At 36.3% G+C, this 144,179-nt stretch overlaps 1 protein-coding gene across 1 annotated transcript; it reads right to left on the bottom strand.

Annotated features, from left to right (window-relative positions):
• Window positions 1-53,497: 53,497 nt before the first annotated feature.
• On the bottom strand, window positions 53,498-135,095 carry MANEA (mannosidase endo-alpha). The gene is made up of 5 exons (XM_019929448.3): window positions 134,941-135,095; window positions 123,158-123,739; window positions 101,790-101,899; window positions 59,522-59,598; window positions 53,498-58,698 (listed from the first exon to the last, which is right to left on the bottom strand). Exons 2-5 carry the CDS (start codon window positions 123,699-123,701, stop codon window positions 58,041-58,043), a joined length of 1,389 nt encoding a protein of 462 aa, XP_019785007.2. The 5' UTR covers window positions 123,702-123,739; window positions 134,941-135,095; the 3' UTR covers window positions 53,498-58,040.
• Window positions 135,096-144,179: the final 9,084 nt, after the last annotated feature.

Here is a 144,179-nt window from a genome sequence, read left to right as displayed (position 1 = left end):
TGCACTTATTTAATTCAATAATCCCACTTAGTATAGGTAAGAAAGGAGTCTACAGGAGATTTTCATGTCAAAACCTTGCAGATTCAATGTATTTGTGCCACAACATGAACAAAATAAGCTTCTCTGAGGGCAAATCATAAGCACTCTGGGCTATATCCTCCCCAGATAAAAGGGAGCTATTTTATATCCATCAAAGTGCAAATAAGGTTTAGTTTAGTGGACCAGAAAAATATTACCTGTTTTGACATAAATACAACAGAACAATTCCAAAGAAATCCAATTTTGAACAGCACTGCATGCAGGGATTAGAAAGTTTCAGAAGATTTGGGTGTTCTGAATGCTTTTTGTTGTTTGAGATGCTCTCCTAAGATTAGCGGAGCATTAATGTGATGAACCAGCCTTATCCTTGTGCTCTTTCCATTTCTTCAAGAATGAAAATTTAATAACTATCCATTATATTCAGAGTCTCACCCATTCCAAGAATCTGAATTTTTTTAGATGTATCGTCTTTTGAAGAAAATACTCCTTTGGAGCAATGGCAAGGCTACCACTAGTATTTACATGTAAAGACAGAAACCATGAACTATTAAACTATGATTGTAGAAAAGAAATTGGATTGTTTTGATCAACTTGGGAGTCATGATTTTTCTTTTTAAAAATGTCATTTCTTTTACATCATTTAATAATGACACATAGAAGATATAAGTGATTAATCTCAGTCCTATTTTCATGACACTTCAATCATCTTTCTTTGAACATTGCCCTAACAGTCATTTATTCACTCAGTAAGTATGTACTGAGCAGCTATTTTGTGGCTGACCTACTTCTAGGTACCATGGTACAGAAGTGAACAGTTGAAATGACATTCACTCTCCCACTTAAAATTCTCCCTTATAATTAGAGTAGAATTCTTCCATTGCCTACAAGGCCAAATCAGCACTTCAGCCTCTGCCTGTGTCTACGAGTTTAAGTTGTAGAAGATCCTCTGAGCTTACTTTGCTGCAGACACAGTGTTCTATAGTTCTTATCTTGGTTTTTGAACATCTCAAGCTTTTTCCTACCCTAGGACATTTGCACTAGCTGTTGCCTCTACATGGTATGCCTTTCCTACATATCTTATAGTTTCTTCTCATTATTTAGATCCCACCTCAAAGGGTGACCTCACAAAGTCTCTGGCCTAAAATAGCTTCCAACTCTACTCTCCAATCCATGTTTATCACTTAACACTGTTTTATTTCTTATCTAAAATAATCATTATTGGAAATTATATTAATTGTTTTTAACTATCCATTGACTTTTTTGTAGTGTGCATAGCTTTTTGATTTTATGACTCCATTTGACACCCACCTCCCTTACTTTTATGCCCTGTCTCCAGGATCCCATGATGTATTTCTGGATCACTTTTTTCTTAGTTCTATCATAGCACTGAGTACTCTCTGTGTTGTAATGATCATTGTATTTGACTGCCCCTAGCACTGACATGCAGACTGTTTGAGGGTAGGAACTACAGTTTCATATTCACAGTTGTAGGCCCTGAAGCAATGCAGAGTAGGCAGTGATTTCTCAAAAAATATTTATTGAGCAAATTAATGAATTAATATAAAATTTTATGTAATATTTACCACTTAATTACTATATGTTGTTTCACATAAGTGAGCAGAAAAAGGCATAAACTTAATCTCCCTTTTCAAAAAACTCTTACATTTCTACTCTAAAACTATTAGAATCATATATTTTTACAGCCACTTGTGATTTCTATGGTATTGAATATCCTTCTCATTAGAGGTCTATAGATAGGAAGCAAGTAGGAAGAACTAAGAAAGTTTGGGGTACTTTCATTTGGAACTTATGTTCTAGTTCACATCATTCCCTTAAATTGATTGTAGAGAAGACTTCTGACATTTCATAGGAAGGAACTCATTTACACAGATAAATGAGAGGATGGATGAAGGTTTATGTACTAATTTTTAAATTATTATTTGTATGTTCACCTTATTTCTACAACCATTTTAATATATAAATGCCTTTGGTTAGCAAAAAGCAGATTGAATTTCTTCCAACAATAACAGCATTGTTGGAATTTCTTCCAACATTGATTATAGCTCTTCAGTATCATGAAGCCCAATTGTTTATTAAGTTTTCAAGGAAATGATATATACTTGCTACTTACTACACCATAATAGATAATTCTTCTTATTCAGATAGACTTATGGAATAGATGTTAGATTAGAAAAACAGAATATTTGAAGACCTAATTATATGGAGAGAACAAAACATAAATCTCTTTGATATGGTTATTTTCATCAGAATTTTGTTTCCAAATGGAATTTAACTTCTCAAATATTTATAAGAAAACAGAATAAAATTAATCATCAATTAATATAGCTACACCCTGTGCCAATGGAGTAATTTCATCATATATCACTAGAATTAGCCAGAATAAAGGCACCATTGCTTGACTCATTACCTTGACATTGTACAAAAATAATAATAATGATAATTCAGCCTTTATATTTAAATATTCTTCCATATGTGGTTAAAATATATATCAGTAATATGAACGTCAGAAATGATATTAAATAAACCATTAAACTGGGCAAAATATTAAGAAAAACACATTACATTCTCCAATATTAGAAAATATTGGATCTAAGGTCATGTTTTTAAGAAATATTAAACTAATTCATCATAGAAGAACAACTTTATTTTGTTTCAGAATGTCACTTTATACAGCAAATTCTTTGTTTTAAAATTATGTCCTTAAGAGTGCAGTAATTTTTATGCTCTGGAAAGGATATGAATTGCCATTGTTTTTTTTTTTTTTACTGAAGCAGTCCAGGCAGTTTGAACTGAAATTAATGCAAGAGAGAAAAATCAGCACCATTCAACAGAAATTTCCATGTACCACAGTCTGTGGTGTTCTTTTTAGCAATCTAGGGTGAAATGAGCAGTATTTTTCTTTTTCAAATGTTCTTTCCATATTGGCCTTTGATAGTGCATGAAAAGATGTACTCCAGTGACTGGCAGCTAGACTTGCCCTGTTATTCACAGTGGTTGCACCTTGCATAGGTATATACGTCGAGGTTTTTTACACACTGAAATAGTCACAGATGTTTTGACCACATTCCTCCAGTGCATAATGTGATGCAAATCACATGCCAGTTAGTTATATATAATGCCTCAATTTGGACAGTGCTGCTTTTAAACAAAGATGAACTCAGGAACATACTGGAAAGAGGAAGAAGTGCAGCCTAGAAGAGGAAAAAGAAAGGACAGAAAAGCCCTCCAAAGGTTTATGATCATATTGGAAGAAAACAGTACCTACACTGTAACCATAATGCTTTTCCTAGCTCACATTGTTAAATTGAAGACAGTCCCTCTCTTTCTCTGTGACATGTGCATCTGCCCTATGGTGAGCTCAGTTCAGCTGATGTATCAATTTATGGTCTGAAAATGCAATAACATCTGATGGGTGAAGTGTGGCCCTAATTAGAGAAGCATGAGAGATGAAAACTGATCTCGTACTAGGTGGTTATTATTTTCACCCTTCTACAATCCTATACCCTAGATTTTAATGTAATTTTTAATAAGTATGCTATGGTCAGATCATGAAGCTAGTAAGTGACGAAGCTAGAATTTGCATCCATGGCTGTGACTCCCAAACTTGCACCCTTCTTGTTATCCTATGTTTTCTCATTAGAAACAAGTGCTTAATCTTCCTTTGAGGACATGGACACCTTCAAGTAAGCAATAAAACGGCTCTTTCTAGAATAATCAATGAGCTTTTTATTAATGAAAATACATCATACAATGTAGGGGATTCACAGTGTTCCACATTTTGGGGATGAGTATTTGATTCAAAATGAGACTTCCTCATAAGAAGTCAAAATGGAAGCTTTATTTCTCTTCTGCAGGCCACAATTTTTTTTTTAATAGTGTTGTATTCAAAAAGGAAGAGGCAGATAAATAAGGTTGATTTTAAGGGACTAAATAGTATTATAAACTCAAGTTCAGCAACAACAGAAAAACAAGAGCAATCATTGTGCTCCTTTGTGATTAGAACAGATTGTTTAATATACCTCCTCCCTTCAAAGACCTGCATTTTAAAATAATCATCTTCTATTCAGCTAGAATGGTAATATTTTACTTTTCTACTTGTGTTACTGTTATTTTAATATTGATTTTTTTCTCCTTTAGTAACTGTAACCTCAAAGTAATGATTTAAATATGGATACATTTAGACAGTACAATGTACATGATTGAGAACAGTTTAAATACCTTAATTTAAGACACATAGTGTCACCATGATTTTCATGCCACCATGATTTTCATATCAGCTCATCCTTTTGTTAGTACCGTTTTAATCTACATTTCTGGATCTGGGAAACTCAACATGTCTGATTCTGTGTGCATAATCTCAGATCCAAAGCCTTAGATATTTTTTCAGTTCATTTAATTTTTAGCTTTTGTTTGAATTCAATAATGTGATTACTGAAACAATTAGAAAATCACAATGAACAAATTTTCAAAACATAAAATTCGGGGGGAGGACCTACAAGATGGTGGAGGAGTAAGCCATGGAGATCACCTTCCTACCCACAAATACATCTACATGTGGAACAACTCCAACAGAACACCTACTGAACGCTGGTAGAAGACCTCAGACTTCCCAAAAGGCAAGAAACTCCCCATGTACCTGGGTAGGGCAAAAGAAAAAAAAAGACAAAAGAATAGGGATGGGACTTGGACTCCTGGGAGAGAGCTGTGAAGAAGGAAAAGTTTCCACACACTAGGAAGCCCCTTCCCTGGCAGAGATGGGAGTGACAGGAGGGAAGCTTTGGAGCCATGGAGGAGAGCATAGCAATAGGGCTGCTGAGGGCAAAGTGGAGAGTTTCCCACACAGAGGATCGGTGCAGACCAGCACTCACCACCCTGAGAGGTTCGTCTGCTCACCTGCCAGGGCCGGTGGGAGCTGAGAGCTGAGGCTCGGGCTTCGGAGGTCAGACCCCAGGGAGAGGACTGGGGTTGGCTGCATAAACACAGACTGAAGGGAGCTAGTGTGCCACAGCTACCTGGGAAGGAATCCAAGAAAGAGTCTGGAACTGCAAAAGAGGTAAAAGACCACTTTTTGGGGGTGCATGAGGAGAGGGGATTCAGAGCACTGCCTAAACAAGCTTCAGAGATGGCGCAAGCCTTGGCTATGAATGCAGACACCAGGGAACAGCATAAAATGTTAAGACTGCTATTGCAGCCACCAAGAAGCCTGTGTGCAAGCACAGGTCAGTATCCACACCTCCCCTCCCACTGCCAGGGTCCCGTGATCCACGGACAACTTCCCCAGGAGAATACACAGCACACCTCAGGCTGTTGTCACGTCATGCTGGCCTCTGCCACTGCAGGCTCGCCCTGCATCCGCACACCTCCTTCCCCCCCGCCTGAGTGAGCCAGAGCCCCCAAATTAGCCGCTCCTTTAACCCTGTCCTGTCTGGGTGCGGAACAGATGCCAGAGGGCGACCTACATGCAGAGGCAGGGCCAAAAAAAAAAAAATTAATGGATTAAAAGCTCCAACAAAAACACATAGACTGGCTGAGTGGATACAAAGACAAGACCCGTATATATGCTGTCTACAAAAGACCCACTTCAGACCTAGGCACACATACAGACTGAAAGGGGATGGAAAAAGATATTCCATGCAAATGGAAATCAAAGCTGGAGTAGCAATTCTCACATTAGACAAAATAGACTTTAAATAAAGACTATTGCAAGAGACAAAGAAGGTCTTTGTACATAATGATCAAGGGATCAATCCAAGAAGAAGATATAACAATTGAAAATATTTATGCACCCAACATAGGAGCACCTCAATATATAAGACAAATGCTAACAGCCATAAAAGGGGAAATCGACAGTAACACAGTCATCATATTAGGGGATGTTAACACCTCACTTTCACCAATGGACAGATCATCCAAAATGAAAATAAATAAGGAAACACAAGCTTTAAATGATGCATTAAACAAGACAGACTTAAATGATATTTATAGGGCATTCCATCCAAAAACAACAGAATACAGTTTCTCTTCAAGTGCTCATGGAACATTCTCCAGGATAGATCATATCTTGGGTCACAAATCAAGTCTTGGTAAATTTAAGAAAATTGAACTCATATCAAGTATCTTTTATGACCACAATGCTGTGAGACTAGGTATCAATTACAGGAAAAAACCTGTAAAAAATACAAACACATGGAGGATAAACAGTACACTACTTAATAACCAAGAGATCACTGAAGAAATCAAAGAGGAAATCAAAAAATACCTAGAAACAAATGACAATGAAAATACGACAACCCAAAACCTATGGGATGAGCAAAAGCAGTTCTAGGAGGGAAGTTTGTAGCAATACAATCCCACCTCAAGAAACAAGAAACATCTCAAATAAACAACCTAAACTTACACCTAAAGCAATTAGAGAAAGAAGAATTAAAAGAACCCCAAAGTTAGCAGAAGGAAAGAAATCATAAAGATCAGATCAGAAATAAAAGGAATGAAATGCTACCAAAGAGAATAAGACTAAAATCTGGTTCTTTGAGAAGATAAACACAATTGATAAGCCATTAGCCAGATTCATCAAGAAAAAAAAGGGAGAAGACTCAAATCAATAGAATTAGAAATGAAATAGGAGAAGTAACAACTGCCACTGCAGAAATACAAAGGATCATGGGAGATTGCTACAAGCAACTCTATGCCAATAAAATGGACAACCTGGAAGAAATGGACAAATTCTTAGAAGAGCACAAACTTCTGAGACTGAATCAGGAAGAAATGGAAAATATAAAAAGACCAATCACAAGCACTGAAATTGAACCTGTGATAAAACATCTTCCAACAAACAAAAGCCCAGGACCAGATGGCTTCACAGGTGAATTCTACCAAACATCTAGAGAAGAGCTAACACCTATCCTTCTCAAACTCTTCCAAAATACAGCAGAGGGAGGAACACTCCCAAATGCATTCTACAAGGCCACCATCACCCTGATACCAAAACCAGGCAAAGATGTAATAAAAAAAAAAACTGTAGGTCAATATCACTGATGAATAGATGCAAAAATAGATGCATAGATGCAAAAATTTTTTGCATAGATGCAAAAATCCTCAACAAAATGCAAAAATTTTTTGCATTGATGCAAAAATCCTCAACAAAATACTAGCAAACAGAATCCAAAGCACATTAAAGGGATCATACACCATGATCAAGTGAGTTTTATCCCAGGAATGCAAGGATTCTTCCATATATGCAAATCAATCAATGGTGATACACCATATTAACAAACTGAAGGATAAAAGCCATATGATCATCTCAGTAGATGCAGAAAAACCTTTGACAAAATTCAGCACCCATTTCTGATAAAAATCCTCCAGAAAGTAGGCATAGAGGGAACTTACTTCAACATAGTAAAGGACATATATGACAAACCCACAGCCAGCATCATTCTCAAGGGTGAAAAACTGAAACCATTTCCACTAAGATCAGGAACAAGACAGGGTTTTCCACTCTCACCACTATTATTCAACATAGTTTTGGAAGTTTTAGTCACAGCAATCAGAGAAGAAAAAGAAATAAAAGGAATCCAAATAGGAAAAGAAGAAGTAAAACTGTCACTGTTTGCAGATGACATGGTACTATACATACAGAATCCTAAAGATACTACCAGAAAACTATTAGAGCTAATCAATGAATTTGGTAAAGTAGTGGGGTACAAAATTAACGCACAGAAATCTCTTGTATTCCTATATACTAATAATAAAAATCTGAAAGAGAAATTAAGGAAACACTCCCATTTACCATTGCAATAAAAAGAATAAAATACCTAGGAATAAACCTACCTAAGGAGACAAAAGGCCTTTATGCAGAAAACTATAAGACACTGATGAAAGAAATTAAAAGCGATACAAACAGATGGAGAGAGATACCATGTTCTTGGATTGGAAGAATCAGTATTGTGAAAATGACTGTACTACCCAAAGCAATCTAAAGATACAGTGCAGTCCCTATCAAACTACCAATGACATTTTTCACAGAAGTAGGACAAAAAATTTCAAATTTTGTATGGAAACACAAAAGACCCCGAATAGCCAAAGCAATCTTGACAAAGAAAAATGGAGCTGGAGGAATTAGGCTCCCAGACTTCAGACTATACCTCAAAGCTACAGTAATCAAGACAGTACGGCACTGGCACAAAAACAGAAATATAGATCAATGGAACAGGATAGAAAGCCCAGAAATAAGCCCACGCATGTATGGTCACCTTATTTTTGATAAAGGAGACAAGAATATACAGTGGAGAAATGACAGCCTCTTCAATAAGTGGTGCTGGGAAAACTGGACAGCTACATGTAAAAGAATGAAATTAGAACACTCCCTAACACCATACACAAAAATAAACTCAAAATGGATTAAAGACCTAAATGTAAGGCCAGACACTATCGAACTCTTAGAGGTAAACATAGGCAGAATACTCTATGCCATGAATGACAACAAGATCCTTTTAGACCCACCTCCTAGAGAAATGGAAATAAAAACAAAAATAAAGAAATGAGACCTAATGAAACTGAAAAGCTTTTGCACAGCAAAGGAAACCATAAAGAAGATGAAAAGACAGCCCTCAGAATGGGAAAAAATATTTGCAAATGAAGCAACTGACAAAGGATTAATTTCCAAAATTTACAAGCAGCTCATGCAGCTCAATATCAAAAAAACAACCCAATCCAAAAATGGGCAGAAGACCTAAATAGACATTTCTCAAAAGAAGATATACAGATTGCCAACAAACACATGAAAGGATGCTCAACATCACTAATCACTAGAGAAATTGAAATCAAAACTACAATTAGGTATCACCTTACACCAGTCAGAATGTCCATCATCAAAAATTCTACAAACAATAAATGCTGGAGAGGGTGTGGAGAAAAGGGAACCCTCTCGCGCTGTTGGTGGGAATGTAAAGTGATACAGCCATTATGGAGAACAGTATGGAGGTTCCTTAAAGAACTAAAAATAGAACTACCATAGGACCCAGCAATCCCACTACTGGGCATATACCCGGAGAACACAATAATTCAAAAAGAGTCATGTATCACAGTCTTTATTGCAGCACTATTTACAATAGCCAGGACTGGAAGCAAGCTGTGTCCATTGACAGATGAATGGATAAAGAAGATGTGGCACATATATACACTGGAATATTACTGAGCCAAAGAAAGAAACGAAATTGAGTTATTTGTAGTCAGGTGGATGGACCTAGAGTCTGTCATACAGAGTGAAGTACGTCAGAAAGAGAAAAACAAATACTGGATGCTAACACATATATATGGAATAAGAAAATCGTTCTGAAGAACCTAGGGGCAGGACAGGAATAAAGACGCAGTCGTACAGAATGGACTTGAGGACACAGGGAGGAGGACGGGTAAGCTGAGACAAAGTGAGAGAGTGGCATGGACGTATACACACTACCAAATGTAAAATAGTTAGTGGGAAGCAGCCACATAGCACAGGGAGATCAGCTGGTGCTTTGTGACCACTTAGTAGGTTGGGATAGGGAGGGTGGGAAGGAGACACAAGAGGGAGGGGATATGGGGATATATGTTTACGTATAGCTGATTCACTTTGTTATACAGCAGCAACTAACACAACAGTGTAAAGCAGTTATACTCCAAAAAGATGTTTAAAAAAACATAAAATTCTAAGAGTCTATAAAATCCACTGTTCCATTGACCAAATTTCAGAAGCTATCAAACTTAGACAGTTCATTTTGATCTAGTTTATTTCTTCCTCAGAGGAATATGGGAGTCTTATTTTCTGCCATGAGTAGTTTTTAAAAATGTAAAAATTCCCTTTTCAAAGATGGATCATCCCCTTCCCATCCTATAATCTTTGAACTAAGTGTCACATCAGTGACAGCATGCATACCTCTTCTTGGAATCATAGCAAAAGTTACAGCTTTTTCCCCAGCACAGGTAGAACACTGGAGGTGATAATGAAGGAGAAGTGTAGAAATTTGGAAACCTTGTAAGGATCAATGAGAAATGAACATGAAATTTTTAAATTACAAATTACTATTTACATATAAAAGTTGCCATTCTTCTTCTTTTTCTTATTACTGCTGCTGCTGCTATTACTACTCCTACTCCTACTCTTACTCCTACTACTACTATTCCTACCACCACAGTTAATATTTGGATTTTGTAAAGCCTTAAACGTTCTTCTGTCCATGACAGGAGGGTTAGTAAATCGTCCTTGTGTTACAGAGATTAATACTGAATTCTGGCTTTACATTCAATATCTGTGTAATTTAGGGCAAATTATTTTAATTATCTTTGCCTCAGGTTCTTCATCTGTAAAATGGGAATAAAAATTTTATCTGAGTAAATTCCACTTCTGGTCATGATGAAGTAACTGGTACCACACTTTCCTTCCGATGTAAAGAACTAGATAAATGTGTATGAACAGCCTCCATGAGACAACTGTTTTCAGATATTAGGCAATAGCCGGAGTGGAATGGTTTGCGCTTAAAGAAGGGGAAAACCCTGCTGAGCCCTATAGTTGTCTCAGTTTTCTGCCTGGATGCGTGTTCCAGACTATGGAACAGGGGGAGGGAATCTATGTAAGGATGGCATTTTTGCTCAGTTGATGAGTTTGCAAGCAGAGATCGAGGAAGCTAAGGTAGCTGGAATTTGCAGTGTAGAACTGTAGGAGAGGGAGCAGCACAGAGTGCCAGAATTTACAGAGGGAGTTCCACTGAGTCTTTGTGAAACTGTCACATGTGATAAGATTCCATGAGGATATGCAAAGGACAATTACTGGGACAGGACAGCTTCCAGGAACTATTCACTGAAAAATTACCACATGAAATTTTTCAAGGGTGAAATATATAGAGGTATTTTGTTGAACATTCTCAATATTCCGTAGAGAATTTACTATATAGTAGATAGTCTTTAAGCAATCTAGCCCGCATCCCTCCCTTCTTCCTTCTTGTTCCCTTTTTGTTTTCTAAAATTGGATATGGGATAAGGATAAACTTTTGCAGAAATGAAGTGGGGTTGTGACCCTCCTCTTACATGAGGAATAAATACAAAAAAGATACACCCTTACACGCACACATACATACACAAAGGGAAAGAAACACATTTTATAAAAGCAAGAGCTCTGAATCACTTTCATACTCACTACAAAAGCTCCTACCCTTTAGCACCATGGTCTATTAACGTTCTCAACTGTGACCCCCATCAGTGCTTCTTTTCCTTGGAAGGAGAATACAGAGGACTTGAATTCAGTGTGAGAGATCAAAGTTTTCCATTAATAGCCATGACCTAAACTCCAGTGATGGCACATGGAGAGGGAAGGAAATGAACTGAGAGATGCTGCAGAGGAATAAATAAAGACTGGAGAGGCAAGGATTAAAAAGAAAGAAAATGACGACATCATTAATAGGACATGGGACATGGATATAATATGCAGGGATACAAAAAGTAGGCAATAATTTGAACATGTGGAGACAAGTCTAATTTTGTATTTGCTGAATCCGAAGTGCTGGTATAGGACTGAGGTGGAGCTGTGCAGATGATCACAGCAGAAAGAGACATGTTTCATGTGAGCTACAACATGATTTTATATCTATATATATAATTTAAATATGTAGATAGCTGCTTGGAGGTGCCTGTAGACACCTTAGGAAGTAATTAATGAAGAAGTCAACATTGAAGGAAGTACAAAGTTTAGGATAAAATTGTGAGGCAAATCTAACATCTCATTTGAGTGAAATGGATGAAGAGCCAGCAAAAAAAAAATGAAGAGTGGTCAGAGAGCAGTGAGATTCCCAGGATTCAGTGGGTATATTAGCTTGCTAGGGCTATGTGATACTGTGATTTATAGTAAGAAATGTGTATTTGGTCTTTGACCCATTCCTGGCACAGAGCCCCCAAAACCCTTGTAATTTCCTAAGTGGTGATAGAGATAAAGGTGTCTTTTGGTATGATAATGAGGTGACTTTGGAATACACCTAAGGAAGGGGGTTGGTTGCCAGGAGAACCAACCAAGTGATTAGAGGATTGGAACTTTCAGCTCCACCCTCTGACCTGGGGATGGGGTGGGGTGCGGGGTGCTGCTGGAGATTGAGTTTAATCATCAATGGCCAATGATTTCATGACTATTGCCTATGTAATGAACCTTCATAAAATCCCCAAAGGAGAGATTTTGGAGAGCTAGCTGCTTGGTGAACACATGGAGCTTCAGAGAGTGGCGCCTTTAGAGAGGGTATGAAAGTTCAGGCCCTCTTCCTGTACATTGCCCTCTGCATCTCTTCCATCTGGCTGTTCGTGAGTTACATCCTTTCGTAATAAACTGATGACCTAGTAAGTAAAATGTTTCTCTGAGTCCTGTGAGCCACTCCAGCAGATTAATCAAACACCAGGAGGAGGTCCCGGAAATCTCCAGTCTCTAAGTGGATCAGAAGCAACAAGCTGGGTTTGCCTCTGGCATCTGAAGTGAGGAGGGAGGCAATCTTGTAGGCCTGAGCCCTTAACCTGTAGAATATGGTGCTATCTCTGGGTAGAGAGTGTCAGAATTAAGTTGAGTCGTACACCCTGCTGGTGTCAGAGAATTGGTGGCGGTGTGGGGAAACCCCTCCACACTGCAATTGGATGCAGCATTCTTAGAATGCCATAACAAAATACATAGGCTGAGTGGCTTAAACAACAGAAACTTATTTTCTCACTGTTCTGGAGGCTGGAAGTCCAAGATCATGACGTCAGCAGGTTTGGATTCTTCTGAGGCCTCTCTCTTGGTTTGCAGGTGGCTGCCTTTTTACTGTGTCCCTCAGGGTCGTTTCTCTGGGCACAAGGATCTCTAGGGTCTCTCTGTGTGTCCTCATATCTTCTTCTTATAAGGACATTGGTTGAATTGGATTAGGACTACCCTAATAGCCTCATTTTAACTTAATCACCTCTTTAATGGTACCTATCTCCAAATATAGCCACATATTGAGGTACTTGGGGTTTAGGGCTCAATATATGAATTTTGAGGGGACACAATTTGACATAACGGGAGAAAGAAAAACATTTAAAGCAAAGCATAATGAAACATATCTACAATTAATTTTAGAGCAATCAAAGAGAAAGGGATTTTAAAACATAAGCTATGGAATTCATAAACAAAATTGTTTATTAGTGTGACAGAGCAGACTGAATGTGAAAGGTTTAGATTGAGTAGTTGAATGGGAGAAGAAGACATGTATGAAGTCATTTGATAGTATTACAAGACTGAAAGGGATTATTGTTTTCTTTTTGAGTGCAAAGGTCAGAGTGTTCTAAGTTGAGTGGGAGAAGGTGCTAATGCAAAGACAAAATAGATATGGCTGATAGAAAAATCTGTGAAGGGCATTTTAAGGAAAAGGCTTAGGAAGAAAAGGGGATAAGGAGACTTAGTTTGCAGGGTTGTTTTTTTTTTTAAGTTGTGGGGAGGAGAAATTGAGTAAGATCATGCCAGTTGGTCTCAGCATTTATTGTACAGTAGGTTGCTAGGCCATTTTCAAAAAATGAAAAGAATTTGTCCTTCTGTGACTGGCTTATTTCACTTAGCAACTTGTAGGAGGTATCTAAAATAGTCAAACACATAGATGAGAGTAGAATGGTGGTGTCGGTGGCTGGAGAGAGCCGGAAACTGGGAGTTGCTTTTAGTGGGTACAAAGTTTCAGTTTTGTAAGATGATTACTCTAGAGACCTGCTGTACAACACTGTGCCTATGGTTACAACAGTGTATTGTACACTTAAAATTTTAAGAGGGTAGATCTGGTGGTAACTGTTCTTATTACAAAAAACAAGCAGTGCAGCTCCAGCTAAGTGGTAAAGCAAATGAATGAGAAGAGGAGTGATGCGGGGAACAAAAAAGGTAAAAGTAATGCTGATGTGGAGAAGGTTAAATAGGAAGAAATGAATGGGAGGTTGAAAACAGGAAAATTGTATTCAGAGCAGCGTTGGGTGGAATGCTGGAAAAATAATAGGGATAGAATGTCCTTGTGTTTCAGAAGAAACAATGCTAATAACATTACAAATTTCAAAGATTTTATTTTTTATAAATTTATTTATTTTTGGCTGTGTTGGGTCTTCCGTTGCTGCGCACGAGCTTTCTCTAGTTGCGGCGAGCGGGGGCTACTCTTCATTTCTGTACGAGGGATTCTCATTGTGGTGGCTTCTCTTGTTGCAGAGCACAGGTTCTAGGCACGCGGGCTTCAGTAGTTGCAGCACGCAGGCTCAGTAGTTTGGGCTTGTGGGCTCTAGAGCGCAGGTTCAGTAGTTGTGGTGCAGGGGCTTAGTTGCTCTGTGGCATGTGGGATCTTCCCGGATCAGGGCTCGAACCCGTGTCCCCCAAATTGGCAGGCAGATTCTTAACCACCACGCCATCAGGGAAGCTCCCTCAAAGATTTGGTAAATAAAAGAAAGTAGATTGATTTCACTGAAAAACGAGTGAGAGAGGAACCAATATCAAGCAGCTGACATTAATAGACGTAATCACCTATTTTTTTTTCCTGTCTCTCTAGTGCCCCTGCTCACATAATAAACAATAGCAGGAACTAAGGGGTTATTTTAATTCTGTAACAACGCCTCATCTTTGAATAATCTGAGTGGTTTTCATTATAAACTTTTGATGTAAATTTTAATAGGCTGAACATACACAGCCTTAGGAAAGTTAATTTGTTTCTAAGGAATCCTTTAATAGCTATTACAAAAACTAAGAAAAAAACGGACCTAAAGGAAAAGATGAAAGCTGATTTAACTATGTCTCAGAAAATGCAAGCTAACTGAAAATACAAAATGCCTCAATGCATGGAAATTGTTGTCATAAAATTAAATTATTTTAGGGGATATGCATTCAGAGAGTGGTAAATAATGCTATTCACTCATAAGAATATACTTTAAACTGGAAAAAAAATTACAGACACCTCCTATTAAGAGAGATAGCCTCTTTGTTCCTGCAATATAGACACACAAAATGATAGAAAATCACAATACAGTCAGCAAGTCTGAAAACTCACAAGGTCATGTCTACATAATGATAGTAGTAGGATCTAGGTTCAAAAATTATATTGTGCCCATGTTGCCTATTCTCACTCTATTACAAAATAATGTAACTGAAACAGATAAACAGATTTTTATCTGTGGTTTCCTGGAATTAGAAGAGTTTGGTACCTCATCACACTCACAAGTAGATAAATTCAGCAGAAACACATGTTCACTTCCACTGCACTTCAGAGGCATAAAGAGCATGTCAACCCTGATTTCTCTCTCTGTGATCTGTTTTCCCTCAGAGGCCTCTACTCCCACGAGGCAGCTGAAAGAAAGAAAACTAAATTTACCCAATTCAGTATTCTTAACTTGAGTTAATAATGTTAAACCACTCTTTAAGTTATTCATGTCTTCGGAATACAAATATTTTTTTCCAGATTTCTATCTCTTCCCTTTCGAGAGAGGGCAATGACTTAGGCAATCTCTTGTCAGCAAAAGAGATTCAGGCTGAGACCCACATGGAATCCTTTGTGTCCTCCAGGATCTTGGCTGTGTAGGGCCTTGGACTCGTCAGCTCTCTGGTCTGGTGAGGTGTGACTGACAGTATTTCGCTCCCTGTGTGTCATGTGCTGGCAGCCACTGCTGAAGACTCTGGCTGCAGATATTTCTCCTGAGTCTTCACGTTCCTATCTGCAGTAGCTCCATCATGGACTTGCAGGTTTTACAAACTACCTACTTTCCCTCTTATCACATCTGCCTCCCTCACAGGGGATGCAGGGACTCCCAGAGCCTCTGACAAGTAAAGGCCTAGAGGAATGAACATGAATGTCTACCTGCCTCTGGCCACCACCTCGGAGCCACGTTTATACCACATTAGTTCCAGAGAATTTTCCCAGGGGTTTGCAGCCTCAATGACACAGTTCCCATGGAATTATGCCACTTGCCACAGTGTTTCCCAGCTCTAACCTACAAGTATGGATGTTTCTCAAAACCCTCAGCTTAAAGTTTTGGTACTGAGTGGGAATAGAAGAAAGAAGTTTTGACCCTGAAACTACTTTATCTTATCTACCTTAGGAGAATAAGACTTATGACCTAATCATCATAGGCAGATGGAATGTCTTCTCTGCAATATGAAAGGAAATCTATGGCTGGAGTCTATAAGGTTTATTTCTTCATGTACTAAAAGAATTTAGAAGATTCATATCTCTTTTAAAAAAGCTTAGATATCTAGATAATTGTTTTTCATCAAAATACTATTTTAAACATCACAAACTGAGTACAGCCATTAATTCTTTTATTCTCTTTGCATTCCTGCTATGTCAACTCTTAGTCTCCACATACAAATCCAAAGGGACACCTTGCTTCTGACAGACTAGTGAGACAATCCTGAACGCATTACAGAAAAAGAAAAAAAAATGCCTTAAAATATGTCAAAATATTAGTTTCATTACATTGAAAAAGGAAATTGTAGGATTAGGGTGGAATTTATTTGAATTTGGAATCTATTATCTACCAATTTCTTCTGGACTTTCCACTAACTTCTTTTGAATTAAGAAAACCAAGCAAGCAGGGCTCACATCTTATCACTTCCCTATTATCTATGCATTTCTCAGGCCAAATCTGGAATTGAGTCTCTATGTAACATGAGTTATTCTTGAGAACATGTAACTCTAGGATGATACACTAATGATACAGTGAAAATAAACAAATTTTAACACTCAGTTTTTTGATGTGCAGAAGGATTTTATTAAAGTCCATCTATTAATTGTCTACATTTCTTTGATACTGTTCTTGTAGAAATCTAGTCTCCTTAGTTTCTCATATGTCTATATTTTCTTTATCCATCACCTTCACCCTAAATTTGGCCCTTGTAACCTATACTGGTCGTACATGTTTTTCAGTCTGTTCAGTGTGATTTCTGTATTAGTTATCAATAGCTCTATCACTTTCACCACATGCTATTTGTCAGAAGCAGATTATTAAGTCCAGCCCACACTTAAGGGGGAAGGGGAGATTAAACTCTACCTCTTGAAGGGAAGAAAATCACATAATTTGTGGTTATATTGTAAACCACAACACCTTCCTACAGGGAACTACTCTTCTGCCATAATAATGCATCTGACTTTCATAGTCCTGTCCTGGACCCAGGGGTTAACATGTGATTGGACTAAGCCAATGACCTTCATGCACTGGACAATGGTGGTCCATTCCAGGGTCTACTACTGAAGATCTTTCGCTCTTCAACCCAAGAGATACATCCACTCTTATCTGTCATAATCCCTTTATAAGTACACTCTCTGCTCTCCCGAATCTGTATATTTGTTCACCAGATTTTCTCTGCCTGAAATACATTTCTAAATTATTTCCCCATCTTAATATATCTTCTTAATCTTTGTATATAAAATCCTGATACATCTTTGAGTTCTAGCTCAAAGCCTACCTCATGTGAAAATTTTCTATATTAAGACTATCTCGCTCCATTTTCCTATACTCTTAGCCTACCTTTTACTTCAGTCATTGCCTTAGCAACCAGCTTCACACAGGTATGACCTGATAGCACCTTCCCTTAGCTGTAACAGTTATTTTTTACTTTCTGTCCCAAGCTTCTCTGATAAAGGACATCTATGGGAACCAATCTGGCCACTTATTCATGTGTAATCTGGAAGTATTAGGGAGTTAATGTCCCAATGGACAACTATTGATCAGTGGAGAGAGGATAGCTGTTATTAAGTTCTGATCTTTTATGTCCCTCAGGCAGGCAGTTCTGGGGCACAACCTTCATGGCTCCACAAAAGGTCCAGGTAGAATCAAGCCAAGTTTTTACCAGTGGTGACCAATTCAAGAATGTAGACTGGATTTAGCTTTTCCTCCTTAACTATTTCACTCTGCCTCATCTGCCACTCCTCTTCCCTGGGATTATTTCTGCCTACTTGCAACAGTTGCAGCCTCTGTTTCCAGGTGGATACCTTGAGTATGACGTTCTCCCTGACAATCGATAGAAAACAATCACTTCTTTCTTCTCTATCAGAGTAGGCCTTTTATGTTGCTCTTATTATGTCTCCTTGTACTTGTCTGTAAGCTTCTTTAAAGTGGAAACTATGTGCAATTCATCTGCATAACCGTGATGCCTACCCCAGGGTTTTCCACATCATAGGCTTTCAAACATTTCTTGAATGAAGACATAACTTTTAAATTTCTTAAAAGTAGATGATATAGCGGAATACATATGCCTGTTGTCTGCAAAACCAGATAAGTATCTTCCTTGTGAAATGTGCCCATAAACATTTGGTCAATGATACAAATCAAATTCAGATTTAAAATTAAATTCTCAAAGGAGATGCAAACTGTGCCAATTTGAGTTTTTGGAGGCCTGTCTTCTGGAAGATTAGAGCCGTAGATTTATGGGTAACTTTCAGGAACTTTATGGACTTATGAAGCCCAAAGCATCTTGGGAGGATCACCTGAGACTGTATCTATATGACATCAGGAAAATAATAACTTAGCAAATAATCAGATTAATATAAAATGAAAAATATTATGTTAAAATAGAAAGCAGTCCCATCATTTCCCTTTGTCTTTACTTTATAATGTTCTGCAGTAACGAGGGAGACTTCCTTGTAAAACATCCTATTTATCTATTGGTTGATCATTCCCTAAATTTCCACAAAGTTAGCAGTTTTCAGTTTAAAGGATTATAAGGTACAGTTGTTCTCCCTGTTCCCACTTGACTTTGTTAAAATTAATTTCCCACACATAGCAACCAAAATATTTCTAAATGTACATCAAATCATATCATCACCCTGCTTAAAGCAGGGGGTGTTAGAACAAATCCACCTCCTTATCTTGACCTAAATGACCTTGCGTGTTCTGACCCTTACTTGCCTATCCCACTTTCATACCATACTTAGTCTTGGTTACTGTGCTAGTCACAAGTCCTTTGCTCTCTAACATTCCACCTCTTTCTCATTTAGGGGTCTCTACCCTACTTCCCTCTATCTGGAGTGCTCTTCTATCTTTTTGTATGTCTGAGTCCTTATCATCTTCAGTTTCAGCTCAGTGTTACCTCCTTAGAATAATTCTTCCCTGACAACCACATCTAAAGAAACCAGACTTGACCACTTTTTTCACAGCACGTTTTACATGCTGACATTAAATTATATGTTCATTTGTTTATTATCAGCTTTCCTTGTCTCTCTCTGCCCCGACCAGGTCCATGTAAGCTAGGATCTGTCTTCTGCATGCATTACTAAATCCCTAGTGACCTGACCATAGAAGGTCGTATTCAATAAATCTCTGTTGAATGAATGAATGAGAAGAAGTCTAGCATGGTCGGAAAAGCATGGGGCTTTGGAGACAGACGGACTCACTTTGAATATCAGCCTGACTGCCCACTAGCTATCTACCATGGGCAACTTACTTGACCTCGCTGTGCCTCAGTAAAATGTAAATGATAAAAGGACCAGTCTCATAAAATTGTTATGTTAAATGCTAGAAAAAAAAAATGCTTAGAACACAGTCCAGCATAATAAGCACTCAATAAGCATTAGTTATTATCAGGCAGGATGATTTTTCAAAAATGGAAAAAGAGCAGCATAGTCTTATTTAATGAGATGAAAGCTGCCTGAATCTCTACCACTCATTTTTAAAGTGAGGGACTCTAGTATTTGGAGGGGAGAGAGGAGGAGAGTCACAGTAGATATTCTTTGCTTTCTTATGTAGAAAGAGAAATTTTGGTCCCTGAAAAAACTGGCCATGATCATGTGGTGACTTAGAAATGGCTAAGAAAAATGTCTAGGAGGCAGTGATTGACCTTCATGGAATACGGCACCATAATGACGTGAAAGATTCTCCGAAAGAAAGGGCAAGGTGGATAAATGGTAGAATTTCCTAACATTAACTCATGGAAAGATTGGGCAGTTTTTCAAAAGAGGCTTTGTACAGATGAAAAACACAATTTTAAACCGGAAACAATGGATAAGCTAAACAGCAAGTGTTGAACAGCAAGATGAAATGAGTACTAGAAAATGACAGATTCTATGAATCTGAGTTGTAGTGTATACATTTTGAAATTATACACACACACATACATACTCATTTAAAATGGTTGTGAATAGCATTTAAAAAAAATACTGTGAAGAAATTCACCAAGTTATGCCATGTCTGATAGCAAGGAAGTGGTCCTCAAACTTGTGTGGACAAAAGAATTACATGGTGATATTACACAATTACAGACCCGGAGACTTTAAAGCCAAAGAGTCTGATTCAGTAGGGTTGAATGGGCCTAGAATCTGCATTTTAAAATCTTGTTCAATGATTAATTATATGACAAGCTGTATGAGGACTAAATTTAAATAACACTCTATGTCCTAAAGATTTGTCAAACTGGTAGTTACGACAAAACAAGAAGGAGCCTTCATAGGGTCATTCCACAGGAGAGTAAGACTCCTAGATTTCAGACTGCATGGAAAGAAGGGAGTGAATCATTGAAAATACAAGTGCCATTAGTTATGATCTGAAAACCTGGTAAGCAACATTTGTTGTATTAACTGTTAACCAGAAAATGTTGAAACATTTTAGAGAATGCAAGCTCTGTATAATCAAAAAGTTTAGGGAAAAGGAATCTTACAAAGAAAAGAAGACAACATTTCATATATTTTATTCTTCTATTCTCCCTAATTAATTCATTTCCAAATAGCTTAAATTATATCAAGTCAAATACCAGGCTGTCCCAACTGCTGACAAGCACCTTAATTTTATACCAATAAATGCACATAATCAAGGGAAATACGTTCCTATAGGAGCCTCAAGTGGCTTGAGCCAATTTGACTTTTAAAAAAGAATCTTCTTCCTGTTGTGTGATTCCATCTACATGTTAAGTTCAGTGCCGAGCACAACAAATCTATGTTTTAGAGCTCAGGATTGTCCTTGCCCTTGGTGGAGGGGCAATAGTGCCTGAGGATGGGGGTCTGGGGAGGATGAGGGGGCTTTGGTGGCACTGATAGTGATCTGGGAGCTGGATGTACAAAAGTTTAAATTCACTGAGCTATGTACTTAGGACATGTACTTTCTAAAATAATTTTTTAAAATTTTAGAATAGCTTTAGGTTTACAGAAAGACCGTGGAGGTCATACAGAGATTTCTCACATACTTCGCATCCAGTTTCCCCTATTATTAAGACCTTACATTTGCCACAGTTTACTCAGATTTCCTTACTTTTTGCTTATTGCCCTTTTTCTGTTCCAGGACTCCATCTAGGATTCCACATTACATTTAGGTGTCATGTTTCCTTAGCGGTGACCGTTTCTCAGAGTTTTCTGAGTTTTGATAACCTTGACAGTTTTGAAGAATACTGGTCAGGTATTTTGCAGAATGTCCGTCAACTAGGATTTGTCTGATATTTTTCTCATGATTAGACTGGGTCATGGGTTATAGGGAGGAAGTGCCAGCATCACATCATATCAAGAGTATATACCATCAACATGACATGTCACTAGATGTTGACCTTCACCACCTGCCTAAGATAGTGATTGTCAGATTTCTCCTCTGAAAAGTTCCTTTTTTTCTCTCCCTTTCTATACTGTGCTCTATGAAAGGAAGTCACTGTGTGCAGCTCATACTTAATAAGTGGGAAGTTATTCACTACCTATCTGAGGTTGAAATACCTGCATAAAATATTTAGAATTCTTCTGCACAGGAGATTTGTCCATGTTCCTCTGTTTATTCTATCAGTTATATCAACAAGAACTCATAAATATATTATACTTTGAATTAAACATAATATTACTTTATTATGTTGCTCAAATTCTTCCAACTTCAGCCTTTGCAAGCCATTTTAGTTGGTTTCTGTGCCTTTTTGGCACACTCTTACATTGTCTTTTTGTTTTTGCTGCATTTGTTCATTTGCTTGTTTGTTTTGGTAAGCATTTCCTTCCTTTCTGGCACTGCAAAATGCCCCAGGCTAATCTTATCTATTTTCTGCCCTTAGCCCAGAATCAGACATTCTGTTAAGGAGCAACTGCTTCTTTGTATAGGACAATGGTAACACCAAGGTCTGGGCGATGTGGTTATGGCTACTAGCATGTTGTTGATTCTAAGCCCTCTCAGCTGACAGACCAAGAAAATACATGGATGTGTATACTAAGCCCGTGTATGTACATATATCTGTGCTTCTGTATGTCATCACCTATATCTATATTAAGCTGAATATGAATTAACACAGATGTAGCAAACTTGCATCCATTACTCCATGGATTCTTCTAGCATCTTCCCCTTGCTTATCTGTTATCTCCCACTCGAACAATGAGAAACCTGGTTCCCACTGTATGCCATTCGTTAATTTAAATGTTCAATTCCAGTAGACAGTTGGCCCTCCATATCCACGGGATTCACACCCATGAATTCAAAATATTCAAAATATTTCTCAGGTGAAAATACTTGAAAAAAGATTCCAGAAAGTTCCAAAAACCCAAAACTTGAAATTGCCATGTGCCAGCAACTAATTATATAGTATTTACATTCTATTTATACCTATTTACATAGCGTTTACATTGTATTAAGTATTACAAGTAATACAGAGATGATTTAAAGTATACAGGAGGTTGTCCATAGGTTATATGCAAATACTATGCCATTTTATATAAGAGACTAAAGCATTCACAGATTTTGGTATCCGTAGGGGTTCTTGGAACCAAGTCCCCCATGGACAGGGAGGGACAACTGTACATGTAAAGCATTATGAGGATTGTTAACAAGTTCTGCTGTGTGGAACAATTTTATCAACTAGGGAACAGTGCTTATAAGCAATTTCTTTTGCCTTTAGTCATACAGACTCCCCCCATTTCCAGAATTACTTCAGTCAGCACCTTCTACTCCATCCCCTTCAGTGAGGTTGTTTGATAGATTTAGATAATTTTGGCCACACTCTGCATTCTATCCTGTGGTATCCTTTTAAATGATTTTTTTAAAATTTGTATACATAAAGGTTCACTCTGTGCTGTAAATTTCTGTGGGTTCTAACAAATACATAGCTTCCTTTGTCCATCATTGCAGTATCATAGTGAACAGTTTTGCCTTCTCAAAATTCCCATCCTCTGTACTTCAAAGATTCATCCTTCCCCTGCTACCACTGAACCCCCTGGAAGTCACTGATCTGCTTATTGTCTCTATAGTTTTGCCCTTTCCAGAATGTCCTATAATGGGAAGCATATGTATGTAGACTTTTCAGACTGGCTTCTTTCATTTAGCAATATGCATTTGAGATGAATCCATGTGTTTGTATGGCTTGGTCCTTCATTGCTTTTTTAATTGTTGTATAGTACTCCATTGTATGGATGTAAAACAGCTTGTCTAACCATTTACCTATTAAGGGACATCTTGGTTACTTCCAATCTTTGGTAATTGTGATTGAAGCTGCTATAAAAAATGTGTGTGTGGGCTTTTGTGTGGACATATGTTTTTAAGTCATTTGGGTAAATATCTAAGAGCTTGGTGGCTGAATCACATGTTAAGATTATGTTCAGCTTTGTAAGAAACTGCCAAACTGTTTTCCAAAGTAGCTGTATCATTTTGCATTCCCTCCAGTAATGAATAAGAGTTCTTGTTGTTTAACGTTCTCACCAGCATTTGTGAATGTCTCTAGATTTTAACGATTCTCATATGTATATAGTGGTATCTCATTGTAGTTTTAATTTGCATTTCCCTAATGACATGTGATATTGAGCATCTTTCATATACTTACTTGCTATCACTATATCTTCTCTGATGAGGTATTTGTTCAGCTGTTGTGCCCATTATTTACTGATTTAACTTCTTTTTGTATTTTAACAATTCTCTGTGTATTTTGGATATGTCCTTTATCATATATGTGTTTTGCAAATATTTTCTTACAGACTGTGTCTTGTTTTTCATTTTCTTAATATTATGTTTTGTGGAAAAGTTTTTAATTTTATTAAAGACCAACTTACCAATTTTTTTCTTTTATAGGTTAAGTTTTTTGTGTGAGAATGTATAATGGAGAGGAAAGGCAGAAGTTGGGGGTAGGTTGCACATGGCATACTCTCCAATTCTTAGGTGCCATAATGTTTGAGGCTCAATCCTGTAACATGGATTTTATGCTAAAGGAAAGACAAAGTAACTTGATTTGATTATATAAAGTTACTTTGTTCTTATGCAAATTTTACTTCAGCAATTGATACCAGGAGATTGCTGATGGCCAGATTCATAGACGGCTCCTTGGAAACCATAGCACAGTTATAAGAAAGGCAGGCGGGTGGGCATGGCTGACATTTTAAAAACTAGATTCGTTATACAGCTAATTCTAACGTTGAAGTACTCTCCCTTGGGCTGGACTTCAGTTTTTGTTAATTAAAAACCCATTTATCTAAATTGTATTAGATTTCCCTCAAACCTGAAACGTGAACACCTGCAAGTGATATTGATATGGTTCTAAAGCCCAGGCTGCATAGGAATTGGCGAGTTATTTTTTCATTGTCAGAAATGCCCTTAATCCAGATCTCTCTATGAAGAAAATAAGTACACAATAGAGTAAAAAATAAAGCCCAACATTGTTCTCTGGGCATATGGATACTTTTTAGAGGCAATGAAACATCACTGTATTGACAAATCCTTATCGTAAATTATTTTGCAGTAGATATCTGGAAGCAGTAAAATAACCTGATAAATGAAAGTTCTGATGCCAGAGTACATGGGCTTCTATCCCAGCTCCAAAACTAACTGGATAGCGATCTTGCACAAGTTATTTAATCTCAGTTTCTTAACCTGTATGTAATCATAGTGGGTCTAATGTCAGCTATGCTCACAAGGACATACCTCACTGGTTTAATTTAGCACTGCTTTGGCCAGGAGTGAGGTTTTTTTCTTCAGCCATATTTCTATCAGGATGCTCAAATTTCCTATCATGTCTTCAAGGGGGAGCTTATAAACTTCGAACTGTGGAACACCAGGTTGGTGGGGGATTCATGATCCACTGCAGTTCCATCTTGGATGACTCTCCAAACCACCCAGTCTCTCCTTTAGGTTTTAGATGTCATATCATTTTTTCCTCTCATTTCGACAGGCCTATTTTATTTATTTATTGTTTAATTTAATTTTTATTTTATATTATAGTTGATTTACAATGTTGTGTTAGTTTCAGGTGTATAGCAAAGTGATTCAGTTATACATATACATATATCCATTCTTTTTCAGATTCTTTTCCCATACAGGTTATTATAGAATATTGAGTAGAGTACCCTGTGCTATATAATAGGTCCTTGCTGATTTTCTATTTTATATATAGTAGTGTGTATATGTTAATCCCAAACTCCTAATTTATCAACACATTTCCCTTTTGGTAACCATAAGTTTGTTTTCAAAGTCTGTGAGTCTGTTTCTGTTTTGTAAATAAGTTCATTTGTATCATTTTTTTTAGATTCCACATATAAGTGATAATATGATATTTATCTGACTTCACTTAGTATGATCATCTCTAGGCCCATCCATGTTGCTACAAACGGCATTATTTCATTTTTTATGGCTGAGTAATATTCCATTGTATATATATACCACATCTTCTTTATCCATTCATCAGTTGATGGACATTTAGGTTGCTTCCATGTCTTGGCTATTGCAAACAGTGCTGCAGTGAACATTGGGGTGCATGTACTTTTCAAATTATGGTTTTCTCTGGATATATGCCCAATAGTGGGATTGCTGGATAATATGGTAGTTCTATTTTTAGTTTTTTAAGGAACCTCCATACTGTTCTCCATAGTGGCTACCAATTTACATTCCCACCAACAGTATAGAAGGGTTCCCTTTTCTCTACATGCTCTCTAGAATTTATTGTTTATAGAATTTTGATGATGGCCATTCTGACTGGTGTGAGGTGATGCTCATTTAGTTTTTTGTTTTGTTTTGTTTTGTTTTTGCAGTACGTGGGCTTCTCACTGCCGTGGCCTCTCCCGTTGCGGAGCACAGGCTCTGGACGCACAGGCTCAGCGGCCATGGCTCACGGGCCCAGCCGCTCCGCGGCATGTGGGATCTTCCCGGACCGGGGCACGAACCCGTGTCCCCTGCATCGGCAGGCGGACTCTCAACCACTGCGCCACCGGGGAAGCCCTCATTGTAGTTTTGATTTGCATTTCTCTAATAATTAGCAGTGTTGAGCATTTTTTTCATGTGCTTTTTGGCCATCTGTATGTCTTCTTTGGAGAAATGTCTATTTCTATCTTCTGCCCATTTTTTGATTGGATTGTTTGTTTTTCTGATATTGAGCTGCACGAGCTATTTGTATATTTTGCAGCTTAATCCTTTGTCATTGCTTTGGTTGAAAATATTTTCTCCCATCCTGCATCTTTTCATTTTGTTTATGGTTTCCTTTGCTGTGCAAAAGCTTTTAATTAGGTCCCATTTGTTCATTTTTGTTTTTATTTTCATTACTGTAGAAGCTGGATCAAAAAAGATATTGCTGCATTGTATGTCAAAGAGTGTTCTGCCTGTGTTTTCTTCTAAGAGTTTTTGTTTGCTGTTTGTTTTTGCGGTACGCGGGCCTCTCACTGCTGTGGCCTCTCCCGTTGTGGAGCACAGGCTCCAGACGTGCAGGGTCAGCAGCCATGGCTCACGGGCCCAGCTGCTCCACGGCATGTGGGATCTTACCGGACCGGGGCATGAACCTGTGTCCCCTGCATCGGCAGGCAGACTCTCAACCACTGCGCCATCAGGGAAGCCCCACCTCTAAGAGTTTTATAGTGTCCGGTCTTACATTTAGGTCTCTAATCTATCTTGAGTTTATTTTGTGTATGGTGTTAGAGAATGTTCTAATTTCTTTCTTTGACATGTAGTTGTCCAGTTTTCCCAGCACCACTTATTGATGACACTGTCTTTTCTCCATTGTACATTCTTGCCTCCTTTGTCATAGATTAATTGACCATAGGTTCATGGGTTTATGGTTCATAGGTTGCCTCCTTTGTCATAGATTAATTGACCATAGGTTCATTGGCTTTCTATCATGTTCCATTGATCTATGTTTCTGTTTCTGTACCAGTACCATAATGTTTTGCTTACTGTAGCTTTGTAGTGTAGTCTGAAGTTAGGGAGCCTGATTTCTCCAACTTTGTTTTTGTTTCTCAGGATTTCTTTGGCTATTCAGGGTCTTTTGTGTTTCCATACAAATTTTAAGATTTAAAGCCTGTCTCTGAAAAGAAAATCATTTTCTTCCCCTTAGGTTGGCTGTTTCTTTCAATTTTTTTTTTCCTTTAGTGTAAGATAGATGGAGGGAAAATAGCCCTTGGGGTACAAGTACAAGAAAAGAGGGATAGAGAATTATTAGAGAATTAACTAGATTAATTAATACTTCAGGATATAATTCCATCATACATATAATACCATAAGCCCAGTGCCTGGCATTAGTAAGAGGGTAGAAACAGACTTATGTTATTTTCTAATCATAATCACCAGTATTATGATGACTGTCTTAGTTCAAGCTGCTATAACAAAATATCACAGATTGGGTAGCTTATAAACAACAGAAGTTTATTTCTAGAGTTCTGGAAACTGGAAGTTGGAGATAAAAGAGCCAGCATGGTTGGTGAGGGCTCTCTTTTGGATCACAGACTCTCATGTGTCCTCACATGGCAGTAGCAAGGGAGCTCACTGAGAATTCTTATGAGAGCATTATCCCCTTCACAAGAGTTTCACCTGCATGACCCAAGCACCTCCCAAAGACCCCACCTCCTAATACCCTCATCTTTGGGCATTAGGTTTTCAACATATGAATTTGGGGAGACACAAACATTCAGACCATAGAAATGACTCAGAAAGTTTCAATAATTTGGAGTTTAGAAAAGATTACAAATAAGAATTTCTGACTAGAGAGACAAGAACAAAGTAAAAGGGAAAGCCATTTTAACCACTTGAAATAGCAACAAATAATAGAGACCTGAAGAAAGAGTGAACCAAGAGGTGAAGAAAAGGAATCAGAATTTTCCTGAATGCTTTCTTTGACTGGCTCGTACTTCACTCTCAATAGCAGCATCTTGATCTCAGATCAGATCAGTCCTGCTCAGGTACCAATATATTTTTTGGCAAGTGCCAACAGAATGTTTTTTAATGAACAGCACGATAGGTAACACACATCTCTCTTGCATCAGTCTCGACTCTACGTGTTGATCTCTTCACAGCCTCAGTGCTCCAGATGGGGCCAAGACAAGGGCTACCGCAGGAACCAGGCTGGGTGACCTCAAACTTGTTTCCTTTTCTGTTCAGCAGAAATGATTACCAAGTCACCTGGGGTAAACAAATTTAATAAATAGGCAGGAAACTCTCACACTATTAGCTAATGTTTATTAACCAGAAGAATAATGTAGTTAAGACATTGATTTCAACTTAAGGATTTAATCAATTTGAGAAGTCGCTTTCTATTTCTTAAGCCATACTTGGGTCAGTTTTACATGTTGCATCCAGAAGCTAGAGTTTTCCTTTTATTAAAACAAGCCGTCAAGCCCACTCCTTTTCCTTCCATTTCTTTGAAATTCTAGGATATTTTCTGAAGCACTCTGAGGCTACAGTGACCTAATTATAATTTTTTAAATTTGTTTTCACTAAACATGCAGATGTTTAGCACTGAACCTTAGCTTGATTTTTTACATAATAGTCTGTTTGCATATGCTTCACATGTTAAGTATTATACTGCTATTCTCTTTGCTATAATTAAAGTTAGCACTTCATTATAAAATCCTAGTTTTTAAGTTTTATAGCATGACAGTAAATATTCCATGAAGCTAATACTAACCTACCCAATTATTTGCATTTCCTTTTTATATATCGAGATATACATGTGTATGTGTTTCTGTATTTGCGTGTGTGTGTATTTTCGCTAAGCTTGGGAATGGTAAAAAGTTTGGAAAGTTCTGTATTTTGGTTTTGTTTTCATTTCTTAGCCTCAAGTTGAAGTTTACTCCAGTTTTACAATGATTGAACAGTTTCATTAACACTTGTTTTGTCATTGCTACAAGCAGTTTGGGTTACATATATTTGAAGCTACATTTTCTGTATCAAAACCTTTGATGTTAAATCATCTCTACTATCTCATGATTTGTGTGAGTTCTGAATAATCCAACTATTTCTGAGTGGTCTTCTTGCAATGGAAATGAACCTTACCAGAACTTTGCTAAGGGCTAACACCAGTATTGACTCAACCAATCTTACTAACTTTAGAGACTCAAGGGGAACTCCAAAGCACAGATACCATTTACTTTCTAAAACATAAACCATGTCTAGTTTCTCTTCCAAATCCATCTTTACTAACTTTGAAGAAAATATTCTAAAAAGCAGTTGTGACAATATGGATTGGTTGTCAAGAGACCCGAGTTCTACCTGGCAGTCTGTCCAGGTATAAGTCTCTTAGCTTTTCTGGTATTTGGTTTATAATGTAAGGGTTTGCATGAGATCATTTATAGGGTCTTCTTTTAAAATTATGAGATTCTGAGAGCTGAAATTTCAATGTCAAAAGACCCATGTCCAAATCCCAAATCTACTCTGACAGACTACCTACTGGCTATTAACCTCCTTCGGGTTAGGCTTTCCATCTGTTAAACAAGGGAGAGTATCTGATATCCATAGGCTTTTCCAGGTCACGTTAAGGATTATAGGTTACTAGATTCATATATAGTAGCAGCAAAATAAAGAATAAAACTGCACATGATGACACATTGAATATATGCATTATGTTCTGCTCCTTCCTAAAATCCCATTAAATGACACCAAAATGATGTTTATAAGGTAGAAAATGACAGAAACAATGAGAACAGGCAACAAAATTTGGAAGCTGGAAAGCAGAGGCACAAGGAGGGACTGACTTGGTACACCCAAGAAAACTGAACCCAAAGCTAACAGTGGGGAAAGCAGAGGAACAATTATATTTATACCATGGAAACTTAAAAAGGCTCCAGAATTTAATAGTTGACTCTGGAAATAGGGTGAAAATAGGGCTATCCAAGGCTGACTGAAAATCTCTTCAGGTACTGGTAGACCTCTGCATACCTTCCCACTCTTGCAACCGGGCAATGACTCTTCCTTTATCCAGATAGTGATTGAAGTTTTAAGTTTTTGGATTGGGTCAAACTGAGGGTTTCTGGACTGGGGGACAGCAGACCAAGGTGAAAGTTGGGATCCATATAGAAAAGAGGGAGGAAGTAAAAATGTACACACTGATTGTTGAGTCCTCCAACTTTCTTCACACTTGGCCCCTAGAATGCTAGCAGCTAGGCAGGTGGTTGAAAGAATCTTTTTCAAGTAGCCTGGATCATAGGAAAATCCAAATCATACTGACAGGAAGTTTCTCAATAAATGGTCCAGATGAACATCTCACATTAAAAATACACTCAATATGTCCTACTCAGATGTTCCTATCAGGTTTTTATTGCCCATTCTGTGATATGAGTGGACAGCCAAGGGTAATGTGACATTTGAGGAGTGCATTTAATATGAAAGACAAGGCCAAAAAGGAACACAAAAACTGAGTGAAAAAATAGCTTGGAGAAAACAGAGACTAGACAATGAGGAAAAAAATCAAGATAACTTCTTCATGCTCAACTCTATAAACATTAAAAAAATAAAATTAAAAAAAAACAAATTAAAAAAAAAGCAAGGTGACAAAGAATGACCAAAAAGATTTGGAAAGATAAGGAGGAAGTGTAGGGATGGAAGAATGTGAAGGAGGAGAAGGAGGGGCATAGGGGAAGGAGAGAGGAGACTACTCTCTGGGTAACGTAGTAAACAGAGCCAAATTTCAATCAACCAATGCCCAGAAAGAAAACTTTCTATGTTAATTGACCATTACATTTCTTTCATTAATGCGAAGAAATCAAAAAACAGTATAACCAAGTAGGTACATTTCAGGCTGAAGGAATATTCAAAGAAACTCCTAAAGTAAGAACTGATAACGAACTTTTATTTAAAGACCTGTTTTTGTCATGGTTATTTGGACTCATGGTCTCAATTTGCCACTCAATTTTGCTAGCAGAATTCTGGCTACAGTGAAACAATCATGCTGAATTCTTTCTTCTTTGCTTGTTTTGGAACTGATCCAGAAGAAGACCCCAAACAACCCTTTTGTATATCTAGAGGTCCTCTGGGGGACTTGCAGCGGAAATCCTAGAGGCTAGAGCTACACCTACATTGGGGAAACCACCGATTTACCCCTTGTCCTTTCTAGAACTCTGTGGTGAAGGGCGTGTTGGAGGTGAAGCAGCAAGGATCTTGGCAGATCTGTCTGAGACAACAGTACGGTCATCAGATGGAGAGAAGAGGCTCACTCTGTGGTCCCATTGGGGAGCTTCCGACTGTGGTCCTGAAAGGAAATTCATGTGTACATGGATCCATGTGTTTGATCTTCCTCCTTGGGGCATCATTATCCAGGAGAAACAGGAGCAGGCCCAGCTCATCACTTTCTGTCCTTTCTACAGAACAGGGCCCTGCTCAGTGTGTGCCATCCGCAGGCCCAGTTGCCCACTTTTCTCTCTGCTTTGTCAATGACCAGTTTCTATGTTTTAGCCCAGTGCTTGACCAGACTCGGGAGCCCCCAACTGGGGGAGGAGACCGTGCTGTGTAAAGTAGCCCCTCTGCTTCGTGAAGTAGATTTGACAGCCAGTAGAAGAGGCAGGACACAGCTCTTCTAATATATTTTGTGGAAAAAGAAATCAATATGCTTCCTGTGTTTGTTTCTCTGGCACTGCTTTTTGACGAGTATGCAGGAGAGTAATTATTCATTTTTAGAACACCAATTTTAATTGATGAGATTTTATCTTCTATTTTTAGTTGTGGAAATACTATTTAATCGTATAGTCGTCCCTAATATCCCTTCTTGTTCCAGTATTCCCTACTTACTTGACAAAGGTGGAAGAGATTGTCACACTTCAATGGAGGATCCTTCATAAGCTAAAAGTGCTAGTTTGAGAAAGCTGACAGTTGAGAAACCACGCTGCGTTTCCATGGAAATGACTTGCAGTTTTAAGAAAAACTCTTAGGTTTTAACCTCAAATTCAAGAAGCACAGAATTACACATTCTAAATGGAGAAGAGGAATGGAAGAAATGCTAATTTGAAGGCACAGAGTGATTGTTTTCTGCAAATTTAAAACTTTATCCTAAAGTTATATTTGTGTGTGTATAGTTTACCAATAGTGTGCACAAATTTGATTTTGTCAGCGGTCCAGGTGCATTGAAAATGAAGCATTTTTAGTAAGAGGCTCTCATCTTCATTTTTAGGGGGAATTTGAGAAAGCCATTTAAAAGGAAGAGTACGATGAAGGGATAGTTTTGTGATTATGTACGATGGGTTATGAAAGTTTGGCATAGACTCATCTCTGTGGAAGCATGACACTATTCCTAGGTACTAAATGGCAAATTGTGTGTTAAACCTATGAAGATGGGCAGGTGTGTGAGAAGTATGTTAAACAAAGACTCAGAATAAGCGAGTAGAAGTCTTTTGTAATATTTACAATGAAAAATAAATGGGAGGCAAAGGAAAAGCTTTGTGACAATTTCAGAAACATTCATGGGTACGTTGGCACATATAAAGAGGAAGTTGGAAGGAGGTAAGAGGTATTGCCAGTCAGGACAAAGAAAAAGTCTTTAAAAAGTTTTGAAAAATCTTTTTGATCTTTTCACCTTCTGGGGAAGGTCAAAGCTAACTAGAGGATTACTGATTAGGGAATGAATCTTACAAAATGTTCTAACCAATTATTTTTCCTCAGTGAAAATCCTGGAGAAGGAAAGGATCAATTGATGAGAATTTCTTAAAAGCCTGGATAAATTGTGCTATGAAATTTAAATGAAGGGTTATTTTAAATGAATCATGGTAGTCAGGGACAAGGAGAATGGAGACAAAACCCCCTATTGCCCAGAAGGAAAAAAATGAACCTATCAGATATGTGATAAGGTCATTTATACATAAATAGCTACAAATAAATTATAGCACATAGGTGATGAATCTATTGTATAACAGCAAATTCTTCATCAAGATACAAACATTTTAATGGAAAACTGCCTTTTCTATAACTCAACCAGTGGTGATATTTTGATATTTTCATTTTCATGATTTGCTGATGTGCTCATGCTTCATTTCTCCCCGGTGAACCTGTCTGCATTGTGAAACAGCACTGAGTAAACAAAGGACCCACTAGGACACGGAACTTACATTCCAGAAAGGATGACAGCCTCTAAATACAGCTACGGAACCTTGTCTCTTGTGAAAGAGCCTTGAAGAAAAATGAAGCCGTGCAAGGGAGGAGAAAGAGATATGGCTCTATTTTACATAGTATTCTCGGGGAAGGAATTTTGAGGAATTTCTAAGGAAACTCCATACTTTTCTCCATGGCGGCTCTACCAACTTACATCACCCCACCCCCCAATACTGTAAGAGGTTCCCTTTTCTCCACGTTCCCTCTAGCATGTGTTGTTTGTAGACTTTAAATGATGGCCATTGTGACTGTTGGGAGGTGATAGATAACCTTGTTGTAGTTGTGATTGGCATTTCTCTAATAATTAGCGATGTTTTTATGTTCCTTTTTGGACAGAGGGGGCCCATGAAATGTACCTGTGGAAACTGGTGTCTTGAAAGTCGGCCCTCTTTTGAATTCGTTTGCGATTACCCACCCCAGGGCATTTCTTGAGGCCTTGTGAATATGAAGTGTCCATAAGCACCGTTTTTTTTTTTGTTTTTGTTTTGTTTTTCCATGCCCGTCTCTGGGGTATGCGCTGTTAGCCGTGGCTCGCGCCTCGCGCCCATCTCTGGAGCTCCTTTTGTTTTTTTTACATCTTTATTGGAGTATAATTGCTTTACAATGGTGTGTTAGTTTCTGCTTTATAACAAAGTGAATCAGTTATACATATACATATGTTCCCATATCTCCTCTTGTCATTATGGGATGTGGCCACAGGGCAGCAGCATTTCTTCATGCCCAGTTTTGGTTCCTGGAGCAACCAGAGCCTTAGCCGAAGTGGTGTTCCTGGGTTGGAAATTAGGGTGGAATATGCCAGCACAGACATCCAAACGTTTGTGTCTAATTACTTCTCCCCCATTACACTTCACCACCCCCAGACGCATCCCAACACCTGCAACACCTCGATCCTGAGGGTCCTGTCGGACATAGGTGGGGCGGCGACTCTAAGGAAAAAGGCTGCAGGTGGGAAGCCCACCATCAGGAGACGGGGACCCCAGGGGACTTTCCAGAGCTCTTCCAGCCCAGGGGGTCCACCATCCTTGGGTGTACTCGGCCTGCTTTAGCCATAGGAGGGCCCGCCTGGATCTGGAGATTGTGGTGCCCTCCACAGGGGACGAGGCACTCCAGGTCCAAGGGGGGTCTCAGCCCCACGACGGTCCAGCCTTGGGACCCAGCCTGCTCAGGCTCCAGGGATGTGACCACAGCCTAGGTCCCCGAGGCCTGAGGAGAATATAGAAGGCATCTCTTTTCTGTTTTTTTTTTAATTCTATTTTCATTTTATATGGGAGTGTAGTTTATTTTCAACGTTGTGTTTGTTTTAGGTGTACAGCAATGTGATTCGGTTACACATATACATATATCCATTCTTTTTCGGATTCCTTTCTCATATGGGTTATGACAGTGTTGAGTCGAGTTTCCTGCGCTCTACAGTGGGTCCTGGTTGATTATCTGTTTTATATATATATATATATATATATATATATATATATACACACATACACACACACATATGTTAGTGTGTATATGTTAATCCCAAACTCCTAATTTACCCCTCCCCGCCACATTTCCCGTTTGGTAACCATAAGTGTGTTTTCTATGTCTGTAGGTCTATTTCGGTTTTGGAAATACATTCATGTGCATCCATTTTTAAACTTTACACATCCGTGGTATCAGATGATATTTGTCTTTTAAAATGAGGGTAGCAGTGAGCCTTGCAGATGTCTTGTGGAGCATCATTCTAGGAAGGGGAAAGAGCAGGGACCAAGGAAGGAGGAACCTGAGGCATGCACCAACTTACATTCCCACCAACAGTGTACAGAGTGCTCCAGAGACAGCGAGAGGTCTGTGTGCCTGGGGTGGAGTGCACAAGGGAAGAGTGAGGGAAGAATGCAGGGCAGAAGGGAGGGCTAGATCATGCAGGCTTACATGCCTACCGTGTATACTTTGGATTTTATTCCTAGTGTTGAAAGGAGCTACTGGATGGTTTTAAGAAATAAAATATCATAATGTACTTTAACATGTTATAAAGGATCACTCAGTCAGCTACAAAGGGGTGGATAAGCTGTAAGGTTCCAAAAAAAAAAAAAAAAAAAAGGTGAGAAGGTACTGCCAGGGAAGAAAAAGATGGTGGCTAGAGCCAAAGTGGTCTTAGTGAATGGAATGAGAAAGTTTCGTATTGAGAACACATTTTGAAGATAGAATTGGCAGATTCTCTGCAAAGGAATGAGTGTGGTATGGGAAATAAAGAGAGGAATCAAGATTGATTCCAAGGATTTTGGCATGAGGAACAGGAAGTATGCTGATTTCACTTCCTGGGAAAGCAAATGTTTGCGGGATGCAAGAAAGTAAGAGTTCAATTTTTTAAAAGTTAAGCTTGAGTTACCTGTTAGAAATCCAAGTGCAGATTAGATATATGAGCCTAGAGTTCAGATGAAAAGTCAGGGCTATAGATATAGTTTGGGAAGTGATACACATGTCCATGAGACTTAGAGCCATGGAACTAGACAAGGTTGCCTAGGAAGGGGATGTGGATAGAGAAGAGAAGATGTGCAAGGACAAAGCTCAGAGAATTGTAAGATTTAGTGGTTAAGAAAGGCAGAAGGATACAGCAAGGTGTTGAAAAGGAACAGTCATTGTTAGAAGGAAAACCGGAAGTGGGGGATATCACCAAAACTAGAAGAAAGTGCTTCAAGGAGGAGGAAAATCGACTGTGTCACTGCAGAGGGTTTGAATAAGATGGAGACTAGGAATTACATCTGAAATTTGTCAATTTGGAGGTCATTAGGGACCCAAATAGGAGCACTTTTAGTGGAGTGGGAGGAAAGAAAGACTAATTGGATCCAAAAGAGAATAGCAGAAGAAGTAGGTAAGAGAGTATAAACGACTCTTCTGAAATATTTCCTGTATCAGGGAACAAGGCTCTGTAACTAATGAGAGATGAAGTCCAGGGAAGTTTTTGTTGTGGTTTTATGATGGGAGTATCATACATGGACTTCTTTGCAAATGTGAACTATCCAGTAGAAAGGGGAAAAAATTAATGATGGTGAGGGGAAAATAATTACAGGAGAAAAGTCTTTGAGATGGAGAGAGGGAATTGAATCAAATGCACAAGTCAGAAGATCTTAGGAGCATGGTAAGTTCATCCATTTTAATAGGAGAGTCAGCTGAAAAATCAAGAAAGAAAGGTAGGTAGATTGGAATACTTGCTGATGGATGTAGAAATTCTCTTCTGATGGCCTCTATTTCCTCAGTGAATTCCAGAGGCCACAGACAAAGAGTTGGGAATTCAAGCATGTATTAGCTGCATATTGTTGGATAACATCACAATGTAGCAGCTTAAAGCAATGATTTGTCATCTCCCAATTTCTGTGGGTCAGGAGTCTAAAGATGGTTAATCTGGCCCTCCGAAAGGTTGCAATCAAGCTGTCAGCCAAAGCTATGTTCTTAAGACTTGACCGGGGAAGGATTCCCTTCCAAACTCATGTGATTGTTGGCAGAATTCAGACTTACAGACTGATGGATTCAGAGCCTTAGTTTCTTGCTGGCTGTTAGCTGGAGGTCACCCTCAGTTCTTTGCCACATATTCCAAATGAGGCAGCTTGCTTCATCAAAACCAGCAAGAGAGAGCGTCTTCTAGCAAAACAGACACTACAGTCTTGTATATCATAAGCACAGATGTGATGTCTAGGTCTAGTTGTTTTTGTAGTGTTCTATTGGTTAGAATCAAGTCACAGTCCCCACCCACACTCAAGGGGAACAGATTACACAAGAACTTGAGTACCAGGAGGCTGGGAAAACTAGGGTTGTCTTAGAGTCTGTCAACTACAGGAAAGAATGGGAGCTTGAATAACAAAAGTTCAGTGCCATATGGAGCTAAATTGAGAAAGGATATGGGGTTTGGACTTCTTATCAGGGGGACCAACATAAACAGGAATATAGGACACAGTGTTAGTGGTAGTGATGTTATCTTATGGAGAGATGGATGATTAAGTTGAAATGTAGACGCTTCTTGGATTTGGTTTAACGTAAAGTGGGGTGATTGGAGCACGGGAAGTCATAGTCATAGTGAAAGTAAGCCAAGCTCTGTCATCCTCCTCACAGTTCAGTTGAGAGGGAGCAGTACAGGAGCTAGGGGAAGGTGTTCTTTTCAGCAGCAGTTAGCTTTCAGTACGGCATTATAGCACAATTAAATACACAAGGTCTAAAGTTATACAGGTCTGGGTTTAAATCCTGGTCCTATCCCTAGTTAGCTTTGCAACCCTAAGTAGGTTACTGTGTATCACTTATTTCAACTAATGGCATATAACTCCAGGAGGTATGTGCTACTATTATTTGCATTTTATGGATGAGGAAACTAAAAATGGAGTTAAAGATAGCTCCCTTACCCCACAAGTTGTTCTGAAGGTTAATGAGACAACAAAGTTAAAGTACAACTATAGATACTCAGAAAATTTTAGCCGGAAATGCTGTCCTTATCTATGATAAACTGACATGCTCTAATCAAAATATATGTAGGGAGTGATGCAATTTCAACTATTATCTTATTTAGAGTTTGTAATTCATGAAAATATGTAATAGACCATTCATGGCCCATAAAATTCAAGGCAGATTATAAACTATAAAATGTAAAAATTATTTTGGTGTTTACAATTTAAGAATTGAAAAGAAAATTTTAAAAGATGTCATCCTACTTTTTTATTGAAGCATAGTTGATTTACAGTGTTAATATCTGCTGTGCAGCAAAATGATTTAGTTATACACATATATACATTATTTTTTATATTCTTTTCCATTATGGTTTATCACAGGATATTGAATATAGTTCCCTGTGCTCTACAGTGGGACCTTGTTGTTCATCCATTCTGTATATAATAGTTTGCATCTGCTAATCCCAAACTCCCAATCCATCCCTCCCCTCCTCCCCCTCCCCCGTGGCAACCACAACTCTGTTCTGTCTGTGAGTCTGTTTCTGTTTTGTAGATAAGCTCATTTTATTTTATTTTTTTTAGGTCCCACACATAAGTGATATCATATGATATTTGTCTTCCTCTTGCTGACTTAACTTCACTCAGTATGATAATCTCTAGGTCTATGCATGTTGCTGTAAACGGCATTATTACATTCTTTTTTATGGCTGAGTAGTATTCCATTGTATATGTACCACATCTTCTTTAACCATTCATCTGTCAATAGACATTTAGGTTGCTTCCACGTCTTGGCTATTGTGAATAGTGCTGCTATGAACATAGGGGTGCAGGTTTATTTTTGAATTATAGTTTTGTCCAGATATATGCCTGGGAGTGGTACTGCTAGATCATATGGCAACTCTGTTTTTAGTTTTTTGAGGAACCTCCATACTGTTTTCCATAGTAGCTGCACCAACTTAAATTCCCACCAACAGTATAGGAGGGGTCCCTTTTCTCCACAACCTCTGCAGCATTTGTTATTTGTAGACTTTTTAATGATGGCCATTCTAACCTGTGTGAGGTTGTACCTCACTGTAGTTCTGACGGCATCCTACTTTGGATCCTGGTAGTTTTGTCTGTAAGAAATCTGATCTGGAGAAATGTCATTTGTAACACTAAGCTTTTTTTTTTTTTTTCCCTTTAATAAAGGAAGGAAGGAAACTAGGAAGGGAAGAAGAGGAAAGAAGGGGAAAAAGCAGAAAGCAAGGAAAGAATGAAGAGAAATAAAGTAAAAGATAAAAAGAGAAAGTTTTTAGAGTTTGAAAATGCATTTAAGCTTATTTCCAAAGTGCTTATCAATTTTTTTAGTGAAAGTGCCACTAACGAATTGTTAGCTCACTTGAAGCTAGTTAGGTAAAATAGGTTTTTCATATTCATAGTAGATAATAGCTTATTTCCTAGAGCACAGTAATTACCATGAAGAAGGCATGATGCTTCTAAATGGTGAATAAAAACATATTTTCTAGACTTCCTGGAAATCTGTGCACAATAAAGAAGAAATATCTCAGCTTATAAATGCTTGGATTTATGCCTACAGAAGTTAAAAATTCAAAAAGACTGAAGTGTTACAGGGCATCATTAAAGAAAATCAGTATTTTCTCAGCTATCTTAATAAAGTATGATGCCAAAATGCTAAGCAACAAAAGAACGGTGTCAATTAGTCAGAGATACCTTAATTAAAGAAAAATTTTGGGTGTTTCATTAATGATAAAGAGATGACTGAGATCCATCTACATGGCACTATAATCACGTCTGCAGAAAAGCAGATATTATTTGAATAAAATGAATATTTTATAAGGGATATTTATGAGAGGGAAAGTTTAAGAAGCTGTAGCATATAGAAAAAATCTATATCAATTGGTGTTAGATGTTACTAGATTTTGTGAGCAAATAAATCTGAAGTTCTCTTAAAACTGTCAGCTCATATAGGACTATTCATCCATCCTCAAAAATATTTACTTTCCCCCATAGAAATTAATATATATATATTTTTTATAAAAATACCCTACTTCTACTCAGAAATAAAGCATTTGAAAAGCATCACACTAATGTGACTCAAAATTTTCTTTCTTTGCCTAAGTTGTATTCATGGAGAGGCCATCCACTAACCCATCCAAGAAGTTGTCACCAATACTATCTGATTCAATGTTTCAGCCACAGTAGGGGAAATACTTGATTCCCAGAAGAAATTGTACATAACTGTACGTACTCAGCAATCACTGCTCCACTCAGGAGTTAGCAGCCCACAGGTAGTAGACTTACAGTCTTATAAAATAAGATTTTATAAAAATAAACTCAGAGTTATTTTTATCTTCTTAAGCCACATTTCTGTTTTACTCATTGGTCTCTAGTATATTGTTAATCTTAACTAAACCAAAGTTAGATGATTTCAGGCCTCAAATTATACCCCTTTGTAAGGAAATCCAATCCACAATAAATAAATTGTGTATTAGTTTGAGTTCTCAGAACACATGGGAAACATTTCAAAACCTACATATAATAAAACTTGTTTTCCTAAAAAAAAATGAAGAAAGGCATAGTGTGGAATTCAGCTGATGATTCAGTTACCAGATGTAAACTTGGGCAAGGTATTGATTTCTTCCTCTATTAGGAAACTGGTGACAATTTCATAATGTATGTAATGTATTTAAGATAATGCTTGGCACACAGTGAGAACTCAGATATTCAGTGAGGTGTTTCCCTTGTTTGCCCGTATGTTGAGCCCTTAGACTTTAAACCTTAAGAGTGACTCCTCTGTAAATGTTTCTGTAACCCTTCAGAGACGATTGACTTTTTCTTCCTAATGCCTTCTTCATATCTACCTCAATTTTGAAACTTATAACACTATATGCAGTTGTATTAAGCAGGACCCTCTCAGTTCCATGAAATAAATCCAACTAAAATTAACTTTATTCAAAAGGTTTACTGGCTAATGGAGTGGAGCCAAAAGGCTGGCATGGTTCAGGGTAGAATTTGAAGGTTCGAAATACAACATCAAGGCTCTGTTTCTTAACCTCTTGCTGTTTCCTTCCACGTGTTGCCTTTTTTTTTTTTTTTGTCAGAAGCTTTCCATGTTAGACAAAATATATCTATGAAGTGTTCCAAGTCTATATTATTAGAGCTCAGCTGAGCTTGGTTCACATGTCTAGCCCTGGAGCAAAGGGAGGAAAGTCATTTGCCGGTTGATACCATATGTCCAACCCCAAAATACAGAGATTAATAATGCCATGAGGGCCATACAGGGCGGATCTTTAAATATAAAGCATGGAATTTTTATCAGTGAGAGTTAAGGAACGCTGGGCAATCAGAAACAACCGATATCTTGTGAAGAAATTATTCCTTTGCTTTTAATCTGTGAACTCCTTGTACATGGATATATTGCATTTAAATAATTTCCTCATTATCTAAAAGTAAGCATAATATATGTGTCTGTTAAATGGAAATAGGGAGTGTAATCTAAAATAAAATAGAGTAGTCAAAGAAGGCCTCACTGGGAAGATGATATTTGAGTAAAGACCTCAAGAAGGTGAGGAACCACCATGGTATATGTATTAAAGCTAAGAAGTAACATGGATTATTCTGACTTCATTCAGATTTCAGCAGTTGTTCCCGTGATGTCCTTTTACCGTTCCAGGATCCAATCCCAGATACCATTTGCATTTCGTTTCTATGTTGTCTTAGTCTCCCCTGGTCTATGACAGTTTCTCAGTCTTCCCTTGTTTCATGTCCTTGACAGTTTTGTGGAGTTTTGGTTAGGTATTTTTCAGAATGCCCCTCAATTAGAGTGCATCTGATGTGTTTTCTCACGACTAGACTGGGGTTATATAGTTGGAAAGAATACCACAGAGGGAGCATGCTTTTGGAAGTCGGAAGAAAACAGATACTGTTTGCTGATAGGAATGATTCACTAGAAAGGGGTAGATTTAATGATGTAGGAGTGAAAGAGGACCATTGTCAGAGCAATGTCTTTGAGCAAACAAGAGGAAATAGGGTTTAGAACCCAGAGGGAGAGATTAGCCTTAGATGAAAACAAGGACAGTTTACACATAGTTAAAAGAAGGGCTGACAGAGCTTATGAGCACAGATGATACATGCAAGAGAGTGCAGTGTTAGAAGATTGGGCATGTTTTCTTTTGATTGTGTATTAGTTTTCTATTGTTGTGTAACAGATGATCACAAATTTAGCAACTTAACATATATTTTATTATCTCACAGTTTTCATGAGTTAGGATTCCTGGCGTGGCTTAACCTGCTTCTCTGCTCAGGGTCTCACAGGGCTATAATCGAGGTGTCAGCTGGTGCTGAAGACACATAAAGTTCAGAGTCTGCTTCTCAGCTCACTTGGTTGTTGGGGAATTTCATTTCCTAGAAGCTTTAGACTTACAGTGGTTTGCTTCTTCAGGCCAGCAAGAAAATATCTCTGTCTTCTATCTCTAACCTCTTGACCTCTCTTAAAGGGCTCACCTGAATAGGTCAGTCCACTGAGGATTGCCACCTTTCAATTAACTTAAAGTCAACTGATTAGGATTCTCAATTACATCCTCAAAATCCCTTCATCTTTGCCATTTAATAATCACAGGAATGATAGCCCATTAACTTTGCCTTATTCTGTTAGAGGTAAATTATAGATCTTGCCCATACACAAGGGAAAGGGATTTTATAAGGGCATGGCTCAGTGGGCATCATCTTCAATGGCTCCTACTTTCTTAGTTAAGTAGGAAGCAAAATAACAAATTGTTTGGACAGAAGAGAAGGTAGTGGAAGTTTGAGGAAATGGGAAAGGATGAAATGTATCTAAGAATGAGTGTACATTTTGACTCTGAACAATCTCTTCAAGATTTGTAGGGTTTCTCCAGCATGTGGTCTCCTAGGATAACTGCTAAACCCAATTCTCACACTGTAGACAATTACTAGATATTCCAAAAGATATTTGTGGGGCTTTGTCACAAATAGTAAGAATTAATTCTGCTGTCCTTCTTAAGATTTATTGATCTATGAGGAATTATGATTAATGAAGAAATGAGGTTAATAGTCAACTCATGATCTTCTAAATCTGAATATTGATTGAAAAGCATGTCGATATTTTTAAAAATTTGTGGTTCATGCTCTGTTTTAATAGCTGTGTTAAATTTAGCAAAACATTTAGTGGAAAAAGCACAGGGATTATGCAAATAACTTAGAAGTTATGACTCACGCATTATACTGTGAGAATAAATGACTGATTAAAAGTCTGTTAAACTGGGACACGTCTAGAATTTCTGCCACTAATGTGTTAAATCAACACAAGAGTCTATTATGTAAGCAATGGAGGTTTTCTTTTGTTTAGCGTTTTTGTTTGCTTTACAGAACTTCCCTAAACTTGACTTTGTATAAAAGGCTCATTAAAAATAACTTATGAAATAGAGCTACAGCTGTATTTTTTTTAACATCTTCATTGCAGTATAATTGCTTTACAATGGTGTGTTAATTTCTGCTGTATAACAAAGTGAATCAGCTATACAGATACATACATCCCCATATCTCCTCCCTCTTGCGATTCCCTCCCACCCCTCTAGGTGGACACAAAGCACCGAGGTGATCTCCCTATCTGCTTCCCAATAGCTACCTATTTTACTTTTTAACCCATTCTTTTTTTTTTTTGTCTTACTGGAGAGTCTTTTTTTTCATTTTATTCTTATTTTTTTAAACATCTTTATTAGAGTATAATTGCTTTACAATGGTGTGTTAGTTTCTGCTTTATAACAAAGTGAATCAGCTATACATATATCCCCATTATTGCCTCCCTCTTCCGTCTGCCTCCCACCCTCCCTATCCCACCCCTCTAGGTGGGATAGGGAGGGTGGGAGCACTGAGCTGATCTCCATGTGCTATGTGGTTGCTTCCCACTAGCTATCTATTTTATATTATTTAGTTATATATAAGTCCATGCCACTCTCTCACTTTGCCCCAGCTTACCCTTCCCCCTCCCCGTGCCCTCAAGTCCATTCTCTACATCTGTGTCTTTATTCCTATCCTGCCCCTAGGTTTTTCAGAACCTTTTTTTTTTTTAATTCCATATATATGTGTTAGCATACAGTATTTTTCTCTTTCTGACTTACTTCACATTGTATGACAGTCTCTAGGTCCATACACCTCACTACAAATAACTCAATTTCGTTTCTTTCTATGGCTGAGTAATATTCCATTGTATATATGTGCCACATCTTCTTTATCCATTGATCTGTCGATGGACACTTAGGTTGCTTCCATGTCCTGGCTTTTGTAAATAGAGCTGCAATGAACATTGTGGTACATGACTCTTTTCGAATTCTGATTTTCTCAGGGTATATGCCCAGTAGTGGGATTGCTGGATCATATGGTATTTCTATTTTTAGATTTTTAAGGAACCTCCATACTGTTTTCCATAGTGGATGTATCAATTTACATTCCCGCCAACAGTGCAAGAGGGTTCCCTTTTCTCCACACCCTCTCCAGCATTTATTGTTTGTAGACTGATGATGGCCATTCTGACCGACGGATGTGAGGTGATGCCTCATTGTAGTTTTGATTTGAATTTCTCTAATGATTAGCGATGTTGAGCATCCTTTCATGTGTTTGTTGGCAATCTGTATATCTTCTTTGGAGAAATGTCTATTTAGGTCTTCTGCCCATTTTTGGATTGGGCTGTTTGTTTTTTTGATATTGAGCTGCATGAGCTGCTTGTAAATTTTAGAGATTAATCCTTTGTCAGTTGCTTCATTTGCAAATATTTTCTCCCAATATGAGGGTTGTCTTTTGGTCTTGTTTATGGTTTCCTTTCTGTGCAAAAGCTTTAAACTTTCATTAGGTCCCATTTGTTTATTATTGTTTTTATTTACATTTCTTTAAGAGGTGGGTCTATAAGGATCTTGCTGTGATTTATGTCATAGAGTGTTCTGCCTATGTTTTCCTCTAAGAGTTTGATATTGTCTGGCCTTACATTTAGGTCTTTAATCCATGTTGAGTTTATTTTTGTGTATGGAGTTAGGGAGTGTTCTAATTTCATTCTTTTACAGGTAGCTATCCAGTTCTCCCAGCACCACTTATTGAAGAGGCTGTCATTTCTCCATTGTATATTCTTGCCTCCTTTATCAAAAATAAGGTGACCATATGTGCGTGGGTTTATCTCTGGGCTTTCTATTCTGTTCCATTGATCTATATTCTGTTTTTGTGCCAGTACCATACTGTCTTGATTACTGTAGCTTTGAGGTATAGTCTGAAGTCTGGGAGCCTGATTCCTCCAGCTCCGTTTTTCTTTGTCAAGATTGCTTTGGCTATTCGGGGTCTTTTGTGTTTCCATACAAATTGTGAAAAGTTTTGTACTAGTTCTGTGAAAAATGCCAGTGGTAGTTTGATAGGGATTGCATTGAATCTGTAGATTGCTTTGGGTAGTATAGTCATTTTCACAATGTTGATTCTTCCAATCTAAGAACATGGTATATCTCTCCATCTGTTTGTATCATCTTTAATTTCTTTCATCAGTGTCTTATAGTTTTCTGCATACAGGTCTATTGTCTCCTTAGGTAGGTTTATTCCTAGGTATTTTATTCTTTTTGTTGCAATGGTAAATGGGAGTGTTTCCTTAATTTCCCTTTCAGATTTTTTGGCATAGGTGTATAGGAATGCAAGAGATTTCTGTGAATTAATTTTGTATCCTGCTACTTTACCAAATTCATTGATTAGTTCTAGTCATTTTCTGGTAGCATCTTTAGGATTCTCTATGTATAATATGTTATCTGCAAACAGTGACAGCTTTACTTCTTTTCTGATTTGGATTCCTTTTATTTATTTTTTTTCTCTGATTGCTGTGGCTAAAACTCCTGCAACTATGTTGAATAATACTGGTGAGAGAGGACATCATTGTCTTGTTCTTGATCTTAGAGAAAATGGTTTCAATTTTTCACCATTGAGAACAATGTTGGCTGTGGGTTTGTCATATATGGCCTTTATTATGTTGAGGTAAGTTCCCTCTTTGCCTTTCTGGAAGGTTTTTATCAGAAATGGGTGTTCAGTTTTGTCAAAAGTTTTTTCTGCATTTATTGAGATGATCATGTTTTTTCTCCTTCAGTTTGTTAATATGGTGTATCACATTAATTGATTTGAATATACTGAAGAATTCTTGCATTCCTGGGATAAACGCCACTTGAACATGGGGTATGATCCTTTTAATGTGCTGTTGGATTCTGTTTGCTAGTTTTTTTTTTGAGGATTTTTGCATCTATGTTCATCAGTGATATTGGGCTGTAATTTTCTTTCTTTGTGACATCTTTGGCTGGTTTTGGTATCATGGTGATGGTGGCCTCGTAGAATGAGTTTGGGAGTGTTCCTCCCTCTGCTATATCTTGGAAGAGTTTGAGAAGGATAGGTGTTAGCTCTTCTCTAAATGTTTGTCTTTTCTAAATGTTTGATAGAATCGCCTTTGAAGCCATCTAGGCCTGGGCTTTTGTTTGTTGGAAGATTTTTAATCACAGTCTCAATTTTGGTGCTTGTGATTGGTCTGTTTATATTTTCTATTTCTTCCTGGTTCAGTCTCAGAAGGTTGTGCTTTTCTAAGAATTTTTCCATTTCTTCCAGGTTGTCCATTTTATTGGCATATAGTTGCTTTTAGTAATCTCTCATGATCCTTTGTATTTCTGCAGTGTCAGTTGTTACTTCTCCTTTTTCATTTCTAATTCTATTGATTTGAGTCTTCTCCCTTTTTTTCTTGATGAGTCTGGCTAATGGTTTGTCAACTTTATCTTCTCAAAGAACCAGCTTTTAGTTTAATTGATTTTTTCTATTGTTTCCTTCATTTCTTTTCCCTTTATTTCTTATCTGTTCTTTATGATTTCTTTCCTTCTGCTAACTTTGGGGTTTTTTTGTTCTTTCTCTAATTGCTTTAAGTGTAAGGTTAGGTTGTTTATTTGAGATTTTTCTTGTTTCTTGAGGTAGGATTGTATTTCTATAAACTTCCCTCTTAGAACTGCTTTTGCTGCATCCCATAGGTTTTGGGTCATCGTGGTTTCATTGTTATTTGTTTCTAGGTATTTTTTGATTTCCTCTTTGATTTCTTCAATGATCTCTTGGTTATTAAGTAGTGTATTGTTTAGCCTCCATGTGTTTGTATTTTTTAGGTTTTTTCCTGTAATTGATATCTAGTCTCATAGCATGGTGGTCAGAAAATATACTTGATATGATTTCAGTTTGCTTAAATTTACCAAGACTTGATTTGTGACCCAAGATATGACCTATCCTGGAGAATGTTCCATGAGCACTTGAGAAGAAAGTGTATTCTGTTGTTTTTGGATGGAGTGTCCTATAAATATCAATTAAGTCCGTCTTGTTTAATGTGTCATTTAAAGCTTGTGTTTTCTTATTTATTTTCATTTTGGATAATCTGTCCTTCGGTGAAAGTGGAGTGTTAACGTCCCCGACTATGATTGTGTTACTGTCAATTTCCCCTTTTATGCCTGTTAGCATTTGCCTTATGTATTGAGGTGCTCGTATGTTGGGTGCAAATATATTTACAATTGTTATATCTTCTTCTTGGATTGATCCCTTGATCATTATGGAGTGTCTTTCTTTGTCTCTTGTAATAGTCTTTATTTTAAAGTCTATTTTGTCTGATATGAGAATTGCTACTCCAGCTTTCATTTGATTTCCATTTGCATGGAATATCCTTTTCCATCCCTCACTTTCAGTCTGTATGTGTGCCTAGGTCTGAAGTGGGTCTCTTGTAGACAGCATATATATGGATCTTATTTTTGTATACATTCAGCCAGTCTGTGTCTTTTGGTGGGAGCATTTCATCCATTTACATTTAAGGTAATTATTGATATGTATGTTCCTATTACAATTTTCTTAATTTTGAGGGATTTGTTATTGTAGGTCTTTTCCTTCTCCTACGCTTTCTTTCTAGAGAAGTTCCTTTAGCATTTGTTGTAAAGCTGTTTTGGTGCTGCTGAATTCTTTTAGCTTTTGCTTGTCTGTAAAGGTTTTAATTTCTCCGTCGAATCTCAATGAGATCCTCGCTGGGTAGAGTAATCTTGGTTGTAGGTTTTTCCCTTTCATCACTTTAAATATGTCCTGCCACTCCCTTCTGGCTTGCAGAGTTTCTGCTGAAAGATCAGCTGTTAACCTTATGGGGATTCCCTTGTATATTATTTGCTGCTTTTCCCTTGCTGCTTTTTCTTTGTATTTAATTTTTGATAGCTTGATTAGCATGTGTCTTTGTGTTTTTCTCCTTGGATTTATCTTGTATGGGACTCTGTGCATTTGCTGGACTTGACTATTTTCTTTCCCATATTACGGAAATTTTCAACTATAATCTCTTCAAATATTTTCTCAGTCCGTTTCTTTTTCTCTTCTTCTGTGACCCCTATAATTCGAATGTTGGTGTGTTTAATGTTGTCTCAGAAGTCTCTAAGACTGTCTTCTATTGTTTTCATTCTTTTTTCTTTACTCTGCTCTGCAGTTGTTATTTCCACTATTTTATCTTCCAGGTCACTTATCTGTTCTTCTGCCTCAGTTATTCTGCTATTGATCCCTTCTAGAGTATTTTTAATTTCATTTATTGTGTTGTTCATCATTGTTTGTTTGCTCTTTAGTTCTTCTAGGTCCTTGTTAAAAGTTTCTTGTATTTTCTTCATTCTATTTCTAAGATTTTGGATCATCTTTACTACCATTATTCTGAATTCTTTTTCAGGTAGACTACCTATTTCCTCTTCATATTTTTGGTCTGGTGGGTTTTTACCTTGCTCCTTTATCTGCTGTGTATTTCTCTGTCTTCTCATTTTGCTTAACTTACTGTGTTTGTGGTCTCCTTTTCACAGGCTGCAGGTTCGTAGTTCCCATTGTTTTTGTTGTCTGTCCCCAGTGAGTAAGTTTGGTTCAGTGGATTGTGTAGGCTTCCTGGTGGAGGGGATTGGTGCCTGTGTTCTGGTGGATGAGGCTGGATGTTGTCTTTCTGTTGGGTAGGACCACATCCGGTGGTGTGTTTTGGGATGTCTGTGAACTTAGTATGATTTTAGGCAGCCTTTCTGCTAATGGGTGTGGTTGTGTTCCTGTCTTGCTAGTTGTTTGGCATAGGGTGTCCATCACTGTAGCTTGCTGGTCATTGAGTGGAGCTGGGTCTTAGCGTTGAGATGGAGGTCTCTGGGAGATCTCTCACTGTTTGATATTACGTGGAGCCAGGTGGTCTCTTGTGGACCAATGTCCTGAACTCACTCTCTCACCTCAGAGGCTCAGGCCTGACACCTGGCTGGAGCACCAAGACCCTGTCAGCCACACGGCGAGGTACATGGGGAGTTTCTTGACTTTGGGGAAGTCTGAGGTCTTCTGCCAGGGTTCAGAAGGTGTTCTGTAGGAGTTGTTCTGCATGTAGATGTATTTCTGATGTGTTTATGGGGAGGAAGGTCATCTCCACGTCTTACTCCTCCACCATCTTAAAAGTCTCCTACAGCTGCATTTTTAATGTTAGTTAATGCAGATAAAATGAAATTATATATGCCAATATTATTTGGCTACAACCATGAAATCATGGAAGACGTCTACAGTTTTCTTGCAAGTAGCCCAAGGGTAACAGAATAACAATAAGAAATGTTCATGAACAGAAATCTTGTGTAACACATTGTTTTATATATGCAAAGCTTCATATGAATCTATATACAGTTCAATAAATGTTTAATTCACACCTGCTCTGTGCTGGGCACTGTGAATATAAAGGTGGAAAAGACACACTCACTAATTAGGGCCAGGCTTCAAAGTTCCAGGGAATGCTGCATTTCATTAAATTTAGTGTTGGATCTATGACTGTATTTTTTAAAGAAACTTCTATATTGTTCTCTTTTCTATTTGTATTTTATATTCTTAAAAGAAATTAAAACAAAGATATTTCCTACCCTCAATGTGCTTATAGTAGAAAGAAAGATACTCATGTATGAAACTTATCTCAAAACAAAGTAGCAGGTGCTAGAATAGAAGTGTACTTTGCCTAACCTGTATGAGTGTAGGAAAAACCTTGGGTGTAGGGAAATATTACCACATAAGTTGACACTATAGTAGAATGGCATAGTTTTCTCAGCTCTATGTCTACTCAACTGTGGGACATTGGCAATTTTGGTACATATAGTTTTCTTAAGTATAAAATAAACAAAAGCTACCTCAGAATGTTGGATGAGTATTGCGTGAAATAACATGGACAGCACTTAACAGTGTTTGATACACATTAGATTCTTGTTAGAAATATTTATATTTCCTTTTTTTCCTTTACCTTTCTGTCCCATTCTCATCCTCTTTCCAGTAGGAGTAAACTAAGGGAGGAACAATGGGAAAGACATCACTTGAAAAAAAAAAAAACCCAAGTCTTCATGAGGTTATAAGTCTTGGTTATCCCTCTGAAGTATAATCTGAGGGATAATATTACTGTAGCAGAAATTCTGAGGAAAAGAGGAGAGAAGACTGTTGTTGTAGGTATAGGACAGTAATGGGGCGTCTTGTATACCTTGTGAAGAAGTTTGTGCTTTCTTCTGTAGGCAGGCAATTTGGAGTCACTTACATAATTTGAAGCAAGAGAATGGCCTAGACTCTGAGTCTAGAGGTTGATTTGAGTTAGACAATACTGTAGGTATATAAACTAATTGAGAATATATAATAGGCCAAGTGAAAAATGATGATGTCCTGGATATGATCAGAAACAGTACACACAGAATAGCAAAAATATTTAGGAAATAGCTAGGGAAAAAAAGGAAGTAGTACTTAATGGTTGATGGGATTTAGAGCATGAGAAAGTGTGATAAGGGAAAGAATGACCTTAGGTTGCTGGTTGTGTGGCATGAATGACAGTGTCATGAATGGAGAGAATGAGGAGGGAAGATAAGAAAGTCTACTACTAGTGGAAGAGGAATTGTTGGTCATATGGTAAAGATAATGATTAACTTAAGAAAATGCCAAATGGTTTTTGAAAGTAGGTGAAGTGTTTTATACTAACACCAGAAAAGTATGAGCGCTTTAGCATTGTCAGTCCTTTTAATTTTAGCCATTTGTATCAGTGTGTAGTAATACCACATTGTGGGTTTTTAAAAATATTAATATACAAAAAATTCATTTGTTGTTTTGGGTATGCTGGTGGGGGAGTTGTATAGCTTTGAATTTTGGCAGATGTACAGACTCAGGTAATCACTACCTCAGTCAGGATACAGAATAGTTCCCTCACTCCTAAACCTTAGTGGCTACTAATCTGTCTGTAGTTCTGTCTTTTCCAGAATGTCGTATAAATAGAATCGTAAAGTACATAATCCTTGGAGGCTGACTTCTTTTACTTAACATAATGCATTTGAGATTCATCCATGTGGTTGTATGTATCAGTGTTTTGTTACTTATTATTACCAAGCAATACTGTATGAATGTACCAGGTTAATTTATCCTTTTACCCACTGAAGGACATTTGGGTTGTTCCTCTTTTGAGTATAAAAATGACAGTAATGGCCAACATTTGTTGAACATTACCATGTTCCAGGGCTGTTTTAGGCACTTTATTTGTATTAACATATTTAATATTCACAACAATGTGATCTGAAAGGAAGATATTAGAGTAATAAAATATAGAGTGGATGACAAATGTTAATTTTAAGGTTGGTATAATCTTATAGAATTCTTCCCCCTGACCCCTGGCAGATTTTTGTCTTAATTATAGAAATGCAGACTTTTTTTTCTTTTCATGCTGTTAATAACATTAATATAAAAATAATTTTAGTGCTGATTAGCAATCTGAGCCATCATCCAATCCAATCCCCTCCTTTTAAAGATATGGAAACTGGACAGATCAATTTATAGTAAACGTTTTGGTTTATTTTTTGTTAATGAATGGTGAGCTATGGTTAATATACTACCAATTCAGCAAATGTAAATCTTTTTCTATATAAAATTCTGAGCTATATAGTTAATTTCATTTTCCTTTCTGGAACTATTTGACTCAGTTGCCTTTCATTTTGATTATTTATGAGAAAAGCTCTGTCATGGATATAGCTGATTAGACATAAGGAATCCAAAAATGTAAACTGTATCACCTAAAACATAATGCTTTATAAGTTAAAAAATGTAAGTATCTTAAAAGAAGCTAGCACCTGACTTAAATGTATATCCCCTTCACCACTACACTCATTATTAAGATATATACAATGGAATATTACTCAGCCATAAAAAGATTAATATAATCTTTATTGTATTATATTATTAGTATCCTCTTTATGAGACTCCTCAGAAGAAATTCCTCTCTTAATAGCAAAGCAGCTATACTTTTCTTGAGAAATTAATTTCTATCTTATACTATGGACAATGCACAATGTGTACATGATGAGATGTTATTTTTCATACTGGCTACTCAAAGCTTGGATTTTAAATTTGTGACCACCAGTATAGCAGTGTATTTACCACATTATTCAGTTTTTATTTAATGCTGGGCTCAATAAGTGTATTTTTATTCTTGCTCTCCTTTTAAGACTATATTGTTACATGTTATGTATTCTAACAAATCACTAACATCCTTTTTGAAACAAAGTAGATAAGAAAGGCAGGTGAGTTGAGACTAAGAAAGATAGGAAGGCTGAATAGTGGGTAGGTAGGCAGAGGCAGGCAGGCAGGCAGGCAGCAAAAGGACAGAAAGTAGGTTGCAGAAGTGGAGACTAGAATTAAACACAATTACCTACAGTTTTTTTCCTACCTACTTGCCAGGCTTCAACAATGGATCCATATCTAAAAAGCAACAGAATAAAAAGCATTCCAAGTCCCTCTCAGTGAGTATTAATTCAAATCAGCTATTCAAAAGTCAAATTAGGAGGAATAATAGAGAAGATTGGCTGAGAGATATGCACCTAACTCACTTTTTGGTGCTTTATTTTCTGATATCTTATTCTGAGATAAGACCTGGGGAAAGCTATCACATCATCAGAGCCACATGGATTTACTTTCACTGACTTGTGTTTTATTGTTTTATACTTGGAATATATCCAATAATCATCACAATAACTAGTCATGTGAAATCCCCTTGAGTATTATAAAACGTTCAGGACATTTTTCATAATCCAGTTTTACATTCTTTACATCAGCAGTCACAAACTAATGACCAATGAACTGAGCCAACCAGCGAGTATTTTAAAAATCTTTTGCAGTATCTGCCAGCATGTTATAATTAGAAAAATTTACAAACACACAGGCATACAAACTTCCTCGTTTTAGGGACCCACAGCTACAGAAGGGGCAACACTGACAGGAGCTGTTAGCAACTACTCTTATTAGAAGACAGTTGTCCACAGTCGCTATGACTCTATAGGGTTTAAACCTGATGCATTTACTTATATTGCCTGACAGTCTCCTATAGGTTTCTGCATTTTTGATCCTAGGTATAACACCTATTTGAGAAATGTATTTTAAAATGTATTGACAAGGCAAAGTTTGCCTTGCATAGGAAAGGAGGTGCTTCTTTTCTGGCAACAAGAGCCATATAACATCTTGCATTAGCTACTCAGAAGCTCTCAATACCGAATGTGTAGTCAACCATATATGCTAGTATCATATATGTATGTTCCTTTTTAAAATTCTGTCATTCGTTTATATATATTAATTTTGTAACAGTTTCTTATGAAAAATATGTCAAATCCTTTTTGCAAAGAATCAGCATGCACATATTCTTATAGGAGGAAACACTACCTAAATTTTATTTAAGAATGACTCAAGTAAAAAAATGAAATGAGAAAATGTGCATTAATGGAATATTTTATTTGAGGATTAAATTAAGCCTTTAGCTACAAACACTCATGAGGAAAAATAAAACAAAATTTCAGCTCAACTACTGTTCATATAATGACTGTCACTAGATATTGTTCTTACAAGATACCTAAAAAGCCAAGAGCATAATTTTCAAGAATGTACTTTAAATATAACAATGCAGCAAATTTTCAAGTAAGAATTTAGCTATCAGATTTGCAGTTGACTTTTTACATGGAGCCAGACTGGACTGCACAATTTTAATAGTAATGGCTTAATAGTCTGCCATATGGATAATACGTTTGGGTAATTAACGGCAGTACTCAAATATAAATTTAGTGTGTATAAACTAAAAAAAAGTGTGGCTGCTATTCTTAGGTGACTGTGTTCAAACATATACATTTCTAAAAGGTACTGCATGTATTACAAATGAATTTCTTCTAAGTATTTTTCTCTTTTGCATATGATATTTTCAAGATCCGTATAAAAGTCACATAGTTAGATACTATAATAAATTAACATGGTGATATATAGTGCTTTGAAAATGGCTTTTACAAAATGGACTGAAAAATACTTTTATGCATGGACATAATTAATGTATTTTAAATGCTACTGAGTAGCAGAAGACTGCCACTTTGTTGTTCTGACTTTTTAAATAGGTTAAAAATCTAAAGTAGGAGATATCTCTATATGTATGGCTGATTCATTCTGTTGTGCAGCGGAGGCTAACACAACATTGTAAAGCAACCATACTCCAATAAAAATTAATTAAAAAAATCTAAAGTAAAACCATAAAAAGCATGACAATACAATCATATACTATAAGTTGAGTTGTATACAGAATTATCACTACCATGGTACATCATTATTTTGTTTCATGAAATAATTATTTCAATGAGATAGACTCTAAGGCTTTTTAACTTTATGGTTACATTTAAGGTTATATAAATGAGAAATCTGAACTTCAATATATAAGATGCTTTAAATGAAGTTTAGAACACACAATATAAAAAGTGCCACTATGTTTTGACTTCAGTAAATTTTAGATCTATGTTTATTTGCTTATTAGGTCTTAAATTATTTTTTCTTTTGATATAATAAATGGTAATTATAACAACAAAATCTAGTAACATTGAAAAATGTTCTCCCCTTCATTGATAGCTGGAATATAATAGCACTACCACTAAGTTCTTTGACTTGACTAAGGATGACTCTGTAAGTAAGCCAAAGTAGTACCTGCATTCTGAAGGATAATAATCCTGTATTAAGCATACTATAACATTTAGCCTTTATGTGGATATATAACAGTCAGTATATAATTTAAATTTAAAGTACATTTAAATTTACTTTTTTTTAAAAAAAGGAATAGCTGAGCCAAAAAAAACTCTTTTTGGCTCAATTTTTCCTTTTGAAATTGTAAATATTTATAAAAATAAATTTTGCTGGTCGTAAATAAAGTATTGCTTCTACACTATAGGACATGAGAGTGTTCGACCTTAATTCAAAATTTAGATACAGACTTTTAAGGACTACTGTAGGCACTATAGAGTTTAGGAGCAGTCACTATGTTTAAATTGAATAACTGATCCGTTTCAAAAAGGGCTTGGTTATGAACTTGGTAGGTTCTCTAGTGGCTTGTTACTTTTGCTGTTTTAGGGTAAGATCAATTTTCTAACGGATGTTGCAGCTCATATATGATTATGCCCAAAGAATAAAAAAATAAGAAACCATCTTCCAAATTAAAAAAATTCATACTTTTGTGTGTATAACACAAATTCACAGATTTTAAAAGTACAGTTAAAAGATATCTACTTTTTAAATGCTGTATATTTCAAATAGAGAAGATATATAGAGTGGCGACTGAATACTACTTTTGAACTGTTAATCAGAAATTAAATAAAACATTTCATAAAAAAAGAAACAGATTTTTATATCTAAGATACAATTTATTCCCTGTATGCTTTTACTAGGTGAAAGTTAACTACTTCATGTTACAAAATAGTCATTTTTAAACTACTCTTAAAACAAAAAAGTTAATATACAGCTGAGATCAACATCAATTACAGCAGTTTTTGACAATATCAGTCCTTAAAGAGAGTAGTAAAAGAAAGATTTGATTTCTATACAGTCAAAACAATTAGACTGATTAAACCATAAAATAATTCATTTTGATTCATGCATTGCATATATTATACTGTTTTTCTTTAACAGTTACTTTAGTCTATTGAATTAAATAAAAGCAAAGAATTGATTTCTTGTGATTATGCAATCTAAACTTGTAAGTCAAATGGTAAAGGCAGGTGTAATGAATACCTGAGGAAGATTTTGAAAGCGTTCTTCCCTAAGAATAACAAAATTATTAGAGATAATTCCTTCTAATAACTGTCTTTTTAAGAACAGGAGAAAAGAAACATATTCAAATAGTTATAAATCAGTAAACTATCATTAGAGCTGATTCCAAACATTCTTCCCTTGAGAATTAATTAACTTTCTGCAATGAAGACAGAATCTATTTTATCTTACTTTGAAACCAACTGTCAGTGGCTGGTTGGGGTAGTGCATTAGAACAAAGCTCAGAGGGAAATTCTGCAGTCCTAGATGATCTATCTATATGTCTGCAATGGGAGCAAGAGAGAAATGGTGGTGTCCGTGTTGAGGATTTGCTGACCTTGTTTTTATACACTTTCTCTTAATCTCAGAACTATTTCATAAAATTGTCTGTCATTATGGGTTCAAACATACAACATAAGCAATGACAAAAATTCCTGTGTGTTAGAGATCTCTCTAACTAAACTTTAATAAAATATGGTATGTTATAAATATTATTAAGTATAACATATTTAGAGTTTATCCCTAAGATAACATATAGTGGCTAACTGGATGTAAGAAAAAAAAAATCCACAGGTTATATCTGTATGAGTGTTCCTATGAAGATACTTAGTTGTAACATTATAGTGATTTATTCTTGTAATTTCCTCTACAAGGTGAATTACAAATTACTATTATACTGGTTTCCCATGGTCTGAACATTCTGAGAAATGGCAAATTCTCAGTTATAAATAAGTTTAACATTAATCATGCTTCATAAGTTTAACATTAATCATGCTTCTTTTCAAAGACATGATAGTTAACTTCAAAAGCACTGCTTAAAATTAAATTTCATTGTCTAATGAGTTATTTTATGATAAATTCCACTGCTAATTTGTTTCTGAATGTCCATATATTCAGAATATTTATATGTATTGTATAGTATTTCCCTATTGCTTACATTTGATAAATATCTAAAAAAAAATTCATGTAATAGCATATAGATTAGATTTTTTACTATAGTTCTAGTTACAAATATTAACTATAATAATAGAGTGTATTTTATTCTGTAGTTTTTAAAGTAAAGAGATTCATTTTTACAGATGATTAATTTGTCACACTGACAATTGATCACAACTCTTTAACCTGTTAGGTAACATAAAAGTATAATGTTTTTAGATGGGGATGTTATATTATAGACAATAAAGTCTTAAATATTTCCATCATTAAGTGTTATACCTAATAAAAAGTCAAACTTAGTAATGAACTTTCATTTCCATATCCTTAAAATCTGAAATGGTAAGTAAATTTTCTCTATTAGTTTTAGTAAAAACAGTGTAAAATCTTAAAAGAAGGCAATCCAATGATAGTATCAACTTTTTCTTATCTAACAGTTGGTCTCTGATTAACATTAAATTGAAAAATATGAATAAAATAAGTTAAAGATTGACAAGGTATCCTAAAATAACATTTGAGGCACTGTATTTTCATAATTGTAAAGCAGCTATTTTTTTTTAATAACTGAGAAGCAATCCTTAACCTTTATGAAAAGATTTTCCTTCTAAAGCCTGAAATTCAGCATTATAATGTAGAAACATTAGACATACAAAACACCTAGCAAGCTCTAGGAAACCAAAAATCTGCAAATGATGATACATATTGTACTATAGAAAGCAGACCTTCCTAACAAAATATGGTTCACAGTAAGGCTTAAGGCATATGATATTTTTCTGAAGAATTGTTATTGGAGAGTTATCCAGAGTCTGAATGCTAATATGATGAAGTTGACTGGATCATTAAAAAAATGAAAAAGGAACCATGTACATTATCTTTTAGGTCTTTGTTCTTCAATACATATCAGATATATACACAGTCCTTTTTCTTTGGGCACAGAATACAAGTAGGATTTAATTGTGTGCTAACTACTCTATATAACACAAGCAATTACCTATTGTGAAACAAAAATAGCTATAAAGCAGGATTTCAATTCCAGTCAGAAATTCACCAAATTATGCCACAAGGAATGTTATTTGCACAACTTTTCTCAGTGCAACATCGCCATCGTGAAAGGTGGCAATGATAATATTACTACCTTTAAAAATGTACAAATTATTTTTATTAGAGATAATAGTACATACTGACTTTGATAGTTTTCTTTCCATAACGCAAAACAAAAGGAATGTATTGAAATTAGGTGATATCTATAATTATTAAACTTTAATCAATGCATTAAGAAACAGGTAGCTGGTGATCGAATGCGTAAGTTGCTCTTTCCTTACTGTATTTTTCAGACCACTTACGAGTTAGATCTAGATAAAGACTTGGTTTATGAGGCCGGTAATCCAGGTACACGGTATTACTGATTCTTTTGGGAACAGCTTTTTCAATCTGAGTTCCTTCATGCCACTCATTAAAAGAGGTGATGGAAATTATACTGGGGTGGGCTTGGAGTGCAGCACTCAGAGCATCCTCATAATATTTCCCATTGACTCGGTTGCGAGTGTTTTGAGTGTTCCACGGACGGATGCTGGTATCTATGTATCCTGGGCCCACACTTGGGATGAACATTAGGTCGAACTGATCACAAAAAAATTTTAGCTTAGCCCAGTTCTCATAGGATGAGCCGTAAGTAAAGCCATTTGTGGCAAAATACGTATAAATCCCATCAAAACCACCTCGAAGAATTTCATATCTATGTTTTTTTTCTACTAGAAGTGCAATAAACAATGCATCATAAGGAGAGTTGCGAATGCTCTGAGACCCTGAGCTGGTTAACAGATTGGCCCATTTTTCAGCTGTTGTGATATAGGAATCATAGACATAAAACAGTGGAAGAGCACTGCCATTCTTAGTCTTGTACCTGTAAAAGGCAGGATGATTTCCATATCTAGAATACAAACATATATGAAAGCAAAATGAATATTCATAACTCAGTTGCAATAGACAATAATTGTTTATGTATTGAAAATGAAGGTAATCAGTGCAGTTTAAGCACATTGTTCACCTTTGGGGAATTAGCTATATAAGTGTAAACATTAAAAATGCATTTTTAATTTTACACATTGAAAAATGAGATACTGGATACATTAAGACATTAAGAAATTATACTGAGGTTTAGAAATGATGACTAACACAATAAAAAGCCAATTTTCTACATGAAAATACTGTTTTTTTTTGTATAAGTGATAAATGTCCCACTGTTGCTGACATGTGTTTTGTAAGAATATGGCAGCTGTCACAGACTATTATTAGTAAACCCTTAAACAAAATGAAACTGTATTAATAAATTCTTTCCTTGTAATCATACTAAATGAAAATATTAGATGTGGATCTACCATATCTAATAGCAATTCAAAATTGCAAAAGCAATTCACATTTCATACTCTGAACTTGCTTTTAAAAAGACAACTCTATATTCATAAGATTTGCAGAATACTAATTTAAATGTCAGATGACAGAAATCATAGTCTAATATACACATAAAACAGTAAAAACAGGAACCTGTAACTATTCATACAGAAAGTAAATTATAAGGAAATTCAGAAATGTTCTTTAAAATGATTGCAGTATTCATTACAAAATTAGTTTAAACTAATTTTAATATGTCATACTGTAAGTCATTCAAATCTCTCAAATATAAACATACTTTTCTTGTAACAGTAATTATCATTGGATCATATAACAGTAATTATAGGACAGAAGAAACTCACTTGTCTATAATGTATCTGATATTTTGGTACATGTTTTTATCATCTCGATTCTTATATGGTTCAATGTGAAAAGTGACCTAAAACAAAAAATATTGATTAGAGAAAAAATTATGATGTGAAAATAAAAAGGAAATCATATTCCATATTTTTAATAAACTTAATAACCTTAATTTAAGATGAATGCGTTTTTTATTATAGTTGATTTACAATGTTAATTACTGCTGTACAGTGAAGTGATTCAGTTATACATATATACACATTCTTTTTTTATATTCGTATTCTTTTCCATTATGGTTTATCATAAGATATTGAATATAGTTCCCTGTGATATACAGTAATACTTTGTTGTTTATCCATTCTGTATATAAAAGCTTACATCTACCAACCCCCCTCCCCTGGCAACTACCAGTCTGTACTCTATGTCCATGATCCTGTTTCATAGATAGGTTCATCTGTGTCGTATTTTAGATTCCACATGTAAGTGATATCATATGATATTTGTCTTTCTCTTTCTGACTTCATTTAGTATGATAATCTCTAGTTGCATCCATGTTGCTGTAACTGGCATTATTTCATTCTTTTTTTTAAAGGCTGAGTAGTATTCCATTGTATAAATGTACCACATCTTTATCCATTCGTCTGTTGATAGACATTTAGGTTGCTTCTATGTCTTGACTATTGTGAATAGTGCTGCTATGAACATTGGGGTGCATGTATCTTTTTGAATTATAGTTTTGTTTGGATATATGCCCAGGAATGGGACTGCTGGATCATATGGTAATTCTATTTTTAGTTTTCTGAGGAACCTCCATAGTGTTTTCAACAGTGGCTGCACCAACTTACATTCCCACCAACAGTGTAGGAGGGTTCCCTTTTCTCCACACCCTCTCCAGCATTTGTTATTTGTAGCCTTTCTAATGATGGCCATTCTGACAGGTGTGAAGTGGTACCTCATTGTAGTTTTGATTTGCATTTCTCTAATAATTAGCGATGCTGAGCATCTTTTTCATGTGCCTACTGGCTATCTGTATTTCTTGTTTGGAGAAATGTCTATTTAGGTCTTCTGCCCATTTTTGGATTGGGTTGTCTTTTTTGTTGAGTTGTATGAGCTGTCTGTGTATTTTGGAAATTAAGCACTTGCCGGTTGCATTGTTTGCAAATATGTTCTCCCATTCTTTAGGTTGTCTTTTTTTTTTTTTATAAATTTATTTATGGCTGCATTGGGTCTTTGTTGCTGTGTGCGGGCTTTCTCTAGTTGCGGCAAGCAGGGGCTACTCTTCGTTGCGGTGCGCAGGCTTCTCATTGTGGTGGCTTCTCTTGTTGTGGAGCACGGGCTTCAGTAGTTGTGGCTTGCAGGCTCTAGAGCACAGGCTCAGTAGTTGTGGTGCACAGGCTTAGTTGCTCTGCATCATGTGGGATCTTCCTGGATCAGGGTTTGAACCCATGTCCCATGCATTGGCAGGTGGATTCCTAACCACTGTGCCACCAGGGAAGTCCTGTCTTTTCGTTTTGTTTATGGTTTCCTTTGCTGTGCAAAAATGACAGATTCTCCTATACCATTAAAATAGCATTCTACAAAATAATCTACATTTAATATGTACTCTTATTCAAATAATTTATAATAAAATTACTTTAAAAAATCAAAAACTAGTACTATAATGGACAATAGTTTTCAGATTGCTTGTTACTGATGTGGTTTATATATTTCTACCATGATAGCAGAAAGCAGTAACCAAGAAAGGTTATATATAAATCAAGAAAAACTAATACCATTTTGTATGTCATTTATAACTAGTGGAGTAGATTAATGGAAATATCATGTGTACTGTCTACTTAAGATCTGCAAAAACAACTATGAGAATTTTCACTTTTATTACTAATTTTACTGACTTACCATTAACCATTAAAATACTTTATGGCAATATAATAAACTAAAATATTGTCAACAAGAGTTCAGTTTCTATGAAGCATGTATGGAATTAGAGACTTCTATGCTACTGAAATATAAAATGCCTTTGTTTTCAACCACCTAATTAAAGTGAAATATATTTTACATTCATCAGTGCTACTAGTTTTCACATAATTATAAAGTCAGACAGCATTTAGTGAAACTATAATTCTCTTTTAATAAGATTTCAGTAATATTATACAAAGAAAATTTTTATTAGTAACAAAGTAAGGTCAATTTCGTTTGTGCAATATATTGTAAGTATGGCTAGGGCAGTTAGATTTTGCAGTAGCTCTGGTATGTATATGCTTTTTAACTTCAATTGAAAGAAAAGTGGCAAGGGTATAGGTATTTTCATACTCTCATATAATGTAACCTTGGGTAATCTCCCTTTAGCTGTAACATTTCCTAAGTAAGTTTCCATTTTATACATAAAGGACACAAAATTTAAGCAAATATCCTATATTATAATGAATTTGCATTTGAAGTTGCAAACTCTACATGGCTTCCTGTAAAGTGCAGATCAATACATTTATAGTAATTCAAAAAGCCACTATTTTATACAATACTTAATAAGTTAGAAATATGAGGGAAAATATTAATTGCAATAATATTACCTTGTAGGCTTAGTGAATAATGTGATGTATCACCATTCCACTGTTCCATTTGGAAAAATCTATTAGACCAATATACTATAATGACTTTAAAAATGATAGAATGCTATATACAAAATCAAATGTTTGCATTATCTTTAGATGGGGAAGTAAGAGTCCTATAAGTGTTCCCTCATTTCATGCTTCTAATTTTGACCATGTACCCAAAGTGTACTTCCTAAAGTGAAAGTATGATGATCCTGGAGAGTGATATTAGCAATATGATGACATAAAATGTTCCTACAATTTATTCCTTTTTACATCAACAAATTGGACATTCATACATGAGCAAAAGTGCCTTTGTGGTGTTCTGGGACCTAGTGTCTTATTCCAAGGAACACAGGAGTTGTCTCACTCACCACAAAGATGGTAAGAGACAAACGTCTGCTCAAGGTGGGGAACCAGAGGAGCCAGCCAAACTGCCTAGACCCCTTTTGTTCTTGCCAGGCAAAAAACTGTGTCAGTAAAGACCCAGGCAGGCACTCACATACAAGACAGAGAACTTGCAGAAGTCTAGACCTCCCAACGGGAAACTCCAGCACATAACTGGAGACAAAAAAAAAAAAAAAATCTAGTTTGGTTGCAACAGAAGGCAGTAGAGAAGCTTTCCTGGCACCATGCCTCTGCCCAAAGAAACACTGAAAGGGGAAAAGGAAAGCAGTGAGTGAGTGCCCAGCTATCCCAGCTAGACTGGAAGTGGTTGGAAAAATCATTTCTCCACCAGCAACTGGAGTACTAAGATGGGAGCTTTAGAACCAGGGGTAGGGAGGATATTAGGAAAGATGCAAATTAGAACTTCAGTTGGTGGGAAAGGGATTGTTCTTAGCAGAAGTCCACCTAGGAGCCACTGGGATCACCCTACTGGATCTGCAGGTGCCCCCAATGTACCCAGTGGTAAACCCACACTTTCCCCCCACTCTATGTTTGCTCCTTGTGTGGGGTCCCAAGTGCCAATGCAAGAGAAAGCTCCAGTAGACTGAGAGCATGCTCAGAAACCATGAACTTGAGCTATAGCAACCTTTTAGAAAACAAGAGAGGTTTCCAATAGCCAGCCTGGTGAACTGTAAGAAACAGAGATGGCATAAATGTTTAAAAACTCACCCAAAAGAGGGAACAAGAAGACTGGAGCAGGTATAAATTCACAAAAACTAAAAACTTGGATAATATCAACACTATAGAATATAACATACCATCTGCTGAAGGCAACAAGAAAAGAGTTAAGAAGGTATCTACGACTTCATATGCAAAAACAACAATGCAAATCTAAAGGGATTATGAAACATCAAGGAAACATGGCATCACATAAAAATTATCTATTTCTAGCAATCAATCAATCAAACTCAAAGGCACAGAATATTGCAACCTATCTGATAAAGAGTTGAAAATAGATGTTATAAAAAACTCAACAGGTTACAAGAAAACTCAGAAAGACAATTGAATAAAATCAGAAATAAAATATGTGAACAAAATGACCCTTTATTAAAGAGAAAGAAATTTTAAAAAAGAACCAAACAAAAATTCTGGCGCTAGATAGCATGCAATGCAGAGAATATGTAGCAAGGCAGAGCATATGAAGATAGAAAAACTGACTTGGAGGATAGAAGTTTTGAAACAACACAAAAGAGAAGAGGGAACTTAGAAAAAGAGCAAAGAAAGCCTACATGATCTATGGATATCCATATATCCATCCATATATCCTGACAAATGTCAGGATAATCGGAATTCCAGACAGAGAAGGCAGCGGCAGGAAGTTAACTTAAAGAATAATCCAAAATCTGAGGAAAGACTTGGACATACAAGTCCACAAAGCTAGTAGATCATCCTAGTATCTCAATGCAAAAAGACATTCTCCAAGATATTAAAGGCAGGCAAGGGAAAAAAAAAGAAGAGAACTTACAAAGGACTGCCAATAGCACTATCAGCAGATTTCTCTGTAGAAATTCAATAGGCCAGAGGACAGTGGAATGACATATTTGACGAGTTGAAAGATAAAAATGGCCAGCCAAAACTACTTTATCTAGCAAAGTTATCCTTTAGATATGAAGAAGTAAAGCCTCTCCCAGACAAAATCTGAGGGAGTTCACCACTATTAGATCTGCCTTGCAAGAAATGCTGAAAGGAGTTCTCCAATCTGAAATGAAAACATAAAAAATTACAAAATACTCTGGTAAAAGATGAGAAACATACAGCCAGACTTAGAAAACTATAATTCTGTAGGAGGATGGTGTGTTAACTACTCAACTATAGTATAAAGGTTAAATGAAAGTAGGAAAAATAACTATACCTACTATAAGTTAATAAATAATAAATATAAAAAAGGTAAACTGTGGCATCAATATGCAAAAGGGAGGAGCAAAATAATGGATACCTGAGGGGTTAAAGATAAGTGTCTATAAACCTAAAATGGACTGTTTTATCTAAGAGATGTTTTATGGAACCCCCCCCCCTTGATAACCACAAAGCACAAATCTAGAGCAGACGCACAAAAGGGGGGAAAAGAGCATACCACCATGAAAAATAACCAATTTACAAATGTAGGCAGACAGAGAGAAAAAGAAATAATGGAAATACAAAACCAGACTGCAGTTGATAAGATTACATATTAATAATTGCTCTGAATGTAAATGGATTGACTTCACCAATGAAAAGGCACATAGTGACTGGATGGATAAAGAAACAAGACCAAACTGCATGGTGTTCTTAAGAGATCCCATTAAACTTTAAGGATGCACACAGACTCAAAGTGAAGGGGTGGAAAAGATATTACATGCAGGTAGAAACTGCAGTGGAACATAAATTTCAGAATGTAAATTTAAACAGGGATGAAAAATTAAATGACCAAGTAGAAGCTAACTTTTTATGGAAATGTTTCCATGTGCTATGACAATTATTTTTGTGTTTCTTCTGGTTATTTTCCTCCATATCAACAGATCTTTATAATTCACTGTACTTAAGATGATTACTGTTATCTTTCTTTACAAAATTATGTCTCAGCAATTGTCAAATGTTTTTGTTTCTTTGTAGTTTTACTTTATAATTTTATTGACGTAAATATATCTCTGCTGTAGTAGGAAAAATAAATGGTTCTGGTGATGAGGGTGATGTAGGAAGATCTTGAACCTACCTCCTCCCATAGACACACCAAATCTACAGCTAAATATGGAACAATCTCCTCCAAAAAGAACCTGGTGGAGTGACCCCATCATCACATCTGGCAAACGAGAGGGAAACCACATCAAAGCAGGTAGGAAAGGCTGAGATACAATCTCACCATAAAGCCCATCCCAGCAGTGACATACAATCAGGAGAGAACTCAAAACCCAGAACTTCTCCCTGAAGAACAAATAGCTTGTATCCCACATCTGGCATACCAGTTTCTAAGACAAGCCCCTGAAAGATGAGTCCCCAAAATATCTGGCTTTGAATAGCCAAAGGGATGTAGCTCTTAAAGAGTTTGCATGCAGACTCATCCATCCCAGGACCAGTGCAGAAGAAGCCCTTCAAAGAGCACCCAGATTTTACGTAAAATAAACTCATTTGCTAGTTTTAAAAGCATTGGTCTGAGAGGCAAGGGTCTGCTGGGATATTCTATGGGGAAAGAGGCTGGAGGGTTCTATCTTCCTGTTCACCCTCTGCTCGTTAAAGCCAGCAGGTGCCATTTTTTTACTTTCTTTTCCTTTTTATCTTTTTCTTCTTTCAGCAGGTGCTGTCCCTGTACTCTCCATCTGCCCCACTCCATGTAGTGGGTGTCACTGTTGAGCTCTTCCTCTGTCATGCTCTAGAGCACCAGTATTTCCCAGAGGGGAGCTTCTACCTGGTGACCCACATTTTGCAGCTGCCACAAAGGGACACCTCTTGATCACATGGACCTGGAGGCCAGGGGAGCTTGTGTCCTGGGTCCTATGGGACTGTAACAACACAGTTTTTGGTGGAGTACCACTCCCATGGCATTGCACAGATATCCAACTGAAACATACTCACAGTCTTTCTGAGAAACAGGCCTACTTCCTTCTGTAGCAGCTTTGGCCTGTGGGGCAGGCTTCTGGTTTTGCACACTTATAGGAGCCTACAGAGGTACTCTCAGGGAAGGGAGACAGTGGGCACAATCTTTGCACTCTCTCTCTGCCTTGCTCCAGATCACTGTTGTCTTCAGAAAAGGAGTTATATTCCTATATCCTTGGCTGGTGCCCTGATTTTTGTAGCTTGCCAGAGGATGCCTCTATATCACTTGGCTCTGGTGGTCAGGGGGAGCTTCAGGTTTGGCACAGTTCCAGAGTCTACAGAGGCACTCAGGGTATGGAGGTCAGAGAATGCCATCTTTTTGCTCTCCCTCTGCCTCGCTATAGCTCACTGGTATCTCCCAGAAAAGAACACTTAACTGGAGCCCCAATTTTTATGACTGCCACCCAGCAAACACCCCCAGATCACCTGGCTCTGGTGGCCAGCAGGGCTTACACTGTGGTCCTACAGTTCTGAATATATTTGCACTTGTTAAAATCTGCTGGCTGAGGGTCTAAATTCTAATCAGCCTGAATCTAGGTGCTACCTGAAATCCTCTCCTTAAGGACAGTGACTGGTCTCAGCACACTTCAACTACTAGAAGCTATTAAAAATAAAATAGGCTGCTTAGACAACTACAAAAGTTTGAGACAACCAAGAGCTAGGGAAGGGCTGAATGATAAAGTTCATCTCATATGCAAGGCCAATGCTTTAAGACAGAGAGAGGTGAATGTATCATCAAATGCATAGAAACCAACACAGAGAGTCAAGCAAAATGAAGAAATAGAGGAATATATTCCAAATGAAAGAACAAGATAAAACCTCAGGGGGGAAAACCCTTAAAGAAACAGAGATAAGTAAGTAATCTGATAAGAGTTGAAAAGTAATGGTAATAAAAATGCTAACCAAATTCAAGGAGAGAATGGTTGAACACAGTGAAAACGTCAACAAAGAGAAAATGTAACAAAGAGGTCACAGAGCTGAAAAATACACTAGAGAGGTTCAACAGCAGAGGTTCAACAGCAGACTAGAAGCAGCAGAAGAAAGGATCACTGAACTTGAAGACAGGGCAAGAGGCACTCACCTAATCCGAGCAGCAAAAAGAATGAAAACCAGTGAAGATAAATTAAGGGACTTCTGGGACACTTGTGTGAAAGTTAGTTTGCTAGATGTTGTCCTATAAGGAGCAGAGAGAGAGAAAGGGGAAGTAAACTTATTGGGAGAAGTAGTGACTGAAAAATTCCCCAACCTGAGGAAAAAAATACATCCAGATCAAGGAAGCCCAGAGAGTGCCAAATAAAATGAACCCAAAGAGAACCACACCTAGACATATTATACTTAAAATGTCAAAATTAAACATAAGAACCCACACATATATAGTCAAGTAATCTATGATAAAGGAGTCAAAATATACAATGGGTAAAGGACAGCCTCTTCAATAAATGGTGTTAGGAAAACTGGATCACTACCTTACATCATATAGAAAAAATAACTAAAAGTGGGTTAACTTAAAAATAACTAAAAGTGGGTTAACTTGAATGTAAGACTGGAAACCATAAAACTAGAAGAAAATATAGGCAGTAAGCTCAGTGACATAGGTCTTGGCTGCAAGTTTTTGGATTTGACAACAAAACCAAAGGCAACAAAAGCAAAAATAAACAAGTGGGACTACATCAAACTAAAAAGTTTCTGTACAGCAAAGGAAAATATCAACAAATAGAAGCAACAGAAGAAAATATTTGCATATCATATATCTGATAAGGGGTTATTATCCAAAATATATAAAGTTCTCCAACTCAGTAGCAGAAACCTATTAAAAAATGGGCAAAGGTTCTGAAAGGATATTTTTCCAAAGAAGACATACAGAGGGCCAACACACACACACAAAAAAACACTCGAAATCACTACTCATCAGGGAAATGCAAACTAAAACCACGATAAGATACCACTGCATGCATATCAGAATGACTATTATCAAAAAGAAATAAAAAGTGTTGGCATGCATGTAGAGAAAAGGAAACCCTTGTGCACTATTTTTGGGAATGCAAATTGGTACAGCCACTATGGAAAACAGTAGGGAGTTACTTAAAAAGTTAAAAATCAAACTATCATATGGTCAGGCAATTCCATTACTGGGTATATGTTTGAGGAAGACAAAAACACTATGTCAAAAAGATACATGCACCCTCATGGTCACTGCAGCATTATTTACATAGCCAAGATAAGAAAGGAAACAACCCAATGTCCATCAACATATGAATGGATTAAAAAAATGATGTGTATCTATATAACACATATCCCACCATAAAAATGAATGAAATAGGCTGCCCTGGTGGCGCAGTGGTTGAGAGTCCACCTGCCGATGCAGGAGACACGGGTTCGTGCCCGGGTCCGGGAAGATCCCACATGCGGCTGGGCCCATGAGCCATGCGTCCAGAGCCTGTGCTTTGCAACGGGAGAGGCCACAACAGTGAGAGGCCCGCGTACCGCCAAAAAAAAAAGAATGAAATCTTGCTGTTTGCAACAACATGAATTAACCTTGAGGGCATTATGCTAACTGAAGTAAGTCAGACAGAGAAATACAAATACCATACGATCTCAATTACATGCGGAAAAGACAAAACAACAAAAAAACCAAGCTCATAGATACAGAGAACAGATTGGTGGTTGCCAGAGCATGGAGGAGGAATGTGGGCAAAACATACAAATTTCCAGATAAAAGATAAGTATAGCATAGGGATGTAATGTACTGAATAATGGCTATAATTCATAATACTGTATTGCATATTTGAAAGTCCTTGAGAGAGTAGATCTTAAAAGTTCTCATCACAAGAAAAAAAATTCTGGAACCATATATGGTGATGGATGTGAACTAGACTCATTGTAGTTAACCATTTCACAGTATATTTAAATGTCATATCTTTACCTTGTACACCTGAAACTAATATGTTGCATGTCAATTATATTTTAATTTTTAAAAAAGTAAAAAAAATTAAAGAATATCTCAAATGAAAATGGAAACATAACACACAATCCTATGGTGTTGCAAAAGCAGTTCTGAGAGTGAAAAATGCATATATTAAGAAATGAAAAAGATCACAAATAAACAACCTAACTAGGCCCAAAGTTAGCAGAAGAAAGGGAATAATAAAGATCCTAGCAGAAATAAATGAAATAGAGACCAGAAAAACAATATAAAACATCAAGAGGTGGTTTTTCAGGGAAAAAAAAAAAAAGGAAAAGCCTTAAGCATAACTAAGAAAACAAAAGTAAAGACTGAAATAAAGTCAGAAATGAAAGAGAATAAATTACAACTGACACTACAGAAATATATGTTATGAGACTACTATGAACAACTATAAGCCAAAAAATTAGATAACCTAGAAGAAATGGATATTTTTCTAGAATCATTTAACTATCCAAGACTGAACCAGGAAATGGAAAGTATGAACAGACCAATAACACTTAAGGAGATTGAATCAGTAATCAAAAGCATCCCAACCCTGAAAACCCCAAGACCAGATGGTTTCACTGGTGAATTCTACCAAATATTTCAAGAAGAATTAATGCCAATCTTTTTCACTTTTCTAAAAAACTGGAGAGGAGGGAATACTTCTGAACTCATTCTATATGCCAGTATTACCCTGATACCAAAGCCAGAAAAGAACCCTACAAGAATAGAAAACTATAGACCAATATCCCTATAAAACATAGATGCAAAAATTCTCAACAAAATACTAGCAAATTCAAGAATTCAGTAAAAGGATTATGTACCATGACCAAGTTGGATTTATTACTGGGATTCAAGGATGGTTCAACATATGCAAATCAATAAATGATACAGCACATTAACAGAATGAAAGATTAAAATCATATGATCTCAATAAATGCAGAAACAGCATCTGACAAAACACATTCTTTCTTGATAAAAACTCTTAACAGATTGTGTATAGAAGAAACACACCTAATTATATTGAAAGCAATATACACTAAACCCACTTCACCCACTCAGTGAAGAAAAAGTGAAAGTTTTTCCTCTAAGATCAGGAACAAGGTGCTCACTTTTACTACTCTTATTCAACCTAGTACTTAAGTATCCTATCTAGAACAATCAGGCCAAAGAAATAAAAGGCATCCAAACAGTAAAGGAAGTCACTATTGTCAGATGATATGATCTTATATATTGAACATCCCAAAGACTCAACATTGCAGGACATAAAATCAGTACACAGAAATCAGTTGCATTTCTATTACACTAAAAATGAAACATCTGAAAAATTAAAAAAAAAAAACCACTATCACATTCACAGTAGCATCAAAAACAAAATACCTAGTAATAAATTTAACCAAGGAAATGAAAGACCTGTACAGTGAAAGCTACAAGACTTTGACTGAAGAAATCAAAGACAACACAATATAATGGAAAGACATGCCATATTCATGAATTGGAAGAGCTAATATTGTTAAAATTAACTGCCCAAAGCCAATTATAGATTCAACACAATCTCTATCAAAATCCAATGGCATTTTTCACAGAAATAGAAAAAACAATCCTCAGACTTGTATGGAACCACAAAAGACCTTGAATAGCCAAAGTAATCTTGAGACAAAAGAACAAAGCTGGAGGCATCACACTCCATTTTCAAACTATATTACAAATCTATTGTAATAAAAACCGTATGGTATTGACATAAAAGCAGACACAGGAATCAATGAAACGAAGTAGAGAGCCCAGAAATAAACCAACACAGATGGTCAATTACTCTGACAAAGGAACCAACAATATATAATGAGTAAAGGACAGTCTCTTCAATAAATGGTGTTGGGAAAACTGGATAACCACATGGAAAAAAAGAAAACTGGACCCCTACCCTTACACCACTCACAAAAATTGCCTCAAAATAGATTAAAGATTTAAACATTTAAACATAAAACCTGAAACTGCAAAACTCTTAGAAGAAAACAGCTCCATGACATTGGTCTTATTAATGATATTTTGCATATGACATCCAAAGCACAAACAGTGTACAAAATTTAAAAAACGTAAGTGGAACTAGATCAAACTCCAAAGTTTATGCAATGCTAACGAAACAACTAACAAAATGAAAAGGTAACTACAGAATGGTAGAAAATATTTGCAAACCATGTGTTGGATAGGGGTTAATGTCCAAAATTTATAAAGAACTCATACAACTCACTTTTTAAAAATCTGATTAAAAAATGGGCGGAGGACCTGTAGAGACTTTTTTTTCCAAAGAAGACAACAAAATGGCCAACAGTTACATGAAAAGGGGCTCAACATCACTAATCATAAGGGAAATGCAAATCAAAACTAAAATGACATAGTCATAAAAACAGATGTGAGGTGCTATCATCAAAAAGATAAGAAATAAGTGTTGGGTGAGGATATGGAGAAAAGGGAACCTCTTTTCTTGCCTTGGGTAGTTCCTTCAAAGAAATGAAATCACCTGCACCCCCATGTTCATTGCAGCATTATTTACAATAGCCAATACATGAAAACAATGTTAAGAGTCATCTATGGATAAATGGATAAAGAAAATGTGGCGCATACACACACAATGAAAAGTTATTCAGTCATGAGAAAAATGGAAATGCTGCCATTTGTTTACAACATGGATGGACCTTGAGGTCATTATGCCAAGTGAGATGGATTGGACAACGAAAGACAAATATTGTATGATATCTCTTATAGTGGAATCCAAAATAAAATAAACTTGAAAAAACAGAAAGGAATGGTGGTTACCAAAGGCTAGGATGTAGGGAAATGAAAGAGATGTTGTTTAAAAATATACACTTGGGGCCTCCCTGGTGGCGCAGTGGTTGAGAGTCCGCCTGCTGATGCGGGGGACATGGGTTCATGCCCCGGTTCGGGAAGATCCCACATGCCGCGGAGCGGCTGGGCCTGTGAGCCATGGCCGCTAAGCCTGCGCGTCTGAAGCCTGTGCTCCACAACAGGAGAGGCCACAACAATGAGAGGCCCGCATACCATTAAAAAAAAAAAAAAAAAAATATATATATATATATATATATATATATATATATACACTTGCAACTAGTAGATAAATAAGTTATGGAGATCTAGATCTAATCTAACAGTGATTATAAACAACAAAACTGTATTACATTAAACTTGCTAATCAACTCTCTTAACTGTACCCATCACTAGAAGAAATGGTAATTGTGTATCATGATAGAGGTATTAGCTATCAATGACAGTAATATTGCAATATAAATGTAGCCAATCAGTTATATACCTTAAACTTACATAATTTTATGTCAATTATACTTCAATAAAATGAAAACTTAAGCAAAAATCTGATGATGCTTTTCTCCTTCTCAAAGTCCTCCACTCACTCCTTCACTCCTGCACACCCTCCACTCCCCACTACAATTATACTGAGGTAGATCTTCCTACCTATGTGCCATCATACTCCTCCTGCAAATACTTGTGTTTGTCTCTGACCTCCAGTAGATTGCAAGGTCTCAAGTGCATAGAAAATATCTTATCCTTCTTAGTACTACCAGCATCTCCAACAGTACCTGCCACACAGCAGACCCTGAATGCATGAATGCATGCAGGAGTGAATGAATGATTTCCATGCAATAGGTAACAAATTAAACTCTAGGTCTGCCATTTATGTACCCCATTTAGGTAATATTCACCAAATTTTCACCATAAATTCATATTACTAAGAACAATAAGGCAAAAAGGAAAAAAAAAAGCTCATAGACAGTAAAACATTTTTTCAAATGGAGCTGAAAAACCATTTAGAAAAGAACCACAGGGGGGACCTTGAAGATGGCGGAAGAGTAAGACGCGGAGATCACCTTCCTCCCCACAGATACACCAGAAATACATCTACACGTGGAACGACTCCTACAGAACACCTAGTGAAGGCTGGCAGAAGACTTCAGACCTCCCAAAAGGCAAGAAGCCCCCCAAGTACCTGGGTAGGGCAAAAGAAAAAAAAAAAAAAACAAGAAAAAACAGAGACAAAAGAATAGGGACGGCACCTGCACCAGTGGGAGGGAGCTGTGAAGGAGGAAAAGTTTCCACACACTAGGAAGCCCCTTCACGGGCGGAGACTGCGGGAGGCGGGGGGGAGCTTCGAAGCCGCGGAGGAGAGCACAGCAACAGGGGTGCGGAGGGCAAAGCGGGGAGATTCCCGCACAGAGGATGGGTGCCGACCGGCACTAACCAGCCCGAGAGGCTTGTCTGCTCAGCCGCCCGGGCGGGCGGGGCTGCGAGCTGAGGCTCTGAGGCTCGGGTTTCGGTTTCGGAAGGAGCGCAGGGAGAGGGCTGGGGTGGGCGGCTTGAACATAGCCTGAAGGGGTTGGTGCACCACGGCTAGCCGGGAGGGAGTCCGGGGAAAAGTCTGCACCTGCCGAAGAGGCAAGAGGCTTTTTCTTCCCTCTTTGTTTCCTGGTGCGTGAGGAGAGGGGTTTAAGAACGCTGCTTAAAGGAACTCCACAGACGGGCGTGAGCCGCGGCTAAAAGCGCGAACCCCAGAGACGAGCGCGAGCCGCGGCTAAAAGCGCGGACCCCAGAGGCGGGCGGGAGATGTTAAGGCTGCTGCTGCTGCCACCAAGGGGCCTGTGTGCGAGCACAGGTCACTCTCCACACCCCTCCCGGGAGCCTGTCCATCCCGCCACTGCCAGGTTCCCGGGATCCAGGGACAACTTCCCCGGTAGAACGGCACGCCTCAGGCTGGTGCAAAGTCACTCTGGACTTTGCCGCCGCAGGCCCGCCCCGCACTACGTGCCCCTCCCTCCCCGCCGGCCTGAGTGCGCCAGAGCCCCCGAATCAGCGGCTCCTTTAACCCCATCCTGTCTGAGCAAAAAACAGACGCCCTCCAGCGACTACACGCAGACGCAGGGCCAAATCCAAAGCTGAGCCCCGGTGAGCTGTGAGAACAAAGAAGAGAAAGGGAAATCTCTCCCAGCAGCCTCAGAAATAGCGGATTAAAGCTCCACAATCAACTTGATATACCCTGCATCTGTGGAATACCTGAATAGACAACCAATCATCCCAAATTAAGGAAGTGGACTTTAGGAGCAAGATCTATGACTTTTTCCCTATTCCTCTTTTTGTGAATGTGTATGTGTATGCTTCTGTGTGAGATCTTGTCTGTATAGTCTTGCTTCCACCATTTGTCCTAGGGTTCTATCCGTCCATGGTTTTTTAAAAAAATTTTTTAATAATCAATTTTAATTTTAATAACGTTATTATACTTTACCTTTGTTCTTTCTTTCTTTCCTTCCTTCCTTCCTTCCCTCCTTTAGACAACGAATCATCCCAAATTGAGGAGGTGGTCTCTGATAGCAAGATTTATGATTTTTCCCCCTTTACCTCTTTTAGTGAGGGTGTATGTGTATGCTTCTGTGTAAGATTTTGTCTGTATAGCTTTGCTTCCAACATTTGTCCTAAGGTTCTATCCGTCCCTTTTTTCTTTTTTCTAAATAAGAATTTTTTAATTCAATAACTTTATTATACTTTATTTTATTTTTATTGTATCTTCTTTCTTTCTGTCTTTTTTCCTATTTTCCCTCCTTCTTTCCTTCCTCCCTCCCTCCCTCCTTTCTTTCCTTCTTGCCTTCTTTCCTTCTTTGCTTCTTTCTTTCTTCCTTCCTTCCTTCCTTCCCTCCTTTCCTTCTTTCTTTCCTCATACTTCTACTAATTCCCTCTACTTTTTCTCCCTTTTATTCTGAGCCGTGTGGATGAAAGGCTCTTGGTGCTCCAGCCAGGAGTCAGGGCTCTGCCTCTGAGGTAGGAGAGCCAACTTCAGGACACTGGTCAACAAGAGACCTCCCAGCTCCACATAATATCAAACAGCGAAAATCTCCCAGAGACCTCCATCTTAACACCAGCACCCAGCTTCACTCAACGACCAGCAAGCCACAGTGCTGGACAACCTATGCCAAACAACTAGCAAAACAGGAACACAACCCCACCCATTAGCAGAGAGGCTGCCGAAAATCATAATAAGGCCACAGACACCCCAAAAAACACACCACCAGACGTGAACCTGCCCACTAGAGAGACAAGATCCAGCCTCATCCACCACAACACAGGCACTAGTCCCCTCCACCAGGAAGCCTACACAACTCACTGAACCATCCTTAGCCACTGGAGACAGACATCAAAAACAGCGGGAACTACGAACCCGCAGTCTGCAAAAAGGAGACCCTAAACACAGTAAGATAAGCAAAATGAGAAGACAGAAAAACACACAGCAGATAAAGGAGCAAGATAAAAATGCACCAGACCTAACAAATGAAGAGGAAATAGTCAGTCTACCTGAAAAAGAATTCAGAATAATGATAGTAAGGATGATCCGAAATCTTGGAAATAGAATGGACAAAATGCAAGAAACAGTTAACAAGGACCTAGAAGAAATAAAGATGAAACAAGCAACGATGAACAACACAATAAATGAAATTAAAAGTACTCTAGATGGGATCAATAGCAGAATAACTGAGGCAGAAGAACGCATAAGTGACCTGGAAGATAAAATAGTGGAAATAACTACTGCAGAGCAGAATAAAGAAAAAAGAATGAAAAGAACTGAGGACAGTCTCAGAGACCTCTGGGACAACATTAAACACACCAACATTCGAATTATAGGGGTTCCAGAAGAGAAGAGAAAAAGAAAGGGACTGAGAAAATATTTGAAGAGATTATAGTTGAAAACTTCCCTAATATGGGAAAGGAAATAGTTAATCAAGTCCAGAAAGCACAGAGAGTCCCATACAAGATAAATACAAGGAGAAATACGCCAAGACACATATTAATCAAACTATCAAAAATTAAATACAAAGAAAGCATATTAAAAGCAGCAAGGGAAAAACAACAAATAACACATAAGGGAATCCCCATAAGGTTAACAGCTGATCTCTCAGCAGAAACCCTACAAGCCAGAAGGGAGTGGCAGGACATACTGAAAGTGATGAAGGAGAAAAACCTGCAGCCAAGATTACTCTACCCAGCAAGGATCTCATTCAGATTTGATGGAGAAATTAAAACCTTTACAGACAAGCAAAAGCTGAGAGAGTTCAGCACCACCAAACCAGCTTTACAACAAATGCTAAAGGATCTTCTCTAGGCAAGAAACACAACAGAAGGAAAAGACCTATAATAACGAACCCAAAACAATTTAGAAAATGGGAATAGGAACATACATATCGATAATTACCTTAAATGTAAATGGACTAAATGCTCCCACCAAAAGACACAGATTAGCTGAATGGATACAAAAACAAGACCCTTATATATGCTGTTTACAAGAGACCCACTTCAGACCTAGAGACACATACAGACTGAAAGTAAGGGGATGGAAAAAGATATTCCATGCAAATGGAAAACAAAAGAAAGCTGGAGTAGCAATTCTCATATCAGACAAAATAGACTTTAAAATAAGGACTATTAAAAGAGACAAAGAAGGATACTACATAATGATCAAGGGATCGATCCAAGAAGAAGATATAACAATTGTAAATATTTATGTACCCAACATAGGAGCACCTCAATACATAAGGCAAATACTAACAACCATAAAAGGGGAAATCGACAGTAACACATTCATAGTAGGGGACTTAAACAACCCACTTTCACCCATGGACAGATCATCCAAAATGAAAATAAATAAGGAAACACAAGCTTTAAATGATACATTAAACGAGATGGAGTTAATTGATATTTATAGGACATTCCATCCAAAAACAACAGAATACACATTTTTCTCAAGTGCTCATGGAACATTCTCCAGGATAGATCATATCTTGGGTCACAAATCAAGCCTTGGTAAATTTAAGAAAATTGAAATTGTATCAAGTATCTTTTCTGACCACAACGCCGTGAGACTAGATATCAATTACAGGAAAAAATCTGTAAAAAATACAAACACATGGAGGCTAAACAATACACTACTTAATAATGAAGTGATCATTGAAGAAATCAAAGAGGAAATCAAAAAATACCTAGAAACAAATGAGGATGGAGACACAACGACCCAAAACCTATGGGATGCAGCAAAAGCATTTCTAAGGGGGAAGTTTATAGCAATACAAGCCCACCTTAAGAAGCAGGAAACATCTCAAATAAACAACCTAACCTTGCACCTCAAGCATTTAGAGAAAGAAGAACCAAAAAACCCCAAAGCTAGCAGAAGGAAAGAAATCATAAAAATCAGATCAGAAATAAATGAAAAAGAAATGAAGGAAACAATAGCAAAAATCAATAAAACTAAAAGCTGGTTCTTTGAGAAGATAAACAAAATAGATAAACCACTAGCCAGACTCATCAAGAAAAAAAGGGAGAACACTCAAATCAATAGAATTAGAAATGAAAAAGGAGAGGTAACAACTGACACTGCAGAAATAAAAGAGATCATGAGAGATTACTACAAGCAACTCTATGCCAATAAAATGGACAATCTGGAAGAAATGGACAAATTCTTAGAAATGCACAACCTGCCAAGACTGAATCTGGAAGAAATAGAAAATATGAACAGAACAATCACAAGCACTGAAATTGAAACTGTGATTAAAAATCTTCCAACAAACAAAAGCCCAGGACCAGATGGCTTCACAGGCGAATTCTATCAAACATTTAGAGAAGAGCTAACACCTATCCTCCTCAAACTCTTCCAAAATATAGCAGAGAGAGGAACACTCCCAAACTCCTTCTACGAGGCCACCATCACCTTGATACCAAAACCAGACAACGATGTCACAAAGAAAGAAAACTACAGGCCAATGTCACTGATGAACATAGATGCAAAAATCTTCAACAAAATACTAGCAAACAGAATCCAACAGCACATTAAAAGGATCATACACCACGATCAAGTGGGGTTTATTCCAGGAATGCAAGGATTCTTCAATATACGCAAATCTATCAATGTGATAAACCATATTAACAAATTGAAGGAGAAAAACCATATGATCATCTCAATAGATGCAGAGAAAGCTTTTGACAAAATTCAACACCTATTTATGATAAAAACCCTGCAGAAAGTAGGCATAGAGGGAACTTTCCTCAACATAATAAAGGCCATATATGACAAGCCCACAGCAAACATCATTCTCAATGGTGAAAAACTGAAAGCATTTCCACTAAGATCAGGAACAAGACAAGGTTGCCCACTCTCACCACTCTTATTTAACATAGTTTTGGAAGTTTTAGCCACAGCAATCAGAGAAGAAAAGGAAATAAAAGGAATCCAAATCGGAAAAGAAGAAGTAAAGCTGTCACTGTTTGCAGATGACATGATCCTATACATAGAGAATCCTGAAGATGCTACCAGAAAACTACTAGAGCTAATCAATGAATTTGGTAAAGTGGCAGGATACAAAATTAATGCACAGAAATCTCTGGCATTCCTATATACTAATGATGAAAAATCTGAAAGTGAAATCAAGAAAACACTCCCATTTACCATTGCAACAAAAAGAATAAAATATCTAGGAATAAACCTACCTAAGGAGACTGATGACCTGTATGCAGAAAATTATAAGACACTGATGAAAGAAATTAAAGATGATACAAATAGATGGAGAGATATACCATGCTCTTGGATTGGAAGAATCAACATTGTGAAAATGACTCTACTACGCAAAGCAATCTATAGATTCAATGCAATCCCTATCAAACTACCACTGGCATTTTTTCACAGAAGTAGAACAAAAAATTTTGCAATTTGTATGGAAACACAAAAGACCCCGAATAGCCAAAGCAATCTTGAGAACAAAAAAAGGAACTGGAGGAATCATGCTACCTGACTTCAGACTATACTACAAAGCTACAGTTATCAAGACGGTATGGTACTGGCACAAAAACAGAAAGATAGATCAATGGAACAGGATAGAAAGCCCAGAGATAAACCCATGCACATATGGACACCTTATCTTTGATAAAGGTGGCAGGAATGTACAGTGGAGAAAGGACAGCCTCTTCAATAAGTGGTGCTGGGAAAACTGGACAGGTACATGTAAAAGTATGAGATTAGGTCACTCCCTAACACCATACACAAAAATAAGCTCAAAATGGATTAAAAACCTAAATGTAAGGCCAGAAACTATCAAACTCTTAGAGGAAAACATAGGCAGAACACTCTATGACATAAATCACAGCAAGATCCTTTCTGACCCACCTCCTAGAGTAATGGAAATAAAAACGAAAATAAACAAATGGGACCTAATGAAACTTCAAAGCTTTTGCACAGCAAATGAAACCTTAAACAAGACCAAAAGACAACCCTCAGAATGGGAGAAAATATTTGCAAATGAAGCAACCGACAAAGGATTAATCTCCAAAACTTACAAGCATCTCATGCAGCTCAATAACAAAAAAACAAACAACCCAATCCAGAAATGGGCAGAAGACCTAAATAGACATTTCTCCAAAGAAGATATACAGACTGCCAACAAACACATGAAAGAATGCTCAACATCATTAATCATTAGAGAAATGCAAATCAAAACTACAATGAGATATCATCTCACACCAGTCAGAATGGCCATCATCAAAAAATCTAGAAACAATAAATGCTGGAGAGGGTGTGGAGAAAAGGGAACACTCTTGCACTGCTGGTGGGAATGTGAATTGGTTCAGCCACTATGGAGAACAGTATGGAGGTTCCTTAAAAAACTACAAATAGAACTACCATATGACCCAGCAATCCCACTACTGGGCATATACCCTGAGAAAACCATAATTCAAAAAGAGTCATGTACCGAAATGCTCATTGCAGCTCTATTTACAATAGCCCGGAGATGGAAACAACCTAAGTGCCCATCATCGGATGAATGGATAAAGAAAATGTGGCACATATATACAATGGAATATTACTCAGCCATAAAAAGAAACGAAATTGAGCTATTTGTAATGAGGTGGACAGACCTAGAGTCTGTCATACAGAGTGAAGTAAGTCAGAAAGAAAAAGACAAATACCGTATGCTAACACATATATATGGAATTTAAGAAAAAAAAAATGTCATGAAGAACCTAGGGGTAAGGCAGGAATAAAGACGCAGACCTCCTAGAGAACGGACTTGAGGTTATGGGGAGGGGGAAGGGTGAGCTGTGACAGGGCGAGAGAGAGTCATGGACATACACACACTAACAAACGTAGTAAGGTAGATAGCTAGTGGGAAGCAGCCGCATGGCACAGGGATATTGGCTCGGTGCCTTGTGACAGCCTGGAGGGGTGGGATAGGGAGGGTGGGAGGGAAGGAGACGCAAGAGGGAAGACATATGGGAACATATGTTTATGTATGACTGATTCACTTTGTTATAAAGCAGAAACTAACACACCATTGTAAAGCAATTATATTCCAGTAAAGATGTTAAAAAAAAAAAAAAAGAACCACAGACATACTACATGCAAATTTCACACGGTTGAAAATCTGCAGAAGCCTGAGAAGCAGATATTATGATGACTCTAGAGCAACAGGCCAAATAAATAATGGATGGTGAAATCAATACTATGAGAAATGTGATTTATATATAAAATAGGCAAAACTTGCTTTTAAAATATGATACGAAACTTATTAAAATGTAAGAATACCACCAGTGACTTAGTTCTTTCCCTTAAAATCCTGATTTTCTTTAACCTAGATGGATGGTTTAATTCAGTCAGGTTTGATGTCATGTTTTTTACAGTAATCCACAATCTGAGTGGCTTTCAAAGACAAACACTTGTTTATTGCACACAGGTCTATGGACTGGCTATGCTGGCTCTGCTTGACTGTGGATCAAGTTCAATTCTGCTCCACATGTCCGTCAATCTGGGTCCTAGACAGAAGGCGCACTGGGGCATGCTGTTCTCATGGAAGAGGAACACAACCATTGAAGCACATATAATTCTTCTGCTCAGACATGGTTTTCTTACAGTTTTCATACATGACATCTTCTTACATCTCATTAGTCAAAGCAAGCCATGAGGCCAAGCCCGACAACAATGGAGCATGAGGTATACTTGCTCTTTCCATAGAGGGGAAGGAAAACAGGAATATTTGCTAAAATGATACATCTATCAAAACATATCTATCATGTTTCACACAAAAAATTATTTCTCTGTTATTAATGATATAGTGGTAAATATCCAGCTCTGATATTTATAGTCTCTACAAAACCAGCCTACTCAATTACAGTCAAAAGTGCTACAGTGTTTGCTCTAGTGAATATGCAGACAAGTATATGTATAAAAGAGCAAATATTTAAATATTTTTGAAAAATGACTTACATTTTAGTTTTACTTCCCCCCCCCAAAAATTACTCTACATTTGCTAAAGATAATGTAGAACAAGTAACTAAAGTGTCAAACATTTTTGTTATTCCTGCATGTTTGTTTATGACTTAAAAAGCACTCACTTAAATGACTTTTAGTTGAAGTTAATAAATCAAAATGACAATTACAACGTATTTAGTAATGAATATTATTTAAAACATTATGTAATCAAAACTAATGAGCTATGAAAAAAGCTTAACCGTAAGACAAATTAATTCCTTAAAAACTCTCTATTCCTAAACAACAAAGAAATGAAAATAAAAAAAATTTTCACCTCAAAAAGTAGAAAGAGAAAACAAACCCAAGCAAAGAATGAGAAATACATTAATCAAGAATGAAGAATTAATAATTATAATCATTAGACTATTTTAAAAGTAAAATCATCAATAAACTGAAGGGCTGTTTTGGGGGAAAGGGGCTAAGTAAATCTATACTAATCAAATTGGGGAAAAGCGCAGATTATTTCCTTGGTTTGAAGATTAGCAAGCAAAAAGAGTTGTTAATAATGGACCCACTTATTTTACATTTAAGGTTTCAGGTGTGATCAGTTATGTACACTACAGACCCCAGTTTATCAGCATAGAACTCACAATACTATTATTCATCTATTTATATTACACTGCCTTAAAAGTTTCACTAATTCTAGTAATTATCATTAATTAAACATTAACTTGTCCTTATATTAGGAAACAAAGTTTTCCATTCTTTACAAAACAGAATTTATTATACTTCATCTAATTATAAAAAAAATCGATGCAGAACATCAATACAACAGAAATCACACAAAAATACTATAAATAAAACCATCTTATGGTTTCGTCCTGTAATTCTACAAATGAAGCAGATAAGCCAAGAAGGTGAAGTAATTAATATAAGATTCCAGAGCTACTCAACTGGGACAAGAACTCCAGTCTCACGGTTCCTGGTCTATTTGTTTTAGCGCAAGGCCAAGAAATTGTTCTAAAAGTTTTGGAAACTATTACCCTGTCTGGTTCCAAATTTTTCTGATCATCATATATACAATCTGAAGCACAGAGAAATCAAGTAAGTTGGTGACTATACCTCTTGGCCACATTCTCCTTCTACACAGAAGTTTTAAGCAGAAAAACTAAGCTATCTTCATGCATCAGAACATTTTACTTTACCTTTAAAAAACCTCCTGAAAGTACTAAAATTGCCAGCTCTCCTGAGTTGTGAAGGCCTCTTATTTCCCATCTTCCAGGATTATAGTAGGCCCTGGACAAAAGAGTGGCCTTTGGACCTGTTCTGTGGAAAATAAATCGTATTTATCCAGTCTCAGACCTGATGCCAGAACCTGCAGGTCTGTCTACTTGCAGATTTCAAGTACCAATAAGAGTTCACTGAATGAAACTAAGGGACATGGCAGATGACAGCTCTTGCCAGTCAGATAATTTAAGAGATGCAGGATTGTAAAGTAGAAAGAGAAGTCTTCATTGACAGGAATAACAACAACAACAAATTCTTGCATATTCAGCTATTTCTCTTTCCCTAGAGTCCCATTTCTATTCCCCAATAACTACAGAGTCTTTAAGCTGCAAAAGGAATATTAAGATAAAACTAATTTTTCATATTTTTATTTGGAAATAAATATTTCAGCTGTGATCCATATTATCTCTTAAAAAGCTTACTCAATTACCTGTACTGGACAAATCACCCTGTGTTCCATTAGGCTATACAAACTGCAAGAAGTCTCAGAGTAAATGAAAAACTTTAAGCAATTTTTAAAAGTGATAGCAACCTGAGAACTCAGGGTAAATAGTCTCTAGTTAAAAGATACTCTAATTCATGTTTTCAATAAGATTTGCAAACACATTTGCATTGAAAAAGAATAAACTTGAAGAAGAATGAACAATCTGAGAAGTAGAATTATTAGACATGAAAATTAATGTGCAAGGACACAGAACAGCAGAGTGGATAATGCAAAAAACTAAGCCAGTATCATGAAGCTAACATCATGAATAAACATTCCTTTTACACTTCACTCTAAATGATTCTTGTATTACATATTAGTTCTCATATAAAGTGCCTTGTTTCTAGACTCTGTATTATGTTTCACTGATCTCTTTGTGGATACTGATGCTAATGCCATACTCTTAATATCTGCCATTTTTAAATACATTTTAGTATCTGCGAAGACACATTTTGAATGTTTAATAAACATTTTTAAAAAGTCTATCGTTTTTCTTACACATTTATAAACTTTAGGGATAGCCTGTCAAATTCTTCATTTAAAATTTCACTGAAACTTTTAACTGGGATTGCATTAAATTTATAAAGTATATTGAAAATAAAATACAAATATTAGAGAATGGCCACTTTTACAATTTTGGATCTTCCCATAAAATTCATGTTTCTCCATTTATGTAAGTCTTTCATTTCCTTCAATAAAATGCCAAAGATATCCCTGTATCTACTGCTAATGTTATTTTCAATGTAGTTTTTCCCATATTTTCTCCTGTAATATAGGAAACCTTCTGGCTTATATATTGGGTTGGGCAAAAGGTTCGTTCAGTTTTTTCCAAACGATGGCTCTAGTAGTGATTAGTTGTCTTCAACTTCATTCGAAACAGTTTTGTTAGACTGTGTTGTGACAGCTGTCATATCAATGTGAATTAAAAAAAAAGTATCAAAATTGGTGAATTTTTGTGTAGCCATTTTAATATTGGAGATGGAAGAAAAAAAGCAACATTTTCAGCACATTATGCTTTACTATTTCAAGAAAGGTAAAAACACAACTGAAACGCAAAAAAAGACTTGTGCAGTGTATGGAGAAGGTGCGGTGACTGATCCAACATGTCAAAAGTGGTCTGTGAAGTTTCGTGCTGGAGATTTCTTGTTGGATGATGCTCCACAGTTGGGTAGATCAGTTGAAGTTGAAAACAATCAAAGCAAGACATTAATTGAGAACAATCAATGTTACACCATGTGGGAGACAGCTGACATACTCAAAATATCCAAATCAAGTGTTGAAAATCATTTGCACCAGCTTGGTTATGTTAATCGCTTTGATGTTTGGGTTCCACATAAGTTAAGCAAAAAAAAACCTTCTTGATAATATTTCCACATGCAATTCTCTACTTAAACATAACCAAAACATTCCGTTTTTAAAATCTATTGTGATGGGCAATGAAAAGTGGATACTGTACAATAATGTGGAATGTAAGAGATCGTGGGGGAAGTGAAATGAACCACCACCAACCACACCAAAGGCCAGTCTTCATCCAAAGAAGCTGATGTTGTGTATATGGTGGGATTTGAAGGGAGTCCTTATGAGCTTCTTCTGGAAAACCAAACAATTAATTCCAACAAGTACTGCTCCCAATTAGACCAACCGAAAGCACACTCAACGAAAAGCGTCCAGAATTAGGCAACAGAAAACACATAATCTTCCATCAGGATAACACAGGACCATATGTTTCTTTGATGACCAGGCAAAAACTGTTAGAGCTTGGCTGAGAAGTTCTGATTCACCTGCCATATTCACCAGACATTGTACCTTCAGATTTCCATTTATTTCAGTCTTTATAAAATTCTTTTTTTTAAATACATCTTTATTGGAGTATAATTGCTTCACAATGCTGTGTTAGTTTCTGTTGTACAACAAAGTAAATCAGCCATGTGCATACATATATCCCCATATCCCCTCCTTCCTAAGCCTCCCTACCCCCATCCCAACCTACACTTCTAGGTCGTCACAAAGCACCGAGCTGATCTCCCTATGCTATGCTGCTGCTCCCCACTAGCTATCTATTTTACATTTTGTAGTGTATATATGTCAACGTTACTCTCACTTCGCTCCATCTTCCCCTTCCCCCCACCCCCGTGTCCTCAAGTCCATTCTCTATTTCTGTGTCTTTATTCCTGCCCTGCCACTAGGTTCATCAGTACCATTTTTATTAGATTCCATATATATGCATTAGCATATGGTATTTTTCTTTTTCTGACTAACCTCACTCTGTATGATAGACTCTAGGTCCACCCACCTCACTACAAATAACTGAGTTTCGTTTGTTTCTTTTTATATTTGAGTAATATTCCATATGTGCCGCATCTTCTTTATCCATTCATCTGTTGATGGACGTTTAGGGTGCTTCCATGTCCTGGCTATTGTAAATAGTGCTCCAATGAACATTGTGGTACATGTCTCTTTTTGAATTATGGTTTTCTCAGGGTATATGCCCAGTAGTGGGATTGCTGGGTCATATGGTAGTTCTATTTTTAGTTTTTTAAGGAACCTCCATACTGTTCTCCATAGTGGCTATATTAGTTTACATTCCCACCAACAGTGCAGGAGGCTTCCCTTTTCAGCACACCCTCTCCAGCGTTTATTGTTTCTAGATTTTTTGATGATGGCCATTCTGACCAGTGTGAAGTGATACCTCATGCAAGTTTTGATTTGCATTTCTCTAATAATTAGTGATGTAGAGCAGATGTTCATATGCCTCTTGGCCACCTGTATGTCTTCTTTGGTGAGATCCATTTAGGTTTTTGGCCCATTTTTTAATTGGTTTTTTTTTTTTTTTTGGATATTGAACTCCATGAGCTGTTTGTATATTCTGGAGATTAATCCTTTATCCGTTGTTTCATTTGCAAATATTTTCTCCCATTCTGAGGGTTGTCTTTTAGTCTTGATTATGGTTTCCTTTGCTGTGCAAAAGCTTTCAGTTTAATTAGGTCCCATTTGTTTATTTTTCTTTTTATTTTCATTATTCTAGGAGGTGGATTGAAAGAGATCTTGCTGTGATTGATTTATGTCCAAGAGTGATCTGCCTATGTTTTCCTCTAAAGGTTTTTTTTTTTTTTTTTAACATCTTTATTGGAGTATAGTTGCTTTAGAATGGTATGTTAGTTTCTGTTTTATAACAAAGTGAATCAGCTATACATATATCCCCATATCTCCTCCCTCTTGCGTCTCCCTCCCACCCTCTCTATCCTACCCCTCTAGGTATAGTGTCCAGTCTTACATTTAGGTCTTTAATCCATTTTGAGTCTATTTTTGTGTATGGTGTTAGGGAGTGTTCTAATTTCATTCTTTTACATGTAGCTGTCCAGTTTTCCCAGCACCACTTATTGAAGAGACTGTCTTTTCTCCATTGTATGTTCTTGCCTCCTCTGTTGTCAATTAGGTGACCATATGTGTGTGGGTTTGTCTCTGGGCTTTCTATCCTGTTCCACTGATCTATATTTCTGTTTTTGTGTCAGTGCCATATTGTCTTGATTACTGTAGCTTTTTAGTATAGTTTGAAGTAGGGTTGCAGGATACAAAATTAATGCACAGAAATCTCTGGCATTCCTATAACACTAACAATGAAAACTCAGAAAGAAAAATTAAGGAAACGATCCCATTTACCATCTCAACAAAAAGAATAAAATACCTAGGAATAAACCTACCTAAGGAGGAGAAAAACTTGTACTCAGAAAACTATAAAACACTGATGAAAAAAATCAAAGATGACATAAACAGATAGAGAAATATACCATGTTCTTGGATTGGAAGAATCAATATTGTGAAAATCACTATACTACCCAAAGCAATCTACAGATTCAATGCAATCCCTATGAAACTACCAATGGCATTCTTCACAGAATTAGAACAAAAAAATTTACAATTTGTATGGAAACACAAAAGATCCTGAATAGCCAAAGCAATCTTAAGAAAAATGGAGCTGGAGGAGGAATCAGGCTCCCCAACTTCAAACTATACTACAAACCTACAATAATAAAATTCTCTTAATGGAAAAAATTTTAATTCCCTGGAAGACTGTAAAAGGCACCTGAAACAGTTCTTTGCTCAAGAAGATAAAAAGACTTGGGAAGATGGAATTAAGAAGTTGCCTGAAAAACAGAAGGTAGTGGAACAAAACAGTGAATACACCTGTGCTGATGGCTTCCTAAATGCAGCACCTATGGAACATCCAAACAGACAAGTGCTCCTGCAACTGAGACAGGTCTGGCTTTAGCAGCTGTGGGCTTTATGGGCACATTCACATGAGGGTTGAGCCAGGCCAGAGTCTGAGCAGCCTCCATAGCTCCCACAGCAGGTCCAGGTGAACAACTATTGCATGTGCTGGGACCTGACCTCAGTGGATCTGCACCAGTGGTCTGGTGAAAACTACACCTGAGAGTCAACAGGGCCATTTGCTGGCATACCCACAGTTATGATGGGACTGACAGCAGTGCCAACAACAGTGTACTTTGTGAGCCCGCACAACAGGCAAAAGGTGACATAACAGAGCACACTCACAGGTGAACATCTCCAGAGGAGGAATACTCAAGAGGCTTCTCTCCCAGTGGAAGTGCTTCAATCCCACCTACCTCTCACTGCAGATCAGAAACACAGCTAAGAAACAGATCTGCGGGCCTATACTTCAACAACTAAGGAGAATACCATGCCCCTGACAGGGCAGTGACAACCACAGAGCAAAGGGGAGGCCCCACTCAATATCCACCTTACACACCAGGGGGAAGACATCAGAAGCAAGAGGAGCTATGATCCTGCAACATGCATAAAGGAGACCACAAACACAATAAGTTAGCCAAAATGAGATGACAGAGGAATCTGCTGCAGACGAAGGAGCAAGATAAAAACCTACAAGAACAACTAAATGAAGAAATAATGAAAAAGAATCAGAATAATGATAGTAAAGATGATCCGAGATGTCAGAAAAAGAATGGAGGCATGGATTGAGAACATGCAAGAGATGATTAATAAAGACCTAGAAGAACTAAAGAACAGAGATGAACAATACAATAACTGAAATGAAATATACTCTAGAAGGAATCAGTAACAGAATAACTGAGGCAGAAGAACGGATAAATGAGCTGGAAGACAGAATGGTGGAAATCACTGCCGTGGAACAGAATAAAGAAAAAAGAATGAAAAGAAATGAAGACAGTCTCAGAGACTTCTGGGACTACATTAAACATACCAACATTCGAATTATAAGGGTCCCAGAAGAAGAAAGGAGAGAGAAAGGGCCTGTGAAAATATTTGACGAGATAACAGTCTCAAACTTTCCTACCATGGTAAAGGAAATAGTCATCTAGTCCAGGAAGTGCAGAGAGTCCCATATAGGATAAACACAAGGAGGAACACACTGAGACACATGTTAATCAAACTAACAAAAATTAAATACAAAGAAAAAATATTAAAAGCAACAAGGGAAAAACAACAAAAAACATACAAGGGAATCCACAGGTTATCAGCTGATTTTTTAGCAGAAACTTTGCAGGCAAGAAGGGAGTGGCATGATATACTTAAAGTAATAAAAGGGAAAAACCTACAACTAAGAATACTCTACCTAGCAAGGCTCTCATTTAGACTTGACGGAGAAATCAAAAGCTTTACAGTCAAGCAAAAGCTAAGAGGCTTTAGCACCACGAAACCAGCTTTATGACAAATGCTAAAGGAACTTCTCTAGGCAGGAAACACAAGAGAAAAAAAGAGGAAGGGAAGAAAAAAGACCTACCAAAACAAACCCAAAATAATTAATAAAATGACAATAGGAACATACATATCAATAATTACCTTAAATGTAAATGGATTAAATGCTCCAACCAAAAGACACAGACTGGCTGAATGGATTCTAAAACAAGACCCATATATATGCTGTCTATAAGAGAACCACTTCAGACCTAGGGACACATACAAACTGAAAGTGAGGGGATGGAAAGTAATATTCCATGCAAATGGAAATCAAAAGAAAGCTGGAGTGGCAATATTCAATCAGAAAAAATAGACTTTAAAATAAAGACTGTTACAAGAAACAAGGAAGGTCACTACATAATGATCAAGGGATCAGTATAAGAAGAAGATATAACAATTGTAAATATATATGCAGCCAGCATAGGAGCACCTCAATATATAAAGCAACTGCTGAGAGCCATAAAAGGGGAAATAATAGTGGGGGACTTTAACACCCCACTTACAACAACGGACAGATAAACCAGACAGAAAATTAATAAGGTAACACAAGCTTTAAAGGACACATTAGTCAAAACAGACTTAATTGATATTTATAGGGAATTCCATCGGAAAGCAGCAGAATACACTTTCTTCTCAAGTGCACACGGAACATTCTCCAGGATAGATCACATCTTGGGTCACAAATCAAGCCTCAACAAATTTAAGAAAATTGAAATCATATCAAGCATCTTTTCTGACCACAATCCTATGAGATTAGAAATCAATTACAGGAAAAACACTATAAAATACACATGGAGGCTAAACAATATGTTATTAAATAACCAAAAGGTCACTGAAGAAATCAAAGAGGAAATCAAAAATACCTAGACACAAATGAGAACAAAAACACGCTGACCCAAAAACTATGGGATGCAGCAAAAGCAGTTCTAAAAGGGAAGTTTACAGCAATACAATCTTACCTCAAGAAACAAGAAAAATCTCACATAACCTAAAGTTATACCTAAAACAGCTAGAGAAAGAAGAAAACCCAGACTTAGTAGAAGGAAAGAAAAATCAGAGTAGAAATAAATGAACTAGAAACAAAGAAAATAGTAAAGATCAATGAAACTAAAAGCTGGTTCTTTGAGAGGATAAACAAAATTGATAAACCTTTAGCCAGACTCATCAAGAAATAAAGGGAGAGGACTTGAATCAATAAAATTAGAAATGAAAAAGGAGACGTTACAATGGACAAAACGGAAATACAAAGGATCATAAGAGACTACTAAAGTCAACTATATGCCAATAAAATGTACAACCTTGAAGAAATGGACAAATTCCTAGAAAGGTACAACCTTCCAAGACTGAACCAGGAAGAAACAGAAAATATGAACAGACCAATCACAAGTACTGAAATTGAATTAAAAAACTCCCCCAAAACAAAAGTCCAGGACCAGATGGCGTCACAGGTGAATTCTAGCAAACATTTAGAGAAGAGCTGACACCTACCTTTATGAAACTCTTCCAAAAAATTGCAGAGGAAGGAACACTTCCAAGCTCATTCTATGAGGCCAACATCACCCTGATACCAAAGCCAGACAAAGATATCACAAAAAAAGAAAATTACAGGCCAATATCACTGATGAACATAGACACAAATGTTCTCAACAATATACTAGAAAACCGAATACAGCAACACGTTAAAAGGATCATACATCCTGATCAAGTGGGATTTATCCCAGGGAGGCAAGGATTCTTCAATACAGTATATGCAAATCAATCAATGTGATACAGCACATTAACAAACTGAAGACTAAAAACCATATGATCATCTCAATAGATACAGAAAAAGCTTCTGAAAAAGTTCAACACATTTATGATAAAAACTCTCCAGAAAGTAGGCATAGAGAGAATCTACCTCAACATAATAAAGGCCATATCTGACAAACCTACAGCAAACATCATACTCAATGGTGAAGATCTGAAACATTTCCTCTAAGATCAGGTACAAGACAAGGATGTCTACTCTCGCCACTTTTATTCAACATACTATTGGAAGTCCTAGTCATGGCTGTCAGAGAAGAAAAAAAAATAAAAGGAATCCAAATTGGAAAAGAAGAAGTAAAACTGTCAATGTTTGCAGATGACATGATACTTATACACTGGGATTCCTAAAGATGCTACCAGAAAACCACTAGAGCTCATCAAGGAAATTGGTAAAGTTGCAGGATACAAAATCAATACATAGAAAGCTCTTGCATTCCTATATGCTAACAAAGAAAGATCAGAAAGAGATATTAAGGAAACAATCCCATTTACCATTGCATCAAAAAGAATGAAATACCTAGGAATAAACCTACCTAAGGAGGCAAAAGACCTGAACTCAGAAAACTATAAGATGCTGATAAAAGAAATCAAAGATGACACAAAGAGATGGAGAGATATACCATGTTCTTGGATCGGAAGAACCAATATTGTGAAAATGACTACACTACTCAAAGCAATCTACATATTCAATGCAATCCCTACCAAATTACCAAGGGCATTTTTCATAGAATTAGAACAAAAAAATTTTACAGTTTGTATGGGAACACAAAAGACAACACAAGCAATCTTGAGAAAGAAGAGCGGAGCTGGAGGACGAGGCTCCCTGACTTCAGAATAAGTACAAAGCTACAGTAACCAAAACAGTATGGTACTGGCACAAAAACAGAAATACAAATCAACGGATTAGGATACAAAGTCCAGAGATAAACCCACACACCTATGGCCACCTAATCTATGACAAAGGAGGCAAGAATATACAATGAAGAAAATACAGTCTCTTCAATAAGTGATGCTAGGAAAACTGGACAGGTACATGTAAAAGAATGAAATTACAACACTCCATAATACCATACACAAAAATATACTCAAAATGGATTAGAGACCTAAATGTAAGACCGGACAGTATAAAACTCTTAGAGGAAAACACAGGCAGAATACTCTTTGACATACATCTCAGCAATATCTTTTTTGATCCACCTCCTAGAGTAATGAAAATAAAAACAAAAATAAACAAATGGGACCTAATGAAACTTAAAAGCTTTTGCACAGCAAAGGAAACTATAAACAAAATGAAAAGACAACCCTCAGGATGGGAGAAAACATTTGTAAATGAAGCAACTGACAAGGGATTAATCTCCAAAACATATAAACAGCTCATGCAGCTCAGTAACAAAAAAACAAACAACCCAATGAAAAAATGGGCAGAAGATCTAAATAGACATTTCTCTAAAGAAGACATACAGATGAACAAAAAACACATGAAAAGATGCTCAACATCACTAATTATTAGAGAAATGTAAATCAAAACTACAATGAGGTATCACCTCACACTGGTCAGAATGGCCATCATCAGAAATCTACAAACAATAAATGCTGGATAGGGTGTGGAGACAAGGCAACCCTCCTGCACTGTTGGTGGGAATGTAAATTGGTACAGCCACCATGGAGAACAGTATGGAGATTCCTTAAAAAACTAAAAATAGAGCTACCATATGACCCAGCAATCCTACTACTGGGCATATACCCAGAGAAAACCATAATTAGAGAGGATGCATCTCGATGTTCACTGCAGCATTATTTACAATAGCCAGGAAATGTAAGCAATCCAAATGTCCATCAACAGAGGAATGGATAAAGAAGATGTTGTGTATATATACAATGGAATATTACTCAGCCATAAAAAGGAATGAAATAATGCCATTTGCAGAGACATGGATGGACCCAGAGATTGTCATACAGAGTGAAGTAAGTCAGAAAGAGAAAGACAAATATCGTATAATAGCACTTATATGTGAAATCTAGAAAAGTGGGATAGATGAACTTATTTGCAAAGCAGAAATAAAGTCAGAGATGTAGAAAACAAACTTATGGTTACCAAGGGGAAGGAAAGGGGTGGGATGAATTGGGAGATTGGGATTGAAATATATACACTACTCTATATAAAATAGGTAAGTAACAAGAACCTACTGTATAGCACAGGGAATTCTACTCAATGCTCTGTGGTGACCTAAATGGCAAGGAAATCTAAAAGAGTGGATATATGTATCTGTATAACTGATTACTGTACAGCAGAAACTAACTCAACATTGTAAAGCAACTTATACTCCAATAAAAATTAATAGAAAAATAAACAAAATAAAAGAAACCCTTTATCAAGTTAAAGAACAATTTTTATTAAGAGTTTTATTAGTAATGAGTTTTTATTTCCTCAGAAGTTTAGTATCAAGATGATCATGTTTTATCTCTTTTAAATAATCAATTAAGTCTTATTTACTTAACACTTACATAATGTTTACCATGTGCCAGACACTAAGGGCTTTACATATATTACCTCATATAATCTTTATAACCATTCTGTAAGGTAGATTTTGTTACTTTTTCCAGTGAGAGATGAGGAAACTGAGGCATAAGAGTTAAATACACAGCTACTAAGTGCTTGAGCCAGGAGTGAATGTGGGAGATTTGGATTCAGATTTCGTACTCTTGAATCCCCTCTTAGATTATTGCTAATAAACACTTCTCATATATAAGTTTTCTTCAGGAATTTTGCATATATTTTCATTAATGAGATCACTGTATGAATCTCTTTTTTGTGCTATCCTTTAATGTTTGAATCAGAACTGTGTTATCATTATAGAATAAAGTTGCAAGTCTTCTCTGGTAGCCAGTCTCCGAGATGGCCACCAATGCTCCCCATCTCCTGATATTCATAACCTGTGCAGTTGCCTCCCACATTGCACCAGGGTTGGTTTACCAGCAGATAAACCAATAAAATAGGGCATAAGTGACAGTCACTTTCTAAATTAGGTCAAAACACTGCACCTCCTGTACTGAACTCTCTCTTTCTCAAATCATTCATTATGGGGAAGCCAGCTGCCATGTATTAAGGAGACAGTCCTGTGGACAGGCTGCCCGCAAACTAAGTCCTGTATATCTGAAACACTGTAAATCAACCATACTTCAATCAAAAAAAAAAAAGTACTAAGTCCCATTCCAACAGTTAAAAGAAACTGAGGTCTGTCAACCACCACATAAGAAAACTTAGAAGTAGATCCTCTAGGCCTCTGATGACTATAGTACCAGCCAACAACTTGATTATAACCTTCTGAGAAATCCTGAACCAGACTCACCAGGCTAAAACACTTCCAGATTCCTGACCTTTAGAACTTGCATGAGATATAAAATGTTTGTTGTGTTAAACTGCCAAGTTTTGGGGTAATATGTTATACAGCAATAGATAATGAGTAAACTTTCCACTGTATTTCACTATCACAAAAATCAACCAGTTCTCAAAGGTTGAACAGAACTGACAGGTAAGATCTGGTGCTTTGAGAAAGACATACACTCAATAAAACTTCAGAATTTTTTCTAGGGTGTAAGTCAATTTAGATTTTTTAAACTTCTCTCTGTACAAAAAGTAAAATTTTTTTGTATTTTCCAAGAATGCTGTCTATTTTTTATATATTTTAAATATGGTGATATAAAACCTTAAGTGCTCTTCTATCCCTATAGATCTATTTCCTTTCAATTTTTGATATTATGTCTTCTCTGTGTTTTTCTTTTTTAATCTTGCCAGTGGTTTGTCTATTTTTTTCTTCCCCACAGTGGAAAAATAATTTTTCCAGGCTACTGATTTTGAAGGTTTTGTATTTTATTTAATTAAGTGCTTACTTCATCCTTATTAATCCCTCCTTCTAATTTTAGTTTATTTCATTATCCATGTCCTACTGGTATTGATAATCTCAGTGCTATTTATTTTTAATCATCCTAAATTTTCACTTTTGATCTTAAAAGAAGTGTTATTTTTAGTTATAATGTTATAATTAAAATTTTAGACAATTTTTTACTTTTTAAATGTTTATTTTGGCCTTATTTTTAATGTTCAGTTATACTGAATATGGTCAGAGAATGCAGACCATATGGTTATATTTTTTGTGAATTTATTAAGATTAATGTTGCTAACTATCACGTAACCAATTTTTGAAAAGTATCCTTGGATTTTAAAAATGATTCTTATTCTCTTGCTATTCATTATAAAATTTCCTTTGCGGTGCTATTCAAAATCCTTTTCATCATTACTTCTATTTGTTTCCATGATTCATTAATTTCTGAAAGAAATAAATAGAAGTTTATACTTTGAGAAATTTCCCCACATTTGTAACATGCCTTACTATCTGGGTAGAATATACTTGGTCTTACAACTGTCTTCAGACTTTCGCCTGCATTTTTTATGTACCTGGGCGTGTATGTGTTTGTGTGTGTATGGGTTATACAAGGTTTAAATGAAATACAGATTTTGACAAATTTTTAAGCAGCAATTTGTCTTCTAACTACTTTAGAAATATTTAAATTCATATGGTTAACAAAACTTGTTTTTAGTAAATCTTTGACATCCAAGATACTTAGACATGTTAATCTCACTAATTACTGTATTATCTTCATAAAAACACTGCGATTTTCTTTCTTTCCTGCTAAAATAAACAGTAAGTATATGAATATAAAACATATACAGAATAATAGTAAGGAAACTTTAATAATAAGCTATGATCTAGATGAGGTTTAGAACTCAGAAATTTTTTATGAAAAAATGTATTATTAGAAAAGATTCTAGGGCTTCCCTGGTGGCGCAGTGGTTGACAGTCTGCCTGCCGATGCAGGGGACACGGGTTTGTGGCCCGGCCTGGGAAGGTCCCACATGCCGTGGAGCGGCTAGGCCCGTGAGCCATGGCCGCTGAGCCTGCGCGTCCGGAGCCTGTGCTCTGCAACGGGAGAGGCCACAACAGTGAGAGGCCTGCGTACCGCAAAAAAAAAAAAAAAAAAAAAAAAAGATTCTAAGTCACTTTCACATCAAGTTTTAATTAAAACAACTACTCCAAAAATTATAATTACTATCCTCATATCCAAAAGGATAGTTCACAAGTATTTTATTTTATTATCAATAATACCTTTAGAGGTTCTAGTTCAAGATGGCAATGTAGGGGGAGCCTTAACTTACCTCCTCCCAGGGACACACCAAATCTACAACTATATAAGGAACAATTTTCTCTGAAATAAACTCCTACATACTGGGTAAACAAAAAAAGACTGATGTTGAAATGGGTAGGAGAGGCTGAGACACAATCTAACCATAAACTCCACTCCTGGCATGTAGACCCATAATCAGGAGGGAACCCACAACTCTGAGCTTCTTCCTGAGGAGCACAGGATGTGAAATCTACATCTGGCACCCCAACTTTTAAGACCTGCACCTGAGAGACAAGCACCCAAAACATTTATATTTGAAAGTTAACAGGGCTGTTGTCCATGAGACACACAAGGCTATAGTGAACTGAGAAACATACTTAAAAGGCTCATGAGGATTCGCTATGCCTACACCCCAGGGCCCAGCACAAAGGCAGCCAATTAAAATGCCTAGTCTTTCTGTAAAAGAGACTTATATGCCTATCTTACAGCTTCGGCTTAAGTGGCAGGCACCTAATTTAAGGCATACCTAGAAGCTTACTGAATACTCTCCAAAGACCAAGGAGCCTCCCCCATCTCACTCCAGGTCACCTTATCTTCCAGAAAGAAGCTTGTATATGCATCTGATGGCCTGGTTTTTGCAGCTGCTGCTAAGTAAGGGGGCACTACCTCGATCACCTGGCTCTGGTGGCCAGAGTGGTGGACATTTATGAGTTCCATAGGACTGAAACAAAGAGAAAGAGTTCGTAACCAGCAACAACCCACAGGACAAAGCAGAGAGGCAATAGACAGGCACCTAATCTTTCTGTAAAAGAGGACTAAAATCCTATTTTCATAGCTTTGGTCTGAGGGGAAGACATCAAATTAAACACACATCTAGGGGCCAACTGCAATCTTGTGCAGAGACCAGGGAAAGAAGTGGGCACCTACTTTGCAAACACCCTCCACCCAGCCCCAGGTCGTGGTAATCTTTGAGAATGGAGCTTCTGCCCACATTTGGTGCACCAGCTTTTGTGGTTTCTGCCCACAAGAAATAACCCTTGATAGCCTGGCTCTGGTGGCTGGTGGGTATTGTATTCATGGGTCTAATGGGATGGCATAAAGGAAGAAACGGTTCTTAACTATCATGCAGGGCTCAGTACAGAGGAAGCAGAATGAAATATCCATCTCCCAGGCTTCCATGGAAAGAGGTATATATGTATAACTTAAAAGTTGCTGCCCAAAGTCTGGCTTCCAATCAGCCTGAATTTAGGTGCTGACTGAGATCCTCCCTTTTAGGACACTGGCAGGTCTTGGGAAACCCTCAACGGCTGGGAGCCACTAAGAACCAAGTAGGTGGTTTGGACAATCACAAGGATATGAGAGACAGCCAAGAAATAGGACAGGGTTAAACGTTAAGGTTCATCTCCTACATGAGGCAACGCCTTCAAGACTGGGAGAAGAGGTTGTTTCATCTAATACATAGAACCAACACAAAATGTCAGGGAAACTGAAAAAACAAAGGAATATGTTCCGAATAAAAGGACAAGATAAAAACTTCAGGAAAATACTTAATGAAAAAGAGATACATGATTTACATGACAAAAAATTCAAAATAAGTAATAAATATGCTCACCAATGTCAGAACAAAACATGAAAGAAGTGAGAATTTTAAGAAACAGAAAATAAAGGAAAGTACTCTACAGAAATGATGAAGTTGAAGAATACAACAACTGTACTGACAAATATGAGGGTTCAAAAGCAGATTAAGAGCAAAACAAAAGATCAGTGAACTCAAAGACAGGACAGTTTAACTCCTCCAACTAGAGCAGCAAAAAGAAAAAGGAATAAAAAAGAGCAAAGATAGTTTATGGAATTTATGGGAAAACATCAAGAGGACCATTATTCGCACCAGGTTCCCGGAATGAGGAGAGAAAAAGGGCAGAAAATTTATGTGAAGAAATAGTGGCTGAACACTTCCCTAATTAGGGGAAGGAAACAGCATCCAGATTTATTTATATATATAATATAAATAAATCATCAAAAGTTAAAAGCAAGGACAGACTGTATGAAGAAGCAAGAGAAAAACAACTTCTTATACACAAGGGAATCCCCAAAAGACAATTAGCATATTTTCCAGCAGAAAAATTGTAGAAGGATGTGGCATGATATATTTAAAGCTCTGAAAAAATTAAACTGCCAACCAAGAATACTCTACATGGTAAAGTTATCCTTCAGAATTGAAGGAGATATAAAGAGTTTTCCGGAAAAATAAAACATAGAGTAATGACCAATAGCCCAGTCCTATAAGAAATGTTAAAGGGACTTTTTAAGCTGAAACAAAAGGGTGCTAGACAGTAACAGGAAAAAAATACAAATATATAAATCTCACTGGTAAAAATTAACATACAGTAAAATTTAGAAAAACCTAATGTTGTAAACGTGATAAATTAATCACTTATAGAAACACTAGTATGAAGGTTAAAAGACAAACAGTAAAAATAACTATAACTGCAATAATTTGATAGTGAATATGCAAGATAAGATGATGTAAATGGTGACTTCAAAAATATAAAATGGGGGTAAGTAAAAATGTAGAGCTTTAGACTGTTACCAAATTTGTTATTGACTTAAAACAGACTATTATAAATATAAATTGTTTTATGTCAGCATTATGGTAACTACAGAGCAAAAACCTAGATTAAATATACAAAAGATAAAGAGAATGGAATCTAAGACTGCCACTACAGAAAATCATCAAATCACAAAGTAGGAGATCAAGAGAAGTAGAGAGGAAAAAAGAAATTACAAAACGGCTATAAAACAATAAACAAAATGGCAATAACTCCATACCTATCAATAATTAAGTGTACATGGACAAATTCTGGGAAAACAAACAAACAAGCAAGCAAAAAACCCAGAGAATAGCTAAACAGATTTTTTAAAAGTCATCTATATCTTACCCACAAGATGTACAAACACATGCAGTCTGAAAACGAAGGGATGGAAAAATATATCCCATGCTCTTGGAAACCAAAAGAAAGCTGGGGTGGCAATACTTACATAAAACAAAGAAGAACATAAAACACACTGTAATACGAGACAAAGAACAAAGTAGGTCATTACATAATGATAAAGGGATCAATACAATAAGAGGATATGACATTTGTAAATATTTATGCACCCAACATAGGAGCATCCAAATATAAAAGCAAATATTAAGAGACCTAAAGGGTAAAACAGCCATACAATAATAATAAGGGACTTTAATACTCCACTGACAACGCAAATGGATATATTCTTAGAAACATACCACCTTCCAAGGCTGAATCATGAAGAAACAAAATCTGAGCAGACTGATTACTAGAAGGGAGATAATCAGTAATCAAAAACCTCCAACAAACAAATCCAGAATCAGACCGCTTCACTGGTGAGTTCTACCAAATATTCAAAGAAGAATTAATACGAATCTTCTCAAATTCTTCCAAAAATTAGAAAAGAAGGGAACACGTCCAAACTCATTTTATGGGACAAGCATTACCCTGACACCAAAACCAGTCAAGACACCACAGTAAAGAAAATTACAGGCCAATATTCATGATGAACAGAAATGCAAAACTCCTCAACAAAATATTAATAAGCTGAATTCAACAATACAACAAAAGTATCATATGCTCTGATCAAGTGGAATTTATTCCAGGGGTGCAAGGATGGTTTAACACCCTCAAATCAATCAATGTGATACACACCATTCACAAAATAAAGGATAAAAAGTCATGTGATCATCTCAACAAAGCAGAAAAAAGCATTCAACAAAATTTAACACCCATTCATGATACAAACTCTCAACAAAGTGAGTATAGAGAAAAAGTACTTCAACAAAATAATGGCGATATATCACAAGCCTCCAGCTAAAATCATACTCAAGGGAGAAGAGTCGACTGTTTTTCCTCCATGATCAGCAACAACTCAAGGATACCCACTCTCACCACTTTTATTCAATAAAGCATTGGAACTCCTAGCCAGAGCAATAATGCAACAACAATAACAAATGAAAGGCATCCAATTCAGAAAAGGAGGAGTAAAACTGTCTCTATTTGCAGATGACACTGTGTGACATAGAAAACTCTAAAGATTTTATCAAAAAACTGTTAAAATAAACAAATTCAATAAGCTTGCAGGATACAAAATCAATATACACAAATCACTTGCATTTGTATTCACTAATTATGAACTCAGAAAGATAAATTAAGGAAACAATCCTATTTATTGTACAACTGCATCAAAAAGAATAAGATACCTAGAAATAAGCTTAACCAAGAACATGGAAGATCTGTACACTGAAAATCATAAGATGTTAATAAACGACATTAAAGAAACAGAAATAAATGTTAAGATAGCCCACACTCATGGATTGGAAGAATTAATTTTGTTAAAATGTCCATACTATCAAAAGCAATCCATAGATTCAATGCAATCCCAAAGGCATTTTTCACAGAAATAAAACATACAATCCTAAAATTAGTATGGAACCACAAAAGACCCTAAAGCCAAAGCAATACTGAGAAAAAAGAACAATGCTGGAGGCATCACACTCCCTGATTTCAAACTATATTACAAAGCTACACTAATCAGAACATAAAAACAGACACATAGATCACTGGAACAGAATAGAGAGCCCAGAAATAAGCCCAGGCACCTCTGGTCAATTAATAACAAAGGAGCTAAGAATATACAATGGGGAAAGGACAGTCTTTTCAATAAATGGTGTTGGAAAAACTGAGCAGCCACATGCAAAAGAATGAAACTGAACCACCATCTTACACCATACACAAAAACTACCTAAAAATGGATTAAATTCTTAAGCATAAGACCTGAAACCATAAAACTCTTAGAAGAAAATAAAGGTAGTAAGCTCCTTGAAATTAGTGTTGGTAATGATGTTTTGGATTTGACACCAAAACCAAAACAACAAAAGCAAAAATAAACAAGTGGCACTACATCAAAAATGCTTCTATACAGCACATGAAACCACTAACAAATGAAAAGGTAACATAATAGATGGGAGAAAATATCTGCAAATCATGTATCTGACAAGGGGTTAATATGCAAAATATATAAAGGACTCCTACAACACATTAGCAAAAAAAAATCTGATTGAAAAATGGGCATAAGTTCTGGATAGACATTTTTCCTAGGAACACGTACAGATGGCCAACAGGTACTTGAAAAGGTGCTCAACATCACTAATCATCAGGGAAATGCCAATCAAAACCACAATGAGATATTACCTCATACCTGTTTGAATGGCTATTAACAGAAACACAAGAAATAAGAAGTGTTAGCATGTGGAGAAAAGGAAACCCTTGTGAACATAAATTGATGCAGCCACTATGAAAACAGTATGGAGTTTCTTAAAATAATTTAAAATAGTATTATATTTTCCTGCAATTCCCCCTCTGGGTACTTATCCAAAGGAAGCAAAAAGACAAATACCATATGATCTCACTTATATATGGAATCAAAAACAAAACAAAGCAACACCAAAAAACCCCACAAAAAGAAAACATAAACAACCAATTCATAGATACAGAGAACAGATCTGTAGTTGCCTGAGACAGGGGGTGGGTGAAGTGGGTGAAGATAGTTAAAAGGCACAAACTTCCAGTTATAAAATAAGTAAGCCTCCAGGATGTAAAGTACACCTTGATAACTACAGTTAATAATACTGTATCGTATATTTAAAAGATGCTAAAAGAACAGAACTTAAAAATTCTCATCATAGGAAAAAAAAATTGTAACTACATGTGGTGATGGAAGTTAACTAGACTAACTGTGATAATCATTTCACAATATATACATATATCAAATCATTATGTTGAACACAAACTAATCTAATGTTATATGCCAATTACATCTCAATAAAATAAATTAAATTAAATACCTTCAGATTATATTTATGAGCTTTATCCAAAATAGTTGGTACCAAGTTATCAGTAGGTTCTCCATTCTCATCATTTGAGTCAGGTGGGTACCAAGATAGGGCTAGTACACCTAATAGAAACAACCAAAAAGAAAAGAAAAATAAACACAGGAACAGAAATGAGGTATTGGTAAAAAAATAAAGGTATTGGTAATAAAAAATACAGGTATTGTTAAAAAAAAATACGGCAGAATAAGGACCAAATTGTTAACAATAAAAAGAAACATATTCTCAAATAATGTTGTTTTGTTACTTTACTTAGATACCACTTAAGTTTATTTGATTACTTTGTATACTCAATACTTTAAACTTTTTATCAGGCATCGGTATCTTCTAATTAATTAGTAGATTTTACTTTCTAGAATAAGTTTTATATTTACAGAAAAATTATACAGAAAGTAGTTTCTATCTTCTCCTCTGCTACTCACTCTGCTACTCACATCCCCCCATGCCACACAGTTTCCGTTAGTATTAACATCTTACATTAGTATAGTAAACTTGTTACAACTGATGAACCAATGTAGGTATATCATTAACTAAAGCCCAGAGTTTACATTAGGGTTCCCTCTTTGTATTGTACAGTTCTATGGCTTTTGACAAATGTATAGTGTCATGAACTGACTATTACAGTAACACACAGAATAGTTTTACAGCCCTCAAAACCCTTTGTACTCCACTTATTAATCCCTCCTCCATGTCCTTCCTCAATCCCCCAGAAAATAACTGATCCTTTTACTATCTCTATATACTTTGCCTTTTCCAGAACGTTATGTAGGTGGAATCATAAAGTAACATTTTCAGACATTTCTTATACTCTGAAATATGCATTTAAGTTTCATGTCTTTTTAAGACTTGACAACTCATTCTTTTTATTGCTGAATAATGTTCCATTGTATCAGTGTGCCACAGTTTGTCCACTTACCTATTGAAGACATCTTGGTTTCTTACAATTTTTGGCAATTATAAATAAAATGGCTATAAACATTTATGTGCAGATTTCTGTGTGGATCAATATCACTTAACAGAAGATTCAAGAAATTTTTTAAATTACAGTTTATCCCTGTAGTACCTACTTACTTTTGAACTGATAAACTACAAAAAGAAAGTTTTAGAAACAATAAGCCTGCAAAGAAATTACTAACTGGAGAGGGAAATCTTTGAAATCAACTAATCCAAAGCCTCATTACATATATAAAGAAGCAAGAGGCCACTAAAAGTATTGTACTAATTTCTAAATCATTTAACAGACTCTTTCAGACAAGGAGGAAAATGCAATGTTATCAAAAGACAAGCACGTGGAAATACAGAAAAGGCAAGGTTAGAAACTGGCATAGAACTAAATTTTAAGACTTAAATTTGTGTTAACTATGTCATGTATAAACAGCAGTCCCATCTAAAGACAAAACAGAACTTCTAGGTTAACAGAAAAAAAAAAAGATAGCTGTCCCCTATACAATCTGAAAATAAAAATAGCAATAAGAACACAAAGAGATAGAAAAAAGAATCTATAATATATGGGGCTTCAGGGGAGATTCTGGCTACCTAAGAAAGCAGTCATATGGAAAAACAATGTTGATGAGAAAAGTGTCGGAAGACAACTGATCAAACATTCAAGCTGCCTACTTCTCCAGCTTATAAGAAGGACATCACCAATGAAAAGTGACAATAAAGATTTTCTCAACATGGGACCTATGAAAAAATCCTGCAAAAAAAATGGTGAAAAAGAACATGGGAAAACATTATAAAGGAGAAACATACAAAAGAAATATTATGCCATAGAGCTCAGGAAAATTATGAACACAGCATGCTTTGATGAAATTAAAAACAAGATTCCTGTTTCTAATAGATTAGGTTACTTAGACCAACATTCCCAACAAAAACAAATTATTAAATAAGATATGGGAACAAAAAACTTCCAAAAGCCAAAGAGCTGAAGAGAGTAAAGAATTACCTGTCTAAAATAAAGTGAAAATGTGAAGTCAGAGAAGTAACTGAGAAAGGAAGTCAGTCTGCCCTAAGCATAATTAGGAGAAGTAAACCAGCCCTCAAAATCAGTGGATTAAATCCCGGGTGGACAATGCTTGGGAAGTCCTCTAGCTTGAAAGGGAATTTAAGGTGGTTAATATTTTCTACTGTACAGCACAGATATAGAATATTTTCTATATCTACAAGCACAGATATAGAATATTTTCATTATCACAGAAAATTCTATTGTACAGCATTGCCAGTATTCTGATTCTCTAAACACCTTATCAACTTGTTCTTCTCCAATGATTTTTTTCTTCCTCCCTATCCTTGCTGAAGGTATACTCTAAGGCTTGGGGAGAATGTTCTCTGTTCTTCCTTATCCTCTTACTGTGTTTCAGTCAATTATCACTTCCACATGTTGAATTATACCCCCATATTGTGCTCTACAATCCAATTTATCTTTGTACGGTGTCTTCTGGGCTGTGTCACTCATGAGCTTTGAATAAGTAATGGCCTGGGAACCAAGCCAATGATGGTCCTACTCCTGAGGAGAACTGGCCTATTTAAATGTTAATGAATCCTTCACAGTAACCCAAAAGGTTTCTCTAAAATATGTAAACCAAGTATCATTTATAAATAAAATCTTTTACTGTGTATTTCTACCACTCCAATTGCTAAGGGAAAAGGGATACTCTTTAAAGTCCATTCTTAGAATATTAGCATATTAAATGCAGACCACTTCATAATGATCACATCCTCCCTCCGCAGCACTTACCACTGGATCCTCAATATAACTGATACCCAAAAATATTTTTGTTAAGCAAAATGCTTCTAAACAGGGTAATAGTTAAAAACACAGGTAGGAAATCAGATAGACCTGGAGAATCCAGTCCCAATTCTGCCATTTGATAGATGTTTAGCTTCAGGTAAGTTTGTCTACTTAAGTTTTCACATTTGTAAAATGGGAATAAATTCAGTTCATAACCTAAAAGACTGTTTTAAAAAGTATACATGAGAGAATGAACTATGAAGAGTAAGACCTCCCCCAAAAAGTGATTTAAAAAAACATTTAATAACAAGAAGACAGTAAAACAGTATGTAAATTTGTTACCTCAACAGAGCTTGTGATAGCTTCTTTTACATATAGGGAACTTAGTGCTTCTTTCAAACATCTCAAACATTCTTTCAAACTAAAGATTTAATAGAAAGAAAGCAAGCCCATTTCCAGGCATACACACAATTATGCAGGATGACAGTTTCAAGAAAAATTATAAGACGTAAAAAAGCAAGAAAATTAATGCACATTCAAAACAATCAATAGAGCCAGACTCAGATCTGAAATAGATGTTGAAATCACTAAACAAGGAATTTTAAATTACTATTATGATTAAATGTTAAAAGATCTAATGGGAAAGATAGTCAACATGTAAGGTCAGGTGGAAAATATTAGCAGAGAGATGAAAACTAAAAGAATCAAATAGAAATGCTGGAAATTATAAAAATATTAAAAGAGATGAAGAATGCCTTCAACAGACTCATGAACAGACACAGCAGAGCTGAGGAAAGAGTCAGGTAATTAAGCATGTCACAAGAAATTATCATAACAGAAATGTAATTAGAAAAAACGACTGGGGGCAAAAAACAATAAACAATGCATCCAATACCTCTGGGATAAATATCAAAGTTCTAACATACATGTAATTGAAAGCTCAGAAGTAAAAGGTATATATAGAGAAATAACAGCTAAGAATTTTGCAAAGTTAATGACAAAAAGCAAGAAATTCAAGAAGCTCAGAGAACACAGAGAAGGCTAAATACCAAAAAACAACAACTAAAGATATATTAAAACTGCTAAAAGTCAAAAACCAAGAAAAAACATTGCATAGAAAGTCAGAGAAAAAAGACAGATACATACAGAAAAATTAAGATATAAAAAGATGTTTAAAAATTACAGCATACTTCTCATCAGAAACCATGAAAGACAGAAGACAATGGCATAATATTTTTAAAGTTCCAAAAGAAAACAAATAAAATACCCCCAAATCTGCCCATTGAGAATTCTGTAGCAGATGAAGTATCATTCAGATAAAAGATACAAACAAGATGTAAAAAACTTCATTGCAAGCAGATTAGTATTACAAGAAATGGTAAAGGAAATTTTTGAGGGAGAATGAATGTGATACCAAACATCCACTTGGATTTACTCTAAAAAATGAGGAACACTGGAAATGTAATAAAGGTGAAATAAACACTCTTGTGTTTATTTATGTAATGAAGGTGAAATAAACACTCTTTTTTTGTCTTTTACTTTTAATTGCTTTATAAGATGACCAAATGTTTGAAGCTGTGGTCAGCAACACATTGCCCATGAACCAAATCTTGTGGCAGAACTGAGTAGTTACAAAAACAACGTGGTACATAAAAATCAAAAATATTTATTGTTACCTGGTCCTTCACAGAAAATGTTTGCCAAGCTCTGGTCTATAATAGGAGTAGTGTATAGTGCTTTTTCTAATAGAAGAATTATAACAACATTAGCAAAAAGTGTGGGAAGGAAAAACTGGGAATATACTGTGGTGAGGTCCTTATACTACATATGAAGCATGTATTATTTGCAAGTAGACTCATTACACATAAAGATATATTTTGTAAACCTTAGGTTATCAACTAAAAAAGAAAAAAATTAAATACTAAGCAAAGAGTAGACACTAAATGTAATCATAAAAAAGTATGAAATTCCTAAAAATCTTATATGTTCTGGTATAATGTTATAAGTCATAATTCTAGTTATTACTTTAAAATGTATATCTCAGAAATAACTAAATTTCCTTGTCAATTGCATTATGAACTTTCGTCAAAAAAAAGAAATAGGAAGAGACTGAAAAGATAGTAGATTTCAATCAATCCAACTATATAAATAAATCATATTAGGTGCAAACAGTCTAATCATACTGATTTAAACACAGAATTTTCAGATTGGATTTTAAAAAAGCAAAACCTAACCATATGTTGTGTCCAAGAAAACCACTTTAAGTATAAAGACAAAGATAAGTTAAAGGTAAAAGAATGAAAAAGGATACACGAGGCAAACATTAATCAAAGAGAGCTGGAGTTGTTATAGCAATGTGAGGCAACGTAGACTTCAAAACAAAGAATATTACCAGCAATAAAGAAGGATTATTTCATAACAAAGGACTTAGTTATCCCCAAAGATATAATAGTCCTAAATGTTTATGTACTTAAAAAAAGACCTTCAAAATATATGAAGCAAAAACTGACAAACCTGAAAGGAGAAATAGATGAATCCACAATTCTACTTGGAGACTTCAAAACTGCTTTATCAGTAACTGATAAAACAAGCAGAAAATCAGAAAGGATAAAGAAGATCTGAACAATACTATCAAGAACTTGAACTAACTGACATTTATAAGATAGCCCATTCAACAGCAGCAGAACACACATTCTTTTTCCAGAGAATCAATGAAACCAAAAGTTGGTTCACTGAAAGAGTCAACAATAATAATCAAACTCTATAAATACTCACAGGAAAAAAGTGAGAAAAGAAGCAGAAATCTTTTGGCAACATCTATATAGACACCATATACATTAAAAGCATAAGAGGGCTTCCCTGGTGGCGCAGTGGTTGAGAGTCCGCCTGCCAATGCAGGGGACACGGATTCGTGCCCCGGTCCGGGAAGATCCCACATGCCACGGAGCAGCTGGGCTCATGAGCCATGGCCGCTGAGCCTGCGCGTCCGGAGCCTGTGCTCCGCAATGGGAGAGGCCACAACAGTGAGAGGCCCGCGTACAGCAAAAAAAAAAAAAAAAAAAAAAAAAAAAAAGCATAAGAAAAATAATACACACGGCTCTTTGCCCAAAAAACTAACAAATTAGATGAAATGGACCAGTTCTTTCAAACATAAAAGTACCCAAACTCACTCTAGAATAAATAGATAACATGAATAGTCCTATGTCTATTAATGAAATTTTGTAGTTAAAAAAAGAATGAAATCACCAGCCCAAGAAGATTTTGCAGGTGAATTCTATCAAATAGGTAAGAAAAAAAAAAACCAACTCTACTCAATCTCTTCCAGAAAATGAAAGAGGAAAGACTTCTTGACTAATTTTATGAGGTCATAACCTACTCTAATGACAAAAGACAAAGACATCAAGAAAAGAAAAACCACAGACAAACATCTCATATGAAAAAGGACACAAAATCCTTTAAAAAGATGAGCAAACAGGATTTAGCAATATAGAAGCAGGATAATAAATCATCACCAAATGGGGTTTATTCTAGGAATAAAATATGAGATTCAACATTTGAAAATCAATCCATATAAGTAACTATATTAAACACTAAAGATTAAACAGTCAATGGATCAAAGAAAAAATCACAAGGGAAACTGGAAAACACTTAAAGAGATGAATAAAACAAAAACATGACATACCAAAACTTATGGGATGTGGCCAAAGTGATGCTAAAGGGTAAACAAATAGCTGTAAATGTTACAAACAAGGAAAATCTCAAATAAACAACTTTACAACTTAAGGAACTAGAAAAAGAACAAACTAATTCTAAAGCTAGCAGAGGAAGGAGATAATAAAAGATTAGCTCAGATATAAATGAAACACAAAACAGAAAAACAATAGAGAAAATCAATGAAACCAAAATTTGTTTTTTGGAAGAGATCACAAAATCAACAAAACTTTACCTGGATGAACTAAGAGGAAAAGAGAGAAGATACAAATTACTAAAATCAAAGATGAAAGTGAGGATATTACTACTGATTCTACAGAAGCAAAATGATGACTAAAGAGTACTAGGAACAATTTTACACCAGCAAATTTGATAGCCTAGATGAAATGGACAAATTCCTAGAAGCCCAAAACCTACCCAGACTGAATTATGAAGAAATAAACAATTTGAATAGACTTATCACTATTAAGAAAATTGAATCAATGAACAAACATCTCCTGACCATAAAAAAAGCCCTAGACCAGATGGCTTCATGGGTGAATTCTACCAAATATTTAAAGAACTGAAGCAATCCTTTTCAAACTGTTCCAAAAACCAAAGAGGAGAGAATATTTCCCAACTCATTCTATAAGGTCAGCATTACCTTAATACCAAAGCCAGACAAAGACACAAGAAAACTACAAACTACCATCCCTTATGAATACCGATGCAAAACTCCTCAAAAAAAATATTAGCAAATTGAATTTAGCAGCATACTAAAAGGGTTACACATCACGACTAGGTAGGGTTTATTCCTGGAATGTTAGGATGATACAACAAATGGACATTGATCAATGTAATATACCACATTAACAGAATGAAGGGAAAAATAAATAAATGGTCATCTCAATTGATGCAGAAAAAGCATCTGACAAAATTCAACACTCTTTCCTAAAAGCACTCAAGAACTAGGAATAGAAAAAAAAATACCACAACATAACAAAAGCTTTAGATGAAATAGCTACAGTGAACAGCATACTCAAAAGACTAAAAGTGAAAGACTAAAAGCTTTTCCTCTAAGATCAAGAACAAGGCAAGGATGTCTACTTTCACCACTTCCATTTAACACAGTACTGGAAGTTCTAGACAGCAATTAGGGAAAAAAAGAAATAAAAGGCATCCAAATTGGAAAGAAAGAAGTAAAATTTTCTCTGTTTGCAGATGACATGATCTTATATGTAGAAAACTCTAAAGATTCCACATACACAAAATAATTAGAATACGTGAATTAATCATAATTGCAGAATACAAAATTAACACACAGAAATTAGTTTCATTTCTATACAATAACAATCTGAAAAGAAAATTTCAAAAACAATTCAAACACAATAGCATCAAAAAAGAAAATATACTTATGAAGTAACTTAAGGAGGCAAAAGATTTGTACAATGAAAACTACAAAACATTGCTAAAAGAAATTAAACACAACACGAAAAATGAAAGCACGTCCCACATTCATGGATTGAAAGAATTAATTTTGTTAAAATGTCACGACTATTCAAAGTGATCTACAGATTCAACGTGATCCCTATCAGTCTCAATGACATTTTTTGCCTAAATAGAAAAACCCATCCTGAAATTCATATGGAATTTCATGTGATCCTGAAGAGCCAAAATAATCTTGAAAAAGGACAAAATTGGAGGATTCATACCTCTTGATTTCAAAACTTATTACAAAGCAACAGTAATCAACATAGTGTGTTGTGGTACTGGTATAAAGACAAACATACAGACTAATGGAATAGAATAAAGACCAGAAATATATCCTTGTATATTTGTTCAAAACTTTTTTGACAGAGATGCCAAGCCCATTCAATGGGGCAAGGATGGTCTTTTTAACAAATGGTGCTGGGAAAACTGGATGTTCACATGCAAAAGATTTAAGTTGGACCCTTATTTAACACCATACACAAAAATTAACTCAAAATGGACCACAGATCTAAATGTAAGACCTAAAACTATAAGACTCTTAGAAGAAAATAAGGGAAAAGCTTCCTGACATCAGATTTGGTAATGATTATTTGGATATGACACCAAAAGCACAGGTAACAAAATAAAGAATAAATAAACTGGACTTAATGAAGATTTAAAAATTTTGTGCATCAAAAGACACTATCAACAGAGTGAAAATGCAACCCACAGGATGGGAGAAAATATTTGCATATCATTTATCTGACAAGGGATTAATACATCCAGAGTATAGAGAGAACTCTTAAAACTCAACAATAAAAAAAAAATAAACCACCAGACTAAAAATGAGCAAAGGACTTAAATAGAAATTTCTCCAAAGAAAATATTCAATGACCAATGAGCACATGAAAAGATGTTCAACATCACTAATCATTAGGGAAATGCAAATCAAAATTAAAATGAGATACTACCTCAAACCCATAAGGCTCGCTCCTATTTAAAAAAAAAAAAAAATACCAGAAAACAATTGTTGGCAAGGATGTGGAAGGATTGAGATCCTTGTGCACTGTTGCTAAGTATGTAAAAAAGTACAGTTGCTGTGGAACACAGCAGAGCAGTTCCTCAAAAAATTAAAAACAGGATTACCACATAATCTAGTAATTCCAATCTAAGTGTATAACTAAAAAAATTGAAGTCTGGTTATTGAAGAGACATTTATATTTGTACACACGTTCATAATAGCATTATTCACATGCCTAAAATGTGGGAGCAACCCAAGTGTCCATCAACAGATGAATATATAAGCAAAATGTGGTATCTACATACCATGGAATATTATTCAATCTTTAAAAAGAATGAAATTCTGCAATATGCTACAACATGGATGAACCCATATGATGCTAAGTGAAATAAAACAGTCACAGAAAGATAAATACTGTATGATTCTACTTATATGAGGTGCTTAGATACAAAATAATAGAGACAGAAAGTATAATGATTGTTGCCAAAGGTGAGGTGAGGGGAATAGGGAGTTATCATTTAATAGGTAAAGTTTCAGTTATGAACATGAGTTATGAAGATGGATGGGGGTGATGATATACAGTGTTATGTATGTATTTAATATCACTGAACTGTACACTTAAATATGGTTAAAATGGTAAATTTTATGTTATGTGTATTTTACCAGAATAAAAAGAATTTGAAAAAAAAATTTTTAAAGATCTTATCAATGGGTACAGAAAAAAAGCATTTGATAAAACTCAGCATGGTAAAACTCTCAGCACTAGTAATAGAAGTGAACTTCTTTGACTTGATAAATGACATTTAAAAAAACCCTGGAACTCATATAATACTTAATGAAGAAAGACTTCTTTTCCCCTAAGATCAAAATCAAGTATATCCTCTTCTCTTACCACTTACATCCACATAACATCAGAAGTCCAAACCAGTGCAATAAGGCAAGAGAAAGAAACAAAGGTATACAGATTAGAAAGGAAGATACAAACATGTCTTTCTTTGCATCAACTCTCTATAAACACAAAGAATCCACAAAAATGTTCCTAGAGTTAATAAACTGAGTTTATCAAAATCACAAGATACAAGATATAGATATAAATATATAGTATTTCTACACACTTTTGATGGGCAAAAAAATAAAAATTTAAGAAAACAGTATCATTTATAATAGCACCCCCCCAAAAAATACTTAAAATAAATGTAAAAATATATGTACAGAATCTGTACACTGAAAATTATAAAAATCTAAAGAAAGTTGAAAAAATTTAAAGTCCTGTATAAATGGAAAAATACATCATGTTTATGGAATGGAATATTTAACTTGTTATTGTTCAACAGTGGTAACTTAATTTATTATTTTAAAAATGTCAACTTTCCTCAAATTGATCTATACATTTAAGCCAATCCCACTCTAAATTCCACCAGGATATTTTAAAGATACGGACTAGTTGATATGGATAGGCAAAGGAATTAAATAGCCAATGCAATTTTGAAAGAGAACAAAGAGGAATCATACTACCTGACTTCAGGAAGCTAAAGCAATCAAGACAGGGTGGTACTGATGAAAGGACAGACATATTAAATCAACAGATCAGAATAGAGTCCTGAAATAAACCCAAACAAATATACACAGTCATTGGATTTTTGATAAAAGTAGAACATTCAATGGCGATAGTACAGTCTTCTTAACAAATGAAGTGAGAAATGCCCATATTACATTCTTAGCAGAAAGAGAGGCATGTCCATTTTCCAGAGATGAAAGCTACATACTACAGTTCTATGGATCTACAGAAGACAACATGCTTTCAAGAAAAAAATTACAAGGCATATGTAAAAACAAGAAAAACCCAGCACACTCCCAAGAGATAAAGCAATCAGTAGAACTAAACTCAGTCATCTATAGCAATATGAAACCATCACCAATCTGCATTTATAAATATGCATTTTAAACTTAATACAATTACTCTAAAAGGAAAATTTATGACATTGTGTTAGATGTTAATTTAAACGTCAAAAATCTAATTCATTTTACTGTAAGTTCTATTTCTTCTACTTATATGTACAAATTTTAAAGGCAGGAGATACAGAGATAATTGTCGCCTTGTAAAAACTGATAATTTCCACCTTCAGAAAATATTCTAATATTAGTTTCCATCTAGTGCTTTTGAAGTACCAATGAAGGAAACAAAGGGAAGTACAAGATATGTGACTTATTCTTCTTCTTGTCCCTAGAATCTAACATAAGGTTGGGACATGGTAGAAACTCAGTAAGTATTTAGTGCTAAACTGAAGGAAAGGGAAGATAATTTTAAAGACACAGAATGAATTATGTTTTGCTAAGTGTATTAGTTTTCTATTACTACCACAACGAATTAACACAAATTTAATGGCTTAACACAATGAAAATTTATTATCTTACAGTTTTATAGGTCAGAATTTGACATGGGTCTCACTAGGCTAATATCAAGGGGTTGCACTGAACTACATTCCTTTCTAGAGGCTCCAAGAAAGAAGCGGTTTCCTTGCTGTTGTGAGCTTGTGGAAGACACCACATTGTGGGGCTCATGACTTTTCTAACCCCATTTCAAAAGCAGGCAGAGCAAGCTGAGTCCTTTTAAGACCACTTATCTCTGACTCTCTCTTTTCCCTCTTCTACATTTAGGGACTCCAATGATTAGATTAGTCCCACCTCAAGGTGAACTGATTAGCAACCTTAATTATGCATCTGCATCCTTAATTCCTTTTGCCTTGTAAGGCAATATATTCAGAGATTCTGGGCATTAGAATGTGTACATCTTTAGGGCCGTTATTCTGAATACTACACTATGTTTTTTGAAAATTTTATAAAAAAAGGTACTCATCTGTGATACTTTAAAGACTTGAAAAGGATACATATCTATCAGTGGCTTCTATCTGCTATCTGAGACATTATTATAATATAATGGTTGGAATTTAAATATAACATTAATACTTCATTTTAATTTCATCATTCTTTTCTAGGAAAAAAAGGTTAAACCGCTAATATTTATACACATAACACTTTAATTATAAAACAAATAATTAACCAGCTTGTACTGTGAGATACAAAAGTATCATTACCTCACAGAGCAATTCAATAAAAATAAAAATGAGGCCATTTATATCAAAGGAAAAATATGAATGTTAAAGAAGTCAAAGCACATTCAACCATATAGCAATTTAAATAGCCTTCACAGACTGTTTTCTTCAATTAAAAAAATGCCAGGGTCAGCATGATAATTCCATGGACCAAAATAGTGTTTTGTGTGCACTATTTTTATAGTTAAATTATTCTTTGCCTAATAATGATAAGTATAATAGGAAGTGACATCAGCAACATGGTGGCATAAGATGGTCCTCCTTTATATCTCCCTTTTTAATTAGATATCCTTACATAAATGAATCTCCTCTGTGGGTATTTTGGGACCTAGCACCTCACTCCAAAGGACCTGTGAGGAATCTCCACCAACAGTGTAGCAAGAAACAGACAAATCTCTCTAAGGGCTGCCGAACCAGCAGGGCCAGCAAATCTGCCTAGACCCCCACTGGCTGCTATCAGGCAAAAATTGAGTGAGTACTATCCCTGGCAGGTGCTCATGCATGAAAGAAAACTTGCAGAAGTCCAGCCTTCAAAAAAGGACTTGAATTTGGTCACAGAGAAGGAATTATGAGAAACTTTACTGGTGCTGCCCCTCCCCCAAGGAAACACTGAACAAGGTTGATTTATCCAGTGGAGGTAACCTCTCCTTCCTGGGGAAAAGAAAGCAGTGGGTAACAGGCTACCCCAGCTGGGCAGGATATGGCTGGAGAAACCCATTTCTCTTCACCAGCACCTGGAGTACTAAGGTGGGAGCTTCACAACTGAGGGAAGGGAGGATGATGGCAAAGAGGAGAAAAGAATTTCGAATAGCATTAAAGGGGTAGCACGCCAGCCATGAGCCTGTTGGAACACCACCCACTGAGATTGCACAACTAGGTCTGTGGGCACTCTCAGTACACCTCAGTGCTGTCACCCACACCTCCTCCCACTTTGCTGCTGGCTCCTCGTGCTCACTCCAGAGTGAACCTCCGGAAATGTGTGCTGGTAAACAGGGAGCCCACTAAGAAAACAAGACACCACAGTCAGTGGTTTCTCACAGTAAGTGGGAAACCACAAATCTGAGCTATAGTGGCTACATTCTGAGAAACAAAAGAGGTTTCTAACAGCCAACCTGGTGAAACGTTAAAAGCCAAGTAGACATAAAAGCTTAAAAGTCTGCCCACAGGGGATAAGAAGTATACTGCAGCAGATATAGCTTCACAGGGGAAAAAACTCAAATATCAACACTATAAAGATAATATGTCATATGCAGAGGGCACGAGCAGAGTTAAGGAGGTATCTACTCCTTCAAATGTGACAGCATCAAACCATATCGACAAGAACTATAAATAAAACCAAGGAAATACAGCATCACAAAAAGAAAATAGTATTTTCCAGCAACCAAGCTACAAGGTGCAGAACATATGATCTAACTAATAAAGAATTCAAATTAGCTATTCCGAAGGAACTCAACAAGTTACAAGAAAACTCAGAAAGACAACTCAATGAAATCAGGAATAAAATGATTTCTTTATTTCCTTTTCTTTATTAAAGAGAAGGAAATTATTAATATTATTATAAAGAACCAAACAAAATTCTGAAACTGAAAATTCAATGAATGACCTGAAGAATTATGCAATACAGAAAATCTGCAGCAGGCCTGACTATATGGAAGAAAAAAAAAATGTAACTTGGAAGATAGGAATTTTGAAATGACAGAAGAGGGAATTTAGATTAAAAAAGAGCAAAGAAAGCCTACGTGATCTATGAATATCCATCAAAAAGGCAAATATCAGAATAATCAGGGTTCCAGACAGAGAAGGGGGAGGGCAGGGAGTTAATTTAAAGAAATAATAGCTGAGAACTTCCAAAATCTGAGGAAATACTTGGATATACAAGTCTACAAAGCTAATAGACAATCCTATTATCTTAATGCAAAAAGACATTCTCTGAGACCTTAAAGGCAGGCAGGGAAAAAATAAAAAAAGAATTAAATCTACAATGGACTGCCATTAGGCTATCAGCAGATTTCTTTGCAGAAACTCTTCAGGCCAGGGGACAGCAGAATGACATATCTGAAGAGCTGAAAGATAAAAATGGTCAGCCAAGAATGCTTTATCTAGCAAAATTATTCTTCATATATGAAGGAGAAGTAAAGTAAAGGCTTTCCCAGACAAACAAAATCTAAGGGAGTTCACCACGACTACATCTGCCTTGCAAGAAATGCTTAAAGGAGTTCTTCAAGCTGAAATGAAAACAGGCTAATCAGTCAAATGAAAACATACAAAATTACACAATACACTGGCCAAATTGAGAAATATACAGTCAGACTTAGAAAACTATAACTCTGTAGCAGTATGGTGTGTTAACTATTCAACTATAGTATAAAGGCTGAATGAAAGAGTAGGAAAAGTAACTATAGCTGCTATAAGTTGTTAATAAATATACAACAAAAAAGAGGTAAATTGTGACATCAATAATACAAAGGGAGGAGCAAAATGGTAGACACATTAGGGAGTAAAAATAAGTTGCTTTCAGCCTGAATTGGACTTTTTTATGTGTAAGATGTTTTACACATAACCCCCTTGGTAACAATAAAACAAAAATCTGGAGGAGATCCACAAAAGACAAAAAAGGGGGAAAAAGAGCATACCACCATGGAAAATAACCAATATACAAATGCAGGCAGAAAGAGAGAAATAATGGAAATACAAAACCAAAATGCAATTAATAAAGTGTCATTAATAAGTCCTCACATATTAATAATTACTCTAAATGTAAATGGATTGAATTCACCAATCAAAAGGCACATAAGTGGCTGGATGGATGAAAAACAAGACCCAACTGTATGGTGCCAACAAGAAAACTTTAAGGATGCACATAAACTCAAAGTGAAAGGATGAAAAGATATTCCATGCAAGTGGAAACCAAAAGGAAGCTGGGACAGCTATGCTTATAACAATCAAGAGCTGGAAAATCTACAAATGTATGGAAACTAAACAACAAACTCATGAACAACCAATGGGTGAATGAAGAAATCAAAATGGGAATCAAAGATTATCTTAAAACAACTGAAAATAAAAACACATCATATGCAAACCTATGGGATGCTGCAAAAGCAGACCTGAGAGGAAAGTTTACAGTGATAAATGCAGATATTAAGAAATGGGAAAAATTGCAAAGAAACAATCTAATTTTACACCTTGAGGAATCAATACATGACAAGAGAAGCAAGAACAGCCTACGGGGAAAGGACAGTCTCTTCAACAAGTGATGCTGGGAGAACTAAATAACCATACGTAGAAAAGAAAGTTGGGCCTATCCTACACTACTCACAAAAATCACCTTGAAAAGGATCAAAGAGTAAACATAAGACCTGATATAAAACACCCTGAAGTAAACATAGGATGGAAGATCTTTGATATTGGTCTTGGCACTGATATTTTGCATATGACACCGAACGCACAAATAACAAAAGAAAAAATCAGCAAGTGGAACTATATCAATCTTAAAAGCTTCTACAGAGCAAAAGCAACAACGGCACAATTAAAAGGCACCGACAGAATGGGAGAAATTATTTGCAAACCATGTAATGAATAAGGGATTAATATCCATCAGTTACGAAAACTTCATATAACTCAGTAACAAAAACCAAACAAACAAGCAAATAATCCAATTTTCAAATGGGCAGAGGAACTGAAGAGGCATTTTTCCAAGGAAGACATGCAAATGGCCAACAGGTACGTGAAAAAATTACGAATCACCTGGAAAATACAAATCAAAACCACAGTGAGGAGACTCTGGGAGGGCTCATGCCAAGGAGTACTTCCCAGAACTTCTGCTGCCAGTGTCCCTGTCCCCACGGTGAGCCACAGCCACCCCCCGCCTCTGCAGGAGACCCTCCAACACTAGAGGCCTTGTGGCTGACAGGGTCTTGGTGCTCCAGCTGGGTGTCAGCCCTGTGCCTCTGAGGTGGGAGAGCCGAGTTCAGGACATCGGTCCACCAGAGACCTCCCAGCTCCATGTAAAATCAAAAGGCGAAAGCTCTCCCAGAGATCTCCATCTCAATGATAAGACCCAGCTCCACTCAACGATCAGCAAGCTACAGTGCTGGACACCCTATGCCAAACAACTAGCAAGACAGGAACACAACCACACCCATTACCAGAGAGGCTGACTAAAATCATAGTAAGGTCACAGACACCACAAAACACACCACTGGACATGGTCCTGCCACCAGAAAGACAAAATCCAGTCTTATCCACCAGAACACAGGCACTAGTCCCCTGCACCAGGAAGCCTACACAACCCACTGAATCAGTCTTAGCCACTGGGGACAGACACCAAAAACAATGGGAACTACGTACCTGCAGCCTGTGAAAAGGAGACCCCAAACACTGTAAGTGAAGCAAAATGAGAAGACAGAGAAACACGCAGCAGATGAAGGAGCAAGGTAAAAACCCACCAGACCTAACAAATGAAGAGGATATAGGCAGTCTACCTGAAAAAGAATTCAGAATAATGATAGTAAAGATGATCCAAAACCTTGGAAATAGAATGGAAAAAATACAAGAATCGTTTAACAAGGACCTAAAAGAACTAAAGAGCAAACAAACAATGATGAACAACACAATAAATAAAATTAAAAATTCTCTAGAAGGAATCAATAGCAGAATAACTAAGGCAAAAGAAGAGATAAGTGACCTGGAAGATAAAATAGTGGAAATAACTACTGCAGAGCAGAATAAAGAAAAAAAGAATGAAAAGAATTTAAGGCAGTCTTAGAGATCTCTGGGACAACATTAAATGCACCAACATTCGAATTATAGGGGTCCCAGAAGAAGAAAAGAAAAAGAAAGGGACTGAGAAAATATTTGAAGAGATTATAGTTGAAAACTTCCCTAATATGTAAAAGGAAATAGTCAGTCAAGACCAGGAAGCACAGAGAGTCCCATACAGGATAAATCCAAGGAGAAACACGCCAAGACACATATTAATCAAACTATCAAAAATTAAATACAAAGAAAAAATATTAAAAGCAGCAAGGGAAAAACAACAAATAACATACAAGGGAATCCCCATAAGGTTAACAGCTGATCTTTCAGCAGAAACTCTGCAAGCCAGAAGGGAGTGGCAGGACATATTTAAAGGGATGAAAGGGAAAAACCTACAACCAAGATTACCCAGAAAGGACCTCATTCAGATACGACAGAGAAATTAAAACCTTTACAGACAAGCAAAAACTAAGAGAATTCAGCACCACCAAACTAGCTTTACAACAGATGCTAAAGGAACTTCTCTAGGCAGGAAACACAAGAGAAGGAAAAGACCTACAATAACAAACCCAAAACAATTAAGAAAATGGTAATAGGAACATACATATCGATAATTATCTTAAATGTAAATGGATTAATTGCTCCAACCAAAAGACACAGACTGGCTGAATGGATACAAAAACAAGACTGGCATATATGCTGTCTACAAGAGACCTACTTCAGACCTAGGGACACATACAGACTGAAACTGAGGGGATGGAAAAAGATATTCCATGCAAATGGAAATCAAAAGAAAGCTGGAGTAGCAATTCTCCTATCAGACAAAGTAAACTTTAAAGTAAAGACTATTACAAGAGACAAAGAAGGACACTACATAATAATCAAGGGATTGATCCAAGAAGATATAACAATTGTAAATATTTATGAACCCAAAATAGAAGCACCTCAATACATAAGGCAAATGCTAACAGCCATAAAAGGGGAAATCGACAGTAACACAATAATAGTAGGGGACTTTTAACACCCCACTTTCACCAATGGTCAGAGCAACCAAAATGAAAATAAGGAAACACAAGCTGTAAATGATACATTAAACAAATGGACTTAATTGATATTTATAGGACATTCCATCCAAAAACAACAGAATACACTTTCCCCTCAAGTGCTCATGGGACATTCTCCAGGACAGATCATATCTTGGGTCACAAATCAAGCCTTGTTAAACGTAAGAAAATTGAAATTGTATCAAGTATCTTTTCCGACCACAATGCTATGAGACTAGATATCAATTATAGGAAAAAATACAAACATATGGAGGCTAAACAATACACTACTTAATAACCAAGAGATCACTGAAGAAATCAAAGAGAACATCAAAAAATACCTATAAACAAATGACAATGAAACCACGATGACCCAAAACCTATGGGATGCAGTACAAGCAGTTCTAAGAGGGAAGCTTAGAGCAATACAATCCTACTTCAAGAAACAAGAAACATCGCAAATAAACCTTACACCTAAAGCAACTAGAGAAAGAAGAACAAAAAAACCCCAAAGTTAGCAGAAGGAAAGAAATCATAAAGATCAGATCAAAACCACAGTGAGATATCCTCTCACAGCTGTATCAATAGCTATCACCAAGAAAACAAGAGTGACAAGTGTTGGTGAAGATGTGGGGAAAAAAGGGAACTCTTGTGCACAGCTGTTGGGACTATAAACAGTTTAGTCACTATGGAGAAGAGTACAGGAATTCCTCAAAAAATTACAAACAGAACTACCACATGATGTAGCAATCTGACTTCTGGGAATATATCCAAAGGAAATGAAAACAGGTTAGTAAAGTGATACGTGCACTACCAAGTTTAATGCAGCATTATTCACAATAACCAATGTACAAAAACAACCTAAGTGTCCACCAATGAGTAAATGTGGTGTGTGTATATATATTCCATTATATATATATGGAAATGGAATACTACTCAGCTACAAGCAAAAAGGAAATCCTAACATTTGCAACAACATGATGGACAGTGAGGATTTATGCTAAGTGAGATAAGTCAGACACAGAAAGACAAATATTACAAATTATCTCTTATATGTGGAATATAAAAAAAAAATTGAACACAAGGAAACAGAATGGAAGGGTGGTTACTAGGGGATCAGAAGTGGGGAAATGGGAGATATACTGTTTAAGGTACACATTTGCAACTAGTATATAAATTAAGATGTGGAGATACAATACACAGTACAGTGATTATAGACAACAAAACTGAATCATAAACATGAAACTTACTAAGAGTCTATGTGTTAATTATTCCCATCACTAAAGAAATGATAATTAGGGGATGTGATAGAGGTTTTAGCTAACGCTATAATGGCAATCATACTGAAATATAAATATATAAAATCAATATCCTACACATCTTAAACCTATATAACATTATATGTCAGTTATTTCTCAATAAAATGAGTATAATTCAATATTTAACTGATAAGGAAATAATTTATTTACAGATAGACTGTAATGTCACTTTTATTATTCACAAGTGTTAGGTGTTCCCCAGTGGAAAATCAACCAAAGAAATAAAATATTTGCATCAATAGTGTGACTGTCAACACTTAAAATTAAAATTGTACTGTTGACAATGTTTTAAAACATTTCATGTTCAAAAAATTATATAGCAGTAAATAATATATGGGGGAAGATCTTTATAAATGTTAGGCATAAGTCTAAATATGAACTGAAACTCTTCCTAATCACAATTAAAATTATAAAATATGCAGTACGTCATTTATATATTTATATATAATAGTTATATGTGTTATGAGTATGTGTACATGTAAGTTATACATCTGAGATTTAAAAAAACCCTCATTGTATACTTTTATAGCCATAAACAAATCAATCTTGAAATAATAAAAATGACTTGAATGTGATACAAATACTTTGTAGAAAATAGGAAAAAAGTCTTTTGAAAGATTCTCCCTCCAAAAGTAAATTGTAAATAGAGGCAGATACATACACACAGAGCAGTCAATGCTCTCTCAATTTACCAATCCTATTTTATGTCACATTTTGTCATACAACATAGAAACTAGAGCTATAAATACATACTAGAATGTTAGATTTTCAAAAAATAGTTGAAAAGCAACCAATTACTCCACAAAAGAAAAACAAGTCACCTTGCACATAGTTGATGTAGATTCACAGGACTTTATATTGTTTTGTTCATGAAAAAGTCTTGCATGTCTCTATACCCATATCAGCTCAACGGTGAGTTGGCACCTTCTGAAGAGTCAGAAAAATGTTAGAATACCCAATTTCTTCTTGTGGCCCTAGTGCTAGAGACACTAACAAGACAGAGGGAACCAAAACAGGGAGAGTTTTATAAAGGGTATATTAATAAATTGAAGAATTTTCAGACACCCAATTACACATTTTTTTCATATTATTTACTTGTGGGACAACATGTAAATATATGTAATTGGAGTGCCAGAAGTTAGAGGGAAGAGAAAGTTGAGAGGAAGGGGGGGACAACAATAAGAATAATTTGTGACCTCCCAACAATTAAGTTAAAGAGGCATGTTGTAAATGTCAGAGCAATCATAAAATAAATAAAATGAAGGAATATATCTAATAAACCAGAAGAGAATATAAGATGGAATAAACATTTTCAATACAAGTAAAGGCAGAAAAAAGGAGGAAAAGGAATAGAACAGAGAGAAACAGAAAACAAATAGCAAAATGAAACATTTAAAATCAACCATATCAGTATTACATTAAATATAAATGAAATAAACAGGAGTTAAAATATAAGAGTTTGTCAGACTAGTTTAAAAAACAAACAAAAAAAGACCAAATTCTATGCTACATGCCTAAAGTATGAAATATCACAAATGTGCATCAAGATGAATGCAGAAGCAAATTGCTATAATCATACAATGGAATACTATTAAGCAATAATAATGACTAAACTACTGATAGAGTCAACAACATGGGTAAATTTCAAAACAGCATACTGAGCAAAAGACTCCCCCCCACGCCACACACACACATAAGTGTTTGACGATTCTATTTTTATATAATAATAGACCATTTACAACTACTACTCTACAGTGATAAAAATAAGATACATAGTTTCCTGGAATGTAGGGAGGGCTGAATAAGGGAAGCTATAGAATATTTTACTTCACGATTGGGGTGATATTTAAACAGATGTACCTCAAAGTGAGAGAATTCATTGAAGCTTATGTCAATCATAATTTAATAAAATTCAGAAGGAGTATTAAATTAGAAATAAAATTAGTATTAAATTAGAATAAAAATATTATATCCAGAAATGTTAGTGTTAACATGTTAAAAGATGCTTAACAACACTTTAATTTATGGTATGTAAGCTTAAAATTATAATTAACAACAATGTGAAGACTAATTAGTAATTAATGTTCTATAAAAAATTATTTATACACACAAACACATACATATACATACACACTCACATACATACACACACATATCTAAACACACACGTAAAATAATTACCAATTGAAGCTGAGTACATTTGTTTCATGTGCATTTCAATGACATAAGGATCCCGAGAGCTGTAACTTCCCAACTCAGGGTAAAAGCTGGAGCCAATGTCATCTGGGGGGTTGTGTTTCCCTTGTGGATACTTCTTGGCTATTCTAAGGTCCCAATGCGAGAGGATTGGATGGTTCCAATGTATATATTTACCATCAAATTGTGGATTTCCGTACCAGCTGTAATAAAATACATGTAAAAAATAATTCCGAGGTGGCAGTTCTTCTGGGTAAGGTTCAGAGGCTTTGGAAGGTTTCATAGTGATTTCAACACTTTTTAAATTCTTGACGTTTGTTTCACTGTCGATTCTGTCACTCTTTTGGGAATCAAAAGTTTTTACCAAATGAGGAGTTTGTTGCCGAATTTCTGGAAGAAGGTCAAGTCCAAAAGGATCTCCAAAAGCAGCTTTATGTGGTCTCAGCATTTTTAAACCCATCATCAGAGAGAAAATAAATAGAATAAAAAGTGACAAAGTGATGCAAGTCCTTCTTCGAAACTTTGCCATGATGTCATACTTTAAATTCCAAAATGGTAAATGTTTAGCTGTAATTTATTGAAAACCGGTAATTAATAAGTGGCATTAACAATATTTTCCAATATATTCAAAAGGAAAACTAAACTCCATAAAGTGTTACACTGCAAAATTTTAAAGTGCATTATGACATTAACTATATAATCAAATCTTTATACAAAAGAATCTACATATGGCTAGACTGAACAGCAGCATGTATTCAGAAATATCACAATTGCATTTTTGTCAGACAAAGATTTTAAGAATTTAAGAAAATGAATATATTCTTCATCATTTGGACAGATTTTACATATACTGACTATAGAAAGGAAACACTCCATATAGAGAGACTAAAATTTTCTAAATATAAAATGAAGAGTTCATATTTAAAAAGGAAATATTTGAGTATATTAAAGACCTAGTCATTAAACGGAATTTCAAAAACTTATTCTTTGACTACCTCACTTCTAATGACCTGTTCTTCCACCGCATTTCACCAACTCAGGTGTCATACTCATAATCTTGATCTCGTCATTTTCAATCAAAACCATTATTTCATTTTTTTCCATTTTCTACACATACCCTTCCATGCTTTGAGCCTCTACTTCAGTACTCCCACGCAGTCAATTCCTTTACCTTTTTGAGATGTCTAATCCACTGATTCTACCACTTTTTCACTATCACTTTTTTTTTGTTTTGTTTTGTTTTGTTTTGCGGTATGCTGGCCTCTCACTGCTGTGGCCTCTCCCGTTGCGGAGCACAGGCTCCGGACGAGCAGGCTCAGAGGCCATGGCTCACGGGCCCAGCCGCTCCGCGGCATGTGGGATCCTCCTGGACCGGGGCAAGAACCCGTGTCCCCTGCATCGGCAGGCAGATTCCCAACCACTGTGCCACCGGGGAAGCCCAGTACCACTTTTTTTCTTCATGTTTTGTCTCTAGTGAAGCAGTTTATAGGCCATAGTTCAGCACTGAAATTCCTCATTTGCAAAACAGTAGGCCCTCCGTATCCACAGGTTGTTTGAATCCACAGATGAGGAACCCACAGATACAGAGGGCAAACTGTACTATGCCACTTTACATAAGGAATTTGAGCATCCACAGATTTTGGTATCCACGTGGGTCCTGGAACCAATCCCAGCCCCCTCACGGATACTAAAGGACAACTGTACCCTTAACTTCCTTTACTTCTCTCCTTCCTTAATACTTATCTGGTAGAACCTCAAATAAATGATGCCTGGCTTGACCTTGATCCAGAATTACATAATGATATTGGAGAAAAACACACGCCATGTTGACTTTTCACTCTGAATTTATGACCATAAATTTCGGACATTCAAGATGGCTTAACAAGCCTATTACTATACCCCAGTACTTTCACTTTTCTAACCTCAAAAGAATTATTTCATTCCTTCTCATTTTTCATCAAACGTGCTACTAAATCACCAATTCCCTTTATTCTCTTCAGATAGACATGTCCTATACTTTGTAGAGAAAACAGAATCAATCACATAAGAAATCCTTTATCTTCCTATTAAGAAATTAACCTAGTAACATCTACTGTTTTATGTCAGCAAATATTTCCAATTTTAACTTTAGTATTGTTTCACTGCTTTGCTTTCCTTCTTCAAAAAGTGCTATTACTTTTATTGAATCTTTGCTGAATTTTTATAACTGCACCTTCTCTTTTTCACCTCTTTCTTCATTTAATTTTGATTTTTAAGTGTCTTCTTACCCTCTATTTCTCATATGGCATTATCTGTTATGTTTGTCTTCTAGTCTTCAGATAGGAATATGAATTTTGTCGATTTTAATTATCTTAATATTCTCTCATTTCTGAGTTTTCATAATTGTAATTTACTTGTTCATTCATATCTCACATAATTACTTTGTTTACTTGTATTTAAATATTAAGTTACAGTTGTTATATATTTATGAACATGGTTCTCTGGCATGCTTCAAGTATTTACAAGTTTAACTTTTTTGCCCATAATGACTTTGCATGGAATTTGACTCAAATTATTTTTTTTGTTGCTAAATATTACATGAAATAATTTTCCTTAATGTTTGAAATGAATGTTCAATCATGATAGTTTTTCTAGCTTCACAACTCCAGCAATCATTCTTCTGTTGTTTTTGTGAAGTTTTAATATGGCCTTGAATTTTTTTCTCAGATCAGTTGGGGTTTACTCCATTCCCACATTTACCTGGAATTTTGTATTTCTCTCACTTTTATTTTGTTCCTACCCTGCTCAATTTGAAAGTTATTTCCAGAAGTTCCTCTTCAATATGAGGCTTTGTCCTGAAAATGAGCTTCAGCTACTTAGATTTATTTTAAAATTTTATAAATAAATAAATTTATATCTTTTTGTTATTGATTTCTAGTGTGAGTTAACTGAAAACCTTTCCAGTGTGATTTCAACCCTTTGAAATATGTTGAGACTTGCTTTAAGGCTCAACCTATGAACAATTTTGTTAAGTATCCCATATGCACCAGAAAGGAATATATATTAGGCAGCTAGTGGTTATTGAGTTCTACTTATGTCTACCAAACCAAATACACTAAGCATGTGCGTTATATTTTTCATATTCTCACTCATCTTTCTTCTACTTGTGTTAAAAATCCCCCACCATCATTATGCCATGTCTATAACTGCTTACATTATATAATTGTCACTGATGTTATTATGTGGAGACAAATTTAGGAGTTATATTTTCCTGAAGTATTAAATCTTGTTTTATAATGAAATGTTCCTTCCCTTCTCTACTGATGGGTTTTGACTTAAATTCCACTCTAATATTAATATAGCTATAACATATTTTATTGGGTTCATGTTGGCACAAAATACATTTTTATCACCTGTCACCTTAAATGACTAGTTTTTTTTTTAAATATGACATTGCTTTATTGTTGGTTTTAATCTAATCTGATAGTCTCTGTCCAATAATTATAGTATTCAGCACATTTACAATTCTACAAATATGGATACTATAGCTTTAACTCTACTTCCTACTTTTATCCTTAAATCTACCCTTACCCTTCTACTTGCTTTCCTTTTGGATTCCTTCTTACTGGCCCTAATTTCTCTCTTACCTTCTTTTTTTTTTTTTTGTGGTACGCGGGCCTCTCACCGCCGTGCCTCTCCCGTTGCGGAGCACAGGCTCCAGACATGCAGGCCCAGCGGCCATGGCCCACAGGCCCAGCCGCTCCATGGCACGCAGGATCCTCCCGGACCGGGGCACGAACTCGCGTCCCCTGCATCGGCAGGCGGACTCTCAACCACTGCACCACCAGGGAAGCCCTCTTATCCTCTTTTTAATTGTTTCATTCTTCGCTATTTCCTTGCTAATCATACAATCTCTTTGCTATTAATTTAGTTATCTTAGTGATTACAAGCATGTACTCTCACTTGTCAAAATCCAGTATGAATTAGAACTTTACCATTTCTTAAACAATGAAAGCACTCTTAGAAGATTTTGTTTCCTTTATCCCTGCCCCAACTTTTGGCTCCTATTTTGGTATATTTTATTTTTCTACATATACCTTATACCCCCCCAGATATTATATTGTTCTGTACAGTCAATGTTCATTATATTCACCCTTTCCTTTGTTCTTCACTTGCTCCATATTTCCATTTAAAATAATCTCCCTTAGGATGAAGAAATAATTCCCTTTAATAGGGTCTTTGGTGTTGGTCTGCTGATACTCTTTTCATATTACTTTGTTTGAAAGTATCTTTATTTTGCCTTCACTTGGACTTTTTATGTATACACTTCTATATTCGTAATTATTTTCTTTCAGCACCACCCTTATCTTGTCTTTGATTGTTTATGATGAAAATCCAACTATTACTTTTTCTCTTTATTCCTTTAAGGATAATGTATTTTCTTTTTCTCTGGTTGCTTTTAATATTTTTTCTCTTCATCTTTGGTTTTCAGCTGTTTTCCTATGGAATATATAGTACTACGGTTCTCTTAACTTTTATTTTGCTTGAGGTTCAAAGTGCCTCTTCAATCTCTGGGTTGGTATCTTTCCTTAGTTTTGTAAAACTCTTGAACATTATCTCTTCAAATACTGCTTTTGCTCAATTATTGCTCTCTTGCTCTCTCATCTCTCATTATGGAATACATTACACACATCAGAATTTTATGTCCCATGTGTTTCTTCAATATTTTTTAAAATTTTCCTCCTTTTGTCTCTCCATGGTTGTCTGAATATTTACTTCTGAACTATTTTCAGTTTCCTGATTCTCTCCAGCAGTGATTAATTTCAGTTATAATTTTAGTCATAGAATTTCCATTTGACTCTTCTTAGAGATATCAGTTCTCTGCTAAAATTTTCCATCTTCTTTTTTAACTCCTTGAATTTTTTAATCCCATTTATTTAAAGTCCACCTCTAATAACCTGAATCTGAAATCTTTGGATTCTGTTTCTATTGCCTGTTTGGTTTTTTCCTCTTAATATCTGTACAGTAACTCTTTTTTTTATAGGCTAATTTTTTTACTGAATTCCAGACATCATATATGAAAATTTTCAGAGACAATGTGAGGCTCTATATATTATTTTCCTTCTGAGAAAGCTTATTTTTGCTTCTTGAAGACTTCTAGGGTAGAGGAAGATTATCTTAATATAATCAGAGATTGAAATCTTCAAAACTAGGTATAAGTCCTTCCAAAGATTTGGTGTATTTCTGATTCATCTTTACTCCTTTATACTCATGGGTTCTGATATCAAAGTCACAGGTATTTATCAAGATCCCTCCTCTAGGATGGGCTTTGGAAGGGCCCTGAATTCCAATTTTGGTCCCCAAAGAGCCATGAAACTACCAAAAGCTCTATTCATTTTCTCAGCTGCCACTTTCTACTTAATTCTCAGCTTCTCTGCAGCTACTTTTGAATCAGAGGTTTTAAATAACCCCCCCTATTTCCTACCCTAATCTCCCAAAGAAAAATTAAGTTTTAGGGCTAGAATCATTCAAATACTTATATAATCCCACCTGAATTCCCTTATATCCTTAGTATAGTGAAAGGCTTTCTATACCTATGACTCAAAATTCAGATGCAATAAATAAAAAACAGATTAATTTAACTACATTAATTTTTAAATATATATATCAAAAGCACTATAAAATAAAGTGAAAGGACAACTGACAAACTGAATGAAAATATCTGCCAAATCTTCTGTGTCACTCAAAACTAGAAAAATGTAAATTAAAACCTCACAAAGGTATCATTTCTTATCTATGAGATTGGCAAAAAATAAAAAGTATGAAACTACATCCTGTTGGCAAGACAGTGAGAAGCACTCCTATGCATTGCTAATGAATGCAAATTTGTACAACATTTTTTGGGAATTGGCAATATCTAAAAAAATCACACATCCATTTTCCTTTTGACTCAGCAATCCTACTTCATGGAATTTACCTTGAAAATACACAACCAATAGTAAGTACATAAGTTCATATACAGCATTGTTTGTAATTGTAAAATGTTGAGTATTCAGAAAAAAATGAGGAAGAGCTCTTTGAGATGACGGAAAGTGTTTTTCTGGATATACTGGCTAAATGAAAAAAGCAAAATGCAAGTAAGAAAAAATACATTTTCTCAAGTGAGCAAAATAAACATAGAAAAACAAGATTCTAATAAGGTTGATTATCTACAGAGTTAGAAACTGGGTGGAAAATAAGCAGAGATGAAAATGGGGTAGAAGGGTGGGGAATGGACGTAACTCTTCTCAGAGTATAACATTTTATGCAGTTTTGTCTTTTTGAGCCACATTATATTTCACATATTCAAAACAAACAAAAAATATTTAATGTTAAACTCCAGTTAGTAAGTGGGTTATTTTTTGCTATGAAACAGATTAGCAATTCTTAAAATACTTAACGTATATTGTAAAAATAAGCAATATATGCTGTGAAATGGGGCCCAGGTTTTTCACTGACAAAAAAAAAAGTGAGTTAACAAATGTAGGAAGTGGGAGGCTAAAACAAAACTTGTGTTGTCAGATTGCAATTGGCAGTATCAGTATGGATGTATGGCTTTTAAAAGAATAATAAATAGGAGTGTGTGTGTGGGTAGATGGGTGTGTACACATATAAATACATGCAATCTATTTCCTAGCTCTGTCCACTGAGAGAGTATAGAACCAAAGAAATCCTGGCAGCAATAAACACATCTGATGACAAGACTCTGAATTGTATGTAGCCCTGTCTACTTGATAGAACCAGGTTGATTCCAAGAACGTGGCCGAGAAAGTACAAGATGAGCTTGGGACATCTTGCCAGAAAATCAGGAAGTAGTCAAAAACTGTAGAGACATGTCCATAGGACACAGGAGTCAGCTTGAAGGGGCAACTACTGACTAAATCTGGGACAGTTTCAGCATCAAAATAATGACGAAGAATAATAAATTATAGACATTAAAATAAGAATTCATGAATCTATACTGACATTTTTAAAATGTAAAAATAAATAAATGGAATAAAGAAGACATTTTAGAATACCAACTAATAAATTTAGATGGAATAATGGAATTGGACTATCACTATTTGGCTACTACCATAACTGTATCAAGGAAGAATCATTAATGGATATTAAATGAGGGGTTAAAAGAAGCAGGGTTTATGAGAAACAGGATATCTATATATTGGCAAAGCATCTCCCCCCCAAAAGATATCCAATTAACTACAAAGAGAGACATAGTAACTTAACAGTGCAGAACCTAGCAGACACCACCTTAAACAAGTGATCAAAATTAACTTCAGCAGTTAATTTTGAATAAGTAGATATCTTGAGTCTACAGAGTGGATGCTCTAAGAAGAACATAGAATCACTGTTGTGGTATTTCTGTTAGTATTAATACAGATCTAATCACAAAGATACATCAGACAACATATTAAGATACTCACATACACAGATATGTACCTACATATATATATGTATACATATATGCATATATATGCATATGTACACATATTACATATAATATGTATGTAAAATTATATACAATGTAATATATGAGTGTGTATGTGTGTGTGTAATGATAAAGCAAATGTGGCAAAATATTACCACTTGGTGAAGCTGCAGGAAAAATATACAGGGATTGTCGAGTTGTTTGTATTACTTTTGAATCTTTAAGTCTAAAATTATTTGAAAATGGAAAAGAAAAAAAAAAGACTATCACCAGCAAACTGGAGGACATGAACTCTTAACATAATACCTGCTTATTTCGGGGAAGGACCAACTCATACAGTCCTTAAGCTTTGCACTGCAGGACTCCAGGGAGTGATATTCCTATGTATGGAATGTGACAGCGTTGTGCATAGGAATAAAGGATGAGATAACTATTTTGACCTGCTTCTATGATTTGCTGTCCTAAAATTTCCAAGTTGTCAAGATAAAAACAAATCCTTCCTTTTACTTAAAGAAGGTAAGAATTTTGACAAGCCATTAAGTAGAAAAAAAATTATGGATATAATATAATCTCAACTACAGAGAGGAAGGAAGTGTACTTAAACATGTATAATGATTACCTCTGGGTAATCATTTACTCAGTGATATTTTCTTATGCTGTCTTCTAAAATTAGAACATAATATTTCATAAGGAAGAAAAGTTTGTTTGGAGTAGGTATTTTATGAGGAAATAATCAATGGTAATGAATACTGACAAATCATAGAGAATGGGAGGAATGACTACTAGATTCAGAAATTAGTAAGACATTGATTTTTGAAATGTTGATCAGCTGAATGGGTGAAATGCATGGAAGAGTCAGGATACATAATGGAAAGAATATTGATTTTGAAATCTGAAGATCTAAGTTCAAATCAGCTTTGTTGACCTAATTGTGTGACCCTGAGTTTTTTTAATCATCTTAAAAGAAAAAAATTAACTGTTCTGTTTTCTGACAAAGTTGTTCTGTAAATCATGCAAGATAACGTATGTGAAATAAAATGTAAAAGGGTAATGTTTTAATCAAATGTAAATACTGATCGGATTTTAAAAAAAGCAAAGTGAAGAAATATATGAAACAAATAGTTCTGAGACATTTTTCTATTTGTTAGATTCATTTCTCAGAGCTACGGATGAACACAAAACACAAAATATCTATTTATAAAAGCCGCATTCCCCCCCCCTTTTGCCTCTAAATCTAATTTCTCTTTTCTTTTTATTTAATTCATTCATTTAAAATGTTTATCACATCATTGTAGGTGATCCACTGGCTCTACCCCAACCTCCTGATCTCAGTGAACAATAAGGCATCTCAACCTAAATAAAGGCAGCAAACCACTGTGATTAAAAGCATGGGCTCTGCAGTTCAAATGCCTGGGTTCAAATTCTAGCTGTGCCTTTTTTTAGCCATTTCACCTATACAAGTGGCTTGATCTTTTCCCCGCTTCTTTTCTCATCTTCACGAGTTATTACCTCACTCAGAGGATTTTTGTGAAGATGAAATAAGTTAACGTTATAAAACCCTTAGAATCATTTCTGGCTTAGTGTAACACTGAATAAATATGAACAATTATTTATTCTCATGACGATTATTATTAAAGATGGGTGTCTGGCAAGCAATCAATAACCAACACATAGTTTACTCTCTCTAAATACCTATTCTCCATATAGCTAACTTCTGAAATACTACTCTAATCCTTCAAGACAAGGCTGAACTGTTGCCTCTTCCTGATACCTCTCCCAATGATTCCAGGGTGAAAAGTACTCACTTTCCCATACAGTCTATTACACCATTACCTACTTTTTAAATTGGCTTTTTTAACGTATTGCTTCATGCTATTTAATGTATTATACCCCCTACTAGATTGTTCCATAAGGTCCAGAAATAGAGTCCTTACCTTTACACTCTAGTAGAACCCAATATGTCTTACATTTAGTCAGTGGCCATTAAGTGTTCAGCTTAAAGAATTTAATTTCTGGCCCTTTTGTTTTTGACATTGGTATTTATTTGGGCAGTATGTGTATAAACAGATTCTACTGACTATACATATAGTTAACATGTTCAGTCTATACTAAACATATTATATAGGAAGAATCATAGATAGATAGATCTAATAATTTCAAAAATCCATTTTAATAAAAATTATCATGTCCAACTTAGCAAAACGATGAAACTTGAGATGCCTAGCAAGTCTAATGATTTTTAGTAGAAAAGGAGTGGTAGAACTACTTATTTGGTTTCAACAAAAGAAAGAAGTTTCAGAAGTCACCTCAGAGAAAAAAATCCAAGTTAATTGCAGATGTAAAGGTTCCCAAAGTAGTAATGTACTCAATACTCAAGGTACTGGGTAATGAAAATCTAGTATCTTCAAAGGCAGTTTACATGACATAATAATACATAGAAATAATACGTTCTTTTGAAACTCGATGGCTTCTATTTTTGGGTTTGGTGATTTGGAGGTCTTTTCATCTTTTAAATGATTGTTTTTGACTTGGAGGTCTAGTGAGATATAAGAGATTCAGAATTAGTGTGATATCAATTATGATTTCGAAAAGGATTAGCTCCTACCCTGTTACTCAGAAAAGCCAAAAAGATTTCACTTTTTAATTATTTATTATTATACAGATTTCTGGTTGCTTTTTTCTTTTTCTAGCTGTTTCCTAATATTATTTTCTAAGAAGCCATTGTAGAAAAATATAACTAACACTAGAAGACACACCTGGAACTTTCAAAATCCATTTCTGTACCACGAGTCCCTTGCTTAGGTCGGTTTTAATGTAAACACTTGTACCCTTTCGTTAACAGAAATTCAGTTAAGCGTAATCTCATCTTTCCATTTTAATCTTCCCAACAACCTATGATGTAGAACTTCTTTTAAATACCATTTTACAGATGACTGAACTAAGGTACAAAGCATTTGGTAACTTTTTCCAAGTCTCTGGGCTAACAAATGGCTAAGTAACCTGAGTTTAAGCAACTAGCAAGGAGCTGAGAAGTATGGCTCTAGAATTCAAGCTCTTGTCCTCATCTTATTCCACCTTCCTACAACATTTTAGACAAATCAAGTTTAGAGAATACAACACCATAAATTTTGTGACAGATGAAAACTGCTGACATGTGGTCATGTTTTCATTTAAAGATTATGGATTTAGAAAACAACGATTATCTGTTACTCATAAACTGTAGTCCAAATTTAATCTGAAGAAAGCTTATTATCTTATCATACACTTACTATTCATTGTGTGACTAAAAGCCAGCAGCTCTGGTAATGTTTTATGCATAAAGCCTGAAAATCCACAAGATTCACTACACAACACTATTTTTTCATGATTTACATATAGCTCAACATGAAGGGAGTAACACATTGTCATGAAAACGATGTGCAAACAACGTAACTTGATATTACCAATACCTAGATTTTATTTTGTATTTTTCTTTCAAACTATTGTCTAAATACTTTACCATAATCAAACCATTCCAGTCCAATTTGCCTTTTTTTAAGGTCATATAATTAATATTTTCCTCCCTTGTTTTATTTATTTTTTTAAGCACTTCCGCATTTTCCCTTAACTCTCATCCGCAGGGTCTTGCAACACTGAAGCGAAAACAAACTATCCTAACTGACTAAATTTCAATTTGCTCCTTTCGAAAATGGGAAAAGATACTATTCCAGCAGAGTTGCACCCTGCGATTTAGCAAACGAGAACAGTCTAAGATGATAGTGCCAAACGTGTGAACAGGTGAACGAAAAACCCATTTCTGCCTCGGCCTCCCCCCCCTCGCTCTCCTCTCCGGACGGCCGGGCGGCTGGAGACCGGAGCCCGCCACCTTCCTGCTATAGCCCAAGCCCGGTAGGCCTCGACCTTCCCACTTGCCCGCAAGGCTCAAGGCCGAGTTTGGGAACAAAAGGACAAGGCTCTGAAAGGCTTCCGTCACTCCCGAAATACCCAGCTTGCTGGGGAGGGAAGGGAAAACCGAGGCGACAGGACGTTCCGCTCCAAAGAAGTGGCAGAGACGACGCCAGCAGGGTCGAGATAAAGTAGTAATACAGAAGGCAATAAAACTAACCCAGACAAAGTAAGGGGTAAGAGTGACAGAGTAGGGTGTCCCAAGGTCCCACAGCTCGCAGCTTGAAGCCCCCAGCCGCCAGCCGGAGGGGCGCAAGGTCAAAGGCCGTCTGCAGGCGAGCAGATTGGCTGGCGGGTGAGCGCGCAGGCGCTGGGGGGTGGCCCTGGTACCGGCCAAAACCTCATCTGCAGGGCCCAGAATCCTCCAGCCACTCACCAGGGTCTAGGAATTCAGCCACCAGTAGAGACTCGGCCGCCCGAGACGTTGAAGCTGGGAGTACAGAGAGCCCACAGCGGCCCTGCTGCGAGCCCGAGCAGCCCTGCCTCCCGAAGAGCGCTCGCAGAGCTTTCCGGGAGCCCCGAGGGGCGGGGCCGGGATGGGGCGGGGCTCACTGAGTGGGCGGGTCTCTGGTTTCCAGGCAGAAACCCCTGGGGTCTGTGAGGGACTGGAAGGGGTGTGGGTGAGAGAAGGGAGAGCATTTTCTGGGCGTCTCGTACGAGTGGAGAAAAGGCGCAGAGTAGAGTTGGGCTGGACTCGCATACTCTTTTCCCAACTAGAGATGACTCATTCCTCTGTTGGAAACTGGTTTCCTAAGGTTCTGCTGGGAAGCTTTCACTAATAAAGGACAGCTGTATTTGATGTGAGGGGTCCAAAAGTTGCTTTTAACTGGAGGACACTGGCTGTTTTCAAATTTTTTAAATTAAGGAACCGCTTGCCCTTTAAAAAAAAAATGAAACTTTACTTGAAAGCTAAAAAGTAAACAGATGACATTTTTAATTTGCAAACATATTTATAAAATCACGTTTGTGTTGGAATACTTATAGAAATAATTGAGAACAATGAGGCAGCTGCGAAGAGCAAGAACCTTTGAAATAGGGGTTACAGCTGAAGGATTTTCACCTTACATCAGCCTCAGAAGCCAAGAGAATTCTCTATTTTGTTTGGTTACATAGTAACAAGGAAATTCCCACAGCCTAGAAGTTGCTAATGCGAACGATTTTGTAAGGGCTCTCCTTAAAATCTCACTGGATCTTTTAAACAAATTTTAATTGTGAAATATACATATGTGAATGTATCCCATATGTGCACATTTTAAAGAATAATAAAAGGAATACCCAGGTACCCACTACATACCTGAAGATTCAGAAAAGTACCAGCATTTTTGAAGCCTTTTAAGAGGCCTCTTTAAAAGTATCTCTTTCCCTCCCAGCCAGACATAATTATTATTTTAAGTTTTATATTACTCCTTTACTTGCTTTTTTGAAAAGTTATATATGTATAAGTCCCTAAAAATATAGCTATCCTGGTGGTGTATTTTTATGTAAGTTATACTACATCTTTTCCTCTAACTTCTTTTTTCACTGCACATTCAGATTTTGAGATTCAGCTACACACAAATCCATTTCACATGGACTAGGCTGGCACATCACTATCCATAACACCCACGCTATTGTTAGATTTTAAAACTTTTGCCTGGTGGTAGCATCTGATTGATCTTTTAATTTGCATTTTCCCCCTTGCTAATAGGATTGTGTATCTTTATATGCTTAGTGGCTATTTGGGTTTCTGTGAAATGCCTGTTCTCAATTTTGGCTCATTTTGTTGGCTTGATTGTTTTTGAAAATTAACTTGTTGATAATCTTTATATATTTGTAAAGCTTAAGTACTTCCCTCTTGTCAGTTATACGTGTTACGAATAGCTTCTCTTAGCTTGTGGATTGTCTTTCAACTTTTTACGGTATCTTTTGTTGACCAAAAGCTGTATATTTTAAGGTACTGCTAGTTGAATTTAACAATTTTTTAGATTATAATTTTGTGCTTTTTGCTTTCTTGTTTACAAGGGTCTTCCCAACCAGAGGCCATAAGCTCTTCTCTTTTATTTTCTTCTAAAAGTTTTAACGCTTAATTACAAAATATTTTAAACACAGAAAAGTACAGATAACTTAATGAACGACCATGCACTCAACTCTATGTATCCAAACATTTTGCGAGCCCCTCTTCCTTACGTTTCTTCTCTAAAATTTCCTAAGCTATTCTTGTCTCTTTACTTTTTCATATAAACTTTAAGATGAGTTCAGCCAAGATCCATAAAAATCCCTACTTGGATTTAATTGGAATGGAATTGGCAGAGGTCTACTGAGGTTCAATGTATATACTGACTGAATTGTGTCCCCAGACTTTCCCAGACTTACTGGTTTAGACAGGCTAGTGAGTGGTGGTTCTGCCTAGTGCTTTCCATCCTTGTTCACATTTTGTCAAACAGAGAAAATCATATTTTCATGAAACATTGAGGCAAACAGCCTACTCGCAGTGAATATGGTGGATCTGCGACTCTGACTATCCCAGACCCTATGTGGTAAATCCTAGGGTTCAAAAGAGTGATATATTGGCATACCTGTAACACATTAATGGCACCCTAGATGAGAAGCTCTTCCCTAGCTAATTAATTTCAATTCACCACAACACACCACTATATAGAGTCTTCAGGAACCTGGGGCTCCTGCAGTTATGCTGGGAGATGACTGAAAACCACAGCGTATGCCACTGTGACTTGTGGACAGATTGGGAAACCACCCATTTGTGGCATCCATCTATGAATGAGGACTAGGTTTGGACAATCTCATCAGTGCTCTATATAAGCAAGCCCCTGTTTGTCTTCCATGCACTAGTGTTATTTCCCAGCTCTGCATCATGCAGTTTTGTTTCATAACTTAGTGCATGTCTTTGTAGTTCTTTTCTTCTCTTGCAGTAATAGGGGATCTGGAAAAAGGTGAGCTATCAGTGTCCTTTTGGTCATGAGAGATACATTTTGTCATGTTCCTTTTCTGATTGGCTAGTGAGTTTATACTACTTCAGGCTTTAAGCTCCCTATTCTATTTGATTACAGTTTCAAGAGGAATATTAGAATCGTAGCAGTAGAATTTTAATGCAGGCCTGTGTATTCCAGGAAGAAGGGTTTTCCGAGAGTCCAAGTTGATAATACGCCTAGGGACAGCTGGGTCAAGTGGTAACTAGCAAGGCAGATTTTGGTAGCACCAGCCTTTCTGTTATCATATATGGATTTTCAACCCCCTCTTTTCTGTATTATATTTTTTCACGGTAAACTTATAAATTTATAATAACCATAACTAGCAAATAGGTATGTGTTCTTAAAATAGACAATACAACCCTCAGGACCCACACTCCCTTACTTTCATTCTTCTAGGATTCTATGATATTGGAAACATTACTCAATTTCTATTTCTATCAATTTTTAAAACTGATAAATGGGTGACAATAATTTTCCCTAGAGAGAGAGAGTTATCTAAATGGTCAAATTAAAAGCTGAAAGGAGTTTATGTCCTGAAGTTCCCTACTGCACTGGAAAAGACTAGTGTCTCCTTGACAACATAGATTTTGCCATTTTTATCTTTATGTGTCCGGAGCCAACAAAAATTGTTGTCACGTAACCAGAATTCAACAAACAATTTTTGGGGGTGATAATAGAGTGAAAAATTAGGTTACTTAGTCGTTACTATTTAACCCTACTTCCCAATATGTTTGTTCTAGTCCCCAAACTGTCCTACTGTCTGTCTCCTTAATACAGTTGCCCCTCAGTATCTGCAGGGGATTCATTGGTTCCAGAACCAACATCCCACACTAAGATCTGTGGAGGCTCAAGAACCTTATATAAAATGGCATACTATTTGCATATAACCCAGGAACATCCTCCCTTATACTTTAAATCATGTCTAGATTATTTATAATACCTAATTCAATGTAAACACTATATAAATAGTTGTAAATACAATGTAAGTGCTATCTAAATAGTTGTTGGAGTGCAGCAAATTCAAGTTTTGCTTTTTGGAACTTTCTGGAATTTTAATTATTTTAAAATAATTTTCAACCTGAGTTTGAATTTGCAGATGTGGAACCTGCAGATACAGAGGGCCAGCTGTATTTCAAGTCTTTTTTTCCCCTCCAGTCTTGGAGGTTTTATTAGAGTCTCCGAGGCAATCATGCCATTCTCTCTCCACTCACCTGAGATGTCTTCTCAGTTCCTGTCCACATCCTCTCCACTCCCATCAGTCAGAGTTCTTTTTTGCAGGGAATAGAAACTGAATCTGGCAGCTAAAACACAGACAGGCTTTATGTGAAAAGCTACAGAGTACAGCATGAAGGTGAAGGCTAGTCCTTTAGACAATGGCAATGGATAGGAACCCAGAAGGGCTGGGAGCTGGGAGCACAGCTTCATACAACAGCACAGATTAGGACACTGATACTTTCAGGGATGTACTGAACCCTCAAAGTTGTTGATATCACCATGAATAATTTCTCAATTCTGCCTGCATTATTTGTCTCATTTCTTCAAGATTCAAGTTTTGGGCTGGAATAATCTGCTTAGCTACGCCCAGTTTATATGTCTGTAGCTCCTTAGCTTCCCCAGGTGATGCTATTAGAAGGTGGGGCCATGAGAGTAGAGGTCTCATGAATGGGATTAGTGCCTTCATAAAAGAGGCTTCAGAGAGATCACTTGCCCATTTCTGCCATATGAGGATAAAACTAGAAGTCTACGACCCAGAAGAGGATCCTCACCTCTCCATACTGGCACCTTAATCTTGGACTTCCAGCCTCCAGAACTGTGAAAAATAAATGATGTTTATAAGCCGTCCGATCTATGGTATTTGGTTATAGCATCCCTGGACAAACTAAGACAGCAACTAGACTGGCCAAATGTCTTGACAAAGGCTCTTTTCATTCTCTGATTCAAGCACTTGCCCGGATCACGGCACTCCTGCGTGATGGAGATGGGAGAGAGCTCCAGTGTCATACCTTCCCATACAGAAGTGGCAGGATGTTCACCTCTGGTTGACTGGTGCTGCTAGATGTAAATGCACCAGTGACTGGGTATGGGCCATCTCTCATGAGGGACACCCTTTTCCTTTCACAGGCATGGTGGCAGTTGAGACAGATGCATGCCTTTAGTTGAAAGCTGGGCCAGCAGGGATATGCGACACTTCCTGAGTGGGGAAACTACTTCACAGGTCGATCGAGAGCCTCTTGGTGTTTTGAGGGAAGGAAGTGTCATGTATTGTGCTAGTGTGTTAGTTTCATACCCTAATCAGCCAAACTGAAAATTTTACACCACTTAAACCCAAGCTTTACAGATTCATTTCCTAAGGCATTAGTGTTTGAGTTTCTTCCTTTCCAGGATGCTTTAGGTTCCTTAACCAAATTGACCCAACCTTTCTTCTGCCATAACACCACCCTCTCCTGGCATAAAAAAGGAACAGTTTGCAAAGTCACTGGAAAAAAAAAAAAAAAATGTTGCTATTTCCTAAGATAGATGAGCCCACTCATCCTCTGTTTATATATGAGAGTCCACAAGTAATTCTTCTCAACAGTATCTGCCATAAGGTGATCCTTCTGTGCCTGCTTATTCTAAGTAGCTGGGGATTTTCTGTGCCTGCTTATTATAAGAAGTAGCTGGCAATTTGTCTTAAAAGAAAAGAAGAAAAGACATGCATTTATTCTCTGATAAAAAATTTTTCTGTTAGAGAACCCAATTAAAAAGCAGGTCTGTGCCTTGTACATCTTTTCTTCCTTCCATCATATCAAGCTCCATGAGTGGAGGTACAGAGATGTCTGACTCACAGCTGTGTCTCCTACATGCAACACATAGTAGGTGCTTGTAGTAGGATGAATAATGGCCCCCAAAGATATTTAGGTCCTAATCTCCCCTGAACCTATGAATGTTACTTCATATGGCAAAGGGGACTTTGCAGATGTGATTAAGGATCTGGAGCTAAGGATTACCTGGGTGGGTCCTGTCATCACAACTGTCCTTATAGGTGGCAGACAGAAGGAGATTTGACAGAGAAAAAGGCAGTGTGTTCATTGAAACAAAATGCTATGCTGCTGACTTTGAAGATTGAGGAAGGGGCCACAAGTAAAGAGATGCAAGGAATGCAGCTCTGGACACTGGAAAAGGCTAGAAAACAGATTCTCCCCTAAGTCTCCGAAGGGAGAGTGACCATGCTAACACCCTGATTTCAGCCCAGTGAAATTGACTTCAGACTTCTGACTTCCAGAATGGCAAAAAAATAAAGGTATGTTTTTTAAGCTACCAAGTTGGTAGTAATTTGTTCCAGCAGTCATAGGAAACTAATAGAGTGTTCAATGAATGTGTTGGATAACTGAAGCAATGAACAGGAGGGATTCAGTAAACATTACATTAATTATAAGATGCCCAGGTTGGTCTAAAAATAGTGTGTGAAGAGAAAGACAGTAGATATATTGTATATTCTTTTTTAATATAGACCTGAAAAGGTTCTTGGGATATGAAACAACGTTCTTCAAATATATCCACAGAGTTAAAACTAATTACATTGACTTAACCAGGTGTTTTTATTTACCAAATCTCATTCTGGTTGTTTTGGTTGGTTTTGGTTTGTTGAGATTGCTCCATATGTTAGTTTTATGATGATTGGCTTTATTTGATTATGCATTTATTCAAAATTTGGGGTGGGGGTGACTTCTATCGACTACTTCAATTCATAAGAAATGTCTGTCTTCTAGGAGCTTGCCATCTACCAAGAGATATAGAGCTACACGCTGTCAGTAATTATATTAATTACCTACCTAACACTGCTTGGGTTACTTCAATAATATTTTATGGTCCATATGTTCAAAAGAGTTTGTGCTCCTATAAGGGAGGCTTTTTTTTCACTCACTTGTGTATGTTTATAGCACCTAGTTCAATGCATTTCATGTAGTAAGTCTTCAAATATATTTAATTGAATTATCTAGTGGCCAAAAATTCATCCTTTTTTGACTGAATAAGAAACAAAGCACTGTGTGTGTGTGTTTATTCATGTGTGTGGTAACTTGGTGGTAATATTTTTTTACTCCTGCTTCTTTCAGAATAAACTCTCTGAGTACGTTTAATCATCTTTTGAAATGAGAAAAGTGCAATAAAAGCAGAACTTATCAAATTGCCATTTATGATTTCACAGAGGAGAAAATACATATATATGCTGTAAAGTACTATCTCTCGATGATATTTTATGATTCATTAGAAAAATATAATGTGCTTCCAAAAAGATGTATTAAAAACATAGCTTTATACATACATTTTAAGTGCTTTTATAGATTTAGAATGTGTTGCAAGATATGAAGTATTTTCCTTCTGCAACATTAACTTTTATATTCCCTGCAATTTGCTCATGAAAAGTACAGAAAGAGGTATCAAAAGAATGAGAAAGTATTGACTTCAAAAGTATTTTTCAGATGGGTATCAGTGATACTTATTGCATTAAAAAAGGAAAATGAGGAAATTTTAGATTGGGTTTACCAAGGAATAGAAGATTTTGGCTTCTCTCAAACTTTTCTCCAAAATTTCTTTTGATTTTGATTTCTTCCTACATATATTCAAAGTCCCCACACAATTCCTCTTCCTACTTCTATCTCTGCCTCCTGACCTGAGATTTCTTTTCCCTCCAGCTTCTACTGTAAACAGCTCAGCGATAACCCCTACTTATACTCATCTGCAGGTCTGAATATGCTAACTGACTGGAGGTACCTGGCTTAGGCTCATTAACTCTCCCTTTGATTATATCAGGTTTGCATCTACTGGGGCTTTGTTGGGGTTATGGCCACTCAGGATTTTAGCATGTGGCTGGACAAGATTTCTCTTAGTAGAACAATCTCTTCTTCCACTCCAGACATGTGGTTGCTAGACTTTGCTCTGAAACAGCCAAGAATAGGCAAATGATTCTCATAAAGTCAGGACAAATTGATGCAAAGCTTTCCCAAACTGTACCCAAATGAGTTTCCCTATTCCTTCTGTACACTGGTCCTAACTCTTGGTGGAGCTCCAGAAAACACTATAACCCCACTTCTACAAGAAAGCCCTAAAAAGAAATATGTTTCTAATTTTCATTCCAAGTTTTTAGAAAGGAGTATTTTGACCTCTTTAAAAATTCTCTGTCTGACTTAGCATCCAAAATACACGACTGAGCTGCCAGTGCAGAATACATTCTATTTTTGAAAGTGTTCTGTCAGTGTAGCCTGAGATGCCATTATCAGGAGGAAAGGAAAAGCACCAATTCTTCACATGAACCTTACTTTAAATTTCAAGAGAAAACTTCTGGTGAATGTAACACTGGGTGCACTAATCAATGTGGATAGCCCCCCTTGCCCCACACAGAGATGCTGAGTAAAATGTAATTGCAAACTGTTTGGTTTTAATATGCAACACAGCTGAAAGAGAGAACTTTAAGTGTCAAAAAAGCAAAGAGAGAATTTAAAGCCAAATAACAAAGGCAACAATATAAATAATAGCAACAACTCATTAAGTACAGACCGTTTTAGAAGAGGTACCAAAAAATATTCACATAAACAAGAAAAAAAGTCTCAGGCAAATATGACTAAATTTTAAGTGGATTGTAAGTACCTGTATTTCATATTTTAAAGTATATTTCAAAAGTAAATTTTAATGTAGATTTCAAAATATTTCATGATTTTAAAAATCTAAGAAGAATCTAGGAGAGATTTGGGGATACCTGGTAAGCAAATGTAATTTTAAATAAATCCCCCATGAAAGGCTTCTCTCATAAAGTTTACCTACTCTTTGTGAAAGCTATTCTATTTTGTGAGTCCTCTATTGACTGTGGACTTAACTCACTGCATATTAGCTGTTATGTGTTCATAAAATATACCAAGGCCCCTTTTATGTTTTTATTTAAGTTACTTATGAACTAATACTATCAGAACTTGGGGTGGGAAGGGTAGTGGTGGTAGGAAGAGGCTGGAGAGTGGAATGGGAATCAGGGCAAGTGTAGGTAACATCATCAACTGTGGTACATGAAGTATCCAATTGAATGTGGACAGTTAGCTGTCCCATCAATTGACTCCTACAGAAAGCTTTGGGATTCAGAAATATGGACCTTTTATTCAAAATTGTATTTAAATGTTTTCTGAGTGAATAATTAATATTCTACTGCTAATTCATCACAGACACCAAGAAAATCTACTAGGTCAAGACGATATTCTCATAAAATCATGTGTGGCCCTCTAACACAGGGGTCCCCAACCCCCAGGCCACAGACCAGCACCAGTCCACAGCCTGTTAGGAGCTGGGCCGCACAGCAGGAAGTAAGCAGCAGGCGAGTGAGCGAAGCTTCATCTGTATTTATGGCTGCTCCCCATCGCTCGCATTACCACCTGAGCTCCGCCCCTGTCAACATTATGGTGAGTTTTATAATTATTTCATTATATATTACAATGTAATAATAATAAAAATAAAGTGCACAATAAATATAATGTGCTTGAATCATCCCCAAACCATCCCCCCACTCCGGTCAGTGGAAAAATTGTCTTCCATGAAACTGGTCCCTGGTGCCAAAAAGGTTGGGGACCACTGCTCTAATGTGTCACATTAGAATACATGTGAGATTCAAAGAATGAATAATGAC

This window comes from Tursiops truncatus, chromosome 12 (genome assembly GCF_011762595.2).
Source record: "Tursiops truncatus isolate mTurTru1 chromosome 12, mTurTru1.mat.Y, whole genome shotgun sequence".
NCBI classification, from domain to species: domain Eukaryota; kingdom Metazoa; phylum Chordata; class Mammalia; order Artiodactyla; family Delphinidae; genus Tursiops; species Tursiops truncatus.
This window is presented reverse-complemented; position numbering and strand designations above follow the sequence as displayed.

Excerpts from the sequence above, each read along its gene's own strand:
- MANEA (XM_019929448.3), bottom strand. The coding sequence starts at position 123,701 with ATGGCAAAGTTTCGAAGAAGGACTTGCATCACTTTGTCACTTTTTATT. Across the intron at positions 101,900-123,157 it reads AATGTACTCAGCTTCAATTG|GTGTACTAGCCCTATCTTGG; the intron begins GTAATTATTTTA and ends TGTTTCTATTAG. Across the intron at positions 58,699-59,521 it reads ATCAGATACATTATAGACAA|ATATGGAAATCATCCTGCCT; the intron begins GTGAGTTTCTTC and ends TTTGTATTCTAG.